At 42.6% G+C, this 137813-nt stretch overlaps 2 protein-coding genes across 2 annotated transcripts; one reads left to right on the top strand and one right to left on the bottom strand.

Moving 5' to 3' along the window:
- Nucleotides 1–9354: 9354 nt before the first annotated feature.
- LOC134054815 (somatotropin) lies at nt 9355–17706 on the bottom strand. The gene is made up of 5 exons (XM_062510812.1): nt 17658–17706; nt 13452–13615; nt 12689–12805; nt 12162–12323; nt 9355–9555 (listed from the first exon to the last, which is right to left on the bottom strand). Exons 1-5 carry the CDS (start codon nt 17704–17706, stop codon nt 9355–9357), a joined length of 693 nt encoding a protein of 230 aa, XP_062366796.1.
- Nucleotides 17707–63061: 45355 nt separating this feature from the next.
- CYYR1 (cysteine and tyrosine rich 1) lies at nt 63062–120739 on the top strand. Its single transcript, XM_062511705.1, has 4 exons — nt 63062–63146; nt 65455–65557; nt 116561–116718; nt 120606–120739. Exons 1-4 carry the CDS (start codon nt 63062–63064, stop codon nt 120737–120739), a joined length of 480 nt encoding a protein of 159 aa, XP_062367689.1.
- The last annotated feature ends 17074 nt before the right edge of the window (nt 120740–137813 follow it).

Below are 137813 nucleotides of genomic sequence, written 5' to 3'. Positions count from 1 at the left end.
AGAAAATGAAACTTGATATAAATAACATTATTTTTCAAAGTTAAAACATGAACAATTGCACATAGTAGCAACCCAGAGAGTAAAGAGTTTATTCAGTGGAAGTTTGTTGTCTCCCAAGACATGGTCCATCTGTGCATCAATTGCATTATTTGATTGGTTGCAAAAGAAATTCAAAAGTGCCTCACTTTCAAGGCTATGATTCTTTAATCACAATACCTTAAAACTATCTATCATATCACAGAATTTAAAATATTTTCCCATTTCATCTTTTCAAATACTAAAACAATTCCTTAGTCAATCTTTTCTCTCAGCTAAGTCCTCAAATCATTTTGCAATGTTCCCAAGAGCAATGACAGGTCGTGGGCTGTTCACCATGCAGACCTGCCACGGATGTGCTCCCTGCATGCCTTACAAGAGACTCCAAACCAACAAGACTCCCTTCCAAGACTTATGGGGGACCTCAGACCCCTATATGAACTATTTGCAAGAGACTCCAAAACCCTGCCTGACTTACTGGGGGATCCCAGGCCCTGCAGGTTTTGGGAGGGATCCCAGATCCCTCTTTCTGTTCACTTTACACTGACCAGGCTGTGCATTCATACTCAGCTCATCTGAGTCCAGCTATTTCACCCACTGCACCAACAGAGAGACCAAAATCACTAGAGAAATCTAGTAGCAGACCTTTATAGTTCAGATGGAATCTGCTCAGGGAATTTTAACATGGATCCTTTGGCTCCTTCATGCTCCAAAGTTCCAAGGTGAACTCATGTGGTGATGGGAGCCAGGTGTTTGGAGAAGAGACTCTGAAGGTAATGGCCGAGGGTTTCATCTGAGTCAGCAGACTGCTGAGGAAACTTCCATGTTGGACCATCCAGGAACTACTCTGGCAGTCACACTCACACCACCTGAGTCGAGACCCAAGTCATGCTGGTTTTGCTGGCTGCCTATGGTTGTCTTTTCCTTCAGTGCCAGGATCTTGTGCCTCTGGCAGGCAGTAGCTGCTGTGGGACAATGCTTTCCACAGTCATGATGCCTTGAGCATCACGCGGCTTGTTCTTGAGCTCAACTGCTAGCAGCTCTGCTAGGAAATAGAGTTTCTTTATATCCATGTCTCTGGTCCAGCCCGTGTTCCAAATGCTGTGCAGCATCACCATCAGATCCTTGATGGTGTTGATTTCCTGTCTGGACCAGTGCTTAGAGGAATAAGAATTTGCCCTGTAATCTTTCCAGCCGCCAAGGTCATTGTTGGTGTTAGTCCATTTCAGGGCAACCGCAAACATTATGGTTCCATGGTCTCCCAGCAAGGGCTCCTTAGATTTGAAACTGAACATACTGGGTTTGAGTTTTCCAGACCATACCGCTTCCCTTATTTTTCCCAATGTCTGTGCCACCTGTGTGAGTTGTAAAGTGCCAAGAGAGCAGAACAGAGAGACTCAGAGTCTCAAGAACCTTTCTGCCAAAACACAGGGTCCGAGGTTTATCTCCAGTAGCAAGCACGTGTCTTCAAGGTGGAGCAGTCTGAGGCTTCCCAGGTCTTACTGGAGCCGCCTGCACTGGCCTTTGGGGCTGTTTGAAAGGTCTTACAAAGATGAAGTTCCTCTAGAGAGACTTCCCAGGTTTAGTGTCCCTGGGACTGGCCAGGAGCTGCCAGGCTGGACTGATGCCATCAAGCTGGCCCAAGGCTGAATGGGAAGCCCCACAGAATGGGGCCATGCTGCAGCATCTCCTCAGTCTGGAGGGAATGGGCCAGATTCGAGGTGTACATCACCATGATCAGGACACCTGCCACACTGGGGAGTGCTGGTGCTGCACAGGTTCTCACAGAGGGACTGCTTGGTCCTGCAAGGGCTCTTGGTGCTTCCATGCTCCTTGCAGACGCAGCAGGACACATCATTGGGAAGTGTGCTAGAGACAAGAGATTGTTGAGGAAAAACCTAGCACCCCAATCCACATATCCCAGTCCAAGCTGGGCAACAGCAACATCCTGCTTGCGCTTTGGTGTCTGCCACAGCTCTTTAAAACTTCTCTCAGCCCCATTTCCAGTGGAAAATTATGTTCTCCTCATTGCAGAGAGGTTTTCAACTAGATCGTTGGCTTCTCCATTGACAGCAACATGGTGATTTTACCTCTGAAAATGGAACTGGTTTCAAAACACAATTTGAAAGAGAGATGTACCCCACTTTAATTTAAAACTCCACTTTTGAAAAGCCTGAAGCATGTTACCTAAAGAAGGATGATCTGCTTGTAAGCCAGTGAGTCTGTGAGGTTCCCAAGTGTAAAAAGTAACCCTCAAGCTTCCCGTGGTTGTTCTAGATTAGTGGAGGACAGAATTATTTCCCAAGTAGATGCCTTGTCCCAGCACCTGCTCCAGACTGCTGGAAGCTGGGACTCAGCCTCACACACTCACAATGTTTCCAAGCAGATTGCTGTCTGGAGGAACATAAGGAGCATCTGTGGAGACACTTGCATTGCACTCAGGCCCCTGCAAGGATTTGAAAGACCCCATTAAATTCTCAGCCGACATTGCCAGAACTCTGCTCTGAGCACAAAGTCCCTGGAGATGGTGGTGGTGTTGGCAGAGGGAACCACTTCTTCCAAATAAAACAAATTAATCAAAAGACAACCATCTCACTGCTCTTAATAAGGGAGTCTGAATCAGGAAGGGATCCTGCAGATCTCATTGGGAGTCAGATGTATATAGAAAGGATTCCCCAGCTCAAACCCCTCCTGCTCTCCCCTGAGAGCAGTTCCAGTCCTCAAGGGAGATGCTTCTTGTTCAAATTCAGCATGACCTTGGTAGTTTATAGCAGAGAAAGGAGGAAAGATGTTGAGCAGAAAGAAAAGGGTACCTGTGAGATAACAGGGCTGGGAGCAGGAGAGATCTCTGCAAAAAGACAGGACTTCTTCCTTCCCTAGGAGTCCCAGAGATGTGAGAAGAAACTCACAGGACATTGTGAATCATGATCAACACAGAGCATCAAGAGCCCTCAGCAGTGTCAGGGCAGTGGGGTGGGGATGCATGGTGGGCAGGCACCCTGAACTGCTCAAGTGCTCAAGCAGGAGTGGAAGCATTCTCAGAACCCACCAGCCACGCTGAAGCTCCAGACTTGGTCAGCCTCTAGTTTTTTAAAGTTTATATCCCAGCTTCTTGGGTGCTTTGTAGCTGAGGACACACCAGAAGTGCCTTTGCCTTGCTCTGCTGGTACCTCCAGCAAAATAAGGCTGGGAGAAGAGTGAGCTTTTCTCCTGGATCTTTTCTCTTCTGAGGACATGGCACTGGAGAGAGACAAAGGTGTATATCAGTGTCCTGGTTTCAGTTTGGAAACCAGGTGGAAATTGAAGCCACAAGAAAACTGTTTTTTTCCTCTTGTGGAAAAATCCCTATAGCCTGGCAAGGGGAGACTCTCTCCCTAGAGTGAACTGAAAAGGACTATTCTTAAGCTGGTAACAGACTGAAGTGTTGCTGTATGTTGTTGATAAGGAGAAGGTGTGGGAGAGGGGAGGAGGGGTGGTCTGAAGTTTTATTCCAAATTCTATTATTTCTTTATGTTGTGAATAAAATTTTTCTTTACACCCTTTAAGTTTTAAGTCTGCCTTGCTTTCACTCCTAATTCTATCTCACAGTAGAAAATTAATATCTTGAAATTGGCAAATCTAACCCACTACATTAAATTGGTGTTTTTGTCCAGTTTTGAACTGAAACCACGACAATTTGTTTGGTCCAAGATAGCTGACAGAAGGCAGCTTGAAGAATGCTGTGTCAGCAATAACATTCAGGGAGTTACTGCTTTGGACCCTGAAAAAAAACAACCAACAGCTGTGAGGGGGTGTCATGATTTTGGGAGGCTGCCCGGGCACTAAAACCTCAGGACACACTGAAAGGAAGTTAATTTTATTAGTCACAGTAGCAATTAATACACACTGACCCCTGGATTCTGGGAAAGCCACTGAGCAGGAGAAGGAGAGGGAGCATGGTTTCTGAGTGGGAGGGGTAGGAGGGCAGTGCACTTTCAGGGCATCCCCTGGATGAAAATGGCATGCATCTTGCCTTCCTCACTCCTCCACCTCAGGACCACACCTTATATCTCCTCCTCAGAGTGGCCAGTTCCAGCATTATTGGTTTTTTTTTGCTTGTTTGTTTGTTTTTTTTTTTTTTTTTGTTTATTTTTTTGTTTTGGTTAGAGTTGGGATTGTTTGAGAGACTGTATTTTGTGTTTGGACTTAGATGTTTATTATTTTTTATTTATGTCACAGTGAGTTCTACAGTACTTTTAGCTAACAAGCTAAAAATGGTGATATTTTTTTTTTTACAAGGCCTTTTAATTAAAACTGTTCGACTGAGAATGGACACTTAAATTATTTTTACTTTTAACTTAATAACTAAACACTTGTGACTCTCAATGCAGATTTTTTTAATCCAGTTACAAAAGTACCACCTAGACCCATGAAGAAGGAGGTGAAAAAGAAAGAAACCTTTGCTTTAAAACATCTGTTTTGTTTTTTACATATTGCTATATTCTGTAACTCTAAATTCCAATTTTTTTACTATGTGATATTACTTTTAGTCAAGCTACACATTAGTGATTCCAGTTCCATCATTTAATTTTGGAAGGTTTCTCCATGGCTTTAGGTCAAAATTAGTATTTTCCTGGGGTTTAGTGCCTGTTAGCACAAAAAGTCTAAAACTCTCAGTATCCGGTGTTCCAACACAGCACCATCTCATGCAGAGCCAGCACATGTGATGAGGTCACAACATGTGATGATACCACTTCTGTGCCAGCAACAGCTTTATTGTGCATTATTTCCCTTTCACAGGTTGAATCCCAACCGGTGACCGATACAGTTTAATTCCTGAAGGTTGAAGTCGTACCAACTAACAAAGAAGGTCTTCTGCGTTACGTTGTTGATGTGCACAACAGCAGACCACATATGGTAAGCCTTAGGCACACCTTTGGGTGATGGGAGAGATGTGAGCTGTGTGGGCAGCAGCATGTGGGGAGGATGTGTCCATGTGTCCTGCTATGTTCGTCGACCCATGAGTGTGGAAAGCCAAGATCAAGGGCTTCTTGATAGAACCCTCCATTTATCATGTCAGGTTTTCTCCAGACACCGAGTTTCCTTTTTGTCTAAAGGAAATTTGGTGTCTGGAGACATAATTTGTCTTTGTACTTCACTTTTAAGTACAAAGTGAAGTTTCTGGCTATACGTCTTGGACACATGCCACAACCCTTGTCACCCCACCTCTTCTCTCTTCATTCTTATCTGTCATCCCAGGCTGCCACTGCTGCTGATGGAACTTGCTCCTGGTTCAAGGAAGCTCTGGAGAAGAAAAGCAGGTCAGGGGAAAGCGGCTTTCCAGCTGCAGGCTCCTGATGCACTGTGGATGTTATTCACCATAGGAGTCAGTACTTTACAGAGAGCAAACCTGCTCTTCCCCACTGTGCCTGCAGAGTCTCGCTCTGATGTGCTTTTAGACCCTGTCACACTCACAGGTCTTGTAGAAACTGCATTCCATGCCATGACTGGAAAGCACTGCTGTGGATCTGTGTGAGGTGATTCCCAGAAAAGTTTCTAGAGAAAGAGAAAATGACAAAAATGAGCCCTACAGGAAGCCAGGGCAAAGCAGTATCCACTTACAGGAAATTTGCAAGTCCAAGGTAGAACAGGGAGACAATTGCTATTTTCTCCATCTTTTTAACCTGTCCAGGAAAAGAAATGAAGGGCAAATGTGCTTCATCTATTTCTGTTTCAGGATACAGCAAAGCCTTCAAGAGAGGTCTTCTGTGATGGCTGATTATGGACAACATTGGTCATCCAGCCATTTGCATTGTTCCCTTCAGCTCAGCTGTCTTTTAGCAGGAGAAATAGTCACTGTTCTGGAAAATGCTCCTGTTATTTTTAACAATATAAGGTAGATGCAAAAAGACTTCGCTAAATACACTAGAAATGTTTATAACTCCCAGATGTAAAAAAGGCACTGGCTCAAAGGTACATTTCTCAATCAACTTGATCCTCTTGCTAGAAGAAATTCCCTGTTACAATCAGAACACCAAACGTTAATTCCATTTGCACTATTGTGTTTACTTTCATTTGCTTTGATGCTGGCAGCGTCTGTGTTCACCGTCTCTGATTTCAGTGTTTCTCTCTGATCTGAGTTCACAGTCGTGTGGAACCTGTGATGACCCACATGCCCAGCAGGGACTTTCATCTCCAGGATTTTTGTTCCAGCTCTGATCCCACCAAAATTATATTAAGGCATGCCTGGATCTAGCCTTGCTCTAGGTGGTTCTCACCCCTCAAAATGTTGGTCATCAGAAAAATCAGGAATTCTGCCTCCAGGCACTACTGCAGCACCAAGAGCCCAGCTCTGCTCTGCCTGCATTCAGAAGTCCAGAGGGGATAAAGCCCAAAGCCCACGTGCTTGGTGGGCTGAGCAGCAGGGACCCAAGGGAGGGGGAGGCAGCAGCCCACTGTGCTTACAGGTGCTTCAGTAGGAATAGCCTTCCAGGGAATGGTGCTTCACTGCCTGCAGGTCATTGTCCTTGAGGATTCTAGAATGACGCAAAGAGATTTAGTTACACCAGCTGCTTCACGGGAGGAAATAGAATTTTCATAGGATATCTTGCAGCAGCTTTACTGAAACATCTCTTTGGGTCTCTGCAGGGATTGTTCCTGCTCATGGCTTGAGCAGGCAGTTGTTCCTGGATGGTGGCATCTGACTGTAAATTGATTCCTAGAGTAGCAGACACAGGGAAAATCCAGTAGGATGGGACATGAGTCACAGATCATGGCATTCCTTGCCATCCCAGGAAGCCCTGGGGATTCATAGCTTCCTTGCTGAGCAATCCATCTTTGAATTCACATGGAAGTGGGTTGCATGGGTACTCAAAAGCCAGACAAAAGGATGGGAAATACTGGAGGGTACTTAGAAGGTCTCAGTCCACTGATATTCCTTCCATGTTTGCTTTCCAAAGGTAGAAATAGAGTTGTCAGTTGTCAAGATGCAGTTACTGAAGTTCCTAGAAATGCCTCTGTTCAAAGTAAGGTGCAAACAAGACCAAATGCCAGGGACAATAGTATGGATTTTTTGTTTGATAATGAATATGAGAAAGAAAGAGAGAAAGAGAACACATAGGAAATGGGGGGGAGGGGGGTGGAGAAAGAGAGTGACAGGGACATTATAAGGAAAATATCATCACTCTGTGGGTCCCAAAAATGTTCCCTTGATCCTCTCCAGCTGGTCTTCTTGGTGGTGAAGGTCTCCCCTGAAAGCACAGAATCCAATGGGCCAATGTAGTTCAGGCTGGATAGGAAAACCCAGGCACCTCCCTGGGGTGGCAGGGGCAGTTTGCCATTGTCTCTTACAGCAGACTTTGGGTTTGTTGCATCACGTGCAGTCCTGTGGTGCAAGGCTTCAGGAATGACTCCGGAGAGCAATTTGGAGGGTCTTTGATGGATTATGACACTCCTTCAGCTGACCATGGATGTGACCTGTGGGTTTGTGGGTTTCACAGCTGGTCTGGTTTTTGTAAGAGAGAATGGGTGTTCACTGCCTCTGACCAGAGATTACACCTGAAACATCCTCCCCATCCTTAATTTCAGGGGTGAGTCTGTGTAAACCTGGCTTCAGTGAGCTGTGGTCTCCCCCACCCCAAACCCAGCCAGAGAAGAATCTCTGCTGGTTTGGCTTTGTTGTGGATGCATTCCTCTCCTTCAGCCTTGTTTGTTTTTTTCCTAGGCCTATGATGATTAAGAAATGGGTTTTGCCTTTATATAATCTTAGTGGTTTAACTTGCAATCCAAAATTCCTGTCAGGCATCTTCAGGGAGGGTTCTTTGATTCTAGCTTCTTTATAGAGTTTTTGTTATAATAAGCAAAACTTTATATCAATGTTTGAAGCATGAACTATTTCAGTCTCTGACATCAGTGAAATCTCTACAAAGGAATGATTGACACTGACACCCCTCAGGAAAATCATTTTCCCTGCAAACTCTGCTCCTGAGGTAGGAGCAGGATTTCCCTGGAAATGCCACAGCATGGCCAACCTCGTTTCACCCTTGTGGTGCAACACGAGCCTCCCAGAACCACCAAGTCCTCTGCCAGGTTCTCCCAGCTGTCCCAGGAGGGGTTACCAGCAAGAACAAGCTGAAGAGAGGAATTTGAAGGGGCTCTGTGGGTCGGTGGGTACTCACAAGGTGACAAGATCCCACCCACTGGTGCCTGGGGGCGCAGTGGTCATGCCAACATGGCAGCAGTCCAGCAGCTGACACCGTGGGGAGATGCAAGGGTGCTGGAAGGGCTTCCTGGAGTGCCTTGGGCACAGGGCCACTGCCAGTAGCAAGGCCAACAGGATTAGAACACACATGGGATGTGTGAGCAGGTCTGAACCACGACTGCCTGGAGTCACCTGGTAGGAGAGGAGGCAGAGCTGGGGCATTGGTGTGGCAGTGCTCATGTCACAGCCTGGAGCAGTACTGGAGCTCTGGGGATGGAATGTATGCCACCAAGAGACTCATAGATACACAGCAGAGAATCCTACAGTGGACTGGCTTAGAAGAATTGTCCAATTCCACCCCACTGCCTTGGGAAGGAACACCTTCCACCTGACCAGATTGCTCCAAGCCCAGTGCAACCTGGCTGTGAAACACTCCCAGGGATGGGGCAATCACAGCTTCTCTGAGTACCTTTGAAAGGTCTTCACCACCTTCATACTGAAAAATAAAGATAAAAACCACAGCAGGACCTTTCCCCAGAACCTTTTCCAAGCAGATGTCTCTGGAAAGTCTTCTTTGGGGATACAAGCCCATTCTACCTTCTTTTGCACTTTATTCTTTATTGTACTCTGCTCCTTCAAGCCTTAAATCCAACCATCAGTCCCAGCTCCACGTTTTGGTCCAACTTTATCCCTTGCATCCCAAAATCCATCCCCTAATCTCAAATCTACCCTCAGCACCAGATCCACACCCCAGCTCAAAATCTGCATCCCCTAGTTCCAAATCCACCCTCCTCAGACTCAAATCCACACTTAAGCCCCAAATCTACTCTCAAATTGCTCCCCAGCTGCATATCTACCCACAGTTCCAAACCTACTCCCCAGTACAAATCTGTCCCTAAATCTGCTTCCCCTGTCCCCAAGCTCCAAATACGCTTCCTTAATTCCAAACCCACATCCCAAGCCCCAAATCCACCCTGTCCCATTGGCTGCTCCTCCCTCCCAGCCCCTCCCAGTAGCCTGTCTCATCCCAAAAAGCAGACATGTTGGCAGTAGCAGGTTTATTCTCCAGTTTTCTTTCAGAAGAGTAGGACAGCCATGGTCGGCAAGAGGCTGGAGCAGGAACAGAGCTGTCTCTGGTGTCAAATGGTGCAGTTCCCCTCTCCATAGCGCCGGCACTTCATCACCTTCAGGTAGGTCTCCACCTTGTGCAGGTCCTTCTTGAAGCAGGAGAGCAAGCCATAGTTCTGCAGTAGCGCGTCCTCACTGCGCAGGTGGATGTCAAATTTCTCGTAAGTGGCTTTGAGGATCTGGGGACCCCGTGGGCTTCGGTCCTGCAGCTCCTGCAAAAGGATTGAGAGGTGCTGGGGGAAGTGATGGGGGCCTGGAATGGGCATGGGTCACAATAACCTCATGCAGTGCTCCACACTGGGGCAGAGTGGCTAGGAATGGCCCTGAGAATACTGTTTGACAGTGGCTGAACGTGAGCCCAGGTGTGCCCAGGTGGGCAAGAAGCTGATGGCAATTAGCCATGGTGTGTCCAGCAGGACCAGGGCAGTGACCATTCCCTGTCCTGGGCACTGCTGGAGTACCTCCAGTCCCAGGGGCAGTTATAGGCCCCTCCTGACAAGAAAGACATTGAGGTGCTTGAGCATGTCCAGAGAAAGGAATGGAGCTGGGGAAGGATCTGGAGCACCAGGAGCAGTTGAAGTATCTGGGGGCAGCTCAGACTAGAGAAAAGAAGGTTCTGGGTGGACCTGCTCACTCTCTGTAACTCCCTGATAGGAGAGTGGAGCCAGGTGGTGGTCAGGCTCTGTTCCCAGGGAACAAGTGACAGGACAACAGGACACAATCACAAGCTATGACAGAGGTGTTTCAGGTTGGACATCAGGAAGAATTTCTTTGCACAAAGGGTTGTTAAACTCTGGAAGGGACTGCCCAGGGAGGTAGTGAAGTCACTCTCTCTGGAGGTGTTCAGGGAATGGCTGGACATGGCATTTAGTCCTCTGCTCTGGTTGACAAGGCAGTGACCAGTCTTGGACTCGGCAATCTTTGAGGTCTTTTCCAACATCAATGATTCTATCATCTTCCACAGGCCCAGTACCACAGTTCCCACTGAACTTTAAATGAGGTCAGGGCTTTTTTCCTCCAGTCTTAAAGCATATTTCAAACATATTTTTAAGTGTTTGTGGAGTATTTTTGAGTGTATGAGGAAGAGCAGTGATGTAGGGGTGATGCTACAGTGGGAAGAAATCTGGGCACAGAGCTGCAGGGAGGGAGGAGTGTATCTTTGGGGTCCCTCTGTACCTCATCCAGCCAAGGACCTGACAAATAATCCTCTCTTTTCTTCCACTTTGCCAGCAAACAAAGCTCTAACACAAATCTAAGCCATGTACATCTGGAGCTGAGAGCTGCACTCCTCCTGTCCTGCTGTGGTCACCAGCTGCCACAAACAGGAAAGATTTTTTTTAAGGAAAAGGTACCATAAATGGGTGAAATATGATTGTTTGGCTGTTTTCTCTGTACCATTTCCTAATGCCCACGCACATACCAAATGGGGACCAAAATCATAGAATTATGAAGTCACAGACTGGTTTGGGTTGGAAGGGACCTTAAAGACCATCTCATTTGAAGCCCCTCTGCCAGGGGGAGACCTTCTGCTAGACCATCTCATTTGAAGCCCCTCTGCCAGGGGGAGACCTTCTGCTAGACCAGGTTTCTCCAATCCCCACCTAACCTGGCCTTGAACACTTCCAGGGATGTGCAGCCACAGTTTCTCTGGGCAACCTGTGCCACGGCCTCACCACCTTCAAGGTAAAGAATTTCTTACCCACACAAAAATCTGGAAGTGATACTGATACCTATTCCTACTTTCTCCTGCTGGAGTGTCAGGAGAGAAGGTCTCTGTTTACTCTCTGAGCTCTGACTTGCAGAGTCATTTTAATGCTGGAAGGTATAGTAAGTATTCCAAACTCATTTCTCACAGCTGCAGGTCTCAGAGCTCTAGCTACAGGGTAAATCTGCCAGATAAACCTAATTACAGAATAAACATAACTGAAAAGGTGTCCTGGCAGACAATACACAACTTCATTTAAAACAACAAAGCAAAAAATAATGTAGATTACAAAGGGGACTTAGAGCAAAGGTAGGGAGTGACTTTTTACGTGGACAGATAGAGACAGGACAAAGGATAATTGGTTTTTTACTAAAAAATGAGAGATTTAGATAAAGTATTACGAAGAAATTCTTCCCTGTGAGGATGATTAGGCTCTGGCACAGGTTGTCCAAAGAAGCTGTGTCTGTCCCATCCCTGGAAGTGTTCCAGGCCAGGTTGGATGGGTCTTGGAGCAACCTGCTTTAGTGGAAGGTGTCCCTGCTCATGGCAGGGGTTGGAACGTGGTAAGTTTTAAGATCCCTTCCAACCCAGACCATTATGTGAATCTGTGATTAGTTCTTCCTTGAAGAGGATCACCCCTCAGCTTTCAGCTCTCTGGATGCTGTATTAATGTATGAGAGAAACACCAGAGTACAGGTTTCCATCTGTACACAGAGGTTTTTATAAAATGTTGTGAATCATCACAACATTTACCATATTTCAAAGTGTTTCACATGCAGATGTAGCAAAACATTATTTTGCTGCTAATACAACTGAATTTTTTTTTGTTGCTGAGTTTGGGAAGACTTTGGGTGTGAATTGTGATTCCTGATCAGTAGTGCTTTGTGATGGTTGTTAACACCTGTTCTGTGTTTTCTTATCCTCCCTAGAGATGAAACCAAATGTGCAGTATCTTGATCTCATTTTCATAAGGTAAACAAAGCCCTAAGGATGCCACTGGTCTTCAGAGTGGAGGGTGGTAAGATTTCTCACAGTCTTTGGATCTGCAAGAGCTGAGTGCCATGTCTGGGAGACCTCTGCAATTCTATAGTCATGATACATGCTGCAACTTACCCTCATCAGAGCTTGTATCCCTTCTTCCAGGTCCTTTAGTTTTTCATACACTCTGTCTGAAGTGCCAAAAACCAGATTGTTTGTGAACATCTTGCTTAGGTACTGCACTGGGGTCAGCCAGGACTGGATGAGAACCAGGGAAAACTGAAGAAGCTCAGTGTCCTGAAATTAAGACAAGAAAGGGTCAAAGCTATGCAGGGGTATTTGATAGCATGTCCTGCTCCCTCTGGAGATGTGTCACGACTCCTACAGCTTCAGCAGACACAAAGTTTTCAGGCTGGGTAGCACCACTCAGACCTGTGTCCTATGCAGACAATAACTTTTCTCATGCTTGGGGTGGGAATGGGATTTATAGTGTGGCCTAGAAAAGTATTTCTTTCTTTATGCAGGGTTCCAGTAATCAAAAAGGGAGGAGAGGGATGAGGCACCCAGGTATTCACAGTTGAAAACCCCCTGTTCCTGCAATGAAGCACTACTAGGCTCTTCAGGTAGGTCTGTTCTTGCCCTGAGGGTGAAAAAAAACTTACTGATTTCTGCTGGGCATCGTCCTTCTTCATAGGAGCAGGGATGGTTTCCGAGTAACAAAATGCTACCTGGGAATTCTTGTTTGTGTGTCTTTGGTCCTCTGGAATATAGGTGCGCTCCTGTGGAGACATCCCAAATACACTCAGATCTATTGCTCACATTCTGGAGAACACCTCAGACACTTCCCAAGCTGTTCTGAATGGTTACTCTTTGCAAGAAATAAATCTGAGACATGAGATGCCTTTGGACCGGGTAGGCAGGTAGGAAGCAGGAATATTTTGTTGGCAAAATAGCTAGTGGGCCTAAAGGCTTTTCTAAGCCAAGGTGCTGAGGTGAACCCAAACCACATCTGAACTAGGTTCTCCCAAGGAGTAAATGACCCCAAAGGACAACGCTTGCCAAAGTGACAGCTCATGTCAGCTCCTGTCAGCAGAAGAAACTAGACAGTTTCAAGCACTCAGACTCCCAGGGACAGAGGTGACCAACACAGGAAAGTCTTGTCACATATCTGTGACATGTCCCAGCTGATCCTGTGCAGCCACGGTCCTGAGAAGGAGGATGTGCAGGATCAGAGCAGGGGGCAGGGGGCTGAGAGGAGGGAACAGGATCCAGTCTGATGGGACATAACCTGTGCTATCCTGTTAACACACTCTGTCCTCATGGAGCAAAGACAAAGGAGACACCAGTAGATGAAAGGTGTCTGTTACACAGTCCTGAAGGCATCAGGCTAAAGTGGAAGAGACGACCAGAGGCTACACCACTTACAAACTCCTTGTACGTCTCGGCAGCCAGGAGGTGAAGGTGCTGAGCCCTCAGCACGGCGTTGGCAAACAGGCTGGAAAGGGGTATGGCCGGGAAGGTGGCAGCTTGTTGTGGCCACTGCAGTCCCAGAGTGATCACGGCAATGGCGAGAGGAGAGAACCATGACCCTACAGCAAAGCACAGTGGAAGGTGTTAGCAGTCCTGAGGAAACTGGGTTGAGGAGGGAGTGGCACCTGGGAATTAATTCCCTGTCTCTTCTGTCCATGCTGGCTGAAGGCTCATCTTCCTTGGTGCATGTTGGCAGCAAGAGTAAGCTTAGCCTTGTCCAAATTTCTTTGAAACACTTTCACCAAGACCTGCTCCCACCAAGACTTTCTGCTTCTCTCAGTGCTACCAGCAGTGTCTTCCTGGATGCAGTCATGGTTGCTCCACGAAAACTAGTGTTGTGTCCCAATGTTTTTCCCTGATACTCTCATGTCTTTCCTTTCCTCATGAGTCCTTGCCCATGTGAGAAGAGCATGGCGCACTCTGGTTACATGAGCAAGCAGGGGACAGTGAGTGCCAGGGGAGGGCCAGGGAGCACCTCAGTGTAGCCATGGTTTATGCTGCACTGCTGATGTGATGCTGGCTGTTTGCCTCACTGGGGTGAGAGGTGGTGACATTACCTGTGCTCTCACTGGTACTCTGGGATAAGACTGCAAAATTTGGTCATCTTTGTCAACCCTAATTTTTTTCAGCCTGTAACATCTGATTCACACTAATATCTCTCTGCAGCAAAGACTACAGACTTAATCTCAGACAAATACCCCTTGGAGGAGAAATGCCCTGGAGCCTGTAGGACTTGGCCTGTCTAGGCCAAAGATTAATTAATGAATCATAGTCACATTGCAGGGAAAGGTATTCTTTTTCATTGATTTATAAATTGCCATACTTTAAGTTAGAGCTGTCACAGAATGCGTGTATCCCACCACATACCACCCCATCATCATCTCCTCTCACTCTACACACATGGTAGCACTAACAAGTCCTTTAAAACTGTAATAAAAAGTACCTGGAGCCATTTTTGCCTGGTGAGTTGCTCAGTTGTTGCTTGACAGTGAATATTTCCTCCTTTCATCTGGCAAGGGGAACTGTTGAGCCACCCTTTATATAGCAGGGTGTCTGTTTAAAATGGATCTGTGTGTCTATGATCACAACTCCTCTGCATCTTCTCTGTGCATAAATGCACAGGTGTTCACAGTGGTGCTGCCTCATTGTAGTAATTTATACACAAATGTACAAATTGGGAAAGTTGTTTGCCTCAGGATAAAGTCAGTGCTTAATGATTTCGCCATATCCTGCTCTTTATCACAAATAGAAGTTTCCTGGTCATTGGAATACCTGTACCAAGTCACATCAATGCTTTTATATGGCGGAATCTGCTTTGTCCACCTGTTTTCCTGTCTGGCTCTGGAGCCTTGGCTCATAGTTCACAGGCCTGACTGACAAGTTTGGGATATTTCAGACTTAAAGTAAATAGCAAGTTGTGCCAGGAGAAGTTTAGGTCGGATATGAGGGAAAATAGCTTCCTCAGAAGGGTTGCATAGCTGTGGCACAGGTTGCCCATGGCAGTGGTGGAGTTCCTGGAGGGATTCAGAAGCTTTGTTGATGTGGTACTTGGGGGGCATAGGTTAGTGGTAAACTTTGGAGTGCTGGGGGAACAGTTTGACTCAGTTTGACTCAGTGATCTCAGAGGGGTTTTCCAACCCAAGCAATTCTGTGATTCTGTGATGTTTTCCTCTTTATTCTTAGTGGAGATAGAGGTGGATGGATGTCATCAGATTAATTCTACTTCTTTCCATTTCTACCAAAATATCAAATATTCAGCAAATATTATTGCTGAGCTGGTTTGCTGTGGGTGTGACAAAGAGCTGTCACACCTAGGCGCTTGTTTGGGTTCCAGCCTGCCCACTGCAAATCCAACTGCCAGAGCTCTGGGAGGTTTCCCTCATTCTTAGTCTGTGAGAAGATCTGGCTATGAGCACCTTCTTGTTCCTAAACAGATTAAGCAGAGGGCTGCTGTGGAAAGGAGGTAGAAGGGATAGGGAAGAGAAGATGGGGAAGAAAATCATAGAATCATGGGATGGTTTGGGTTGGAAGGGACCTTAAAGCTCATCTAGTTCCAAGCCTTGCCATGGCACACTTTCCACTAGACCAGGTTGCTCCAAGCCCAGTCCAACCTGGCCTTGAAGAAGAAATGCCACAGCATACCTACACTTTCTTTTGAGCAAAATGAAACAGAACTTTGGATGGGAAACTACAGGGGGGTTTTAAAGGCCTTTTATTCCTCATAAGGCACTGATTACCCCAGACCACACTGGTTTGAACTTTTGTTGGGAGTTTAGGGTCTGTTTCTGGTCAAGAGGTGATTTGTCTTCCCCACACCCTGTGTTTGCCATACCTCCCAGTTTGGGTCCAGTTTCCAAGAGGCAGCATCATCTCTGGGGCAGCTGGAGCAGAGGATGGAGAGGTGGTTAATAAACATGCTGTGTTTATTAACATGGTCCGTTAATAAACATGCTGTGTTTGTTAATATGGTCTGTTCTGAAAAGGCCCTGAGGTGGAGATGTGGTGGTGTCGCAAGGTAAATGTCAGTCCTTGGAGAAGTGGGAATGGTTATCAGGTATCCCGTCACCCAATAGCCTGCAACATCTGGTTGTGTTTTTCGACTCTGGATTATGTTTAAATATGTCAGTATTGTTCAGAGATGAGCAGAGCAGCAGCACCTCAGCACAACCCACGCACTGCTGCCTGTGAATGATGATAATTTACCACTGCAGCACCTTACAACCCATGTCCTGCTGCCTCTTGCTGTCACTGGCTGGCTCTCTAGTTTTGTTAGTGAAAGCTTGGTGCTAAGTCAACTTTTTTATGTTTTAGCCAAGCATGGAGATGCTGGAATGATCAACTTGTGCGATTCCCCTGAGGCTTGGGTTGTCTCCAATCATTTCTGGGCATTAAATGAGGGAGACACATTGTGGGGAAGGTGGTGTGACTGAAATGCTGGGCTGGGCAAACACACACCACTGGCAAAACTATAGTTATATAAGCTTTTAAATCACACTTTAGCATTTTTCTAGATTTCAGACACAGGCATTTGCAACCTAAAGCAGTACCTCTTAAAAGCAATGTGTCACTCCGTAATTTCCAAGTTTCTTTTCTTTTTCAAAAGACAGAAAAAACCCACTTCTCTTTGGCATGTTCACACATCCACCCCACCTCACCCTGAGCATCACCTACTCTAACATTAAAGTTTTATTGAAGAAGTGAAACAACTCTCCTTGTAGATACGTGTACTCCCTGATTCCTAGGAGCCCCCAGCATGGGGTGGCTGTGTGAAGAGGACCTTCCCAGACTGACCCTACCTTCCTAGCCTGACCTTCCTTACCTGGATCATCCCGGGAAAGCACAGCTGGTGAGTCCTGACCAAGGAGCCACTGCCAGCCTACAGCCCAGGCTCTGCTCATGGGAGGGCAGCGACGTGATTGACAGAGGATTGAAGTGGCATTTCATTCCTCTTCTAGCTCACTGCTCGGAAGGTAAATTCCTTCTGGAATTTATGGGTTTTGCTTATGGGAGGTAGGACCGCATAATTTCCCTGAACCTATTTGAAAGATTTTAGAATCATAAATTCATAGAATGACCAGAATTGAAGGCTGCCTTAAGAATCATCTTGTTAAAACCCCTTCCACTAGACCAGGTGTCTCCAAGTCCCATCCACTTTGGCCTGGAACACTTCCAGGGATGGGGCAGCCACAGCTTCTCTGGGAAACCTCTGCCAGGACTTCAATACCCTCACAGCCAAGAATTTCTTCCCAATATCTCATCTAACCCAGCCCTCTGCCAGTGTGAAGCCATTCTCCCTTGTCCTGTCAGTATGAAACCATTCTGTCTTGTTCTGTCACTGCACTGCCTTGCAAATAACCTCTCTCCATCTTTCCTGTAGGCTCATTTAGGCTAAAGAGGTCCAGGACTGCAATTCAGTCTATGCAAAACCAGCCGCCCTTGTTCAAGCAGCCCCAGTTCCAGTTTCCAACATGCGGAAATGTACTTTGCAATTATTTTTTTTTCTGAAAACCCTCCTGTTTTCTGCATCCATAAATGCTGGTTGGAGTTTTTAGCCTGGTTCCTTATTGAACCAATCTAAAACATGCGGTTTTTCTGCTTTACCGGTCAGCCTGGAGGTCTGCTGCTCGTGCTCATTTGCCACACGGATCATTACCTCTCTTCCCTGCTTCTGCAATTTTTTTTCCATGATAATTATCCGTAAGAAAAATCATATACAGAGAAGTGTGCAAAAGAAGTCAGTAAGACTGTATCTATGAATTGCAATTTCCATGTGGCTGTGGGCTGCAGCACAGGAATCAGATAAAGGGATTTCAGATCCCAGGAATAATCCCTACCCATGTCCTGGGGAATGTCACAGTCACTGCCCATGCCTCAATTTCTCCATTAGTAGAGCGATGGTCCTGACACTCATTAGCAACACAGCTGGAAAGCAGGTAATGATTGTAGGGAAACGGGTACATTAAAAATAAATCTCATCTCTCCTGCTGAAAACCAAGCAAAGCCAGTCAATTTAGCCCCTTTCCAGTGATCTTTTTAAAAAGTCTTTTAAATTGAAATGCAGCAACAGCAAGTTGTCCAGGAATAGGAAACAGCAGGGAATAAAAACAGACTCTGGAAAGAGTAATTTATTCCCATTTTTTAGTGTCTCTCTCCACCAGTGGATCTGACACCATCATGTGTCTCCCAGCATGAGCTGCCGCTCAGGAACCATCAGTCTTAACCTTCCTGGGCTGAATTGCTTGGCCAGTGCCTCACCAAATGAATACACTGTCCTATGGGATGCCAGTGGGGTGGGGAGGGGAGGGAAGGTGCTGAGGCCAAATCCCAGCTCTAGCAGTGCCACAGTCCCATGGAGATTCCCAAAACAGTTTATGCTGAAGGGTTTGCTGTAGGGTGTGGAGAGGAGCCATCCCAAGCCACACAGAGCTCTCTGCTCTGGAGACAGGCTGAGAGAGCTGAAATTGTTCAGCCTGGAAAAGAGAAGGCTTTGGGGACACCTTAGAGCATCTTCCAGTGTCTAAAGGGGCTCCAAGACACCTGGAGGAGCACTTTGGACAAGGCCCTGGAAGGACAAGACAAGGGGGAATGGCTTCCCACTGCCAGAGGGCTGGGTTAGATGGGATAGTGGGCAGAAATTCCTGGCTGTGATGGTGGTGAGGCCCTGGCACAGGTTTCACAGAAAAGCTGTGGCTGTCCCATCCCTGCAAGTGTTCTAGGCCAAAGTGGATGTAGCTTGAAGTAATCTCTGGTAGTGAAAGGTGTCCCTGCCCATGGCAGGGGATGGAAGATGATGGTTTTTAATGTCCCTTCCAGCCCGAAGCATTCTGTGATTCTATGGCTTAGGGTGTTCAGCACAGGCTGTCATAGATCTGCTGACTGCTGGGTGCTCAGTTTTGGCTTCATCTTTATGGCTTCCATTCTGAAAAAAAGGCATTTTCTACTCCAGTGGTGCTACTGAGGATGGTCAGCTAATACAAAGGCTGCCAGCATGGTTCAACTGCAATTTTGTAAGTCTGAGAAAGGGTTGACTCAGTTTGTAATCTAATTTTGGGAAAGTTGTCTTACTGCCTGCCTCAGTTTCCCTATGTATGAAAAGGGGTTTTGAAGAGCATTCACTCTCAGAAACATTCCCCACTGCTTCAGCTCCCAGTTGGCACAGATAGGAAAAACCCTTTCCCAGCATGCTCAAGAGGTGCATTGGATCAGCCCAGAGATGGAAAGGATGTTGTGTGACCACATACCTGGCTTCTGTGCATTTCTCAACACATTTACAACAACAGTCTCAGAGGTAGTCATATTTTACTCATTTATTTAAATGTATATTTTTGGGGAGAAACCAAAAAAAGTCAAAGATGTGGTCCTTGAAGATTCTGGTCAAGCTGTGTGCCAGGTAGACTGCTTCTTAGGGCATTAGGGTTGTGGCTCCTTTCCTTTCTGTTGTTATGATTTTTAATGGGCATTCATGGTCTAATATCTGCTTGGTTTTGTGTTCTGATTTTCTTCCTGCTTATCTACATCACTGTTTTTCAATATGACTCCATCTCATCAGACAAATTAAATCTAAAATGCTGGCAAATGCTTTCTAGTGAATTAAAAATTTGATTTATTTGGTGCTTCTGCTGCCTCAAGAAAGGCCATATATTTTCCTGATATTATGGGGAAATTGCTTTGAATTTATGAGAAAGCCAAGCTCAAATTACGGTTATTGAATATTTCCATTAGCAAGACTCTCTGCAACAATGAGGTTTTTCTTCTTCTTTTCTCAGGGTGAAGCTTGAATGAAAACTCTGGGCTGTTTAGAACTTGACATACACAAAATTTGGCCCTCCATGACTCCTCAGGGCTCTCGTGCACCCAGACAGATCCTGTGCAGCAAGAAGTTTCTGTTATTCCCCTCCAAAGACATTATTTATTTACTACATTTAAATCCTTAGCTAAGGTTTCCAGGACCTTTAATTGTCGTTATTTTTGCTGTGAGTTTCAACTCAATGTTTAACCCGTTCTCCAGGAAGAGGTAAGGAAAATACCCTGTTTTACTGCCTTACACTTCAACCACCATCTCCTGAGCTGTTTTCCTCTCTCTTCCTTGAACACCAATATTTCAGTGTGCAACTCTAAGTTCAGTACTACAATCTTGCAACTACAATTGCTGGTCTTCACAGGGAAAAGCTGTCTGAATTTGCATGACACTGGCAGACTCTTGGGTGTGAGATATTCTGTCACTCAGGGAGGAAACCTGGCTGCTAAATTATTCCAAGATGCCATCTTAGAAGGAACTATGGAATCATGAATTTGGGGAGAATAAACAGTATATTCTCCCTTGGTGGAAATAAGTTTACTGCTATAGAAAAGCACAATTATACAGCGATGACTATAAAAAAATAACTAAATGAGGATAATTGGTGCAATTCTACATTAGCTTTCAGGTACTGATGACAGTCAGGACCAGCCCTTGATGACGTCTCCAGACTTCAGCAATGTATTAATTAATGTATTAATACATAACATATGTGGTTTCTGTTCTGTGAAACACCTTCTCATGATTTTATACCTTATTAGTGGTCTATTAACGACAGGTTAACACTGGATCAGTGCAGCAGAGCCTGCGCTTACCACATGAGACACTTCTGCTCACATCTGCTTATTTCTAGGGTAATTTTGTTGGTGATGTGTCCGAACAGAGTCATAAAGCCATCCAAATGCTATTAAGCACAGCTGACACCATTACAATGTTTTATGCAAGTTGATCTCTCACAGCTTCAGTGACTGAAATGGTCATGGCTTTTATAGTCAGGATTTCTCCTCCCCTTGAAGGAGAGTCTGAGTTGCTTCTACCACCACAAGAGAAGGCAGAGTGAGAGCACTGACCCAGCAGAGGCTTAGGGGAAACCAAGAATTGAATACCTAAATTTTTCCAGAGGAAACATATTTATTGCGTGACAAAGCAAGGCAAATTTTCCCAAAAGTGAACTTGGCCCTTGTTGGTTACTTGTCTGTGCATCCAACATCCTGAGAAGATCAGACTGTGAGCAAATGAAAGTGAATACAAACACAGGCCCAGTGGCTGGAAAATCATGGTAAAAATGGGTTGTGCTGTCTAAACATTTCCCCAAAGAGCCTGCATTTCCAAGATTTGTCTTTTTACAGAGACAACCGTGAGTAACTCTGTTCATTCGGAGTGGAAATTCATGTTACAAGCTCTCTGGTTTGGTTGTGGACTGCATGGGCTTTCCATCCCCATCCCCTAACACAAATCTATTCGGATTGTCTCAGCTGCTTAAGTATTTGGTCATTTCTGCTGACATGAGTGTTTAATTGTCCTCATTTGTCATGGCTCTTCTGCATGGGATTGCATTGTGTGTTTATAATTCAGCGCATCTGTCAGAGGCTGGGGGGAGATGACTGTCAGATGGGAAATGGACAGACCTTTTCTCATCCCTCAACCCATAAATGGCTGCAAAATGAAGTTGTAATTCGTTCCCACTACAGCTTCTCAGGTCTATCTAAGATGGGAGTCTAGGCAGGCAAAGAGAAGGATCTGGCTTCTAGTAAAACCTGCCATCCCTCATCAGAAAAATTACCTTGCTGGATTTAACAATTTAAGCTTTAGCTTAAATTAGATATGTTTTTCTAAAGATATTTTATATGGGGTTTTAAAACAAAGAATGACCCTTTTTCTGAACTATACCATGCTTTTCTTTTTCACCTCACAGCTTCCCTCAATGACCATCTTCTTTCCGTCCCATTTCTCTCCTACAATTTCCCACACAGTTAGTTTAAATAATGTTTCTCTGAAAACCATCTCTGCAGAAACACTGCCTGGAGGTAAAGGCACATGCAAGTGAATCAAAGAATGGTTTGGGTTGGAAGGGACCTTACAGACCACCTAGTCCAGACCCATCAGCCTGGGTTACCTTGTGATCCCATGAGAGTGTTGCTCTGTGGTCACAGTAGGTGCCTGCCCAGGAGGGGCTGGATTTTAATCTGGAATTTAGTCCATCCTCATCAACTCCTTCCAGTGTCCCCAAAAAATAATTATTTAGAGTGCTCTTAACAGCATATGAAGACCAACTAAACGCATGAGAAATCAAAGACTCTCTCACTTTTACTTCCATTTTTCTGTCAGAGAGCACTACTCTGTACCCGTATCCTTTACTTCTCCAGAATAAATACATGAGCAACAAAAACTATCATAAACAAAGTAAAAGCAAGTGGCTTTGAAAACATGTCATCAACAGTCTCTTTTCCCATGTGTCATTTCTCATCATTCTCCTGCTAATAAACATGCTCACAAACATCTCTTCCTCAGTGAGATTCCATCTGTAGCTGCTTCAGGATGCCTGGGTGTATTTGAGACCAAATCCATTTATCTCCCCCATCATAGTAAAACTGAGAGCAAACTGTACCTGGGATGGGGCTTAAACATTGGTGCACTTGTGGCTTAAATAACTGTTGGAGGCCTTGGCTTGTTCCTTATTTGCTTCCTAAATTCATGTTCACAGGTAGGATACCTGTTCTTGTTCCTGGGTATAATTCAAACAGCCTGTGCAAGCTCCAAGATATATTTTTTAAAAGTGTAATATAGTATTTTGGTGGCTGAAAAGACCTTTGTAGAGATGGTCCCAAAATTGCAGTCATGTCCTTCATGTGAGGAGGAGGCAGTATGTTCTATGCATCCTTGAAACTCCTGGCAACTGTGTGGCTGCATCTTTCCCTCCTCTGTAGAAAAAAAGCAGCAGAGTGACAACTCAGTTTCTGCCCAGTGTTCTTGATTTCTGCAGGGAATGCTATGGCAAAGGTCTGGGAGCTGAACTGGAAAAGCTCTGCAGATTCTTGGTGAAGCAGGGCTGCTAATGAAGGATGTGAATGTCCTCTAAGCTGTGTCAGCACTTGGAGCCACCTACCCCAGCCACCCCTTTGGGCTCTTCCCTCTCCTTTCTTGTCCCTCTGATTTAATAGTCACAGGGAAAAGAGCCTTTTAATCTCTATGTCTCACCCTGCCTAGTCCCAAAACATGACTGCAGTTACCCTAGGTCATGCTGATGTTCTAAATCATGACCAGGATGTTCTGGACCTTCATAGGTAGGGCACGTCCTAACTACCCACCCCCAGCCATAATATTTTTGCTCATTCTGTATTTAACACTCCAGAAAATTTTATATTTCATTTATATGGGGAAGGTAGGGAGATGGAAGGAAATGGAGAACAACTGTATAAATGAGTGATAAGAACCACAGGCACTGTGAAGGAAGTGATAATCTGGACAGGAAAGGAGGCAATGCCCTAAGGGGAAACATTAAAGGGAAAAACCAAAGGAGAGCTAGCCAAGGTTAGGAGAAGGACTGGGGTAGGGTGAGGGGGTGTTATAATGAGATAATCCTGAAGTTCCCCTTCCAACCCAAGCCATTCTGAGATTTTGTGAAGAAAAATCAAGCTTTTTGCATTTCAATAGCTGGCCTGGTTTTGACATGGAACACAAAGTCCTAGAGCTGGATATTCCACATCATCATTGCTGGCTAGATGGGGGCTACAGAATAAATGATCCACAAAATTATGGCTTTAGCTTGAGGATGAGATGTGCTGTGACATCACTGAGGCACACCTACTGGGTGGGCACACAATTCACTATATATAGAACAGAGAAGGTATTTTCTTCAAGGAAAAAAAGGATACCAGCTTATTCAGAAAGAGTTAAAAGGTTCTGCTGCTTAAGAAATTTAAATTCCTTCACAGCTGTCAAAAGTAAAAAAAAAAAAAAATGGGGGAAAGGGAGGAAAAAATTACTGGTAGGTAGGTTCCTTCTCCTTGGAGTGACTGAGGCCCAAGAGAAAGGCTAACACCAGAGCTGCAGAGAGTTTCTTCTTCAGGTCCAAAGAAATCCCTTCAAAACAGGAGTGCGGATACGCAACTGCTATGATCCAGTCACTGAAGTTATTAAAAATGCCTCTGCCCAAATGAAGGTGAAAACAAGACCATATGCCAAAGTCAATACCATGGATTTATTTTTTAGTAACTATGAGAGAGAGAGAGGAGGAAAGAAAAGAAATAGAGTATGGTGGGCTAGGAAGAGAGCGACAGAGACAGAATAAGGAAAATATCATCACTCTGTGGGTCCCAAAAATGTTCCCTTGATCGCCTCCAGCTGGTCTTCTCGGTGGTGATGCCCTGAAAGTACAGAATCCAATGGACTAATATACACTCAGGTTGGGTAGGAAAACCCAGGCACCTCCCTGGGGTGGCAGGGGCAGTTTGCCATTGTCTCTTACAGCAGACTTTGGGTTTGTTGCATCACGTGCAGTCCTGTGGTGCAAGGCTTCAGGAATGACTCTGGAGAGCACTTTGGGGGGGTCTTTGATGGATTAAGGCACCCCCTCAGCTGCTCCTCATGGTAATGTCCCATGGATGTGTCCTGTGGGGTTGGGGGTTCCACAGCTGGAGTGGTTTGTGTAAGGGAGGATGGGTGTTCACTGCCCCTGAAACATGCCAAAACTTCCTCTCCCCACCTTGGCTGGGGGGGAAATCTGTGTAAACCTGCCTCCAGCAAATGGGTCTGGGGCTCCCACACCTCCCCCAACCCGAAGCAATCCAGAGATGATTCTTAGCACAGCTGTTGGGTTTGAGTCACATTCTTATTTACTTGTTTGTTTCTTCCTGGGTCTGAGGTGATTGAAGAATGGGCTTCTCTCTGTCTAATCTCAGCAGTTTGACTTTCAGTCCAAAGTTCTTCCAGGAGGTTTTTGTGGTTTAATCTTCTTTATACATTTTTTGCTATAACGAGCAAAACTTTACGTCAGTGTTTGAGGCATGAATTATTTCAGTCTCTGACAGCAACTACTACTGCCTTGTATCCAAAATCCCTGCATACCCCTTGTCCTCACTTATTCCTCACCCCAGTGGGATTCATCTCACTTGTGACCAATCCCACATCACTCCACCAATTCAACCAATGTACAAACCCTAATTTGTATTGTATGTTTGCACCAGGAATCTCCTTTTGGGTGCAAAGATCCAATTCAAACAAGTCTTCTTCCAAAGCCTCAAAAATCACAGAAGTGAAAGAAACAAAGAAAATAAAGCTCAGCTTTTCTCACGATTCCCAGTCTGCTCTGCAGCAAGCCCTACAGACAGAAACAGATATCTGGGGAAAAGTTACCTTCCCAATCCCTACGCTCCAGCCCTTTATTTCTGTTTTTTTCATGGTTAGGAAATCAGAATTCCATGGGCTATAGAGCATCTAATGAGTCTAGAGATCACATGTGTTGTGCTCAGCTGTGCTGGTGGAGATGGAGATGGGTGAGGGTGGATGAAAGGAGTGCTGAGAGCAGGACATTTGCCATGAGCAGATGGCAAGAGGGGTGAGGATAGGGGAGAGAGGGGAGGGAGGTCTCTCAGGGGAGTAAATCTAGCTCAGGAAAATGTTCCTTTTCCTCTCTGGCCTAGCCAACTTAATTTAGGTGAAGAGCAATTGGCCTCTCATCTGTTAATGCTGTGCTTTTGAAATTATAGGAGAGAGGAGTCAGTCAGTTAAGGTGTGATTGAGGGATGACTGATGGAAAGACCTAATGGAGGTGCCTTTGCTGCACTGCAGTGAAATAATACATGGATTAAGAGAGTCTTTCCTTTCCTGATAATTTGGGGAGAATTTTGAGGAAACCCTTAGGGATGGGGATGTTTTGGGGAAACATATAGGGATGCAGTTACAGAGGTTGGAGAGAAGCAGGCTGGCACAGCACCAGTCAGGATGGGCTGAGATAGCACAGCACATTCCCCTTTGCCTTCCCTGGTATAACACCTTCCTGCAAATTTGGATCCTGTATTTTAGTCCAGAAATCACCTCTTGGCTGTAAGAGACCAACAGACCAACATCTGCTTGCTTTCCTTGCCAGCTCCACCACATCATGCCAGGACATCTTGTTTACTGAGGGAAAGACTTGGGGATCATCACTGAAGTACCTGTGTGTTGCATGGCTCCTGAGATTTTGTATGGATGGGCAGTCTGCCAGTGCCCAAGATCTGCAGCTTTGGGCCCTTGTGAGCCAGAGATCTGCCAGAGTTGGCCCATAGCTGTTCAAACATGGTCTGGGCCAGCTCACAAGAGAAACAATAGGTGGTACAGCTTTCTTCCTCAAAGAGGAAGGATCCCTACTGCATTTTTTCATTCAAGGATAACCTGCTCTTGTCGAAACCCAGTTTTATTATTTATTGTTTGGCCAGAGTGTGTTCTGTCATTAGCTGTAAGAGAGTACCAGGCAAAAAATATCCTGTTGTGAGGGAGAACAGCAGGCACAGGGACAAGGTGTGCAGCCTTTCCACAGTGCAAACATCCTCATTAATCATTATCACAAAATCCAGGCAGTCATGGCAATCCTTGAATGTGACAGATTAAGAGAAGGAAGGGAAGGGAAAGCAGCAAGTCAAGGGGGTTTCTTGCTTCAAGGCTTCCAAATATCCTCAGGCTGGCCTAGTGCTTTTCTAGTAATTCTCTGGGAGTTTGAGATGATACATACACTGATCTTCCTGTTTCCTTTTCCTTTTTCTGAATCACTGTTTCTAGGAAGATGTGTTCAGGGCATCCTCTCTGTTTGAGGGATGAGCTGGAAGATCCACATTCTGCTATGGAGCACTTCTGAGCTTTCCTTGAAAGCCAAAGGATTAAAGAAGTGTTCTTTTTTCTTTTTTTTTTCTTTTTTTTTTCTTTTGTACCCCCCAGGAAAGGGAGAAAGAGAAGAATTGTAAATGTATTTGAGTATTTCCAACCATCTGCTCCTTACCAGGGACAGTATTCCAACACATACCCACCTGCCCAGCATGCTGGGCTTTCTTTTCATTTTCAGGCCTGGCTATGCATGAGCATCACAGCCTTGCCCTGCTTCACCCACCTGCTGATGGTCCTGGCTCAGCTGTTTCCATGACAAGCAACAGTGGGATGTCATTAGAGGCTTTTCCATCCCGAGTCAGTGGGATGCTGACAGGATGCTGACAAAAACAGATGTAGATGCCATGTCCTGAGATACCTCCCTGTCTCTCTCTCTCTCTCTGTCCTGTGACGTTCCACTTCAACCTTTAGAGGATTTACTATCATGAAACCTCTGTCATAAACAAACTTGAAGCTTTTTTCATGCAAAGAGGTTCTCTTGGGCTATAGATTCTCCTCTCTGTGAGATGTCTACCTGCTGCTGTGACAGTCTCTTTTTTGCAGGTGAGGACCCATCTGTAATGAGGCTGAGAGCTTTGACCAAGGTGAGATTTGTAGTGGATCTGAGTGATGAGCCTCAGTGCTTCTCCTAGGGGCCCAAAAGCCACACTTCCTCCCCTCCCATACCCCTCATGTTCACCTCTATGTACTTTTAGACAGATGTATCCAGAGGTGAACTTGAGTTGGTTTTGGGAAGGAATCTGGACCCATGTTCAATATCAGGGCTGTAATTAAACACCAGCTCTGACCCCCTTTTTTTCCTATAGCACATCCATACTCTCATTGCACCCATCTTCTACAAGGATGTAAGTCTGCTTCAAAGTTATCTGCTCAAGGTGCTAAAATCCTATACAGATAATTCTGTACTGAGAATTCTGTAGAGTCATCACAGGGCACGCATGAACGGGGCTATTCATATGTGGACCATTTTTTCACCCCCCAGTAATCTGAATTAAACAGACTCCAGTGTCTTGGCCCCTCTACTGGATCTACTTCAGGAAAGCCACCTCTGACCTAAGTTTGTTCAAAACAAACCTCATCTGGGATAAAAGAAAAAAAAAAAGAACAATTCCCCAAACACAGTCTTTTCCCCAACAGCCATTTCCAGCTTTTTGCTGCCATTTCTCTGAGTTTCATCGAATCACAGAACAGTTTGGGTTGGAAGGGACTTTTAAAGATCCCCCAGTTTCAACTCCCCTGCAATGAGCAGGGACACCTTAAACTAGTTCAGAGCCCCAGGCAACTAGATCTGGAATGTTTCCAGGGATGGGACAGCCACAGCTTCTCTGGGCAAACTTGCCTCACCACCCTCAGAATCAAAAAAATTCTTCCTCATATTTAGACTGAATGTATCCTTTTTCAGTTTTAAACCATTCCCCATTGTTCTATTACTGCAGGTCCAATAAAAACTGTCTCAATTTCATACAAGCCTCCTTATTCCCATGCTTTGTGCTGTACAAACCCAGACTGCTGGACCTCTTCCTGCATTTTCAATTTTAAGGATACCCATAGCAGTAGGGAAAAGAGGACAGCACCCTCTTGAGAAATTCCTATTGGAAAGCGCAGCAAGAGTAGACTGAAATACAGCTTGGATAAAGCTACAGAGTCCAGGACTGGTGGTTTTAAGATGACATCCAATGGTGTGGAGCAAGACTGCAGCTGAGGTGTTCTGGCCACCAGGCCGGGAATAACCTTAAGTGTGCAAACTGTTCTTAAAAGATACCAGATTTAACTGGATCATTAAAAGAATTTTTTTTAAAAAAGTGAATTCAGGTGAACTTCAGCCTATGGCTGGTCTGGGACTGCCTATACTTCCCATCTCCAGAGATGTCCATGGTGGTTTTGTAGTGATTATTTTATTTTATTATCAGCAGAACATTTAAAAGACTTAGGCATGGACAGTGGTCTTCATACTGTCTGATAGGGATAGATGGTCACCCTCTAGTACAAAATAGGGATTCCTGCTCCAGGAAGGTTATAAGCAAGGAGAGAACAAGTATCTGATTGTACATAATTTAGTAAAAAAATAAGGTAAAAGAATGAGCCATCAAAAAACATCAAGAGGGACAATATTTGGGCAACCTGGTTGAGTATAAGGTGTCCCTGATCATGGTAGGGAGGTGGAACAAGGTCTTTAGGTTCTCTTTAATTAAAATCACTTAGTGGCTCTATAAATACTTCCAGCAGGAGCAGCTGTAATATATAAGCCCACAGAAGAATTTTACATGCATGGGATTGTCAGCATTCAAAGCTGATTTTCCAGATCAGGGAACAAACTGGACTGAAGATCGGGGGCCCAAGCAGGGGTTAAACACATAAGATTACACTTTTGAGTCTGTCTGGGGCTTTCATGGGGTGTTCTTAGTGGCCAGCTGTATTCCACGGCCCCCTATCTGGTGCACAAACATATCGTGGACCAAGTAAGGTTGTCAGCTTTTGTGTAGCATATTAAGATGCTCAGATAAGTGGATCTTGGAGTTCTTCAAGATTTTAGAGAACTAGAGAAAATGTTTTAATTCTGAGGCTTTTGACACTTCACTTTCCCATCTGAATTGTATTGTGATGAGCTGAAGTAGAATTCTTTTCAGCACTTTTTCCTTCTCAAAGAGAAATTCCTGACATCCTCCAAGTCAGAGATAGGACCAATCTTAAGGTTGCACAGTCAGATTTCACCTGTGTTCCCAGGAAGCTATTTGTGTGCTCCCACCCCAGCCAGGCAGGCAATTTCCAATAATGCAGGTTTACCCTAGAAAAAACCCAGGTTTATTTGTTAAAAGGGAAAGTTTAGCATTCAAGCCCACTTTGACAAAGGGAAAGGAATGGAAGGCAAGGCAAGGCAAAGTGTGTGTTTGTAAGGCAAGACAAGGTTGAGGGAAGCAAGGAAAACAAGTCAAATGAGAAGTCTAGAGGGCAAAGCAAGGAGAGTGTAAAAAGAATATGGAAGTACAGGTGTGACATAAGCAAGCAAGGCAATGCAAGGCAAAGGAGTGCTAGGAGAGGCGAGGGAAGGATGCGGGGATGTTGGTAAGGCAATTCAAAATTGGGGCTGGCAGGTCAAAGGAGGAGTAAGCAAGGCAAGGCAGGGCCAGGCAAAAAGAGGTAGGGAAGTCAAGGTGGGGGGATGTTAGGCAGTGCAAGGTGAGGCAAAGTGTAGGTGTTCAAGATAAGGGAAATGCTAAGTAGGCAAGGCAGTGAGTGTCCTAAGAGGAAGAGGCAATGCACAGCGAGGTGAGGAAAAAAGTTGTAGGCAAGCCAAGGCAGGGATGGGTGAGCAAGTCAAAGCAAGGCAACAGAGTGCAACAAAGAGCACAGGAATGACACAGAGGGTTTAGTAAGGGAATGCAGGGTTGGGATAAACAAATCTAGACAAACCTAAGGAGGCACAAGCAAGGCACAAGCAAGGCAAGGCAAAGCCAGGGAAGAAAGGGCTATGAAGGTGAAGGTGGGGAAAAATCTCTTGAAAGATTGAATTTGGTACGTGATTTCCACTCCTCAGAGGCAGTCTTCTGAAATTCTGACAGTGCCCTTACTTTAGACGGGGTAAGCACTCTCCATGCTCAGTCTTGGTGTGCAGCTGATATAGGCCCAGAGCAGGGAATGCCCAGTAACTCTGCTCTGGCACCTTTGTATGGGATCATCCCCTGGAGGTTGACTGTTTAGGAGGAGGGGATGCCATTTCTTTCGAGAAGTTCCTCTCTTCGATGGGTGCAGTTGAATGGTTTCAGTTGAAATTGTAGGCAGCAAGAGCTTTCTCAGCTGGCACTTCTGTGAGCTGTGGTTTTTGCCTGATGTGTTCAAGTTTGTAGACGGTCTCTGCAAGAGTGAAAAGATTGATTAGCGCAAAGGAGTTGGTCTTGCATTAGAGTGTAGTGCAAATACGAACCTGTGCTTGGAAGGGGAAGATCAGTGAGCTCTTTTTTGTCCTGACACAATTGATTGGAGAGCAGTGACATTTTCAAATTGGAGCTGCATTTGGCGTGGATTAGAGATACGCGGGGTGCACATCCTTTTTTTTTTTTTTTTTTTTTTTTTTTTTTTTTTTTTTTTTTTTTTCTTCCCAAGTCGACAGCGCCATTGTGTGGTTGTTTTTATGAGTGCTCTTGGTGCCCAGGAAAAAGCCAAGTGCTTTTCTGTCCCAGCACCATTGCTGTGGGAGCAGTTTGGGTAAATCCTCCGTTGTGGATCCCGGCTTTTCGAGACTGAAAGAACGTGATTGCGCATAACGCTGGGAAGGAAAACAAATGGTTTTATTACAAGTGGTGGCTTTTCAAGGCAAGGTAATGAGAGTCCTAGAAAGAGAAGGAAATGAAAGGTTGGACATTGACACATGGGTAGGCAAGTCAGGTGGGGAATGGGTGAGCAAATCAATGCAAGGCACTGGATTGGTAGGAAGGGCAAAGGAAGAGCATGGGTGAGTCAGGAAGCCAAATGGTTAGGAATGGTCAGGAGTGACAAGGAAACTGAAGCTTGAGCAGGAAAGGCAAGGCAATGTAATGAAAGGGTAGGTAACTCAGTGGGTGTCTTTTTAGCATCCATCTGCTCCAGTATGAGCTCCTTTCCCATAGGCTGTAAGTGAATTTCTGCATGCCCCCATGCACTTCATTAATTATAGGGAGACAGTTTATTGTATTATAGTTCTCACCATGGCTTGCAGAAGAATCTCTGCTCCGATATTTGGAGCACCTCCTCCCCCTCCTTTTCACTGACCTTGGTGTTGCCATGTTGTTTTTCTCCACATGTCTTCACTTCTTCCTCCTTCTCCAACAAAGAGGGAAAAAAGCTACTCATAAGTACCATTGCCAACAAATTCCATCAGTTCAGAGATTTCTGCAGGACTTTGCAGTGTGGAGAGGTTGATCTTGTCCGGGCTCCATGTCGGGGCATTGCTCACCATGCCCCTCACCACCACCGTATGAGCAGTGCCGGCTGCTGTGGTCCTGAAAAGGAGAAGCCACCGCCACCACCCCTGCCCTTCTGCTCGAAGCACAGCTGGCTAAAACTGGCCAAGAAAAGTCCACCACTTCCCATGTCAAGGTGGTGTCAGCCGCAGCGCTTCCCCACCCCTAGGGAGAACTGGCCTTGATTTTGATTTTCTTCTTAAATATGTCATCGCAGAGGTGATACCAATTTCTCTAATTGGCTTAGATGCATGTCTGTCCTCAGAACCACCCAGGGATTGGCTTTGCCAGGCACGGAGGAAGCTTCTAGCAGCTTTTCACGGAAAATCACTTTCTTGGCTGGCTTCTTCCCCCCCCACCAACAACCAAGCCATGCAAAACCAACACATCAACTAAACTGTAGTACTTAGTACACATCCAATAATTTCTTTTAAACTATATTTTACATTTTTTACCAAATGCACTGAAAATAAATGTATAAATAATATTGATAAAAATAGCTCCAGTTAAATAGAAACATTGGGTTATACAACTCTGGTTTTCATAACTACTCTTTGTGCAATACACAGAAGCCTTTTTTACCTATAAAGAAATATTTCCTGGTGGTTTGGATCAGAAGATCCAGTATTGCCATCCTGAGATTTTTTTTCCGAAGGCCATGAGCTGTGGTCATGTGTTTTGGATATATTCTTTGTTGTGCCTTGTATATATTATGACTATAAAGCCAGTATAGATTATGTTCTTGCTGCAGTAGTGACACTAAATAAGGCAGAGGATCTGGCTGGAGTAATGGAGCTGTGAAGTGGACTATTCTTCACTGCCTCAGGACAGGGAGGATCTCTAAAGGAATATAATACTGGCTGTGCTCTGGGAGTTTTACAGAGAGAAAGATCCTCATAGCTCCAATGATTTGTCTTCTGGAGCTCTGGGGAATATGTTGTAAAGAAGAAAGCTGCTGTCTTTTCCAACAATCTCCATGCATTCAAGAGGATAATCTAAGTTCCTGTCTGAGAATTAGGGAAATAATAGTAGTAATTAGTTTTTTTCCTCTGTCTGTGCATCACTGATTGAGTTTGGGTTGGTTATTTTTTTTTCTTTAAATATTACATTGTAAGTGTTCCAAATTCCCAAATTCTGCTTCACTTTATTTTGTAGGCCAAACTGGTTCATCTTCTTTCTGCTGTATTATTGCAGACCATGCCTGAATGGATTTTTTATTTTTTTCATTTTGAATATTATTACATTTAAACTGTATGAACAGAACACTTTCTTTTATCATTAATTTACCAGTTTGCAAGGAAACACACTATTTTGAATACAGGTGGCACCACTCCACTTGTGGTTTTCAATGGAAGAGGAGAATTACAATGGCCTACATTCACAGAATTGTTAGAGTAATAATGTAGCTAGTTTTCAGTAAGATAGGTCAGGTTCTGGAAGCAGTGACCATGATAGCATTGAGGTCAAAAGAGTTTCAGTTTGGCTATTTTTTTCTTGAAAAATAGGTAATATGTCTCAACATTGTGCTGAAACTTGTTTTATGGACACTTCCTTTGACATCTGAACTCCTTGCTGAACTCCTGTATCTCAGAATCAGATACAGTAAACCTATGTTTCCTTATAGCTTTAAGAATTTGGTCCTAATCTATAAAAACAAGAAAAGGCTGCCATATTAACACAAGATAAAAAATATGTTAATAAAGCAGTTAATGGACTGCTTTTCATACAAATTGGGACACAGATTTTGTTGCTTTATAGGTTTTTTTGCTTCTGAATAGAATTTAAAAACGGTGGGGTAAGAAACTGTAATTTTTTTTAGGTTTACCTTAAAAGAATAATTACAGTGGAAAATGTTGAAAATAATCAATCAAGAACTATATGTCTTTCATACAGAGTTTCAGAACTGAAAAGCAAGAGGAGAGAGTCTAGACAAGATGATTTAATATAATGACTTCAAAATATCATTATTTTCTCTCTGGATTACACCTCTAAACCTCAGGATATTAATAGGAAATACATGAAGATCTTTAACATTTAAAAATAGATTATGAAGTTTTATATCCACTAAATTGTAAGGCTTCACATTTTAATCTGATTTGCATTTTGGTGAAAGCCTGGAATCTTTTGCAATTTGCCGGATGACAAGGGATTTAGAACAGTAAGTATGCAAGTAATCTTTTGGACCCTTCATCTTCCTTCTTATAACAATTAATACATTTATTATACTCCTATTTTTATTCCATCGGGGTATTTGATCATAAAAATGTATAGTCATTCTCTTCTTGTTTTCAACCACTCAAAGAGCATTTATCAAAACTATTCAGAAGTTCTTGATCTTGCAGCAGTGACAAGCACTATACTGGTAAAGAATCAGTGGGCATCAGCAGATCCCCTATGACGGCACATGGAGGGATGTTCTGGCAGGACTGATGTTTGTGTGGTTCTAATTCTGTGAAATGTAACATTCTAGGGATGGAAAAAAATGGAAACAGATTCTGAAATTTCAACACAGCACATGAAAAAATAATAGGGCAGGTAAGTTTCTGTGGAGATTTCTTTAGCCCCAGTGTTGTGGGCGACGATTACTCTTCCTACCTCATTTGGCCAGCTACCATTGCAGAGACATGTTACTCCACTTATGGACAGAAGACCAGAACAAGTGATTTTTCAACAAAACACCTATCAGGACCTTAGAGTGCTTTTTGCTCCAAATGTTCCAAGGGAGATAGGGACAATTCCGTTTTAGAGAGTGTGTTGAGAAGACAAAGTTGAAAGTTACAAACCATGGGTTCTATTTCTATGTACATTACTTATTTTGCTTATTATCTCAGTCATGTAATATATATACTTGGTGGAGGTTTTTTTTAATGCTTCCTTGAGATTAAAATATAACACAGAAAGGTACTATAAGGTTAAAATATTTTTGAGATGTCTGGTGTAGCCTGAAGCTAGTGTTAAGGCACATCAGCCTCTTCTGGCTTAGTTTCTGAGAAGCTATAAAATTCCCATCTGTATTTTAATTCTAACGATTTGTTGTTATGGTGAAGATACAAATTAGTAACCACTTTTGAATCTGTAGGGATGTATTTACCATTTTGTGGCTGCCTTTTCAGTCTCTGAGCCATTAATGAGAAAAAGGAGTATTTACACTGTTTTCAACCTGTGGACCATATACTACTGTCCACATGCTCAGATGTAAAGGCAAACAAACAATCCTCTCTGGCCCCACGGGGAGGAATTATTTGGACTCAGAATACTAAACTAGCAGTTGATTTCTACCAGCACAGTCCATTGGGCAGCTTCTATCATGTGCATTTCAATATTTAATCCTCTATGTTTACTGGGCAAAGCTCTTTCAAAGTTATGGTGTGCCCACTGTCTCACCACCTGTGATGTTTGCACCAAATCTCCCATGGAAAAGAGCTGTAGAAAAGACAAGCCAGGGAGTTACTCATTTGAAATACCCACAAATAAAAGATACTTACACTAATTTAAGGCTGAAACCCAAAATACCGTAAAAGGATTTTAAAAAATCATACTTCAATACTGCAGTTCAGCATTCAGGGCCTCTCACACCCTGAGAGAATTAGGGTTGCTCAGCCTGATGAACAGAAAGTTGCGTGGGGACCTCACAACACCTTCCAGTATGTGAAGAGAAGCAGGAGAGGGACTCTACATCAGGAACTGTGGAGACAGAACAATGGGGAATGGCTTCAAACTGAAAGAGGGCAGGTTTAAATTAGATACTAGGAAGAAATTCTTCCCTGTGAGAGTGGTGAGGCATTGGCACAGGTTGCCCAGAGAAGCTTTCGACACCCCAGCCTGGTGTTCAAGGCCAGGTTGGATGGAGCTCTGGGCAACCTGGGCAAGTAAAAGGTGTCCCTGCCCACGTCAGTGGGTTGGAACTAGATGGCCTTTAAGGTCCTTTTCAACCCTGGCCATTCTATGATCTGGTGATTCTATTATGGCAGTGTTTAGGATTAAATGTGTTCTGCGTGTTGGCCATTTCTGGTACACCATTGGCTCCTGGTGCCATGCACTCGCTTTCTACCTGAAATTTTTTTCTGAATAACGAATATATACATATATATATATACACCAAATGAACAAATGTGTTTACACATTTGTCCACTTAGTTTTAAACGAGATTGTTGTGAAGTTTCTTTTGGTTTCCTTGTTGGCTCATGAGGCCAGCTGTCCTTGTGTCAGCTGCCTCAAAGGCAGCTTGTGCCTCCCTCTTCACAGTTATCAGTTTTTTTCTGTTGGCAATTTAATATCATTTTCCTTTTCATACCTGAAAACCCCTGCATGCTTCTGGGTTTTCTCCCTTTTCATACAGATCTTCTTCCATCCTTGACAGTCCATGCTTTTCATAACATAAAGGCATGTCTGTCAGCATAAGAGATGTTTATTCCTTATTATAACCATGAGACTTTAGTTGATGACTTCATGCCTTTCCATAGAAATAGTGGGGAATTGATACCTTGTTCCCTGAAGTACATTAGGAAGAGAATGGGAAATTAATATTGTGGTGTGGAAAAGTTGCTATCTATTTTCTTCCAAGAACTACTCCAAAAGGTGCAGGGGGTGATGAAGTCTGGCAATGTGAGTTTCCCTTCTAATTGAAGGTATCTACCATGTGAATAAGGGCTCTATGCTGAGGTCTCAGAATAATAGGGAAGCATATGTGTCTGTTAAGAGGAATGTCTGTGAGGCACTTTCCTCTTCAAACACCATGTTCCATGCCAAGCACACAACAAATAAACAGAGGATGAGTGTGACTCTGCAATAAAATCCTGTAATGTTCCCATGAGTTAATTTCTCTCTGCTGTCAGACTGACTTGTATGAAGATAACAGTGCAGTGCACCAAATACTCACTTTTCATTTACATGTTTAACCTTTGTCTAATAATAAACTTGATTATAAAAATAGTGATTGCTTTCCTCACTCAGACATTTACACTACTGTGGTTTTAATCCAGCTGAAGTTACCCATCATTGACAACAAATTTGTTATTAGGTGTCTGATTATACGAATGCTTCAAACCCATTGCAGTTCCAGCTTCTAGACAACACCCTACTCATGCAAAGTCTTCCCTCTTAAACCATTCTACACTCATTCCATTCATGGAAAGATTACTACATAAAGCAAGAAATTGCTGAGCTATTTAAATGTGCCCTTATCAATATCTTTTCCTTCTCTCCAAGGAGCTATAAATTCGTAGGAAAGGCAAAGCTATTCCAAAAATTGGTTTGCCCCTATGATGATTAATATTCTAATAAGAGGCCACTGTTTACATAATCACAGCTGTTCTGCAGGAGATTTTCCTTTCTTTATGTATCACTGCCCTACTGTTAAAGAATTTTATTTAGGAATACTTTTTTATTGTTGGTTTTGGTTGGGGGAAATGGGGTTGCTGTTAAATTGCTCTGCATCAGTGGTTCCAGACTCCACTCTGCTCTCGATGCATGTGTATGTGAGCATACATATCTCATTGATGATGCACAAACTTCTGCCTACATGTTCCATAGGTGGGGCCTTAGACTTTTCCCAACACAGGCAGTGTTTACATGATCTACCCAGAAAAAGCCTGCTTATGAAGACACTGAAAAACAGTCAAGTTGGAATTTCCTGAGAGAGTTTGAAGAGGCACTACTGCTTTTTTCATATTTATGGTTTCAGTCGTTTGGTGGTGAAGAAAAATTTTTGAAAGTCTTCTTTAACTTTGGAATCTGAGACTCGGATCAAAATTTGCTATAAATATAGAACTTTTATTCAGGAAGTTACTCTGGGTCTATGTTGTCAGGGTTCAACGTGGATCATCAGTTCCCTAAGGATGAGAGTTCTGGCTCTCAGGGCCCAGCCCACAACCCCAGACAGGAGCAGGGCATCGTCTTCTGGATTTGAGTTGGATTGGTTTGAAATGACAGAACTGTGACTGTGATAGCTATGGTTTTTACCTGCAGTTGGCAAGATTTGGAATCTTTGGAATTTTGGCCAAAAGACTGTTGTAACCAACTTATATTAATTGAACAGACATAATCACAGCAGTCCCAGCTTCTTCCAGACTTTCATCAGAATGAAGAATCTGTTTCTGATCATTGCAGTATGACCCAGTTTCCGGCATTTCATGTCCTTTGGAATAATTTCAAAGAGATTTTATTGCCTCTACAAATAGAATTACAGATTTTTCTCAGTTTTGTTATGATTCTCTTTTGACACATCCTGCTAATGCATTTGATATGACAACTGCTTTGTGATAAAATAAGTTAAAATAAGTAGCCCTAAAATCACATTCCTTCAGCAGCGTATCACACAGCTTCAGGACCATGCTAAAGCTGTAGTGGGCAGACCTCTTAGATGGAAAAAACTCTCTTGGCACCACTTGCAGGGAATTAACCCAAACTGAAAACTTGATTCTCAAGGTTAAGAAACAACTGGGGGGGGGGGAAGTCTATCAGCTCTGTTCCTCTGTACAAACACATCAATGTCCTGCTCATGTCTGCTGGTACTGACAAAAGGTCTCTTATGGTTATGCTGCCTGGATATTCATCTTAGTATTACAGGTGACAAAAGGCTCTTAAACCTACTAGGAACCAGGTGTTACAAATATGGCATCCTCAACAGGTTTTCTGAACTTGTTTTTGACACTGCGAAGGGAGATTTCTCTTGCTTACCAATCTGCCAACAAGAGAGAAGCTCTATTTGTATCTTGCTTGCCCAACTGGGAAAACAAGGCTGAGGAAGATTCAGTGAGCTTCTCAGATCCTACAGAGCTGGGGAAAACCAGACAGGATATCAAAATCTGCATCTAAGACTAGGCGCCAAGCACCCAGAAACAAAGAAACAGCAATTTGTTACTGTAAGGATTGTGGTTACTTCTTCCTAACCCATATTTTAACATTTAAAGGAGAGTCAAGAGAAGAAAAATATTGGTATGGCTTTTAAATTATGCTAGGGTGCTCAGAAGCTGCATATGAAACAAAACAGAAACTTTGTAGTCAGATAGCTTAATTTTGATAGATAAAGGGGTTCGTGCCTGGCTGTTGTGTGCTGCCACCATGAGGGAAAGTTCTCATATAGCCTAATCTGTGTCCCATAAAATACAAAAAGATAGCACATTAAAAAGGATAATAGCAAGCTGTCAGAATTGAACTGGTTGTTAAATGTAATTTAGAAATCAGCATTGTACAGTTTTTGTGATTACTAGAAATAATGGTAGAAGAAAGCTAAAAAAGGCTTCTCTGGGAGCGTTTGAAATTTAGTTTGAGTCTTCTACACTCTGTAAATTATTTGGAACAGCCAAAAGTGTATTTATCAGCATGTGTTTTCACTGCTATTAAGCTGATCAAATAAAATATATTAAAACTCAATTAACAACATTAGTCTGTTATTGATTTTTTTATTATTAATCCTTTTCAATACCCAGTGGCTTCTCAAAAAATTTCTCCCTTGAATCTTGGAATTAGACAGTCTCTGTCACAGGGACTCAACACTGCTTTTTTTCAGACCCAGCACTCTCCTTCATCCTTAGAATCAGAGGATTCTGGATCCTGCACAACTGGATATAAGCAATGGGATCAATTAGAGATATATCTGAAAACCCCTGCAACGAAAACAGTCCTGTTTACTTCAGTGAGAGCTTTTACCCAAACAGGGAGCTGAAGAACAGAACCCTGTTGGGGCAGACACCTTTCTCAACATAGTATTAAGTGATTTATTCCATTTTCAGTCCCATTTTTCTACTGAAACAACTTGCTTCCTAGAAAATAATTGTCAAAGAAAACAGTAGTTCATGGGAAATTCATTAAAAGAACAAACACCAGGAGAAAACTCATCTCATTTTTCATTGTGTAAGGTCCTTTTTTTAAAATCATAAAATGCACTGCATAGCTTTGGGAAAACGTAAGACTCATTAGTGCATTTGTGCTTGTCACTCTTGTCAGCCACTGGAAACTGATTTTATCATTATATTTTTTTCTCATAATTGTTGTTTCTGCCATAATGAGTCCTGTCTCTTGAAAACAATTTCATGTTGTAAAAGAAATCGAGCAGCATTAGGAAATCTGCACTCTTACTGATTTTGAAACACATGGTGTATAAACTTCAGCCAATCATTTCAGTTCAGTTCACTTCAGTTATTTGAATTCAGGAATGAGGGCAGAGACAGAAAAACTCAAATGGAAGATGGATGGGTTTTGAGAATTGACCCATTAAGAAAGTAAAACTTTGTACCTGTGATAATACTGGTCACTTCTTGTTGGGCAGGTAATGGGTCTTTGCTATCACGTATATTCAAAACCCAAAATAGTTCAAATACCATATGCAGTCATGCACTTCTGCTGTTTAGAACTGGATCCTGATATAGCTTTTCTTGCATTGAGTGTGCTATTAATCAGCAAATTCCCCATGAATTCAACTGAATGCTTGAGGAATTACATCTGAGTATGCCTGAAGGTAGAAGATTGGGATTACTCATTTTGAAAAGCAAAATCAAAATATCCCAGACCTTTCAGATAGCTACCCTGTGCTTCAGAGTTATTATAGGTGTATACCACCATGTGCTAATGGATAAAATACAAATTCCTCAGTAGGAGTACTGTCTCTAACAAGAAAACACTGTCACACTGGAAAAATGTAGTAAATCTATTATAGCTCTTTCAAGATGTGACATAGCATACTATACTACAAACACATATTTATTAAAAAATAAAAAAACAGCAAAACTTTTTTAGAACATTAGAAAATGTTGTTAATAAATAGAATACAAGAAGATAATGTATTTAGGCTTGGGCAGGGCAGTATGCCTGAAAGGACACTGTTCTATATTTTGTCAAGAAATCGCAATGATTCAAAATCAACTTGTTATTCACTAAATGAATCTAAATTGGCTTACAAGATATTATCTCATAATGTAATTGTAAAAAGGGACAAGCCATGGGGTTGCTATCTTTCTCTGAACCTCTCTCTTGCTGTTGTTTGCTTTGTGCTATTTAATACTTGAAATGGGACCCGTAAGTCTCTAGAAAATCATTGCTAACAAAGTTTTTTGTGAACGCAAGTGACAGGACAGCAGCCAAGACCAGAAAGGATGAACTCACTGATTCAAAGTATCCAAGCAAGTGTGAGCCCAGCTGGCAAATGTGAGCCCAGGTGGCAAACTACCTTCTTCTTGGTATGGCACAGTGTAACCATTCAACTGGGAGTGGGACTAAAGGTCACAGTCTTGTAGGAGACCACAGTAGCAGGGGGTCAGCTGAAGGTGGCCATTGCAACCTTTGTGTCCTTGAGGGTAGAGAGGAATAGGAGATACACCTGATTTGGGGGGGTTTGCTTTAATGTCCATTTTAGTACCAACAATGTCTACAAGTCTGGGGTGCTTCTTCCTGATTAGAAATGAAAAAGTGAAGCTTTACAGTCAGAATATAGATCATGGAATAGTTTAGGTTGGAAGGCACTTTAAAGATCATCTAGTTCCCGCTCTCCTGCCATGGGCAGGGTCACCTTCTTCCAGACCAGGTTTCTCAGAGTCCCATCCAATCTGGCCTTGAACATTTCCAGAGATGGGGCAAGCTTCTCTGGGCAAGAGGTGCCAGGGCTTCACCATCTCACAGGGAAGAATTTGTTCCTAATATCTAATCTAAACCTCCTCTCTTTACATTTGAAGCCATTACCTCTTTTCCTATTAAATACCTAAGGATTCTTTAAGATCAAAAAAAAAGTGAAAGAGAAGAGTAACTTGAAGGGTCAGTTCCTGCAGGGGGAATAAGGAGGGATGCAGGGCCATCAGGACACTGTGTTCCCCTCCTCCAGCTGGGCCCCACCCCACAGGATCCATTAGGGCAAGCCCAGTCCAGCTGGGACAATGATGTCCCCAAGGGCAAAACTAATAAATGCTGACAGCAGGTGAGGGTGGATATCTTCCACTGCTGGGTATTTGCAGTGGCTAGCAACATTCCTGAGCTTCTTTCTAAAATCTCACACAGACTCAGACCAATAGGAAGCTGAGGTAAGTGTTACACACATCACAAATCTCCGCTTCAGGTGAGCCATGGTCTTTCTGCAGTCCCACCTAATACTGACCTCATATGCCTGTACGGCACTTCTGGTTTTGGCTCACTAAATAATATTTGGCAGCTGACACGGGTTTCCTTTTCTATTGCAGCAGCAGTATGTGGGTATTTCCCAGAGTAAATGTCAACAGGCCACTTGGGCACTGGCACAGCAATATGCATTCCATATAGAAATAGGAGGTACAAACTCACCTTTCCTTTCTGCCCAACTTCTGTAGGCCAGAAATAACACATAATAATAATCCCTGTGGCCCAAACTGAACACACTACCCACAGTGCTTAGACAACAAATGCTCTTAATATAATTTCTGTCTAAGCATATACAAGGAGATCTGCTACTACTGACAGTATTTTTCTTTAAGTGAAAAATGAAAACTCAAAGCTTGCCAGCTAAATACCCTCAGATAGGACACATTTTCCTGTCTCTAATTTCATAAGAGTCATTGTAACTCATACCACTAGAGACTGGCTCACTCTGTGACTAGCTATGGTTGTTTACTGGATTATTTTCTAGTCATTTCCAAGAGAATTCTGAAAATTAAGATCCCAAGGACCTTTAGAAAAATCCAAAGGTGAAATTGAAATACAGTGTATGCGCAGCTGGTTTATGATAAGCTGTGGACAGGTTCCAGAAATTTGAATCTGATGTTTTAAGTTTCTTAATGGCTACACTAGAAAAACATCAAGAACAGACACAAACTCTACGTCTGGTATTTTGGTTGCCTCAACAACACTCCAGTCTCAGAGACATATTCTTGGATGCAGACACTCCTCCTCTCCTTCTCTTGCTTGCTACCAAATGTTTTCTTGAAGTAGTTAAGGTCCAATATACCTAATGCAGCTCTCTGTGGAGAACTCTGACACCTTACATGTCCTAGACAGATTTGTTTCCAGCCTATCTTTGCTTTTCCCTTTCCATTGAAGCAACCGATGTAGGGTCACACCCAGGGGACACGAGGCACCTCTCTGGCACCATGTGGCTCCCCAGGAACTGCTATGGACACAAGAAACAGGGTGCCAGCCACATCATGTGTGGGTACAGCTGCTCTGTTAATTTACCCATAATGTGAGAGCAGGTTAAATACGTTCCTCTCTAAAGTACTGGAGAAAGGATTGCTCCTTAAACCTTATCAGAAAGGATGAACTAAAGATTGAAAGCAAAAGGATGGGAATGGACTCGCTGACCGACAGGAAACTCTAGCCCAGCAACCTCAAGAGTCTTTGTGTGCCTTTGTTCACTGTATAGTGAAGAGGTGCTTAAGCACCCTTTGAGTGCATGGGCCCCAAAAAAATTGTGAGGGAGCCAGATAATCCAGTTTTCAGTCCAGGCTTTGCTCAAAAGGCTTCTGGTTAAGGGCCAGCTGTTGCAGGGATCAGAAGTGCTATGTCCCCTGAAAATGTTTTTACCAATATCCAGTTGGTTGTGCTCTGTCCACTGCAGTGCTGCAGCTTGTCTGGCCTCTCTTACCTGAATGTCAGAAGGGATTGTGCCTCCTGAAGTCTGTTTCCTTTTAAGTCTACTTGATACCTCAAAAATAGCAGAGAATGGAAATCTACAGGTAAAAAAAAATTCTGCTGGAATACCTACTGAGTATCAGAGGGAATAGTGAAGAGTTTTAAAGGTGATGTTTTCTATGTTTTTTACAGTTTATGTTCAGTTTATATCTCCATGACAAAAGACAATCATTAAGTAAGCTCTCAAGAAGATTATTTTTCAACATTCGAGATTATTTAATTAACATGAATTGAGAACATATTTTCTTCTGCAGCATGCCCTGGAATATATAAGCCCAGAAATAATGTAGGAGTTTTGTTGAGACCCAGTCTAATGGTTGTTTACTTCAAATTCCTAAGTATTGCTGGGAGTGTAGAATTTTTTGTGAAATACCTTGCTGATCTGTATGAAACATGAGGTGCTGAAATTACATTGGTATGTTAACAAAACCAAGATAAAAATTGCTTTTAAAATGTTGTGTTGAAATGCTACAAAGCAGTGATGCAGGCCATTTTAAGCAGTCAGGCCTTTATCAGCCACATTCCATTTAAGCACAACAAATGTAATTCAACCAACCACAATAAACCACAATGTAAACACATAATGGTTATATAACTTGTTGTTCTACCTCTAATTCAGCTGAGTTACTTTTCCATAGTCCTTTTCTACTTAGCCAAAGTAACAGTCCTGTGCCATGATTTTACAAGGGTAACAAGACCTTTATTTTCTAAGGTTCTACCTATATGCAATATTGAAACCCTTATTATTTGTTGTAATAGCTCATTTCCTTCTTGCTCATGCAGTCATGGTTTTATTAGCTCTTCAGTAAAAAAGATAATCAAGTCCAGGAGGATCTGAATCCCTAATGATAGACAGGACAGAACAAAAAACCTAATTGGCCTTATTATATAATGCAGCTTAACTTTGGTCCGGCCTTGGAGAGCATCTCAAATATAAATAAATAATTAAAAGAACTGCAGGAGAATCTTTTCTCTGAAAAGCCAACATCCCTTCCTTCATAGAATAACTCTTAAATATGCAGCTTTATTTTTTTCCAAAACTTAATATTGTGAATGCAACATGTGCTTTTGTTGATAATCTCCAAACAGCACATTTATTTCTGTGGTAACGTGCATTACAACCAGTATCAGGTAAAGGAAATTTTCTGGGTCATACATTTGCATGTTGGCTGACTACTAAGCTATCATCTAAATAATTCACGAGACATTTCCATGTAGTTTGTGACAAATCATTACAAGCAAGAGTAGTGTTGGCAGGGAGCTACCATTTTGTGATTCATTGTTTCTGGCTTTCCTCTTGCTCTGTATGCATCCTTCTGCAGGTAGCGGCTATCGTGTTGTTGCTGATGCATTTTTCACATATGCTCTGATCTTGTTGGCTTGCAGCAGCAACCATTGCATTTCTGTATTTTCTGCATTGTTTCAGAGGGCAGAAGCCTGCAGATTTATATGCTTTGGTCTGTTACACAAAGTGGTGCATTCACTACAAAAAGTCAGCAGAGAAGACTATCTTGTAACTCTTATGTATCTTGTAACTCTTATGTAGATAAAAGCAGTAAAACTCTTCTTTAATTATAGCAGGATTCAAGGATGAGTAGTCTCCATGGCAACCTTATTGTCATATGGCATGTGTAAGGCTCCAAGTATCCTATAAAACTAGTTTATCTTTTCAGTACATTGACAGACAGGGAAAAAGACATATAAAGGTGTGTTCTAGTAAACATCAATACATAGCTGTGTCCATAAATAACCAAACTAATCTGTGGGCTTAATTACTAGGATCTTTGTAATCAGACTTTGCATATGTGAAGGTTTTATTCATGGCAATGCTGTTTAGGACCTACATGAGGAATCCAAGGTCAGAATGTCCTTGCATGAGGAGCCTTGCATTGAGTCCTTGCATTGTTATTAACTGCATCTTGGATTATCATTGTAGTGGGAGAATAGCCATTGCTGGGCCATTGCTGGGCCCTGTCATACACTATATGGCAGGGAATAGATCTGCTGGGACAGGGAACTTAGCAGAGGTGAGTCAGAGCAGAAAACAAATGATACCCAGTTCCCTTTCCCAGTTTTTGCCAGCAGGGTTTGGGTTCTTTGTTCCTTTCATACCGCCTTCTGTTCATACTGTAGGCCTCATATCAGTGTAGGGCAAACAGACAAAAGCTGCACTAAACTCCAAACTCATGAGCCCACAGCCAAACCTGACACTGGAGAAGATCACATTTATTCATGGAGACAATTCATGCCTCACAAATCTGCATGAGTCGTCTGAAGTGAATTGAGTGGACTAGGCACACAGACTAGGCAAGCACAGGCTTATGATCTACTTTATCTTGAGAAAGTTTTCAGCAGGATTTCCTCCGCCTCAAGCAGAAAGATTTTCAAGAGACTCACTTGGTACAGACTAAAAGAAGAAAGTCTTCTCATGAGTTAATACTTCACTACAAGGCAGGAAACAAAAAAGTGGGAACAAATTATATTTTTGCAAAAAGGAAGAGGTCGCAGAAATTGGTGCCAGGACCTATGCAGTCAAACCTAACCCTAAACGTTCTAAAAATGAGTAAAGAGTGGATAGTCAATGTGAAGATTATATTAAATATTTCAGGGGAATTGTCAAAAGGGAAAAAAAAGGTCAAGTGTGACCTGCAGAAGTTCTTAGAAGAATGATGGGTGAATAAAATGGCATGTGAAATTCATTGTGAGGTGATGCACAGGAGGAAAAACAACCCTTGCTTTGCATATAGAGTGATGGGATCTGAATTAGCAATTACTGTTCAGAAAAGAGATATTGGAATTATATTAAATAGTTCTGTGAAATGCCAGCTCACAGCTTGGCAGGGGTCAAAAAAAGCAAGCAGAACACAGAACAAAAGCACAACCATTGCTAGGCTTCTGTATAGACTGCGATAGTAGCTGCATCCTCAGTAGGAATCATACCCTTCATCCTCCTAACTCAAGAGAATACAGCACCATTACTAAAAGTGCAGCACAGAGGGTTAATGTGTAGGGCTTCTGTACAAGAGAGTAAGCTGAGTAGAAGCCTTTGAGAAGCCTGTAAGATAAATGATCTTTATGATATCTATAAATCCATGATAATGCGGAGGTAAATAAAGGATCATTATTCACTGTTTCCCAGTATAAGGACAAAGGGGCATCAAATGAATCATGAAAGCAACAGGCTCAAAGCAAACAGGAGACATCTTGTATAACTGCTAGCTCAGATGTGGAATCCCTTACTGCTGGAGGCTGTGTACACCAAAATCTTTAGCAGGGGTTCAAAAAGAAATTCAGATGCATTAATAAAAAAAAAGGGTCCTTTTGGGTTATGAACAAAATAACTGTGAGACTCAGAATGAAGAAGCTTTGCAGTGTGATTTTTCCTCTTCTACAGGTTATGCAGTGCATCCCTTTGTAGTCACCAGTAGAGACATGGTGCTAAAACAGACATCCCCCCCGACCTGGACCTTAACACATTTTTATGTTAAACCATTCGCACTGGACTAGAAAAAATTAGCAAGTATTCCTCTGGAAAACAAGGACCTGTGCTTCCTATAACAGACCTAAGCCCTCTCAGTTCTGTGTATGCTTGCTCTTAGAAGATATCAGCCTTCCCTAAAGAGTCTTAATCCTTGAACCACCAATCTGGCCTATTCCCTTCCTGACTGTTGAAGGGTATTCCTGAGCTCCGGGTGCAATTCTTGATCAAAACAATGGAAGAACTCCTTTCAATTGAAAATTCTCAACAGGTCAGATGTTAGTGGTGGAGAAGCCAGTCCTCTATCCATTGCCTCTAGCTAGCAACTATCAGTTGTACATGACATTCCTTAGCAAAGTCTTTGAAAAAAATAGTCAAAAGCCAACTGAAAATGTACTGCTTGTACTGTCCAAATGTATCTCAGACATGGTACAATCTAGATTTGGACCAAAAGAGGGATTTTAAAAATCTTTAAAATCTTTAATATATGCTTTCTTGATGGTGATTATAATGGAGGGTCATTTTACTTGTTCTGAGCTTCTCTGTGGGAACTCACACTCTTGATCACACGGTGATCAAGACAGCTCTTCAGGAGAGCTCTTCAATATGGAAATATATTGACCATATAGGAAGGATAGACAAGCTGCATTCTGCAGTTATGTATTGCTCCAATGATAATTTCTTTCTCTCTCTTCCCATTCAGTATCTGTAGGAAGCCACAGAAAGGAACCAACATGATAAAGTGCAAAAAACATTTATTATTTCTCATCTTGCAGCCAAATTGAAGAGTATGGGTGGGTGGACTACAATTAGGTGAAAACCTGTCAAGAGCATTGGGCTCAACTAATAGTACTCAACGGTCCAAAATCTGGCTCTGCCAGCATTCCTAAGGGCTAAACACTAAACCCAACTGTTCAACATCTCCAACTGGGACCTGGGCAATGTGGCAGAATTCAACTTTGTGGGTAACACCAAACCAAAGGTAAGTGCTTGGAGAGGCAGAGAGGAGAGGCTGGCATGCAGAGAGACCTCAGTAACTGGAGAAACTGGCTGAAATGACCCTCCTGATGTTCAACAAAGACCAATGCTGTCTTTCATCTGGGACTGAACAATCTTGTGAACGAGCACAGGCTGAGAACTGCCTGCTCAGGAGGCAGCTTTACAGAAAAGCAGCTGGGGCTGCTGGTGGCCGACAGTTCAAACATGGCCAGTGGTGTGTGTCCTTGCAGCAAAGGGGCCAAGGTATAAAACTTGCAATCAGCAGCTTGAAGGAACTAATTATTTTCCTACATGCAGCTCTTTTAAAATTGCAGCTGAAGGACAGTCAAGAGAAAGACCGACATACTTGATCACTAAGAACTCTAAGGGGTTAGCAGACAAGATGTGCAAGGAAAGGCTGAGGGAACTCTGTTCATACTGGAGAAGAAATGGCTTCAGGGTGGCCAGGGCACCAACAGTTTCCTTCAGCGATCTCCTGGGATTTCTAGAAGAGACAGACTCAGAAAGGTCAGAGCAAAAGTACAGGAGGCAACGTTCACTAGTCACAACAAGGAAAACCCCAACCATAAGGTAAAAAGATCACAATTATGGTGATTACACACTGGCTCAGGTTGTCTCATGAATCTGCAGAACTTCCATGCCTGAAAGTATTCAAAACGTTGTCTGTACAAAGACTGAGCAGCCCAACAGGGAGAAGAGGAGCCTTCAGGGACACCAGATTGTGGCCTGCCCCTGAAAGGAGCCTTCAGGAAAGACAGAGAGGTACTGTTTATTAGGACATATAGAGATAGGACAAGGGGGAATGGCTTCAAACTAGAAGAGAGTAGATTTAGATTAGATATAAGGAAGACATTATTTCCCATGAAGGTGGTGAAGCACTAGCTCAGGTTGCCCACAGAAGCTGTGGGTGCCCCATACCTAGAAGTGCTCAAGTCCAGGCTGAATGTGGCTGGCAGCAATCTGGTCTAGTGGACCAGGAAGGGTCCCATGTTAGGGGGGTTGGAACTGTATGATTTTAAGGTCCCATTCAAACAAAGCCATTCTGTGATTCTGTGACCTGACTTTGAAACTATCCCTGTTGGAGCAGGTGTTACAAAGCAGAGTGACACAGACTCACCAGGCAGGTGCAAGAGAGAACTCTTTATTGCAAAAACCAAGCCTTTTTAAGCAGTTAGGATTTATCAGCTACATTCCATTTAAGCACAACAAATGTAATTCAACCAACCATCATAAACCACAATGTGAACACATAATGATTATATAACCTGTTTTCCTACCTCTAATTCAGATGAATCCCTTTCATGCCGTCCTTTTCTACTTAGCCATGATTTTACAGGGATAGCAAGACCCTTATTTTGTAAGGTTTTACCTATATGCAACAAGCAGGGTTTTGAATTGGACTTAGAGTACTTGGTTGTCCTGGGATGCAAAGGAATGCTGGGCATTTCTTTTAACACATTCAAAGAGAAGTGGGTGACCCTCCTCCTGTTCACTTCCTGAACACGTTGCTGTGGAGCTGCTTATGGAAGGACTGTGCCCTCAAGGTCCCTCTTGATGTCTACAAAGCTCCACAGAACATAAATATCTCACAGCTGGCACATCTTCTTATTCTCTCCAGCACAATTTGTCCTGCAGGGAGGAAAATATTACATGGTTGATGGCATTTTAAAAGTGTAAGGGGAGTTTCTACTCAGCTGTGGCTATTCATTGCTGGAGCACTATTTGGAGAAAGACAAGAAAAATGTTTCTTTAACACTTAATATTCTGCTAAATAATTTTCATGCAGTTACTCTGCTATGTAACAATACCTTATTTTGCCCTTTTTCTGGTTTTGGGATTCTTTTGTTTGCTATTCTTTCATGTTTGTGTAGACACCAGCAATACATACCACTTATTCAGTCAGGAGACAGGAAGTCTCCATCTTGGATAAATACATATTTATTCAAACTTAATACAGCAAAATTACTCCCACCACAGCTATTAGTCTATCAGCTAAATGTGTAATTAAAAGCATACTATGTACTCAGCAGACCAGAATTAGAATACAGAAGTTACTCTAGTCTGGCTGGTAAATAGGCAATTATACCTTCTATTCAAATGTTTATTTACCTTGAAAAGAGTCATTCAAGTTCATTAAATTTGCTGCAGAGAGTACTCTTGTTTATCTTTGTATGTAACAACATTTCATTTATTCAGCTGAATTAAATGTATAGTTTAAGTTCCTAGTGGGGTGTGCACAAAGAAATATATGTTATCCCTCATGGCATAAAGTTTTAGACATTAAAAATTTGTGTCTAGGATACATCATTTACCTTCTGCCTGTTGGTGCCACTCTTGGGACTGCTCCAAGCTCCCCAAACCCCTACCATGAGGCCTAAATCTTCATTTTGACAGTGATAAAAATCTGCCACAAAAATAATTTGCCTTAATGAGAATGATATATAAGTATATGGTATTTGAATCCTGCTAATGACAAGATAAATACACAATAATATACAACTACCCGTACAGCTTGTAGTAGTTGGATGCGAAATCTTTATACTATAGGAAAAAACATTTCAGCTTTTCTATTTGCTTTTAGGGCAATTTTATGGAATCTTTTATGAATGAAATTCATTCTTATTCAGCAAATACTTGCACATGTTCTCCTCCTTTGAAGAGAACCAACAACTAACACAGGCTTCCCAGAGAAGCTCTGGCTCCCCCATTCCCTGAAATGTTCAAGACCAGGCTGGACAAGTCTTGGAGAAGCCTGGTCTAGTGGAGGGTGTCCTTGCTCATGGTTGTGGTGGGGATGGAACGAGATGATCTTTAAGATTCCTTCCAACCCAAACCATTCTGGATTCTGTGATTAAGAATGGATTTAAGAGCCCTGCTTAAGTATGTTCTCAGTCTATATCAATTTTGAAAACATCAAAATTAACAAGTGATCTCTTCTGAATAATTTCTAGAGATTTCTAAAATTTTTATTATAATTTTGTGTGCTATGCATGCAATTTGAAAAATGCCTTAAAATGCAACTTAAACAGGTAATTTTCTAAAAAATAATCCAGGACCACCATGTAAATTGATTAGACGTGGAGCAGTGATCTGCAAAACTAAACAATCTGGTAAAAGTTCTAACTTTCAGGTTTTGATCCAGAAATGCTTCTATTCACACGCTTAACTTTGCCACACAGCTATTCCCATACTAGATGAGGCAATGAGACTATTCATAGCAATACAAAAAATGAACATTTTCATATTTTTAGTTTTGCACAGAAGAGTAAGCCCAAGCTGACAAATGCCCACTTCATCATATCCCAGATACCTGTAAATGGCTTACAACAATTAGTCAAGTCATTTACCGTCAGAAGGAAGAAAAGTAGTTATTTCTGACAAACAAGTAAAATACTTTAATATTGCCCTCTCTCAGCATAACCTAATGTCATTTGTTACAGGGTTTTTAAAGGCTTTAGTGGAGCACACAATTTAGACAAGAAGCATTTTTGAAACTAGGACGATGATGTTGCTGGCCTTCATTGTAGAATTTGAAGATGAGACTGAGCAAGAAACCCTGGCCTCAAAGAAGGCAACAAAAACACAGTTCTTGTCGGAAACAGACCTTTTAAATATAAGTATATTAAAATCTGTAAAATTACCTCAGTTTTGGAAAATGTAGATATTGCTTGTTGGTGACTGCCTTTAAAAACACTTAATATAAAATAGATACATCTATGCCTCAGTGATGATAAGAAAGCACACTGATACAATGTTAAACTATTGGGCTCAGCAGGGGCTGTTTTTCTTGTCATCTCCATCTCCTCCACTCTCAGGTGAGCCCCCTTTTATTTAATCTCATTACGGATAAACGTAATCTTCATTTCATCTTCTCACTGGTCCCTAGGGGCCTCTTGCTAATTTTGCAACACACAGAACAGATCTCAAGCATTCAATGCATGTGATTGTTCTCAATCACAATAAGCCACATGGTCACACTCACACAGCTGTGTTCCACCAAGAAATGACATTCCATAGCATCCTTCGTCAACCACACAATTTAGCAGGGTCCTGAGGGTTAACATTTCCTTGTTCTAATCTTGGTAAGGGCGCCAGGTGTTTGGCACTGTTTCCACAATACTGATTCTCCTTCTTCCTCCAAATAGCGAACAATCTTGGATACATTCAGCGATGTTCCAGCCTTCAGATGTGGATGCTACCATGAACTATGTATTCATGTGTGAAGCATAATAGTAAAGAGTTCTCTTATCCTGGTATAATAATGGGGGGAAAAATCAAGGAAAGTTTAAAGAGCGCTTTTCTCCTCAAATTCTCTGGTGGCAACTGATTAAGATTTTTCTTCAGTGAATTTTGGTTATGATGTTTTTGATTTTTATCAGAAGTCTTTGTATTACAAAAAAAAATCTTTTACCATCATTGACAAAGCAAAAATATTTTACATTTAAATTTACTACTCTTTCATTTATTATACCTGTAGAATTTAAACATTACCATAATCATAGATGATACAAATTCCCTTCTATTGCAGCAATCCTTCTGTTGACAGTATTCAATGTAACTTGCAAAACAACAGTGAACTGAGCACTGTATGGGTAGATGTTATTGTCCAGTTTAATTTATGGTTTTATAAACAAGAAATACAGAGGTTAGGAAGCTCACAAAGGAAATCCTTGCCACTTCTAAAAATAATTCCCACTTTCTTCTTTCAGTCCTCTGTTTCAGTTATTCTTTTTGTTTCCCAATGTGGCTTCCAAAAAATAATTGGGATTTGATCCTGTGATTCAATACCTTCCCAGTTTATAATCTTGCATTTATATTTTCATGCAATTTTCCTCCTCTAAAAGCTTTGTGCATAAACATGATGAATCAGATTCCTATTTGCTGCAGACCAGTGTAACTGCTCAAATTTCAGTGGCTCGACAGCAGTTTGCAACAGAAAAGGATCATGCATTCCAAATATAAATGGCATGTCTCAAATATCATCCATTAATTTAGTGGGTGTTTTTAGCCTGAATGCTAAAGCAGGATTTATCTAATCCTCCGTCACACAGATTTTTTTTTTATGGGTTTTGTTGATTTTTTTCTTCGTTATCCCAAAAGCCATCATGGTCTGTAAGATCATCCCTGTCAAGCAGAGTTAGAATATTACTGTTTCCTGAAGGGGTCACTCCTTGACTGCTTGTCATACAGACACAGATATTATGTACCAATAGTATTGCCTTTAGGAAGGAAAAACAGTACTTTTATTGTGAGTTATAGTTATGAACACATATGTATTATATAAGCTCAACTTATTTTTTAATGCTTTAGTAAAACTGGTTGTGGTTAACTGGTGTAATACAGTTGTTAAAATGAAGAACTCACCTTTTTATATAGGTAGAAATATTTTCTGTTTTGAATAGAGAAAATAGTAATCGTGTGACAATTGTGAACCTGAATTGACAATCACTTTGCTATAACAAATGACATGCACATTTATGCATAGTTTCTGAAGTATATTTGAGATTATTTTTATACATTGCTATCTTTTTTTTTTACTCCATGTTAACATTACTTACTGAGTCTATAAAATTAAGAGACCAAAATTAAGAGAGATTTGGAGATTTTCAGGAGAATAATAAATTAAAAATAACCTTTTGTAGCTTTGGTTTTTCAGCTGATTTTCTTGAAGTGACCCTCATGGAATTACAGAATCACATAATTAACTAGGTTGGAAAAGTCCTTTGAGGTCATCATATCCAGCATATGACCTAACACCAACTTGCCAACTAGACCACGCACATCCAGTCTTTTCTTAAGCACCTCCCTAGGCAGCCCATTCCAATTACCAACCACTCCTTCTGTTAAGAACTTCTTCCTGATGTCCAGCCTAAACCTCCGCTGGTGCAGCTTAAGACTGTGTCCTCTCATTCTGCCAGTGTTTGTCTGGAGAAGATACCAATCCCCACCTGTCTACAACCACCTTTCAGGAAGCTGTAGAGAGTGATAAGGGCACCTCTGAGCCTCCTTTTCTCCAAACTGAACAACCCCAGCTCCGTCAGCCATTCCTCACAGGGGTTGTGTTCCAAGCCCCTCACCAGCCTCGTTGCCTCCTCTGGACACAACTCAACCATCTCAAGGTCCTTCCCAAACTGAGGGGCCAGAACTGGACACAGCACTCAAGGTGTGACCTCACCAGTGCTGAGTACAGGGGAAGAATGACCTCCCTGCTCCTGCTGGCCACACTGTTCCTGATCCAGGCCAGGATGCCACTGGCCCTCTCGGGCACCAGGGCACACTGCTGGCTCATGTTCAGATGCCACCAATCAGCACCCCCAGGTCCCTTTCTGCCTGGCCACTGTCCAGCCACTCTGTCCCCAACCTGTAGTGCTGCAGGGGTTGTTGTGGCCAAAGTGCTGGACTCAGCACTTGGTCTTGTTAAACTGCATATCATTGGATTTGGCTCATCTATCCAGTCTGTCCAAGTCCCTCTGCAGATCCCGTCTACCCTCCAAAAGATCAACACTCATACCCAACTTGGTGTCTTCTACAAATTTACTAATGGTAGACTCATTTTTCATCAACCAGTTTACAGTAATTACCTCTGAACACTGTAAACAGGAGAATGGAATTTTAAACTTGTCCTTCATCACAGGAATGTCTGACAGGATGAGAAATAATAATATAATGTAGAGGGCAGGTATCTTTGACAGGGTCTACAGACACAACAGAGGAAATGGGAAGCATGTGCTCATTATATATGTGGTGTCTTGCATAGACATCTGGCCCAATTTTGCTCTCAGAAAATCATCCTACTAGAAAAGCTTAAAATAAGAAAGGAAGCAATGGTTAACTTAGAGCAGTTTCACAGCTGCCACAAGGCAATTCTTCCAATTCCCAAGACAGAGCAAGGTAAGAAGATACCAGCAGTAAAATGGGAACATGGGTGCATAACAAGGTGGCTCCTTGTGAAGAAAATTGTGGTTTAAGGTGTTTGCAGGAGTGAGCTCAGTTGCAGTTATCCATAGTCACAAAATACCATTGGTTTTCATGGGAATTGTCCAGAGCTGGTAGGAGAGTCTAGGTAGAGGTCCTGTAAGTGAATTATGTGATTCCACTGGCCTGCTCTTGGTAAAATCCCATACCTATCAAATTTGGCACAAGGACAATCTCAGTGCTAAGGAGCTGTAGAGACACAGTTTTCCAACAGAAGAGATTTTTAGCCACTCCATACCAATACATGGATGCATCCTTTCTTCCTTCATCTCCCACATTCCCAGGATCATAAATAAGCTTGCACAGAGTACTGCTTTCATAATACTGTGCTGCAACAGTTTTCACTCGCTGACCCTTTGTGGTCTAAATATGAGAAAGAATGTCCCTACAGAGGAGGGCTGAAGTACTGGATGAAATGTTGTCCCTACTGCATCCAGTGTACTTGGACTAGGAAAGATGAGCTCGCTTTTCCCTTTCTCCTTATAGGAAATACTTAGCAATGATATCTCGGGCAATCCACTATGTGATCAATTATAACAATACATTTTTTGAGAGATGCAAATAAATCCAAATGTACCCTTCTATTCTGATTGAATTAGCAATCACTTTGCTGAACTCCTTAACAATTCAATTTACCAAGTCTTTCATCACACTGAAAAGAATTCTTTCAGTTCCAAAATGGAACTGAAATGACTTGATTATAATGGCCCCTCCCTTATGATTATATGCCTGTGCTGTTCCAGCCCTTTGCTTTTCAGTTCCACATCTTTTGCTTCCACATGCTGAACTCTGCTGAATGCAACTAAAAGCTGTTGTGTTGCTGGCAATGGGAACATTGCATGCAAGATGCCTCCCAATTAAGTAGAAAAACTAAGAAATGTTAAGAGATTGCAAACCTCTCATCACCAAAGTTAAGGCATACCAAGAAAATTGTATTTCAAGCAATGGGCCATTGCTTGAAAGTGAATCACCTGAACTCTTATGATAGCTGTTTTCTCTTCCTTAAACAGAAGCCTCTGAGCCTTGATCTTTATCAGAGGGAACAGGATCTCCAATGACCCAAGTGTCTGGAATAAAGAAGGTACATTTCTCACTATTTAGACAAATTGTTACTAATGGTATTTTTTACTTGTGCTCATGTCTCCTTTATTCCAGTAAGACCCTCTAATGGCAAAAGTCTTTGTAAGACATTCTGGGGATTTCTCAGAAGGGTAAGCTTTAATCTTCCATTTTTTTATTCCTTGGCACTTACTTCTGAATCCCTCTGCTTTTCTCTGTCCCTGGCCCCAAGACTTGAAGACTGTCAACTATGAGACATCTCAGGGTTTGAGGAGGAAGCCTGTGGCTGCCTCACAGAAGAGCCAGAGCACAGTGCCCATAGAGAAACACATGGGAAGACTCTTTGGTGAGTTTTTATCTCAGAAACCAATGGCTCCTATGGAGAAACACTGGGTCTCCACAATGAGCATCTTGTGCTGCTCTTCCACCCAAAGGCTGGACTGCTGAGAACCAGAACAAACAATTCTGGTGTTTCCTGCTGTGGAAGAAACTTAGTTTAACTCACTCTTCTGAGATAATCCCACTGTAAGGTCTTGTGAGGCTTGGAAGTGGGGGTAAGGCTTGTGGTCATCCACCATCCAGCCGACAGAACAACTCTGTGAAGGGAATACAATTAGGCTGTGTCCTTTATCCTATTTCTGCAACATCCAACCGCACTGTAGTAATAACACAGCTGATAAGTATGAATTCTGCACTGCACCTCAGTTTCTTTTCTCCAGCTTCACTGAACTTCCCCATGGATTTCTTTTATGTTCGCTTGTCAGAACTCAGGCTCTTTGCCTATCTATACATGAGCACGTTTGTGTGTCTGTGTATGTGCACATAAAAATATCTGGGGTCCACAGGACAGAAGGGACATTGACCTGTTTGAGCCATTCCAGAGGAGGCCACCAATTAGATGAGAGGGATGGAGCACCTCTCCTGTGAGGAAAGGCTGAGAGAATTGGGTTGTTCAGTCCAAAGAAGACAAGGCTGTCAGGGTCACCTAATTGTAGTTTTCCAGTACCCGAAGGGAGCTGACAAGAAGGATGGAGAGACTATTTACAAGGGCATGGAGTGACAGGATAAGGGGGAACTGCTTAAAACTGACAGAGAGTAGGTTTAGATTAGATATTAGGAGGAAACTTTTTCTTATGGGGGTGGTGAGGAACAGGGACATGTTGCTCATAGAAGCTGTAGATGCCACCTTCCTAGAGTGTTCAAGGCCAGGTTGTATGGGGCTTGGAGCAACCTGGTTTAGTGAAGGATGTCCCTGCCTGTGGCAGAGGGTATGGAACAAGATGATCTTTAAGGTTCCTTCCAACCCAAACCATTCTATGATTCTATGTTACATATGCATATATATGATATATATGCACATATATGTGCATTTGGGATATTAGTAGGAAGAATAACATATTTATACCTTTGTTACAGTGTTTTTTTTTATTTCTGTGTTCAGCCAGAGTGTGATGGCAAGGTATGGCCAGTTTTGTCTTAACTTTCTCAACAGAACTTGAGGATGAAACCAGTCTAGCTAATATTTGTAGTGCTGTATTCAGGATGTCTTTCCTGAATGCGCTTAAAGGAGAAGTTAAGGATCATTTAGATTCAAATCTTGATTCTGTCACTGACTTCTCATAGTGAATTAGAAAAGCTGTGTAATGTAGTTTCTTCACTTTATTTCCTTACAGACCAGGAAACAGAACACCACTCTAAGAACATTAAAAATGCTTTTATTCCAACATTCTCTGCTTCAAGGAGTCAGTACAATTTGCTTGCATGGGGCATTGAAAATAGTATACACAAGTTGTTCAGCTCAGCCTTTTTTGAGAAGCTGAAAAACATCTAGTAATTGTAAAGATGTGCTTTATCCCTGCATTTTATTAATACAGATCACTTGCTTCTATTGCCAGTTCTAGTGATTCAGCAAGCTGCCAAGGTGCTAATAAAATACAGTGTGAATAGCAATTCCAGTGCTACTGGTCAGGGTGATCAGCAACTTTGCTGAATACAGATGGTGCTATCTTGGTCCTTCTCTCTGCCTCCAACTTGAATGAGTTCCACCCTGATCCTAAAAACTTGTCATCTGCTTTAAGAAAAAAAAATTAGAACATTTTGTTTTGTTTTTCAAGGAAAGCACTGTGCCACTTCTGAAAGCATCCTTATGTAAGACAGAGAAACAGTGAAATATTTTCTTCCACATCCTGAAGGTGCTCAAGGAAGAACAATCGCATTTTGACTAGAGCAATTCTAATAGTCAAGCTAATAAAAGTGGTCACTTTCAGACATGTGGATTTGAGACCTTAAACAGTTGTAGAATTACAGAATCACAGAATTAATTGAAAAATAACTTTGAGATCATCAAGTCCAACCTATGACCTAACACCTCCTCATCAACTAAATCATGGTACGGAGGGCTCTATATCCATTATTTTTTAAAGCATCTCCAGGGACAGTGACTCCACCACCTCCCTGGGCAGATGATTCCAGTGCCCAATCACTCCTGTGAAGAACTTTTTCCCGATGTCTAACGTAAACTTCCCTGGTGCAGCTTAAGACTGTGTCCTCTCGTTCTGTCAGTTGCTGCCTGGAGAAGACACTGATCCTCACCTGGCTACAACTACCTTTCAGGAAGCTGTAGAGAGTGATAAGGTCACCTCTGAGTTACCTTTTCTCCAGGATAAACCACCCCAGCACCCTCAGCCATTCCTCACAGGGGTTGTGTTCCAAGCCCCTCACCAGCCTCGTTGCCTCCTCTGGACACAACTCAAATGTCTCAAGGTCCTTCCCAAACTGAGGGGCCAGAACTGGACACAGCACTCAAGGTGTGACCTCACCAGTGCTGAGTACAGGGGAAGAATGACCTCCCTGCTCCTGCTGGCCACACTGTTCCTGATCCAGGCCAGGATGCCACTGGCCCTCTTGGGCACCAGGGCACACTGCTGGCTCATGTTCAGCTGCCATCAATCAGCACCCCCAGGTCCCTTTCTGCCTGGCCACTGTCCAGCCACTCTGTCCCCAGCCTGTAGTGCTGCAGGGGTTGTTGTGGCCAAAGTGCTGGACTCAGCACCTGGACTTGTTAAACTTCATGTTGTTGGATTCGGCTCATCTATCCAGCCTATCCAGGTCCCTCTGTAGAGCTGCCCTACCCTGATTGACACATGCTCCCATCTTGGTGTCATCTGCAAATTTACTGATGGGATACTCAATCCCCTCATCCAGATCATCAGTGAAGAAATTAAACAGGACTGGGTCCAGCACAGATCCCTGAGGAACACCACTTGTGCCTGGCCACCAGCTGGATGCAGCACTGTTCACCACCCCTCTCTGGGCCCAGCCATCCAGCCAGTTCTTTACCCAGCAAAGAGTGCTCCTGTCCAAGCCATGGGCTGACAGCTTTTCCAGGAGTTTACTGTGGGAGACAGTGTCAAAGTCCAGGTACCCAACATCCACAGCCTTCCCCACAAGCACCAGGTGGGTCACTTGGTTATAAAAGGAGATCAGGTTGGTCAGACACGACCTGCTCCTCCTAATTCCATGCTGGCTGGGTCTGCTCTCCCGGCCATCCCACAGGTGCTGTGGAATGGCACTTGACGCGACCATGATCTTGCTGGGCACCGAGATCAGGCTGACAGCCTGTAGTTTCCTGGATCCTCCTTCCAGCCCTTCTTGTGAATGGGTGCCGCTATCTGTGCTCCTGCCCCATCAATCAATCAACCCAGAGCCCTGAAGTCCCTTTTAATTGCCTTGGTGCTCTTCTTTCCATTCTCATCACTGCAAGCCTGGAGTATCAGCAGTGGGTAACAATCAGAGGGCTGAATCAGCCCAGGGAGTCTCCTGGTGACGACCCATACCCAGGCCCCAGGGAGGCAGCACACCTCCATGTGGGATGGGTCCAGTCAGCATATGGGGGGCCCTCTGTTCCCCTCAGAAGGAAGTCACCTACTCTGACTAGACTTCTTTTCTTTTTAATGCTAGAGGTAATGATCCGTCTGACAGATGAAGTATAATTGGGAGGCTCTCCAGGAAGATTATATTCTTCTATGTGATCTGGTTGATCATCCGGTTCCAGGGCCTAATGAGAGTCTCAAACACTCCTTACAGTAAGGATTCTGGACAGATGCATCCTTCTTGGGGGGTTCTGTTTGGGTTAGTACACTTTTTCTAGCTATAGCTTTTGATCATTTGGAGACCATGCTGAAAAAAAACCCCAAAACCAACCAGACAGACAAACAAACCAACCCCCAACACAAAATAAAAACCTCACTAGCAGGAGGCTGGCTGCAACCCTGCCTGCTTGCCCCACCTGTGCAAACTGCAGTGCCATGCCCGTTTGCCGGCTCTGGTTCCCCGCGCTCCCTACAGCCAGAGGGAGCCCCTCCCAGAGCCTGAATGGTTAACGACAGGGAATTGTCATTATTATAGTTCACTTTCTTTCTCTATCTCACCAACTTCTCATCTACCACTGCGGTCCCTCAAATTAATTTATGTGACAATTTGAGGTGTAGACATGTAGATTAAAAGAATTTTGAAAGACAAGACATTGAGTCTAACTAATTAGGGCTGGGTTCTTTCTTGTGTGAGTTTAACAAATAAGTGTTATCAAATATCACTCACCTGTTTCAAAACATGGAAATATGATACTGAAAAGAATGACCAGGGCTCATTAGGATATCTGTTGGACTAGTGACATTTCACCACTGTTTCCATGAGCAGCATGTTGGACTGCCATCCTTTTAGATCAGCCAAGTTATACACTCCTAGGCTTCAAAAGGAAAAAATAAACTTTCTCTGATGCACTGGTTCCTCTTAAGTCATGCAATGCAGAGATTTGGAACCACATATATTTCGTTAAGGATTAAAAGGATGTTATTCATAAGATGGCCTTTCAAAACCACCAAATAACTGTTTGCCTAGGCAAATATGTAAGAACATAGCTACTACATAAAAAGAACTACATAAAACATATTTTTAAACCCTTATAACTATAGACCAGGAACTAAACGATTAGCAGAATAACTGTTTTTCTCCCTCCTAAATATAGAAAAAATATTTCCTCTTTCTTAAACACTGTTACGGAGTTTTATAAGGGGTTTAGTTGCAGGTTGAACCTTAACTCCAATCTCTTGATGTACTTTGCTAGGAATTAGTAATCCTTCAAAACCTCATTCCGAGAAAACAAAATGGTTTTCGGTCCCAGAAGGACCTCAGCCCAGCAGAACCAGATGACACTGCCCTGACACTGTTCTCCTTCTCCGCTTTCTACAAAAGTATACCATCATGCTGGAAACAGTGGAGAGGGGAAGAGTAGGAGACAAGCATATCTTCTTCCAGCAGATTTCTTCATTTTCAGAGCAGATGGTAGAGCTGGAATGACAGACAGGCCTACAGCTACAATTCCTCTTCTGCATGTCTTTACCTGGGCAGAGGGTAAGAGCAGCCTGTGACAACCTGTAACAGGCACTCTTACTGCTGCTTACCCATGGGAATTGGTGAAAGGCTGATAACCCAATGCCAGAGTATTAATTTTCTGATTCCCCACCACCTCCCCTTCTCTCTTCACAGAAAAATTCAAGTAAAACCTTGGATTGAAAACTTCTTGTGGATTGTTTTCAACATTAACATGAAGACGTATTTCCCTTTTGTCAGCTGGACCTTTCAGTCTTTTGTCCAAGGGACAGTACTTATAATTAGGCAGTAATAATTAGGATTTAGGAGTGTTAGAAAGGTTCAATCAACTTGTCCCCTGTAGACAGAAAAAAAAATAGAACTACAGAAGGTCCATAAAGTTGTTAAGTACAAATCAATAAAGAATTCAAGCATGCTGGCTTAAAACTCTGGGGCAATTTTACTCAAATTTTTTGGGAAATACTGAAATGTGACTTGCCAAGACATATGGGAAGGGGAGGGAATTGCAAGGGAAGGAATCAACAGCAAAACCTGGAGAAACAAACACCAACAAAAGGCTTGTCTTGAAACAGGCTGGCATGGTGATCAAACATTATCAAAATCAAAAGGCTGGAGATATCAGAATTTCTGGAAGTTTTCTCCAGATCTTAGTCTATCTGCTATTTTTCGTTCCTTTACTACCAAAACTATCTATTGTCAAAACTGTATTATTTTTTCAAGCCATTTTCAGACACAGTTGTGGCCTGTGACTGGAGTAAGGCACAGGATGCAGATGCAAATTCTTTGAAATTACTTACCTACCTGGTCTAAGTTTTACTCTGAGCAGCTACATATAACTGAAATTTCGTTTATAGGTTTCATTTGGGCTGTTGCATAAACTAAGAGATACATGCTGCAAGGTAGTTAAAAACATGTAGTTGTTTTTTTCTTTGTTGATAGGCAGGTCCTGGCATACATTAAAAAAACAAAACAAAACAAAACAAAACAGTTGTGTGTTGATAAACAAAAACACCAGCTTTCAAGTTATTTTGCGTGTTGGTTTGAGTTTTGTTGTTGTCATTGTAGAATAGCTGAATCCTGAAAAAAATAGTTCATTATATGTTTGTGTCAGCCTTCCTCTTGGAGCTGCCAACAGCAGGAAACCTTTTATGAGTAGAAACACCTGTGGATGTTTCTCATTTTTTTGTGTGCATATTTCAGCCTTCCAAGGCACATTCTTTGACCTGCAGCTCTTCATGCAAAGTCAGAGCTAACCCTTCTTTATGAGACCACAAGGCGAATACTTTGGCCTCTGGGCCCCATCTGTGGAAAATTTTACACGGGGTGAGTTATGGCAGCATTTAAATAATTATCAAAAATCACTCTTGAAGAACACTTAAGAGCATTGTTCTAGCCTGGTCACGGAACATATTCCTTGCTGGGCAGTACCGACGAGCCCGTCTGAGGTTTGGGAACACGCCGCGACCCCGGAGCACCAGCACGAACCGAGCCCCGCACCGCGTTTACAAACAGACCACGGCTCTGATCTCGGCTTACAAACTATCACAAGTTCCAGTCCCATTTTACAGACAATCTCTACTTCAACCAGGCTCGAAGACGGCGCGGCCAAGGCGGCGCGAACAACACCGGCACCGCCTTCCACAGCGCGCCGGGTCTGCCCGGAGCAGGACAAAGGCGGGGGGAGGCGGGGAGAAGAGAGGGGCCGGGGAAAAGAAAGAGAGGGGCCCGGGAAAAGAAAGAGAGGGGCCGGGGATAAGAGAGGGCCCGGCCGCCACCACCCAGGAGCTGCCGGCCCGGCTCGGGGGCGGTGGCGGGGGACAGCGGGCCCGCCCGGATCCCGCCTGCCCCGTCCCCTCCGCTCCGCTCCCCTCCCCGCTCCGGCCCGCCCCCGCCATGAGGCGGCTCCGTGCATGCAGCCGGCATGGAGCGAGTGGGGCGGCGCGGCCGGACGGAGGGGTGCCCCGCCTGGGGGATATTGCTTCCCATTTTCCTCCTCCTCCTGGCAGGTCAGCGGGGCCGGCGTGGGGCGGGGGACGGGCGCGAAGCCGCGGGCAGCGGGTGTGAGCGGGCCCGGCGGTGCAGGTCAGATGTGGGAGCATTTCTTCGCCGATTGAATTGGCATACGGAGTTTGGAACACTCCCTGGGGTGTCCCCGCACAGCGCTCCCGGGCTGGGTGCGGTGTGCGGGAGCCGCTCTCTGGCGGCAGGGAGTGCAGACCTCGAGAAGACGGGACTGGGAGAGGACCTCAATTAACGTGTATAAATATCTGGAGCGGGTGTGCCAAGAGGGCGGAGCAGAGGCTCGGTGGTATTGAGCAGTGGGGCGGCGGGGGGGGGGGGGGGGCAACGTGCAGAAGTTGATGCACAGGAAATTACACACGATCATGAGGAAGAACTTTACTATGAGATGTCCACATACTGGAACAGATGGCCCAGAGTGGTCGTGGAGTCTCCCTGAATAGTGATACTCAGGATCTGTCTGGACGCAATCCCGTGCCGCACGTGCTCTAGGATGATGCAGTTTGAGCAGTCAGGTTGGACCAGATGATCCACTGTGGTCCCTTCCCACCTGGCCCATTCTGTGATTCTGTGAACCCACCTGCGTGGGATGGACCTGAGATATGCAGGGTGAAGGCACCTTGCTGCTCTCTCGCCAGGGCAGAGTCAGGAGGTGTACTGGCCTGGCACAGCCAGAGCCATGAGTACTCATGCCAAAAAAAGAGGTGACATTGCAAAAGCCTGGAGCTGCTGGCACGGGGGTGTGCCAAAGCCTTGGTAGGGGATGTCCTGTGTGGCAGTCGTCCTGCATTGCTGCTCCCTATAGAAGTGCCTGTACAGACCAAGCGCTGCCGTTCTCCTTCTGGAGATGAGTGTCCCACTGGCTGCCCTGATTCACTTGGTGGGACTGGTTGGCAGAATGATGGATAGAGTGTTGTGTTTTTTCTTGTGTTTTCTTTAATCCAGGGGTGATCTCACAGGGTTACGGTGCATCTGCCTGGGCTTACCCATGTGCTGCATTGCACAGCCCTCTCTTGGTGCTCGTTTTCAAGTGGAGACCCAAGTGTGAGCAGGTTCAGAGAGCTGACCTGCTGAAATTCTGTGAGCAGTCAGGCTGTGAGATGGGTCAGCAGCGTGAGTCAGTGAGCTGAGGAGTCTCCGTGCAAGGTGGGAACTTTCACCCCCTTGGGGCAGGAACGGGAGTGTGGCAGAAGCTGAGATGAGGTAGGGTTGCCCGGATCCCAGCACAGCAACCAAAAGGGTCAGCACAGATGAAAGGCAGTAATGGCAGTGGGAGAATTAGAACCTCTCAGGTGAGTTGCAGCCTGGGAAACGGGAGCTACAGTACATCAGGAATGCACAAGCATGGTTTGCCATCTTTGATTTCAAGCCTCTGCCACTGCAGTATGTGACCAAACAGGTCACCAAGGGTGATGGTGTATGGGACACGGAGTCTCCCTGAATTTATCCAGACTGTAGCTGAAGACTTGACTGTAGGGATGGTGATCCCCAAGAATGTTTTTACTGTGCAGTGGAAGTACAGTGTTATCTTCTCGACTTCAGGCTTTGAAAACACTAAATGTCATGACAGCACAATACATTGATACAGTTAAAGTAGCTTCTCACAGGAATGAAAAGACATATGGTCTCCCATGTTTCTTAATTGTAAAGAGTTCTCTTACTGTTGTTTCACAGTTTGCTTTGTCTGGCAGAACATTGTGTCTGGGAACCCTTGTGGCCTCAAATGCTCTCAGAGGGGTGGAGAGGGCACTGCTGGCCCCTGTGCCAGGCACTCCCATGCCACACTGGCCATGGTGCTGGTGCTAGAGCACAGTGAGGGGAGCTGCTGCCAGATGGCAAGGGGGAAGGGAGCCCCAGGCAGCTCTGATTTGCACCCCAGGCTGGGACTGGGCAGGGACTGGGGGAAGTAGCCTGTTCCCAGACAACTTCCTTCTCTCCTGCCACCCTCCAGGTCAACAAGACAGGCAGCCCAGACTCAGGTTTCTTTTGGACTCCTTGCTGGAGTGGAAAAAGTTGGTCTGTGGTGCCTTGACACTTCAAAATGTTCTTTTTTCACTTTAAGGGATTAAGTATAATGAGGAACTGATATGGCCGGCTACAGAATACCCCTATGGAAAGCACCTAATTCTGAAATGCAGAACAAGTGGGAATGGGCTGCTGTTAGGATTACAGAGTCAGGTCGCACCTCAAGGGCAGTTCTGTGATTGTATGAAACTGTTAGACTGCATTTTCTTCAAAGCTGTGCTGCACAAGATTCTGATGTTTAACCTCATGAGTGTTATTTTTATTCAACAGAAGATTGTTTGGCTCTGTGTGATAATGACTGCAAAGCGTACTGCTGTGATGGGACTACTCCCTACTGCTGTTCATATTATGCCTACATTGGGAATGTCTTTTCGTGAGTATATTTGCACTTTAAGAAGAAAAACCTGTCCTGTGTTCATGAACTCAGTGTAAATTTGCTGTGGCAAAACCATGTTCTGGCAATAAACTGAGGCAGGGTTTGGGTTTTTTGGTTTCAGTTTGGTTTGTTTTTTTCCTTGCTGGTAACAACTTCGGTATGTCTTTGAGGTCTCGTGTTACATGTAGTTTTGAAACATACCAGAAAGCTTGCTAGAATTGTTGGTTCTCTCCTTAGTTTGTGTACAATCATATCATTTCTGGAGCTAAGCTATAGAGATAGTGAGAACCTTGTTTCAGGCTCTAGAGCTGAAAAGATCTGTGAATAGAAATCTTGTGTGCTTTGTTGAAATGGTTTCTCACACTGAGTCAATAGTGATCAAGTAGTGATTTAAATCACTTGGATTTGAAATTCATATTGCTTTGAGTACTTTTTTTTTCATTTTCACTTTTATTGATTTGTTTGATTTGTTTGTTTATGAAATTTATTGAACGGATTCTAGGTGAGTGTAATCTGACCCTTTAACAATGTTGTATGAATAGCATGTTTCACGGCGCTTCAAAAAACAGTGCAGATGACATGAAGTGGTTACAAATATTTTCTATCTAGAGAAAAATACAGGAATAAACTGATGATTAAAAACACAGGCTTCAGTGTAACTCTTTGTCTTTGCTTTGGTGAAGAAGAATAGGATCTTGCCTGCTAATGGATATGACTCTGGCCTTAAGTCACAACTCACAAGTCATACATTCACGTGCAAGTGCAAACCTAAATGAAACATAAAATGTGGTTCTTCATGATAGGGCATCTTATTTTCTGTTTCATCAATTACACTAGTAATTTCCTTAACCTTTAGCACTCAGTCTGTGATTTATTTTTGGTTGATATTCTTGACTAAAACCAGAGAAGATAAAAATGACATGGCATATGGAGTGCCTGGTACTTGGGGAAGAGTGGGAAGATGGTAGTTACTTTTTCTAGAAAGACTCCTCTGATGCAGGTTTTGTTTCAGCCATGGTACCTGGGGAGCATTCCAGTGTTCCCATCAGTTTATTTTTTAGCACTTTGAAGGAGTAGGCAGAGTCGTGTTATTTTAATACAGAATTGATCCACAGTTTTTAAAGTAGATCAGATGCTTCCTGGGCTAAAGTAAATAAAATTATGGTAGAACACCAGAATCCTTCATTCATCTGGAAATGACAAAGCATGCATTTAAGATCGATTACTGTTGTAGAATGACAAGTGATTTTTTTTTTCCTGCTTACCGAGTGAATGCTTGCTTTGATTTTTTTTTTTTGTTCTGTTTTTTCATTACAAAATTGTTTTTCCATTTACAAGCATCAAAGGAGGTGCTCATTCTTGTGGAATATGGGGTGTATTTGTTAAAGTGGTTAAGGGTTATGCTCACCAGAAGGCCCTGTGGGAAAGGCACAGCTGCAGGCTGGAGGGTTGGAATTCAGCTGAAGGGTGAGAGGCAGTGAGATTGTGATTGGCTGGAGGAACACGTGGACAGCGAATGAACAGGATGCTGATTGGGTGATAGGATGTGTGGACATCATATGAGCAGGAAGCTGATTGGGTGGAAGGGCAGGTGGACAGCGTATGACAAGAATGTGATTGGGTGATAAGGATGTGTGGATAGCAGCACTGCAGCTGAGCCAGCCAATGGCTGCCCTTGTTCTGTTAAGTTCTGTTAGGCCTCGGTTTGGTTTCACTTATATTGGGTGGAGATTAAAGGTATAAAAAAGGGGTGATTTCTGCAATAAAGTGATCTTCTTTGGATGCATAAGGAGGTGTATGTCGCTTTGTTCCCCATTGCTACAAATGGCTGGTCTGAATCAGGGCCTATAAAGGCCGTGAAGGGTGTGTGGACTGCTCCAGTAGCAACTTCCACTGTGTTAAGGAATCTGTCAACCAGGAAGAGTTCGGGAAAGAACTCAAGGAATTCAAGTGCACGCACCTCACCTATCAGGTGAGTAACCAGTGGAAGCAATATGGGAGATGGAGTGTCCCTGGAAAAAAGGGAGCTTGTACCTATTATGGCAGCTCCTACGTTGGCAAACTGTTGACATTGCCAATGTAAACTTAAGCACCCTGCTGGACTGGGTATCCAGTCACGTTAAAGATTCTCCCTTTAGTGGGCCTTTTCAATCAGAAGCCTGGTAGGGCAGAGACTTTTTGATATCGCCAGGGAGGGCGATGCTGAAGCTTGCGAGCCCCTCGCTGCGTGGGGGACGATCATGGCAGCCATTAAAGGAAGTCACACAGATGTCAGCCATTATGTGGCTTCAAAAGCCAATTCCTCTGAGCCCCCAGCACCACTAGAACCTGTATCCAATGCATCAGGCTACCCTGAGATTAACCCATGACCCACAGAATTGCTTTACCCCAATAAAATGGCATAACTGTGCTTCAATTAATAATTTTAAAAGGGATTGCCCACCACAAAGGGACAGAATAAAAATACCACCTAGAGATTTTCTCCAGTGTGGAAGAGGGACACATTGGGCTGCTGACTGCTATTCGTGGTACTCTGTAAAAGGAAAGCTATACAACTGGGAAACTTATGGTGGGACACAGGCCTGTGCATCCTGGATATTTAAAAAAATGCAAGGCAAAATACTTGGCAAGCGGAGCTCCTGCAGGCAGTGCAGGGCTGGATCTCACCTCCAAAGAGTCAGTAACTCCCATGACATCTTCAGTCCACCTGGTTCCTAATGGAGTGTGGGGACCCCTTGGTAATAATATGCATGCCTTATTGATAGGGTGTTCCTCTGCCACTAAATTGGGGCTTTTTGTTCTACCTGGAGTGATTGATTCAGATTATGAAGGTGAAATACAAGTTATGCTATGGACTCCCGTGCCACCCTGCTTTATACCTGCAGGTCAATGTATTGCACAACTTGTTCCTTTTTCCAACAAGGCCCCCTAGTGGGAAGGGTAAATATGGCACAAGTAACTTTGGTAGCACAGGTCAGCCACAGACTTTCTGGACAAGTACCATTACAACAACTCAGCCAACCTTGACATGTAGTATAGATGGCAAAAAATTTAAAAGACTGTTGATACTGGAGCTGATGTCTCTATTATTAAAAGCAGTGAATTGGCCTATGGTCAGCCCCACATCAACCCTAACTGGGATGGGAGGAATGCAGTGCTTACTTCCACATGAACATAGCATTTGTCTAGCCTAATGTTGAAGCTGTGCTTTGTGAAGGCCTTGACCAGGGGGTTCTTTAGAGTGACTACAGAAATGTTGAAACCATGCCTTCAGCACCAAGTAGGCACCTTGTCTTTGGTACATTTCTTTAAAAAATGTTAACAGGTATTGAATTTGAATTAGAGGTGAGTGTGAGTGGTTTTGACGTATTTTGAAGGGTTTGTATATATCTGGGTGGATTTGAATACAAGAGGAGGCTCTTGCAAGTGCTGTTTGCCACAGTACATGTTGAAGGAGACATTAGATCCTTCTAATTTTTTATGGTTAAATACTCCAATGCATAGACTTGAAGATCAGTCAGCAGTTGTTATAGTCCTTTGACTTGCCATTTTGCGTGATTAAGTCACGGGGGTTTTTTTGTTGTTGTTGTTGCTTTTTTTGTTTTTTGGTTTTTTTTGTTTTTGTAAAAGCAGGTCAGGACATGTCTTCTTTGAACATGTAATCTCATTTTTAAAACTTCAGACATTTATGAGTTGACCATCTGTCACCTGTCTTGGTAAACTGTTCCATAGTTCATTTACTAACTCCATTGGGAAATTTTACTGGAAAGTGAAGGTTGAAATTCCTACTGTCAGCCCTTAACTTATGTGCAAGTTTGAAATGTGGCCTTAAATAGTCATCATGACAGCTCTCAGCCATATTGCTGAGCCAGATGACCTCTGTCAACCTCACATGTAAGATTTACTTTGTTTTGTTTTGCCCAGCACAGGGATCAATTCTTTGGCCTTCTTTTGAACTCTGTCTCATATATTCATTCCCTTCTTGAAGTGTGGCTGGCAGGGGTGCACACAGGGTTTGACAGCAGCCTTGCTAGGACTATTTTACCTGTACCTCTCTTTGAGTGCCTATTTTGAAGCAGCTGTCCCTGATGATGAGAGAAGTCATAAATGAACTCAGCAATTTGTTCCATCTCTAAATCTGTAAGTCACAGCCTTCAAAGCATGTCTGCTGCTTTAAGCCTGTAAACTGTTCTTTGCTCAGGCTAGTGCCTCAGATTTAGTTGCATTGCAGAAGATTTTATTGTGGCTTTAACTATGCTCCATAAGAATAACCTTCCCTTTTCACTACTGAGCACTGTACTGATCTTCCTTTAATTATGTGTGAGAAGTTTCATGTTGGCTCACTCCCAAATAACAAACAGATAAAATTTCATTAGAATTTGGAAATGGTCACTAGCAACCTTTCTGTTTGTGTCTTTCTGTTGAAAACTCTTTATTAAAATTTTTACAAGAACTGAATTTAATCCAAGACACTCTGTGTCCTGATACTGTTCTTTTAATAGCCTTTATATCTTTCAACGTCAGAATTTTTGATCCTACTTCCTGCACCAAACAATGGACATGATCTGCATGGTTGCTTTTGGAGGTGCCTTTTTACTGCATGAAACACTATATAGTCCTCAGTGCTGTCTTGGCTCTGCTTCTTTAGAGGTTGCTTACCCTTCCTCATTTGCTTACCACTAGTTTCTACTCTTTCTCTATTCTTTATAAATCTGCATGTCTTTCTAATGTTTCCTCTCTTTATCTTCTTTGGGGTGGTTTTGGTTTTGTTTTTTCACAAGCGTAACTTAAAGTTTTAGAAAATCCTTTTGGCATGCAATAGGTTCCTTTTAAACAGTTCTCTGTTTTGTTTCATGCCTCTCACTATTCTCTTTTTTTTAAGCCCATATGCCAGCAGTTATGCAGACTGTAAACACCAGGCAACATTGTATATACTGATTTTGAAACAAAGTCAATGTGACTGTGTGTGTGATAGTGATCAATACTTAGGTTGTACCTTTTAGGTGATTAATTAACTCTTTTAACTCATTAAAACAAGTTTCAACATTGAGATATTACATGTAGGGTTTTAGAATTTTCTGTTTTAAGAAATCATCACCTTTTTAGGATACTAGGGATTTTTTTTTTTTTAAAGTTAGAAGATATCTTCAGCAAACATTCTTCAGGCTGTGTGCATCTGTGATAAGTGTATTTTAATTTCTATGCCTGAAGAACAGATGCAGATTTATCAGTTCACTCTAGTCTGCATGAGATGTTTTGGTAACTCCATCTCTAGTTGGACTACAGGTATAATCTGTAAGCGTTCAAGGTCTGTGATTGTGTCACCTGTAATCTCATGAGCATCTCTGATGTAAAATAATACATTCCTCCTCCTCTCCCCCTTCATGATACCCTTTCAAAGCAAATTGTTACAGTATTAATGTTGCAGCTATATTTCCCTTCCTATGAGTTTTCAATAGCTGCAGCCTGTCAGTATCTCCTGATACAAAAGCGTTTTTTCCTGTTTGTTTGTTTGGCATCTTGTGCTTAGTAGTTAGCTCTTCTAGGCATTTTTTTTTCCCTTGGGAAAATTACAGATTCATGTTTGGACTTGTGCAACATTACAAAGCTGTGTCTGTGAGATGAAGAAAAAGACACAGGGATGCTTTAGTGCTCAGGCTGTTTCTCCTGGCCATCTTTCCACTCCTTACTAGGAACACAAGTTTGGAGACACCCTTCCCAGCCCTTAAAGTCAAGAAGTCCAGGCTGTCCTTCTCAGAAGCTAGTTTCTAAGCTATTGAATCGCTTCTGGCTGACCTTTTATTGGTTTTCATGTGCTGCTGCAGTTTGCTACCAGGCTGAAGACTAAGGTGACTTAGCAGCACATTTCCTCAGATGCTCCAGGTTTGCCCACAAAAACAGTGACTGCTGAAAAGTATCTCCCATCCTGACCAGACAGCATTTTCCCTTCATTCTCTCAGCGATGTCGGAGACATCTGATTATTATTTCCAGCCTCAAACCCCAGAGCTGGGTGTCAGGACAAAAGGGGTTTCTTCTGCAGGACCCAATTTTGAGTGTGTTTCTGACGGTGCTTTTTGTATTTGCTTTCAAAAGGCTTTAAATTGTTTGGCCCTCATGCTTATCCTAGTGGATTTTCTGAGGGCTGACTTCCAGCTAAATTTTTTCCACACATTGTGCCTTGTGTTTGTCTTGGCACACAGGTAGCTTCTGAGCCACAACTAGCTCTTTGGGCAGGGAAGGCAGTAGTAGGATGTCAGATGCCTTCTCACTGGTCCTAAAATCACAAGCCAGACACAGTTAGGGTGATAAAAATGAGTTACCTCTATAGCAATTCTTAGGTGCATGATTTGCCAGGTGGAAAATGCCAAAGATGCACACACAGCATAATGCATATACAATTTTTATAGGTTTTGCAAATTAGCATGTATAACAAGAATCACCAATTAGAATTGTGATTGGTGAGGTAATTCCCCCAGTTCATCCCTTTCTCAAATCCTCCCTTCTCTACACAGGGAATAAACTTTGTTTATAAAAATACATCTCAAAGAGCTGGTCTAAGCCTTGACTGCCAGGAAGAGCCAAGATAAGATAGGAGCCTAGGACCCCCAGCTTGAAATATTTTGGAATGTGTTTTGGCTTTCTGCCTATCAAGTAGGGTAAGGTAAAGTACTGGAGCTCGACTATGAATACAATAATAGAGCTACAAATATATGTGTAAAGAATACATAGAATATTTAAAACAAAAAGGGCAAGAATCAGTTCAGCATCAGCATGCTGTCTGGGGTGGTTCTGAATGCTGCCTTTGCTCTTCCACAATACTTCATTGCCAGCAGCTGAGTTGGTATGAAATAATCCCAGATTTTGATAAATAATGGAGCAAAGAGGACAAATTGTCCACCCGTTCTTTCAAACAAATACTGCTAGGCCATCTGAATGTTCAGTGTCAATGAGAGGACTTACATATGGATTTGGCCTACCAGATATAAGAAAATCTGTTGATAAAATATTCAGCCCATGCGACTGGTCTATATTTCCCAGGGTAAGTCTTTAAGGGGAGTAAACTGGACCATTGTCTTAAGCAGAAGAAAGCCAGCATGCTACATTACATTGCAAAGTTTATTCATAAACTTTGTCTTCAGAAATGTCTTGCTCTAAGGCAGCTTTTATTTAGAAAAACAACTCAAAAGGAAACAAAACACCTGATTGCAGGAACTTCAAAAGTAACTTCAGGAAAAAAATAAAAAAATACTTGAGAGAACTGTAATCTCATTACCCATAGTGAGATGGTGGTTTGTGAGAGGGTAGGGGGAAAAATCTTATCAGTGACACTGAAGATGCAGCAGCCTTTTTAGTTACCTCTGAATTAACAGTTGTTATCTACATGAACCTAATGTATGTTGGAGGAGGTGAGTTTTTTGTGTGGGTTTTGGGCTGTTTTTTTAAGTCTAGAGGATGTACAATGGAGCCAGGAAGTAAGGCAGACAGAGAGAATGGGAGGAAAAGAGGTACAGAACACATTTAGCATAAAAATGGTGTGTGTATCTTGGCCTGCAAAACTGAGAAAAAAGGTGTGTGTAGTGTGTCTTAAGTGTGGCATTTGATGTGGAGTACTTTATATCCAATAGTACCTTTGAGAAAAGCAGCTGACCGCTGTTCCTGAAGGGAAGAATGGTCCTTAAGATGAATAATTTGATATGGGAATATTGAGAGTGGGTATGCAGGAGGAGTTCACCAAAGGATACAATTAACATTTTAAGAGTTAGGAATATAGAGACGCAGCCTCTGGAGTTCACAACGAATAAAAGAAGTTCAAGAAGCTTGCCATTCACTGAAATCTTTAAATAATTAAAATTCGACACTTTCAGGCATACCACACTAAATATGTGTAGCAACAAATGGGTCCAGGATAGTTCTGTGTCTGCATGACAGTTGTATGGGACTCTGCTTAAAATAAAATTGCTTTCCTCTTCATCAGTGGTAATGTTTGAAATTTCCCACAATTAAAGCACTTTGCAACAGTATGTAACACTACAATTCACCTGTCATTTCACATTTCATGCCTCTGGCTCTGGGGCTTTGATACTATGCCAGAGGTCTGCCGAATGCCCAGTTCAGTAATTATTTTTTCCATTTGGCTTGAATTCTGATTAGGTGAGTCTTCCTGAATGAGCACATGGAACAGAGCCTCGTATGCTTGTGCTAAGTACAGGGAGGTGGCTATAAATGTGTCATTGGAAAGGCCAAAACTCTGATAATTAACTGTTTCCCTTTCATTCTGTCTGAAAGGTGAATAGCAGTTCAACCTTTTATTCCTTGGTCTTCAACATCTGGAGTACCCATGGAATCATGCTATCCATGCTTCAGCCTAGGAAAACCTTTGCAAGAGAGGTATATGCAGGGGGTTGATTAACCACAGCATAGAGAAAAATCTAGGACCACATTTGCATTGCAAGATCTGCTGGAGCAAGAATGGGTATTCAAAATGTGACCTTTCCCAGTGTTTGAACTACCAGTTGGCTTTTGTTCCATGCCTATTGTCCCAGTTCATATCCTTTAATGAAGAATATGCAATCAGATTTACCACCAGAGCAGTATCTGTTCCTGGTGGGGGCTGAAGAGGAAACGCACCAGAGTTAAAATGCAGGGTGCTCTTCTTTTGCCTTTTGTGTCTTCATTTCTGACCCTGTGTTGTGACAGGCATCTCAAAATGAGGAGAAAAACTGGTTTGCTTGGCAAACAGCAGCTCTCAAAAGATAGCTCCTGGTTCAGTCTCCTACCTCTTTTTCACTGGGATGTTTGACTGTCTTGAAATGTTTGAGACTAATGGGATCTTTTGTTTGTTTGATTATTTATGGAAGTTTAGGGATTTTTATTTTAATAAGAACTAGAATACTTTTTTTAGTAAAAGGTATGAACTTTCAAGTTCAGTTGTTCATAAAAGAAAAGGATTGCATGGCTTTGTGCTAAAACTTGAGTTGTTGACATGCCTGTGGACCATCTTTATTTCATTACTTGCAAAATTGTTAGAATTTGGCATGAAAGTAGAGGCGTTAAGGTATAAACCACTGAAATGCTCTGGGACTTACAGAAGAAAACTAAGGGGAAAACGTAAACATTCTTAAATCTGTGAAATCAACTTGCTTATACTGCTTTATTTTGAAAATAATTTTCTATGAGAAGGAGAGAGAATGTTTTGTTCTTCACTTGCAGTGGTTTCTTCTGGAAGCCAGTAGGATTTTCCCATAAGATTCTGCCATATAAAAGATAAATGTTTTCTTAACACTTAGTAAGACTGACATAGAGACTGAGCCTGGGGATTATGTTGATCACAAGAGTGTTCTTTCTTCATAACAATTTTGCCTTCTTTCTGTTGTTTTATACCCACTCACACACCTTTACCTTCTTCAAGAGGGCAAAAGGTCCACTTCTGAATTGGAGAAGAATCTGTAACTTTATTCAGTCCCCTGTAAATCCAAAGCTTTTGAGACAAATCAAATAGTCTCTGTCACAACTAGCTCAGCACCATTTCCAAGAAATAATTAAATGCATTTGTAACTTGTAGGTGGTGTGTAGCTGTAATGGATATAGTCCTCATCCTATGGAAATCAAAAAGCTAATTACTCCAGTGGTGATTTCATGCACATGGCTCAAATGGGACAGGTTGTGAGCTGAAGTACCTTGTTGAATCCAGGTATACTAGCTTGAAAGTAAACCAGTGAGAGACTCCAAGTCAGAGCCTCTGGGAATCCAGTGGGTAAAGCTGCTTGTGGTGTTCCAAGCCTCAGATTTTATCCATGTGGGAATGCTTGGTTCCTCCCCCTGGGTGGAGCATCTCACCATGGTACGATGTAATTTCATGAGTCATGCAGTGAGGCTTGGTGGCCCATTAGCAGAAGATATCCCTCAGAGGGGAGTTATCAGGGATGTGTCAGGGACATGATAAAGAACACTGCCTCACCTGGTTTTAACAGCTCATGGAGATGGTGATAGAATACATAGCTTTGGTTACATCTTATACTGCAACCTAAGACACCAAGTATTAGGAGCCCCCCCCATTTTTTCTTTCCTTCTTTTTTTGATTGCTATGGTACCTTCCACACTCACTACCATTTTGGGCTTCCTTGCTCCTGGTTCAAGCACTGCTTGATAAAGTGTGTCAGTCCTGGAGGGTCAGGAGATACACAAATCCCACCTCGCCTGAGTTATCCACTCCCTTCACATCTAGTGTACACATGCCTTCTCTACCCCCAGCTGGGGAGTTTCTGTTATATTGGCTAATTTGGAATTTTTCACTGAGCCTACAGAATTCTCAGAGGATTAGTCTATTTGCATTTTTTTGTTGGTTGTTCTACAGTATGCAATATCACACCAAGTCAGAGCAGGATTATTAATGACAATACTTCTGGATCAGAAGCTCTGTAAGAGGACCATTTGATACTGCTTACAGTGTCTCAGCAGCCAAGTAAGACGTGTAGCACCAATTCACTATTTGAACCATAGTGTCCTAGGAAGAAAAACTCTCATTCTAATCTCAATGCACTTCTTGAAGGGACAGAAACAAAGTTTGGCATATAAAAGTAAGTTATTAAAAATTAAAGAAAATGAACTATTAATTCACAGGGCAGCCACAATTTCCTTTGAGATTTATAACCACGACCAGGTAGAAATTCCATAGTTAATATAATCTTTAGAAATCTAATGAAGTTTTCTCAATGATTTTTTTCTGTTTAAAAAAATAAAAAGGTTGTGATGTTTGCTCTCAGAATCACTTCTGCTATTATAAAGACCATTTCTGGTTTTCCCTGTAATTAATTAATTTTGTAAAATACAAGATCACTCCTGGGACTCACTCTGTACATATGCATTTAGTATGGAGTGGAGAGGCACTAACACCACAAACTGGACAGGCATATTGTCATTACTGTATCTCCTCTATTGGCTTATCCACACAGATAAGAGATTTTTTCCGCTGTCATTACATGGGGTTATTCCTTTAACTCCCAAGGGACACCTGATCTAATGCTGAATGTTCCAGCATCTCTCTCTTTATTGAGGCCAGAGATACACTGGCACAAGCAGTGCTAAGGATCTGCAGCTGTTGAAATATCTGTTCATTGGCTAAGATGCACTGTACCTTATTTTTAGGAACCTTGTGGACTTGCTGTGCTGCTGTTGAAGCGTAAAGGGACTGTGAGAACTATCTTCTCCAGTCCTTCATATAGTCCATGGTCAAGATGATCTAATGAAGGTATAATTAGGGTGCTTCTGCCCTGTAGCTATTTCCAACTGCTGAGCAGCCCATAGGGCACCATTTTTAATAAACTAGGAAAAACATATGAAATGCAGCCCCTAATGTGTGTTCTTGTGCTATCACATTATCAGCAGTTTTGGTTGTGATACTGTGTATTGCTTACTTCTGATGTGCCTGTGCATTTGAGTTCTTCCTTCCAATAGAGAGAGCTTGGATGTAAAGTGCCCCTTTCCTCTGCTTACCATGAGTGCTTCCTCTTCATCCCCAGTAAAAGGAGAATAGAAGTAATTTGGAATAGGAGGGAAGCAGTCAGCCTTGGAGAATGGCATGTCTCTCCATGGGGGAGGCACCAGCTTTACCAGCAGATGCCTTGCACTTCAGATAACAGAGTATTCCCCAGAGCAGTTTGCAACTCTCCAGGCAAGGCAATGTAAAAATGTTCTGCAGAGAACAGGAAGGTTGTCAAGGAGAGGGCAGGGGATTGCAGCTGCTGCTTATCTTCACTACATAATGTGTGTATGTATACATGTGTATGCATAAGCACATGTATGTATATATGGAATTATTGTCTTATAATGTATTTTATTCTGAAATTCTGCCTTATCATTTTCCTACAATACTAAAACCGCATAATGCCACTTGGCATTATGATCTGGTTCTGGTATCTGTGTTGTTGAAGCACCACATCAATGGTGCCTGTCATCAGCACTCTGGGTTGGGAGTTCTCTTTGCTGTGGAGCCTGTAAGACTTCTTCTTCCAGGAGTGCTTCAGGCCAGCTAGGACTGTGACTGGCAGGGTCAGGGAGAATAGGGAGGAGCACTGCACTGACACCTCTGCAATAAAACTGGGGAGAAAGAGAAGCAGAAATTTTCTGATAGCAGACTGAGGAGAATTCTGCAATGGAAGACAAGCAATGGAGAGACACAAAATTATTTTACTTATGTGTAAGTAGCTCTTATAGTATGATGGTGTTTAAATGGGGCATGACAGGAGCTCTTATATCTTTTGTTGGATCAAATCCTTCAAGTCCCTGAGCTTTCAGGCCTCTCCTCATCTGCTGCTTTAGAAATGTAAAGTAAGAGGAGAAAAAATATGCAGTCAGCATAATCTTAACACATCACTTCATTTTTGGGACTAAGGCAACTCCAAGAGTATCTTGTACCAGACCTTGTTGAAATATATCTCTTGCAATGTTATAGATATTCCTGGAAGACTAAGAAGAATTTTGGTAGTGCAATAATTTGCATACAAAGAATACATCTTTTCTGTAATCATCTTTGCTTTCCACTCGTGTAGGATTATATTCTGAATGCAGATATTGAATACACCATAGATAATCATATTCAGATGAAACCTCTTGGGATGGTGAAGACTTCTGTGTGAAGAGTCATTGTGTGCAATGTCCAGCACAAAAACGCTCTCAGCTGTGAGTGAGAAGCCTTGATGTTAATGTAATTCCAGTAATTATTAACCTACGTACAAACCCATTCTGTTAAACCCAAATGTCTCATTCTTTTCAGATGAGTTATTTTTGTCTACCTTTCTGTTTGCCAACATCCCTGCTATGGACCATGGCTTTTCCCCCACTACAATGTGATAACCCCTTGCTCTGCTGTGTGGCCCTGTGCTGGTTTGAAGATATACCAACAGGAGGAATTAACTCCACACAAATACATTGTGAGGGATTTCAAATTGGAGTTACAAATTAACAGGAAACTTATAATACAGGCAATAGTACAGAAACGCTACCTTAAACCAGCAAAGTTGGAGTACAACCTGACAGCCTGCTGGTCAGCGTGGTGGTAGCAGTCTGATTAAATGGTGGTTGCAATCCCGTTGGAGTGATGGAGGTGGTCTTGTCCAAACTGGTGGTCCTGTGGAAAGGTCTGGTCCTGCTCCAGAGGCCCAGTTATGGGTGACCTGGTGTCCCAAGCCCCAGATTCTATAAAGCAATGTTCAGTACCTCCTTCAGGATGGGGAATTTCACTATGGGCTGATGTAATTCTGAGTCATTTTGGTGAGTTCTTAATGACCCCTTAGCAGAGATTACCCCCTTAGGGTGGGTGGTGCTGCTGCTTACCTAGAGGGAGTTATCACAGTTGAGTCATGGCAAGGATTGAAAATCACTCATGTTAACAGTTCATCAGAAGGTAGTGAAAATGCATGCTTTGGTTACACCCTGTGTTATAACCCAGGTTCTGGTCCCCAAAGGCCTTGATGAAATGATGTCCCCTGGTAGCTAATGTACTTACATGGCTGAAAGTCAGTATTGTTTGTTTAGTCCACAGGAGTAACGCTGTGTTTGGCTTGGAAATAAATTGCCTGTTTACATAAAATGAAATTATGAAAATGGATGGCAGGATTAAGTCTGCTTACCTTGCACTGCTTTTCTCCAGTGGCTCCTTGCAGGGATAATTTGATACTAAATGCTAGTGAAGAGCAAAAGAAGAGGGCTTCAAGGCATGTGGGTTGAATTAGAAGTTATGGTCCTCATTCTCCATTTTCAACAACATTTAAAACTGTCTGAAGTAAAGCACAATTCATCTTTGTTCCTGAACCTTCACAATTGCTGAAAAAAATGTAGTGATTGAATTAGCATATATCCAGAAATGTAATAAGATGTCAGTTTGACAGTAATGATTTCAGAATTGCTACATGACAAGGCCACTGCAAATATAGTAGCACATCTGCTTTATGTCTCAAATAACATTCTACATTCAGACAACGTGCTGAGATTAGGAGGGGAGCTGTTGTATTTAATATCTGTGTTAGCTAGGCTTATGTTGTTGCTGTCTCCTAAGATAATTTATTTTGCCTTAAAATTCTGTGGCAAGGGAGGAAATTTTACTTGCTTGTTACGCATACCTTTCCCAGCCATCCTTTCTTTGGCAGTTTGTGAGGATGAAATGGCCTCTGTGGTGTGGCTGCCTGTGCTAGAAGGGGATGGATTTGATGTCCTAGGAAAGTTGGAATGTGAAATACGTTAGCCACATAAGTAAGAATTTGTTCTGGTTTGGGCCTGGGCAGATCCAACAATTTGAATCTCTCCACAAGTTGGAATTTAGGGTCTTCCTCCTGTACCCCTCTGCAGTCACCAGTTGTTAGCAGCTGCTTGCAGGCTGACCTCCAGGCTGGTGGTTGCACAGCAGACCATGCCCAGTATTGCTTATCCAGTGGGGACAGTCACCTCTGCAAATGAGCTGGCCATACACTGCCAGGAAAACAGCCCTGGTTTGCATCACTCCAACTTAAAAAGTTAAAAAGCAACTTTGTTTTGGTTTCTGAGCTGTGGATCCTTGTTTAGAGGCTCTTTTCTTCTGTCTATCTGCGAGTTGTTACCAAGAAAGATGCCTCAATAGGCACTTGAAGAGCCCTGCAATCCCCTATGAAGGGTTGGGAAGCCTTTCTGCGAGATCCCACTTCGGAAATTGCAGAAAGGTTGTTGGGATTGCCAGCCCTGGGCTTTCTTTTCAGTGTCCCCAATCATCACATGCTTTTAGGAGTCCAGAAAAATAACATCTATAGTTTACCTCCATGTCATTTGAAATCTGTCAGGTATGGATACAGCCAGAATCCTGTGCGAGCAGGGCTATATTGCAGATGGAAAACTGTTGCTGGGTGCTCTCTTTCTAGAGTTCATTGTATGCTGGGGTTAAGGAGAATTGTTCAGGGCATTTGTGCTCCATAAATCAAGGGAGAGGGCAGGTTGCAGTGTGAGCTCTTCCCCCGAGCATCCTTGCTCCTTCCTTGTTGCCCATCACTGGTGGACATTACTAGTTAGAAGCCCTTATTTCAGTCTGAAGAACCTAGCCCTCAATGAGGCTTTTCATTTTGTCATCATTATGTGTCAATAATTCAACATATGTTGCAGATGCTGATAGGGCTTTTTAATGAGATGTCCTTGTTTTTCAAAACTGAATACTTGCAGTGCTCACAAAAAAAACCCCACAGGATGTGGGGATATGTCAAACAAGTCAGCTGATTTATTACTGTTATCTGTCGCTTGGGTTGAATGGTTTACATAAATGCCACAACTAACAACTCCTTCCTAACTGGGTATAGCACTGCTATAGCTGGTGCAATATTTCTATCACTTTTTTATTCAAATTGTGTTACGAGATACAAACTCGATTAGCAGGGCAAAATCCTCAAGTCACTTGATTTACACAGGCATACACTGATTGAAAATATGGTCTAGCATAAGAAGAGTTGCAAGATTTTCTCCAAAACTGGTGAACAAATTCTTTCAGGCTGTCTTGGGCCTGTCCAGAAGAACACTGCAGGAGCTTTGCTGCTGTAAGGATTTCCTGTGCTTCTCTGGCCGTTCTCGGGTGCTAGAAGTACCTTTATCCTAGCTATTGTCAGCAAAATCCTCATACTGGCTTTGCAAGAACATCAGAAGTCTTTCTGTGCAGGTGCCTGTGCCACAAAACTGGGATTGAAGGTTTCTTCCCCTGTGAATTCAAATCTTCAGCTGTACATTTTGTGCTTCAGGCAGAACTTCAAATTGGCCCCTGTTTTGTAGCTTTTTCCTCCAAAAATAGCCAGCTGATTTTACTTTGTGTCTCTGTCCCACCTGCCTGGCCTGATGTGGACTTGGAAAGCCCTTGTGATGACTGCAGCAACACAAAAGCCTCACTCACTGACACATCTCTTGGAAGAGCTGCCCTTGCCAGGTGTTTGCTCTCACACTCCAGCTCCAAATAGGTGTAAGAGGTGAAATAAAAGCAGTCTGAGCTAGAAAGGGCGATGTATTCACCGTGGGACCTTAACTGTTTGAAGGAAGAGTTTCTCCTTTCTCTTCTTCACGCAGGCTCAGCGTCACTGCCGCTGTTGCCCAAGGGGTGTGGTGCTGTGCCTCTGGTGCCAAAAGGGTATGTAGAGGCATGGATCAGCCTTCCTGAGGAAAGGTCAGGCTGCAGCCCCTGAGTGGGTCAGACTATAATTCCTAGAAATTAGATATTTTCCCAGTACCTAACCTAAACTTCCCCTGACACAACTTCAGACCATTCTCTCAGATCCTGTCATGGGTCACCACAGAGCAGAGATCAGTGTCTGCCCCGCTACTTCCCCTAACAAGGAAGTTGTAGACTGCAGTGAGGTGCTCCCTCAGTCTCCTCTTCTTCAGGCTGAGCAAACCAGGTGACCCCAGGCATACCTCATATGGCTTCCCCTCAAGGCCCTTCTCCATCTTCACAGCTCCTCAGATGGTCCCATCCCAGTGTTCAGCATCCCCTTTTCTCCATGTCATGCCAGGGAAGCGCTCTGACGGGATCTACCATAGGACACCATTTTGTGTAACTGCTTTTCCATTAAGAAGTTAAAAGGATTAAGAACTTGCTGAGACTTCAAAAAGTAGAGGCAGCAAAGAATTGAGTAATAAGGCTTGTTTTCAGTGAGGTTCTTTGAGGACTAATACTAGTATGGAAGATTTTCCACTTCCAGTAAGAACCCAGGAGGTAAATGCAGAAACTCTGTGAGAAAGGTAGATACATTTCTAAATGAATGCACTTTAGAAGTTCTCAGATGACAGGTTAAGGATGTTTCTGTGACCTTAACCTGTTCCTCTGTTGTGTACTTTGTGGCACTGCCTTTGATTAAATGGTTTCACTGCACAGTGAGTTTGTAATACTTCCATAGGTCTTCCCACAAGATGTTTTCAATGGGTAAGGTGTGTACATCTCTATACAGACTTAAACTTGGCCCCTTAGTGCCTTTTGCATGGAGAAGCCACTCTCTGGTCTTGCTCTGGGACATTGCAGACCTGCAAGTGTTTTGGGCCTCTGATGGCTAAAACTCTTTGCCAGCTCATATAAAATGTGTTGCTGGCCTCATGCCAGCCAGCTGTTAACTGATTTCGACCAAAATTCATCACAGCTTGGTGCCAGGCAAAATACTGGTTGGATAGGTCAAACCAGAAGCCCAGGGGCCAGAGGACTGGGTGTGCCCTCCCCTTGGATAGGAAATACCTCCTGGCCAGGACGAACAACAGCTAAAGGCCAAAAGGCACACTGCAGGGATGTTTTTTTTTTCTGTGGCATAACTTACCTGAACACAAACAAAACATGTCCTTCTGTGGTATTAAGACTTTAAAAGAAATCATCATACTAGTTGTCATTTCTTTTGCGGTGTTTCAGGAATTTCATGACAATTCAAGGAGGCATGATCTGTTTAAAAACATAAAGTGCTTTGCAGCCCCTGTGTTCAAAAGTGTATAGGGATCCCAGATCTCATTTTCAGGTATTCAGCACAAGGCTTACTTCCAGTGGAATGGTTTCAGGAGGCCTGCAATGACTCGGACTTTCTGCAGGCAGTCCTGTGGAGTCACCCCTGGGACAATCTATTTTTGTGACCAAAATTTTACCCAATGTATTGAAAAACTGCATGTCTTTGTGTATACTGACTTCAGTGCACTTACTTCCTGACTTTCTAGTCTTGGCACTGTGCGTATTTCCTGTTCCTTAAAAAAACCAAGCCAAACAAAACAACAAAAAACCCTACACAAACAACTCAAAAAGCCCTTGCATTCTCTGCTCATTCAATTACTCTGATTTTTGAGTCTTCTATGCTTTCTTCTAACATCTTTGTATTATTTCTACCAGACCATGAAACATCTAGCAGAAATAAATAAACTCTTTATCAGATGTGACAGCATTTCTATGTTTGAAAACCATCCAAGATGGAGAATTAAACTGGGGAGGGAGTAGGGGTTTGGATTGTACTGTGATATCTGATATAGTTTGAAATGCAGATTCAAAATAAGTTGGAAACTCATTTGAATTAGTGCCATCAGAGGCAATACAAAATAAATAGTATTTTGGGGCATCTTCTCAAATAAAGGTCGAGAAGAGAGTGAAAATAAGTTCTGTCCTGTTTGGAATATATTTCACTCTTCACTCAGTATATTCATTATCTTAAGGTACTTCGTATTTTTTCATCGCAGAATTATATTTAATCTGTGAAATGGGTTTTTTTAGTTGTATTTTTGGAAAGGTATTTTCAAGACTCTCTTTAAAAAGTATTGTTTAAATCTGCTTTCCTATGTATGTCTCTGGTTTAATTTGTGGAGTCTGAGAACAGATGTTCAGTGGTCATAAAAATGCCAACTTGATCCATCTTCATTTCTTGAAGTCAATAGGAATATTGTTGAGGCTGTGGAACTGGACTGGTAATCAGTGCCCCTGGTCCATGTGCAGAGCAATGGTTGATGCATGTTTCATGTGTGCTATTTTAATCTCTGAAATAAAATAGATGGAAATGATGTGTGGGGCCCCATCACTGTAGCAATGTAGTATCAGTGTAGAATGGGTGTGGCATTCTTCCATCTCTTCTTGAACCAGCATATTGTAACATCCAGCTTCCTACAGTAATCCTAGAGATTTGCTCAGAAACTGTCTACTCTCCTACCCAGATGGAGGTGAATTTACTGTTCTGCTTCCTTTGAATTCTCAAGATATTTAATTATTCCCAGGCAAATCAGTTGTGCCTGCATCTTGCCATTTAGAGCTCTGCTAGTGTTTGGCTTGGTTTAATTTATGCAATGGTATTAGTTCATTATGAGTTCTCTGTCTGGAGGAGCTCATGAAGGTGGCAGGTGACAGCAGGGCTCAGCAGGCAGACAGGAGAAATGAGGGGTGATGGTGAAATGTCTCTGCTCCCCTCCAGGGGTGTTTTGTTTTTGAGGAAGGGCGGGAAAGAACCAGCAAAGGTTGTCATCCTGCCCTTCTACTCAGCCAAGAGAGACAGGGAGCTCCTGGATCAGGTCCTGTGGAGGTTACAGGCGAATGGAACATCACTCTTATGAGGAAAGGCTGAGGGAGCTGGGGCTGTTCAGCCTTGAGAAGAGACAGCTGAGAGGGAACCTCATCAATGTCTGTCAGTGCCTGCAGGGAGGGGTCAGAGCATGGACCAGGCTCTGCTCTGTGGTGCCCAGCAATGGGACAAGAGGCCACAGGAAGAAATGGATGCACAGGAGGTTCCACCTGAACATGAGAAGAATACTTCTTTCCCGTACAGTGACCACACACTGGAACAGATCACCCAGAGAGGGTGTGGAGTCTCCCTCACTGGAGATGTTCCAGAACCATCCACACACAATCCTGTGCCACGTGCTCTGGGATGACCCTGCATGAGCAGGGAGGTTGAACCAGATGTGGTCCAACCCACTGTGGTCTCTTTAACCTGACCCTTTTAATGAAATATAAGAGCCAGTTTCTAGGGATCTTTCTTCTGTCATCATCCAGCTGGAACGTATCAAGGAGAGGAAGCTCACCCCTCTGTGTGCCTGGCTCACCGATACCCATGTGGAGGTGACCACCCATCCCCAAGATCTCAAACCCCACTTCATTAGGGCAATGAGGAGGAAGAGAAGATTGCACTTTACTCCAATGTGGTCAGCATATCAGGAGGGAACATGATTTCAGATAATCTGCTGGGCAGGGTTTCCCAAGGAACAGGGCATAGGAAACAAACATCTACTGTGAGGTAGTGTGATGTCTGAAGCTGAACAACTTTTCCAATATGGTATGGGTTTCTCAAAGCCTTTTGTGTTTAGTGGGAGCCAGAGTACTTTTATGCTGAGGCATGTTGTAATATTTTTTGAATTGTTTTACAAGGACCAAAGTGGTGTTCAAAATGCTGTCTCGTAAGTGCAAGTGATCACACTGAGAATGTATGGATTTGCTGTGAACCATGCAGAGAGGGTTTTTTGTTCTTTCAGTTGTAATGAACTTCTAAAATCTGCTTGGTTTGTAGCCTGCATCCCAGTTCAACTCCTAGGGAATCAGTGGTAATTTCATGCTGTATTTCCTGAACTGTGGTGGAGGAGATTAGGGGACTGTCACCTTCCTAGTGGTAACGCCATCCTTTCCTCCAGCTGGGCAGATATGGTGTTTGCTTTTCAGTTCTTCTGCTAACAATCAGACAACATCAAGGTTGGCATTGGTTATGGTGGCTCGATGTCCAGTTACGGCTATTGAGAGTTGGATCCATTTCAGTTCAGAAAGTGGACCAGAGCTGTCAAATCATTTCACTGCTGGTCTTGCAGCAGTATTTCTGAACTGATAATGTGGATATAAATTTTATTATAGATCCCCGGGATGTCTTAACCTCTCAAACCATCCATTTGCAAATCAGTGTAATGTTCATTTAGAACCTGAAGCAAAGTCATATGCTAAACACAAGACTGCAGAGTTTGGGTCCAAGAGAGGTGCTTTGATGTCAAGCTGGTACAGTCTGAGTCTATTCACTTAATTCCAGAGTGAGGAACAGTGAATACTGTAGTATATAGCCCACATCTGGCAGTTTCTAGTGAATTGCCTACATGGAATCATAGAATGGTTTCGGTTGGAAGGGACATTAAAGACTATCTAGTTCCCCTGCCATGATCAGGGACACTTTTCACTAGACCAGGCTACTCCATCCCACCTGGCCTTGAACACTTCCAGGAATGCAGTGTCCACAGCTTCTCTGGGCAGCCTGTGCCAGTGCCTCACCACACTGACAGGGCACAATTTCTTCCTCAAATCTAACCTAACCCTACTCTCTCACAGTCTGAAGCTGTTCCCCCTTGCCCTGTCACTCCAGGCCCTTGTAAATAGTCTCTCTCCATCTTTCTTGTTGGCTTCCTTCAGGTACTGGAAAGAGAAAGAAGGTGGTGTGTAACAGGGATAACACAAGCATAACTGATGTGCTGTCAGCTTTAGGGCTCCATTTGGAAGGCAGGGTGATAATGGAAGCACATAGTGTTGCTCAGACATGAATATCAATTGCCTTGCTCTGCTGGTCCTGCTGTGACTTCTCTCTGAATTTACAAAGGTCTTCCTTGTGCGTGTCTGCACCACTGGCCTGTGCTGCACAGAGTGAAATGGAGCCTTTTGTGTTGGTGCTGGTAAGGATATGTTCAGGAAGACAGATGAAGTCCAGGGTTTTGTTCCTTGCATAGTACCTTTCACTGAAGTATCTTCCAGGGAAGCAAATGGTGCTCTGTAGGGAATGAATGACCAAAGAGGAGTGATGACCCCAGGTGGGAAAAGTTACCAAATTGAGCAAATGATTGATTTCCTGAAAGATTCCTTGTACTGAGATAAGTGGTTGAAGCCACACTTTATTAAGTAAAAATGTTATATGTTTACAATTCACTTTAGTACTTTCACTGTTATCTCTAGTAAGGGACTGCAAATGTCTTGCTTCAGAGGATTTGCGTCTGCTAACCAACCCGTGTTGCATCTGTCCTGTTGTTTCCAAAGCAGGAATTTAATTCCACAAATTATCCAAGTAACAGCTAATTATTAGTGTTCTGTCACTAAACTGAATCTTTTTTTTTTTTGTCGCCTGTTTAAACCAGGACATTTAAGACTTGCCCACTCCCTCTGAAAGCTTGCAAGAGGCTGTTTTTTATATGGATTGTTCCCCACGCTGTACCTCTGTAGAAGTCTATTTATAGTGTACACTTGAAGGAAATATAAATTAAGGCGTATGCTAGCAGGTGAACAGAGACAGGATATGTTTTAGGGCTGAGTAGACGGCAGATCAATTAACCTTTGTTTTGCCAAATGGGAAACATTTTAAATAAATATATATAAAATAGTTCCATTTTTAATGAAAAGTGAAAGTTATTAGTTATTCTGTAATCAAATTACTTCAGAAATCTGAGAGAGTAACAACTGCTGTATTCTTGCTTGCAGGGTGGTACAGATCTGGCATTATTTTCCTGATGTTTCAAAGAAAGTAAAATTAGGTTTGTTCTCCAGAGAGTTAATTAGTTCTCTGCTGGTAAATATTTCTAAATCCGTAGGTGGAAAATGATAAAGCTTCATCAGTGTTGCAGAGAATGGGTCAACTGTGTAACTTCCTGCAGAATTTATTAGCAAAGTAACATGTCAAAGCAAAAGGTATATTTGCAGAGATTTGTGCTTCTCAGCCCCGAGTCCTCCAAGCTGTTCTCTGCATTTGCTGAGAACCCCAGTGCTCACAGGGGACCAGTTTACCAGAAGTCCCATCTTCTGGTTTCCAACTAAAACAGGAGTAACACATTTTACAGGTGTAATCTTACAGAACGAGGAAATCTTCCTGTCAGTGGCTTTCTCCACTGATAGCTTTGTATGATGGAAATACTGGGTTTGGCCCCTAAGTTGTCAGATTTGCCACTGTCAGTCCCCTCTGGCTTTCCAGTTTTTGAGGACCAGTTTTGTGACAGTGTGTCACTGTAAATTGTGACCACTATTTTAATGTCAGAATACAAACTACTGCCAAGTGAAAGGTAATTATGATACAAATGCTGTAATTTTTTTCTTCCCTGCAGCAAAAATACAAAGATGTGTTGCAAATTAATGGTAAGGAAAGCAAAAGAGAGAAAAATACCTGCTTAGTCTAAGTTCCATTTTTAGAAAGAAATTGGTTAAAAGGTGAAATTTCAGCTCCTTCTATGTGGATGAAGAGTGGGAACTGGGTTGTTAATTCCAGGATGTCAAACAAGTTGCATATTCCTATGTGTTGCACTTATACATTTACAAAAAAATCTATTACACTTTTAAAAGAAGGAGGTTGCCTCTCTTCTCCAATTTATGAATATTTTGTGCTGAAGTAGTGCATGAGGTAGCAGAACTCACACCACGATGCAGGGCTAGAACTACTCTTTTTGGATTTTGATTGAAGTGAAACACAGGGGATCTGAAGGCAGTGTGTTGCATATAGGTAAAGCCTTATAAAATAAGGGCCTTTTTACCCTTGTAAAATCATGGCTTAGACCTGCTACTTTGGCTAAGTAAAAGAAAACTGTGGGCGGGTGGTTCAGCTGGAATAGGGGTAGAGAGACCTGAGACACTGCCCCATGTCCACCTTGTGGTATATCGTGGTTTGTTGGCTTGGGCTTATTGTGCCTTAAAACTATATAAAGTGATGAAGGTCTCACTGCTTAAAAAGGTTTGTTCTTGCAGTAAAGAGGCTATCCTTTGCACTGCCTGGGGCCTCTGCATCGCTCTGCATCATCACGGCAGTGTACCCAAATCTGCCCCTGCCGGGGTTTGCTTCTCACAGAAGTGTCTGGATGAAGCCTTTTGAGCTTAAAGAAAATGGGGGGAGAAGTGATGTTGTGTCTAATGTTACTCTGCCATGCTGTCACACACTCATTGCACTTTTCACCAGGAAGGATGTGATTAATTGAGAAAAAGGCTGCCTATTTTTTTCCCCTTTATTTTTTCTTTTTTTTTTCCCTTTCCTGGCTCAGAGGTTCAGATTTTGGGCACCTAGTTGTTAAGCAGGGTAATTAAAGAGTCACTCTCAGGAGACAGTTATGGCAAAGAAGGAGAAAACCTTTCCTTTTATGGCTTTGGGGTGGAAAGGTAGATTTCCTGAGCATCAAGTCAGGAGTGTTTAATGGCAATGAGGTTTGGCTACCCCCGGCCCAGAGGTGGTGGCCAGCCCAATGCTGGATGCTTCCCCAGGCCCCTGGGAAGCTTTCAAGAAGAATGTGGGGAGAGACAAAACCTGGGGATACTGTGCAAACAATGTGTTAATGTCCATTACAGGTCATATTTTATCATGGAAGTTATGTGTACAAAGGTAGAGTGTAACTGACGACTCTTTGTATTCCCCAAGTCAGCTCATTTTATCTACATAAACCACTTAATTTCCTGCATTCCATGTCTCCTAATACTTGATTTTGTCATGAACTCCCCAGAATAGGGGGACTCCTGGAGGATATGTGTTTCTAGTAATCTGGGAGAGAAAATGTAAAAGAACTGGAGCTGAAATAAACACTGTCAATTAAAATATTATAATGCTTCCTTTTCTGAATCACTTGGAATTTGCATGATCTGGTTGGAACTACTGGGAAAAAACCCTTGGAGAAATATTACAAAATGCCCAGATGATTTGCATATTTAAAAAATGTATTCAGCAATCTGTTAAATGATCCATTGAAAGAAAAAATACAAATCACACAATTTTTTAGTACAAACGAGGTTTCTTTGTTGAAAGATAAAACTTAATTGTACAACTGTGAATTGTAAAATTGTACATCTGTTAGCAGAACTTTTTATCCTGTTAAATCTTTATAAAGTCAATAATTAATGGTTTTACCAAGCCTGTGGTTTGTTGGGGATTATCTGCACTGTCACCATTTCTGATGCATGGGAAAGAAACCCACTTTCCAGACAGACTATAGTTTTTGTGGTTCATCAGAATTATCTCAGCTGATGCTGGGATTTCCTCCTTCATTTTGTGAAAGTATCAGAGAGACAATTCAGTTTGAAGTGCAGGATGAGATGTAGTGAAAGTCACAGGTAAATCCTTGACTCTGGCACGAATGTCAGTCCATTGCCCAAGCAGCCTTGGGCAAGCTGTTGCCAACTCAACCTATAAATACATTGAAGGAATCACATACTTTCAGATCTGTCAGCGTGTGTGTGCAGTCTTTTTAATTTTCTTTGTTCCTGGTTGAGTAAGTTCATAGTCATAATCGAAACACTATGGTACTGTTAGTGTTAATAAAGAATATTCCCTGCTTACTGGATGCACTTTGACAGAATTTAAGAGTGCAATTAAATTAGACTTACCTCCACATTTTGTGTTTCCCACAATCCCACAGCAGCTAGGAGCCAGGTGCTGTTTTATAGTACTTGTTTTCCTTTTAGAAACGGCAGAAAAGAATTTCTCCCCCCGCTGTGTTTCCAGTGAGGCACCATGAGCTGAAATGAGTTTTTCTGACATTTAAAGTGAGCAAGGGTTGGAAGACAATGCAGTTCTCCTGATATTTGGTCCCTCGCTCCACTAATTGCATTTCTGTGCAAATCTTTATCAGATGTAGATTGGCAGGGCCTGGTGCAGCTAATGGACTCCATCCCTGATCTTACCCTGCAGACAGTTGGCCCTGAAGTTGGAATTTGGTTTCTTTAGAGGTCATTTTCATTCTTTGAAACGGGTCATTCTAGCTGCTGACACAGGAGACCTAGAAATGGTTTGGCAAATTGTAATGCAGAGATAAGACTCTAGTTAAAATCCAAATGATATTGGTTATTTTTAACATTACTCTAGTCAACTCATTTCTTGTGGGTAGTTAAGTACTTTGTCATTTTTTGTCTTGAGTTAGTTGTTTCAAACATCAGAAATTGAGTGGTTGTCTTTCTCCAAAACATAAAAACTCATAAATAAGCTTTACTGACAGACTGGCAAGGAAGAATTATGCAATGTGAAATTTTGGTCAGGGAAAAATGAAAGCCTGTGTGCTACAACCTCAGCAGCCTGAATTCTGCCCACACCTCCTGTGTTTCTCTGGTGGGTTGACTTGGGCCAGCTTCCAGATATGCACCCAGCTGCTCTCTCAATCCCACTCTTCAAGACAGGTGACAGGTGGAAGAAAATAACATGAGAAAGCTCTTGGGTTAACATGAGGACAAGGAGATCTCTTACCAGTTACCATCATGGGAGAAACAGACTTGACCTGGGGAAAATTAATTTATTGCTGGCTGGAATAGAGTTGGATGGTGACAAAGACAAAACACTAAACGCTTTGACTGAAACAGTCCCTCTGCCATCTCCCCTTTTCCCAGGCTTAACTTCACTCTTTCATCCCCAGCTCTTCTGAGCAGCACAGGAGGATTTTGGAGGTGGAGAGGTTGGTCCTCTCTGACCTTTCTCTGACCACTTTTCCCAGGGTCCAGTGTCAGCTTTCCATGAGTTGCTCCAGAACTGGTCCTGCCCATAGGCTGCACTTCCTTCAGGGCATGTCTTGCTCCAGCATGGGCTCCTGCACAGCTGCAGTGTAGATACCTGCCCCAGCATGGGCTTTCCAGGGGCTGCAGAGGCTCCCTGCTAGGGCACCTATTGCCCCTCTGCCCCTTGGGGCTCTCAGGGCTGTCTTCTCACTTTCCCCTCACCAGGCTGTCCCCGAGGCACTGCCACAGCCAGTGGAACTGTCTGTGTCTGACACGGGCACCTCCCTCCATATTTAGAGAGAAATGCAGAAGGTGCTCCATCAGAGTCAAAGCATCGGGAGGTGCCGTTGGAACTGAGAAAAGGTTGAAGACCTTTGTGCCATCAGTGTTTCTTCTTGAACATCCATGTGGCTGGAAGCTGTGCTCCTTGTCTCCCATGTCTCCATGATAGGCAGCTGAGTCTTTTCCAGACAGCCTCACTCAATGGTAGGGCACCCTCAGTATTGCAGTCATGAGGAGTTGACACGGTTCAAAATGGGGGAGGGTTGCTTGATTTTAAATCATGACATTAAACTTATTTTAATTGGATTTACCACACAAAAATCCCCAAAATCTTTTATAAGCCAGAAATTAGATGTACAAATCCTTCCGTGCCTTTACAGTACAAATCCTGCCAATAAATCCTAAATGCACTTTAAATATAAATCCTTTATTTGCTCTTGTGATGAAAATCACTAGTTTATGAATTAGAATGGTAAATTCTAATGGTTCTATACCATGGTTCTATCAGGTTTACAAATCCTGGCATTTTTAAAATTTATGTTTGTTTGCCAGGAATGCAGAGCTTCCATGACAGAGGAAATAAGGAGTAATATAATGTCAGCAATCTTGTGTCCAACTCCAAGATATGTATAATGCATGTATAGTTTTGCCTGACAGGCAGTGAAAAGGTTGGGTTTACACCACATTGAAAGAATTATGTTGCCAATGCCATTGTGGCTTCCAAAGCATTTTGTGTTCATGCAGACTTGATGCTGAAGCAAAATAGCTGTTTCCAGTCACCAGCTCCTGAGCCAAGAGTGTGTTGATTTAGCACAGCCCGGTTTTTGGTAGCAGAGAAGGGCCACAGAAGTGGTTTCTGTGAGAAACTGCTGGCAGCTTCCACCATGTCCGACAGAGACAATCTCTGATGGCTCTGAAGATGGACATGGTGCTGGCCCAATTGGAGAGGTTGGTAACGCCTCTGTGATGACATTTGTAAGAAGAAAATCAAAACAGCACAGACACAGGTTTCTTTCCCCAGGGATGCTGAGGCACTGCTGCTGGGGTTCATTTCCCAGCATGGCACATGGCAATGTGCCGCCACATTGTGTTGCCACCTCAGCGTGGCTCGTGGCCAGCCCTGCCCGCGTGGCTGCCCCTAGCCAGCCATGCTGTAGGCAGAAGGGCAGGGGTTGTGGCTTCTCCTTTCCAGCACTCTGCATGAAGAGAGGTGTTAAATGGTGCCAGCGGCCCATGGTGGCTGCCACTGCCCAGGCAGTGGTGGTGGGAACTCCTGGCCAGCAGCAGAAACATGGCAAGTGATTCCCCAACGTTGAACATAGATGAAATCAAGCTCTTGGCACTGCAGGATTGGTGGAACTTCAGATTGGTGGAACTTGGTGGCAGTGGTACATAGGAGCAGCAGTTATAGCCAGAGAAGAAAAGGAAGTGAGGACATGTGAGGGAAGACAATGTGGTGGCACCAAAGTCAGTGGAAAAAGTGGGGGGAGGAGGTGCCCCAAGTGTCAGAGCCGAAATTCCTCTGCAAGCCACAGTGGGGACCATGGTGAAACAAACTGTCCCCCTGTGATCCATGAAGTCCACAGGGGATGCAGAGATCCACTCACAGCCCATGGGAAGAGTGCTCATGCTGGAGCAGGTGGATGCCAGAAAAAGCTGTGATCCAGTGGGAGATCCAAACAGAGAAAGAGACCCCCTGCTTCCAGAGGTAGAGAGGGAGGGCCTTTGCTTCCAAACTAGAGGGGCCTGTCCTTTGAAGACTGCACCTCATAAATGGGTGACCCACACCACGGCAGTTTTGGGTTAACTGATTGCCTGTGGGAGGGAACCCATGGCATAGCAGAGAAAAGACTCCTCTCCCTGAGCAAACAAAAGATCTTGAGTGGCCAAAACCCCCATGCCCTGTCTTCCTGTGCTGTCAGTGAGAAAGAGAAAGGGGCTGGGTGGGAAAAAAAAAAGGTGTTTTAAAAGCTTATTTTATTTCTCATTATCCTCTTCTGACTGTGTTAAAAAAAAAATACTTTATGCCTTTAAATTTGTACGTATTTTACCCTTAGAGTGTTTTTCTCCCAGTCCTTATCTCAACTCATGAGCCCTTTGTTAGTTTTTTCCCCTCTCCTCTGCCCAACTATAGCAGAAGAGGGCGAGCAAATAACTTTCATGGGTGCCTGGCATTTGGCCAATATCAAACCACAACAAAGAGCTTGCCTGGTTCCTGAAGTCAAAGAAAATGCATTAATAATTCCTGCTTTATTTGAAATGTGAGGAAGTTGACACAAAGATTAAAAGAACTGAAATGTTGAAGGGACAGAGGAATACCTTGATGGGGATTTTGATCAGACTTGTTCTACAAAAGCTCACTTGTATTTTATTCCATACCTTCTTGACTTTTCTCACAAAAGTGTATGGCAGTGCCATTAAGATTCCCAGGGGAGCATTATTTTCTTGCATTGCATTTGTGCCCCCATTTCACTCCTGGTTTATAAGGTCTAAGCATGGAATAGTGCTCTGAGAAATTCATGTTACTTGTCCAATGAGTCCTCTTTGCTACAGCCCTAGTTCTGTGAAAGAAGCAGCATCATAGAGATTGGCAGGGTCTTAGAGCCATGCATAGCCCATAGGGCACAATGGGATCCCAGTATGGGACGGTCCCAGTGCTGTGCTTCAAAGACTCTTCTATAATCTGTCATGAGGATTGTTGTGGAATCATCACAATCTCTTCTCTCCTAGTGCTTCTGCTACGGATGACAATTTATTTCTTCCCCCCACCCCACAGTGCTTTTCATTGTGCATGTCTACACTAGAGTAAAGGGAGTGTCATCTCCCAGCCTTCTTATTTTCGTCATTTCACAAGACATGGCCGCACCCAACTACAAAGCACAACAGGAATGGAATGTGCTACCAGGTTTTTTCCTGGCTTGTTAACAGATGGGTGAGAAAACCTGTGCCTTTTCTCCTTTGGAGTGACTCCACACAGCTTCTTGCCCCATTACTTAGTGCCATGAAAAACGAGTATTCTGTATTTATTTGGACCTCATGAAAGCTTTTCCCTGCACTTTATGCAACAAGCAAACTTACAGCCTTTGGTTCTTTGGTTTGGCTCCATTCATCCTCCAGTCAAAATCTAAGAGTTATTGTACAAAAGAAGTTTATTACCTCCAGCACCTACAGTAGCTTATCTGCAGCCATGGATGCTTTTGTACTGAGCATATCAAGTGTCAGTGTTTCAGCATCATCCTGCTTGCCATAGTGCCTGAGGCAGGAGAAGCACCCAATAATAAAGTCTGTTCTTGAACAGAGATGCCTGGATGAGATTGAAACAACCTGTAGTAAGTTCTGGGGCTTCATTTTTCTATTTATTGCCAGCCTTGCTTATACATCAGTGCCCTGACCCGTAGTTTCTTCAGTTTGGTTTCATATTTTATCCCGATCCAAGATAAAGAATCATGGAAATTTGCTGGTAACCAGAAATTTTGGTATTTATGTTTATTCATGGCTGCCAGCCTCTTCAGGTGAGAACACCCTGCAAATGAAGGAAATTCAAGCCTGGAGTCAGATTGCATTACTGGATGGCTCTTCTGCTCTTCTGGAGCACATTTTCAATGTGTTAGACCCATTGAATACTATTCCAAGGGAAAGGAAAGGATACTACAGCCTGTCATCAGACTCTGCATGTCTGTACAGATCTTTGTGTTCTGACTGCTGAGGAAGCCTCTAGCCCTGCTTTTCAGTATCTTCACATCAATGCAGCAAAACACTGGGGAATTGAAAAGCTTTATTTTGCAGTAAAGGGATAGATGCTTGCAGGAATCAGCTAATATGTGCAAGGACCCAAAAGCCTGAGTTCTTTTTCATGAACAGCTGCAGTTCAACCTGTTGTGCCTCTTCTTTCATAAAACAGGATTATTGTTGTTTATTTGCCTTACAGGAGTGCTTTTATAAAGCTAATTCACTGTCCTAGGCAAAGTCTGTAAAGCCTAGTGATGAGTACCAGCATCAACTTCAACAACTTAAAAAATGTGATTTCTAGTGTTCAACTTGGCAACACAAACCTGCTACATAGGAGTTGAATGTATAAAGAATCAATTTGTCTTTTCAGACTGGGAAAAATTAACAAGCACTTCAGGCACACTCCAGCCTGTCACCTCTGGTTTGTCCAGCAATTCTTTCCCTTCCAGCATAACACCTCCATTTTATTTGTCTGCTTCAGTCAATCTTGCTCAGATCCTGTCCACAGGAGTGGAGACTGATGGGATAGAAAAGGACTAAATATCATCTGCCTCTTCCTATTTAGCTGCAGGACAGCAGTAAATCTTTCTGTCATCACTGTAACTTTTAAGCTATGATTTTCTTGGCTGCATTTCTCAGTTTTGCCCTTCTAGCACTATTTCTTTTACAGTTCCATATAATGGGATGTTGCACACATACTAGAGAAAACACCTAAGGTTTCCCTGTGGAAGGTTAGCGTGTTGGGCAGGGGTGTTGGTGAGAGATTAGATCTGGCTTTATGTTCGTAAATTTAGGTAAATACACATGTTTGCTGAGTTTAGCCTTATAGATAGATAATGTATTTCCTTTTGTTGTGTTGGAATTGTCTTTCTTTCCTATTTTCTCATTAAGTCATGTATTTTTATTTTTTTTCTGGAAATGATGGTTAACCAGCTACTGTTGAAACTTTGTTATTTCATTGCTGAATGAGAAAGTTTTTGCTCCTCAATTCTATTTTTGCTTCCTATTTAAAGTATTATCACTTATCTCCAGTGTTTCAGTATGACATTTTAATGAATGGCCTGTTCCCTCAGTTTGGTTCACAGCTGTTCTGCCACTGATTTTAAGTCATGTCAATTTGAGACCAGAATAGGTGAGCTTAACCTCTGAGAAGCTGGGTGTTAAATTTTAAAATATAATGTATTTTTTACTAGTCTGTGCCAGGTATGATATCACTGTAGTGAATTCCTTTGTGTTTGCCCTCACCAAAGCAGAAATTTTGTAAGAGAACTTTCTACTGCCCTGATTTGGAAGTCACATTAACATCATATTAACATAACAAAAAAGGCCAGGTATTCAATGAAAAACAATGTTGCCTGTCCTGAAATCGAAGTCAAGGTTCATGTAATGAATGTAAACTCACTACAATTTTGGGTTTTCTTAATACATTGGCATGTAATTTGGACAGTTGAGTAAGTAAGCAGCAAACTTGAAGTGTGGAAGGGAATCTTTGAGGAGGAGATGGAGAAGGCAGCTAAGCCCAGTCCTGGGGTTTTCTGAGACAGATTCTCCATCAGCTAAAAACCTGGCTCTTCCTGGCATACGTGCTGGGTACTTGGATATCTTGGAACATCTCCCTGTGAGAGGCTGAATCATGGAAGAATGTTGGATTTAGGGCTCTAGATCATTTGTCTGCTTGTGGTGGTCTGACCTTGAATGGCTGCCAGATGCCTTCCCAGATGCTTTCTCATTCCCTCTCCTGAAAATCATAGGGAAAGAAAATAAGATGAGGTTGAGACAAGGACAGGAAATCACTTACCAGTTGCCATCATGGGCAAAACAGTCTTGACCAGGGGAAAATTTATTCAATTTACTGCCAACTAAATATAGAGTCAGAGGGTAGGAGACAAAGACTAAAACCTTCCCCCTCCCTCCTCTCCTCTCTCAGGCTTTATCCCAGGCTCAACTTCATTCCTCCATCCCCAGCTCCTTTTCCCCACTCTGAGCAGCAGAGGGAGTGGGGAATGTGGGTATGGTCAATCCATCAGAGCCCATCTCTGCTGCTCATCACACTTTTCCTTGCTTCAGTCTGTGCTGGGTTGCAGTGTGGTTACTTCCCTGATACAGTGCTGTAAGTACAGTTGGAGAAACTCTTTTTTCTCTTACTTACCGTAGTTTTACATGGACAAAGTACAGTAAGGGTCATTTGAATGCTGTGGAGAGGAGAAATTATTTTGAAGCTCTCTAAGGGAGATCCTTGGCTGGCAAATATCTGGGTTAATAATTGCCAACTTTCATAGACGTACATTCTGAAGAATCTGAAACAACTTTTTGTCCTTTGGGAAGAAAGGAGAAGCTATTTTCTGTACTGTGAATATCATCACACATGCGTGGTGTTGATTAATTTAAAAGATGTGAAGCTCTTTAGAAATCTGGGAAAGAGATCATGTCTTTCTCTGCCTGTGTTCACTGAGGCTTGCCAAAAGCACGGTGCAGAATGCCAGTCAAAGGCAATCCAAAATGCAGCCTTGGTATTCCTCTGTGGAAATCCAGCACAGCTATAAGGCTAGGAAAAGCAGATTATGTGATCATGACTTCTGTGTTGGATATGAATTTAAATTCAGACTTAACTGCTTGCCAGAAGTCTGAGCTGTCACAGCTAGAGCAGGATTTACATTCTGATTTTGTAGAGCTTGATTCTGTAAGGAACTAAATATGCTAAATGAAGCAGCTCTCTGTGCAATTAGCAAATGAGGAAAAGGCAAAATTAAAACATGGCGGTTCCCTTTGACAATTACATAGGAGCAAAGAACATTGTGCTTTAAATCTATGAGCTTTCCACTAAGATGCTCATTACTAATGAAAACCTTTTCCTCTGGAATCTTCTGAGCCTTGTTTTTGAATGAAGAAAAATTGGAAAAAGAACTTCATTAAATTGCACTTTTGAAATGGAAGGATATGTTTCTCTGCATCCCCAAAGTTGTTGTTTACAACAGGGTCTTCATACTACACATAATCTGGTAATGAATCTAGCACAACCCTTCAGTTTCTAGGCAGATGTTCATCTGAGTGTTATGTGATTTCCTTGTGCTGGGAGAGTCTGTTTGTAATCCCCAAACCCATTAAAGAAATTAGGTGGTTGTGAAAACATTTTGAAATAGATGGAACACCTTTCAGGATAAGCTGCTGATAACAGAAAGCAAAAGCACAGTGAGACTGAAATGATTCCATGAATACTTTTGCCATTTTGTTGGTAGCTGCAGTATTTAGATCTTACTGTGGTGGCTGTATTATGTGGCATGTATTATCCAGTAGCTCCAAAATGAATAACTCAGAAATATAGACTACTTTTCATTTTGTTTTCTCACATTCACTTAAAAAAATGCAAAATGCTTGTTAAAAATAGTGGTGGTTTGTCCTTGATGTAGTTACATTAAAAGCTTTGTTGGTTTTGGTGAGTACAGAAGATGAAGGAGATGAAGATAGAGTGATATCCTGTTGTTTGAAATTAAGACTTTATAGAACATGTAGACATTTATCTTACTTTATCCACATGAGTTCTCTGATCAGAAAAAGAGAAGCTGTTAATCTCTTTCTTTTTAATTATCTATGTGATAAAGGAGGGTAGAAATAGAATGTGGAAAAAAAGGATTATTAAATAACTCCTAAGCAAAACCCAACTATAGAAACATTACAATGATTAAGTAGCTACAAGATCACATACTTCATTACTCACAAGCTGGCAGGCCCTAAGAAATGCACAAGAGCGTTTTTATGGCAGGAAATGCATCCATTAAATTACTTAATTAATTCATATACACCAGTCATTGTATTGTCTTTCTCTGTGGGTTTTATATAAACTTTACCTTCTATTCAGGGCTGTAGACAAGAGAGTACTTTTGACAACAGTCAGGTAAAAGTGCCTTACCCTGATTGATAAATCATGGGGTTTTTATTCAGTCAGACATATGTGGCTGAAGTATGTAATAGCAAAACTGCAAAAAGCCACTCAGAGTGTAAGATGTCCATTGGATCCAATAGTCCAAAAAGCTTTTTCTGCTTTCCTTGTTCCCCTTAAGTGCTTGTCTCAGTTTAGAGACAAGTTTAGGAGAAAACCACTCTAGGATGTTTCCTCTTATATTGTTTTTGCATGGCCTGTTTTTTGGTAATGGGATGGCCACAGAGGTGGCTCCCATGAGAAGCTGCTGGAAGCTTCCACCATGTCCAGCAGAGCCTATCTCTGATGGTTCTGAAGATGGACATGCCACTGGCCAAAACTGGGCCAATTAGAGATGCTGGTAACACCTCTGTGATATCGTATTTAAGAAGAAAATCAAAGCAAGGGTATAGTTGATAGTTCCCTCTGGCTTTGGACCAAACCAGACCAAAGACTCCAGGAAAAAAAAAACAAAACAAATACAAAGGCCATGGAAGGATTGCTGCCATAGTCTTCAAGGCCAGGGAAAGGGAGAAAAACCCAACTTCTTGCCTAAGCCAACAAAAAACCTAAGCTAGCTAAACAGCAAAAAATAGCCACTATCCTCACTGGATCACAGACACCTGGGGAGCGAAGCTTTTAAAAAGCCCAGGCAAGAGCCCCAAAGCTCCCCCTTCGCCTGGACCCACCTAAAAGCTACAGCAGCCATTTGTGGACATAAAGCAGACAATAAGGGAATAGAGAAACACCCCAAGACAGTGCTGGACACCCCATGCCACATTTAAACATGTTCAACTCTTAGTGATGAAGTGTTTTGTTGAATCAAAACATTTGCATTCAGCTTGGCCTTTGAGTGTAACTACCCTTTGAAGTTTGAGAAGTACAAGGAGAAATCCTCAGCAGCACAGAGAGGACCAATTAATTGTTTCTTTTATTAACCTCTTTGGTTCTTCAATGTACTTGCTCTTAGGTTCCTCTTTTTTACTTTCTTTGCCTTATTGTACCATTTGCCTTTTTGCTTCACATCACTCTGTTCTTTCATTTACCACTTGCCTTCCCCAGAGTGGAAAAGCGTAATCCTACTTTGTCCCTCAGAAAATTTGCTGTACAGTCCAGTTATTCTAGTTGAGTTGGCAGTTCAGACTGGCTGTTCTGTGACACACTTCTGATACCACCAAGAATGCCACTGTTATCCCATGAGACCAATCTAAGGGTACTATTTCATCTTCATTGGTCCTGATGGGACAAAAAATATCTGTACTGGAGTAAATATTTGCTTAAGACAAGAGTGTTCCTGTGTTTTCTATGGGACTAGCTGATGAATGCAGTTGCTTTGAAAAAAAAATAAACTAATATAATATTTAGAGAAGTTTGGAATGGAGGCTGCTAATCCCTCTCTCAATCTCTGAGCCCCAGATGCAACGTATGAGGCACAATCCCCAGACATGGTATATCTGGAAACATTTAATAAAAGTGTACATAGCTTTTGCAATATTTTTACTATTAGGTTAGAATAGTGTGAGTCTGGATAGCCAATAGTATAAATGTTCAGATGCCTCCTAACCAATAATATCCATGATTGATTTCCTAAGAGCAGTATCAACTTTTTTCCCCTAAGACAAGCACTTGTATCAGAATTTCTTCTTCAAATCTACTATACTTCTGTGACTTGTTACATTTTAGAAACTTTGCTGTATCTCTCCTGCCTTGGTGAATAGTCTTTTCTTACTAGAAGCTCTTTTCCCTACACCCAGAGCTTTCCCAGAGCTTTAGTGACTTAGCACTGACTCAAAAAGACATGAGTCCTTTTGATGTCTGTGCATTTTTTTTTTCATACCTACTGCATCTCAGTGCTGAATTCAGCTCTTTTGCTTGCATTGCACTGCTGGGTCTGTGCAACCAGGTTCCCACTCAGCCCATAAATGTGCCAAGTTCACAGTTCTTAGTACCTCACTCTTGCTGCATCTACTGGAAAGCTCTTCCAGAGCCATATTTTTCTGATCATCAAAGAATCTTTTCTTTCACAAGCTTCTTCTACAAGTGTGTTAATTCTAGCGATATATTTTAAATTGACCCTTCATTTTGATATGAAATTGTGAAATAACTTTTTTCATCCCTTCTCTAAGTGATGGATTGTGGACTGGGTTTGTTTTGGGGAGCTGCTGTATGGCAGAATATACATCCATTGTATGTATCCATGTGATTCTTGGGGTGTCCTGTGCAGGGCCAGGAGTTGGACTTGATGATCCTGATGGATCCTTTCCAACTCATCACATTCTGTGATTCCTTGATTCCCATTCATTTTATTAGTTAACTGTGTACATTGAAGTATATTTCTTGATTTGAAAAGATAACTCTTGTTTAGTCTGAGGGGTTTGTGGTTTGCACATACATAGAAGGATAAGAATTGTCTGTTTTCCTGGATAAACATTTCTTTGTGTTACTTAACTGTGCTGTTGACCAACCTGTCTGCTCTGTCGAGCAGTTGCACATGTGTCTGAAGTTATTATGTTATTAATGGACTGTGATCCTTGGGGGAAAATATTTGACATCTTGAGCATATATCTAAATGAAAACTGTATTAATATGTTGGTTAGTGGCTGTGGATGCTTTTGATGTTTTGAATATTTTGCAAGCCATAAAATTGGCATTCAGTCACTTCCTTCATGCTGTTGCAAAATGGTGTCAAGTTTAGATTAGTAACAGGTTGTGATATAACAGCAGGGTTTACCTCAAGAGAGACTTCACAAAATACTGTGTTCACAGATCATTCTCTGAAAATAGTTCAGGTTGTAACTTCATCTGTTTTTTCTACCCAAGATATTTTCATGGATAGGTCTTCTGGTTTGTGGGTGCTATTGTTTCTTCCCATGAGAAATGCCAGCTCTGGTAAAGTGCATGGACTTACTAAATACACAGGATGGCAAAGGACACCTTAAGGTTGGTTGTGCTTTGGTGTTCCTGGTTGTGTTTAACTACTGTCAGATGTGATAATCACAGCATGGAAGAGCCTTCTGCCAGGCTTCCTTGTGCTTCAGAGAGGAGGGAGCAGAGTGTTTCTTTTCAAATTGTCAAACTAGCGTCAAAGCTATTACCATAGGCAAAACTAGAATGGAAAGGTAACATATAAGGTGCCTGACAGGCAGTGAATTTAGGCTTTTAATCAGCAAAGCACAGTTGTCTGTGATTTTATTGGGAATGTGATATTTAAACTTAAGCATATGCTTAAATTTCTTCTGAGGTTTCCATGCAAGGCCCTTTGGGAAAGCACTTCTCACCTTCTCTGAGTGAGAGGGGAAAAGACTCTGGGCTCTGTGCCTATATAAATCAGGGCATGTTCTTTGCTGTATCTCATTAGCATAAAAAGCAAGGTAACATGTCACCAAAACTGTGATGAAGGGACCAGGGTGCAGAGGGTGTCTCTTCTGCACAGCTCCAAAGGAGTAAGCAGCATCCCATCTCCTGGGAAAGGGGAGGAAGGGACTGGATCCTCTGTGTTACCTCACTGCCTGGGGTTTCTCTGTCCCCCACCTGGGCCATGCAGGTAGATGGGCCAGGATGTCATGAGTTTTCAAGGGAAGTTCTTGCTGGCTCATCAGTAACTGGCTCTTCTTCAGCCCCCAAAGATCAGCTGAGGTGGAGGAGGTCAAGCCTAGCTTAACATTATTTAATGTGTGTGCACATGTCTTTACCATGTGGTGACTTGTGCATCCATAGCATAGCTGCCCTCAGATAAAGCAACTTTCATCATTTTATGGAACCTGTAAGAGCCACAGCATGTTTCTGTAACTACAGTTTAATTTTCAGGGGTTTTTTTTAGTTTTCTGACTCATAGTCCTCCAGAAGCATGAAATGATTCATATACCCAAGCACTTAACACCTTTTCCATTTGTAAATGGCATTTCATGCATGCGTAATGAGGGTATTCCAAACCACTAAAACCATAATTTGCTTATGCTACATAATAAGGTTTGAATCCTGCAAAGACTTATGTAAATACTTTCAAGTTCATTGTAGGTTTTTGCAAATGGTGATTTAGAAACAGAGTATGCTCTGGCTTAGTCTCAGTGGGTCTTTGTGGCCCTCATAAGCTCTGACACAGCACCTGGGAAGAGAGAATGGGAAAGAAAAATGGAATTGGTGCTATATATCTGACAGAAAGAAAAGCATGCAGAAGAGCCTCTTTTATTGCTTTCACAGGGGTAAGATTTAAGTATTAAAGTACATTAGAAATAGAAAAAAGAAGATGAAAAACATTTTTTTCTTTCAATCTGCTTTAGAATTTCTAAAATTAAACTCTCAGTGTCTTATTATTTTTGTATGAAGATATGAGAGAAAAATCCCTTTGCTGGGTAATTCAAAGCTCAGATAGATTTATTTAGACTCAAAATATACATCTCTAGCTAGCACTGCAGTTTTTAAAAGCTGTTGCATGGTTACTCAAGCAATGCATAAATTTTATGATTTTCTTTTTAAAATGGAATCAAATAATTTATGATGTTAGTTTTTTAGTGTCTTAATTGAAACTTTTTTCTCCTAGGTCATCCAATAATCACTCCAGATTATTTAATGTTAAAAAAAACCCCTAAATCTTTTTCATGTGTCTAACACATAGAATTCTAAAAGCAGTCCTAAAATCATCTAATTTGAGTTGAAATTTAATATAGGCATTTAATTAATGCATTTTTGATTAACAGTTTATATTCTGAGAATCAGATTTCTGAAAAGGTCAAAAGGCATTTTTCTTCTGGTCCTTAAGGTAGTATTATTTGCAGGAAGCTGTTAATTTTCAGATATTTTATTACTTTGTTTCATTCAATGTTATTTTCACTTTGTTGTTGTGAAAAAGGATTTTTGGTTACAATTTTCCTCTCCTTTGTTGCCTTAAATGGCAAAATTCTCTCCTCTATCTTCCCTCATTCTCCAGTAACTTAAAAAAAAAAAATTAAAAAAGGAAGAAATGTTAATAAGCTTCTGCTTCAGGAGTGACTTATAGCTCATTAATGTCGGTGTAAGAGTCCAACTGAAGCAATGCTAAGAGTTAGGACAGGACCATGAATTCCAGTTCCCGCAAAGCTCAATGCATACCATGTATGTTTAGCTTTGCAGAATTGGAAGTGTCTTGGCTCCTTGCAGTCAAAGCTGTTTTCCACGTGCAGGTGTTGCCACTGGGGAACTGGAAACAGCCCTGACACTACTTCAGCACGTGGGTCCCTGTGCTCCCTCCTTCACCGTGCTGGTCGCAGCACAACATTCCATTAAAATCAGCAGGAGCTCATTGCTGGTCTTTCCTGAAGGAGCAAGCCAAGCTAAAGCCTTAAATTTGTTTATTTGTTTACTCCTTGGATGCTTTTTCAGTGATGTGGATAAAAATGGTTTGTATTCCTGGCACTGCTGCACTCACTGTCTCCTCATCTGTCACAGGACAGTACTTATTTGAGAGTGAAGCAGTTTGTGAAAAAGCATGTATTCCTGAGAAGAACCTGCTCTGGATGATCTTAGGTCCCATGCAACTACTACATAGATGATGAGGATATAACCTATGTTGCCAGAGGAAGATCTGTGATTGCCCTTGAGAGAAAATTATGGGCTCAAGAAAAATGGGGTGAATGAGCAGGGAGTGTTTCAGGGATAAGTGTCTCTATGATGCTCTTCCACTTCAGTTCAGACAAGAAAGAGCTGCAGTTGGTTTTGTAATGGTCTGTGGCATTTGCTTGGTGCACGCTGTGCACACTGTGGCATTCATTCCTCTCGCATTTGTCTTGTGCTGGCTCTGCTGGGAGCTGAGAGTGCACTTCCTTGCAATGATTCACCAAGTGTTCATTTAGGGGCTATGTTGCATTTTGGTAGAATCTTTCTATATTATATTATATTATATTATATTGTATTATATTATATTATATTAGTCTTAGCAATTTACATAAGGTACTAGATTAGCTTCTGGGCTACTTTAGTCTTCAGAGCTGACCACCAGGAAGGAAAAAAATATTTCTGTTGGGCTCAGCTTTTCCAAAATCAGAAGGAGATACTCAGCCAGAAACACAGAAACATGCAATTTTATATGAAGCATGGACTGAATGCCAAGTTTTGTTTTTTGTCTCTGTTAAGAGTATTTTGAGACTGAATGCTTGAAACATGGCCTTCTTTGGGAGCACTTAAGGGAGACCTAGAAAGTCCAAGGTCACAGCCTAGAAGAACTGCATCTTCTAGAGTTACATTTTGCTTCCCAAAGACAGCCCTGTTATGGAAAGGATTTAACTGGCAGGGAATTAATATGTTTTTACCTCAATTCACTCAGTGGTGCATTTTAGCTAGAGGTACACGGTCAGTTGAGTTTGATGTGAGTTAGTGCTACCTCCTGAATGGGCAGGGGAAGTTTTTCCAGTGCTACCGATGCTTTAGACTGGCTACCCTAGAACAGAGGCTAGACAGAGTTAGAGAATAAAGTAGGTTTTTATTAAAGGCCTTTGGCAGATACACCTTGGGCAGTGCAGAAGCCTCGCAAGGCTACACCCAAGATGGATGACGACACTCTCAAGTTTTTCAGGCAGATATAAGTTTGGTCTGTTTGCATATCAGGGGTTAATTGTCCAGTTACAGCTTCAGGTAATGAAGTCCCATTCCCACAGTTTGCTTCTCCCCAGTTCACCTTTTTTATACTTTTCAGGCCTGAGGCTTCAATAATGGCCTCGGTTCTCAGGTCTGTAAGGATTGTTTTGTCTGACCAAACTATGATGAGAGCTTACTAACACTCTGTATGAAGTTCCAAGTTATACACTAATGAAATAGAGAATCCAAAAAATATAAAAGCTAAAAATGTAAGACATCACTGCCCTTTTGAGATACCTGGTCTCTGCTGTGCTAGCACAAGCACTTCTGTGAAATGCCTGGAGGATGCCCTGTCTGGAGATCAGGTTCCAGCTCTAAATAGCCAAGGAAAGTCTTAAATTTTTTCACCCTGCCCCCTAAATGAAACGGAGACGAGAGTGCTGCTGCTATTTTTTTAGGGTTTATTTTTAATTTCAGAAACTGCAATAAATAGGCATGATTATCATGTTAGGAGCTGGAGGATTTTCTGCAAGCAAGCATTTAATTCTCTTTCATTGGCTAAGGAACCAATGAAACAAAGATATTCCAGGTGAAGGAAATATGGCAGCAGAGGATAGTAAGCTCTCAGCTCTGCCAGTGATGTCTTAATGAACCTAGAAATAAAACATCACACTTTCGAGATATTAGTTTAGAAGGTAATATAAAGGCTGGTCTTTGTTGGAGGCAGATTTAGAAAATTTCCACAAAATGCCCACCCCCACACAGGGTGAATAAAGTTTTGCACGTTTAGCAAATTAGCATAATAGTCAAAAATCACCAATTAGAGACATAAATGCTGATGCAATTTTCCCCAGTTCAACTTTCTCTGAATCCTCCCCCCTCAGGTGGAAATTAAACTTTTTTTATGAAAATGTGTCTTGAAGAGCTGGTTTTCGGCCTTGATTCCCAGAAAGAGCCAAGATAGGATAGGGGGTCTTGTACCCACCTGGGGCTTGGAGCTCTGAAATATGTTTTGTCCTTCTGCTTAGGGAAAAGGTGAGGAAAAGTACTGGAAAAACTAGCCACAGATACAACAATAGGCTACCGAGCTACAAATACATGTGTAAAGAATACAGAGAATATATAAAAGGAAAAGGCAGAAATCATGTGGCATCACTGGCACCAACAGTTCATGCCACAATGCTTGCAGTAGTGGATGGATGGCACACAAAAGGGTGTCAAGGAAATGTTTTTATGTGGAGAAAATTAAATACAAGAAGGACCAGCCTTCATTATGCAAAATTTTGCAACTGAAATTGATTGGAATGGATAGAGAATTGTGAAACAATGAAGCCTAAGATAGCTTAACAAGATTAACAAGATAGCTTGCTTGTTGAAACAGGAAGGAGTTGAAGGGCATCTCTGAAGATGTCCTGGAGCATGGCAGAGCTCTCTGTTGGTTTCCATATCCAGCATTTGCTTCTCTTGTTTAGCCCATTGACTTGGAAATCATGAGGAATTGCTCTTTGCAGATTCTTCCTTTTTAAAATCAGTTAATCTGTGCGTCACTTGCATCCTGCCTTGGTGCAAGCGTTAAAAGTATTAAAAGTCCCATCCCTTTTCCTTAGTGTCTGCAGTTATCTCACTGACCAAAAACCAGTCATCTTTGTGCAGAATGTTCCCTGACACATCAAAATCACGTCATGTGTGGCTGTTTTGGGGATTTGTTACAGGCACAAGGCAGGCAGCAGATATGCCAGAAGGTGCTGAACTATCATTATTTCTGGCAACTGTGACTCTCTAGGTTTGGCTTCAGGCTGAGCAAAAGTACCTAAAGTATCTAGATATACTCCTGGGTAAAACTATGCAGGTTTGGCTGTCTGTAGGTCAGAGATTTCAGAGTCTAACTGGTAGGATGTCCAGAAGTCAGAATAGTAACTTAGGCTGCTCCAGTAAGAGCTCCCAGAAGACAAGCTGCAGGATTCATCTGAGCTGAGCTCATGGAGTTTGTAGAAGCTACTATAATTAAAATCAGTGTCAGAAAGAGTATGTTAAGAATTACAAGAAATACCATGACCCTGTGATTCTCCTAGGTGTCTGTGACAGCTATGGATATCTCCAGAACTGGGAGCAAATGTAAAAGTCTCTATACCCAGTAACCCAACTGCCAAAAATTGTCTGTAACTGGGGTTTAGTAACTTCTTGGTCTTTTTGGAAGCCCCCTATGTCATCCTGACTTCTCTCGTGCTTTGATGCTTAGAGGGATGGAAGTTGAACAGTAATTTCAGACTCTCCTTTTGCTGTTGATTCAGGAAGTATTTTATATGGCAGGGTCAGCCAGCAATGCAAACTGCAATGATAAAAAATAAAAATCCTTACATTAAAGCAAATGCTGTATTAGATATAGTTGAGCTGTATTCTTCTATTTAAGTAAACATCACGTTGGGCCTTGAATTTTTGAGCACAACAAAGAACATTTTGGAAAGTGAGAATTGTGTTATGGCTTCTATTTCCTTTCCAGGGAAGCATGTAAAGCACATTAAAGAGCAAAGGGAGGTCATGACTGCAGGGAACAGAATGTCTGAGAGGGAAAGGTGGGGCAACAGGAGCTGCTGCAACAAAAGGAGCATGAGGGTAAAAAGTGGCAACTGGAAATCATGCCATATCTTAATCAGAATTCTTTACATAAAAGATAAAAAAGTGAAAGTTTCTTCTTCATTACTTGCATATTTCTGCCCTTTTTTAAAATCTCTTGTTTTAATTCAAATTTTTGGGTTTTTTTTTTTCCCATTCCAGCAATGTTCTGAAATTTTGGAAGTGCCAAGACAAATTCTGTGCCTCAAAGCCAGCGTCTGCATGTGTGCACATGTTGGTCTGATGAAAATGGTGGACAGGGTGGGCTGATTAAAAAGTGCTTGCTTAACCGTGATCGGTTTAGAACACTGTTGTACAGTAAGTATTGTGCCTGCTGTATTGCGGCATGCTTCTCCCAACTGTGTTTCATTCATCATTCCCTCTATCCATAAAATTATTTCTGGGCCAGGCCTGCATTGAGTCGTAAGTAGGGTGGAAGCAGTGGCATCCCTCCCTCTAACCCCTATGCCTGGAGGTACAGGAAGATCCCAGGCAGAGGAAGCAGCCTGGGAGCCAGCTAGAGGAAGTTTCTACTCCCTTCACTGTAGCAGCTACCATGACTTTTCCAGGACTGCTTATTTGAAGCACATTGCAGTGCTGCTGGCAAGCAGTACATCCAGCAGAGTGCTGCAGAGAAGAGCTTATCGTTTGGCGTTAAGGAAGTGAGCGTAAAATGTCTACATATTTTGCAAAAGGCAAATTTTCTGAAAAGCATGTCTGATGATAGCCCAAACCAGAACAAGCTGTAATTACATATCCTTTTGGTTTACAGGTTATATGATATTTCTGTTTATTTTTGCAAGTGTGCCACAGTTATGCTTCAGTCACCCAGCAGCCTTTTAACAAGCTACAGAAGGTGCCCTGTCGCTCAGGTCTGGCAGTACTGATGGGTAGCATGTCCTGTAACCCTGTGTAAGATTATGTAGCTTATGGAGCAGTCTCAGAGTGGTGATCTGTCCCCATGGAGCTGGGGGAGGAAGGTGAGGAACCGGGATGATTGCCCACTATCTTTTCATTGTACAACTCCTGCTCAGGATGTTTTGGTGCTTGAGTTCAGCAAATGTGGCATGGTAGAGAAGGAATGGCACAGAGGAAACTATCTGGAAGGAATTAAACATTAACAAGACATCTTAAATAGAACCAAGTAGGAGCAAAAGAAAGGAAATACTGTTCAAGTACACTCTGTACCCAGTTTTAACATAGGCATACAGGATTTGTTTGCAGAAGGAGATGATCGTTGCTTTCCACCCTGTGGTAAAAAGTGTATTTAAAAGAAGTACTAGATGGAATTTTTTATAAATACACCTTGCAAAGCAAAGCCTCAAAGGCAAGCCTGGTCCATTTGTCTTGCCACTCTGCAAACTAATTATTTAATTTAAAAGAGGAAGCAGCAATTAGCTTGACTGCTTGACTGATTTCCAAGTGGGATGGATTTTCAGTCCGTGTTACTTTGGTGTACCCGTTTTTCCAGGGCTGTAAAACTGCTGAGAAAGCTGCTGCCTCAACCATGGGCCACCCCAGCTGATTCAGTCTCTCCTCCACCAGCTTCTGCTATGAGCTTTGCAAGGTACCCCAGCCAAAATACTCTGGACAGCAAAACCAGTCTCTCAGAGGATCACTCATTGTGTGGTTTTGTCCTTATGAAAATAAAAGGAGTGGAGAGAGGCAAATGCTCCAGAATGGGTCTGCCTGCTCTGGTGGAGGCTGGAAAAAATGGCATGTGATGCTGCTGAAGTTCTTTTATTGGTCAAAGTAACCAAGGGGGTTGACAACTAAATTGAATAAATAGCCCAACACTGCCTCCCTCCAAACCACACTGAGTCTGATTAAGTGTCCAAAGAGTATATTTTTCCAAATAAGAATGTCTGGATCAGAATACCAAAGATCATTGATTTTTTGTTTTGTTTTGTTTTATTTTATTTCAGAGAGTGAGTTTTAAAAAATCACTTAATCACCTTTGTCATGGTTTGACTGTGGCACAATGCTTCTTTTCAAATGCATTAAAGGGTGAGAAATTAAAGGGCATTTATTAATATTAGCAGTAATTTTTCAAAGTGTATTGCACGCATTATTATTACAATTATTCTAGAGATGCAGTGTCAGCAAATCGTAGCTACATAGAGTTGGCAATAAATTAACTGAAGAAATAATAAAGTACTGGAAATTAGGAAAGATGATGAGATGGAAGAGATCAGCTGAGCAAAGAGAAGTCTGAGAATGGCACCTCTTTCTTGCAGTATCATGGTAATGAATATTGTGAAAGCAGAATGGGAATACTGATCCTCACATGCCTCTAACAACTTGCCATACTTGATCAAAATGTTGTAAAATTGCTAACGTTAGCAATTACAGGATGAAAAGACCTTTATGCCAATATAAATGCATCTCTGGTGCAGAGCACTTCTACAATGAGAGTTTCTAAATTGATACAGAATTATAGAGTGAGCTGGGCTTTGGCAAAACTGGCTCACTTGTGCTTGAGCCTGTGTCCTGCAGCAGAGGACAGGAGTCCAGACACTGAGGCAGAAAATCCAGCCCCATAAATACTACGTGGTGCATCCAGGGGGAAATAAGCCGAACTCCCAGAGGACTTGCTGGGGTCTGAACTGGCCTTACTCTCAGAAATGAGACTTGGTTCTATGGTATATAGTGCCAGAAAACCTTAGTTTCTGATTGTGTGACAGTCAAGAAAAAACAAATCTAATACCACAGTCTCAGAAAACAACAACAAAAAAAATAGGTTGAGAAAAACAACAACAAAAAAATAGGTTGAGAAAACAACAAAAAATAGGTTGAGGAAAAAGTGGAGTGAGGAGGGCTATAAGGCATAAAGCAGTCCCTGTAGTCGAAACAGCCAAGAGGGGACTGGGTTTCTGCAGGGGAAGAGTTGGCTGCCAGGCATGATTCTAAAGGTCTGTAAAATCTCAGGAAGTGCAGAAGGAAGGGGTAGCTGGTAGGTGATGAGCTGAGGGTTGTGGGTGAAAAGCTGAGGGCTCTGAGTGTTGGGCTGAGGGCTAGGAGCCCCAGAGAAAACTACTGGTTATTCAGTTAAGAATAGTCACAGAGGCGACTGTTTGTCAGATATGTAATGGTTTTAAACTGACATAGAGCAGGTTTAGATTCCATGTTAGGAAAAATTCTTTACTGGGAGGGTGGCAAAGTAATAGAACAAGTTGTCCAGAGAAGTCCCATCCCTGGAGTTGTACAAGGCCAACTTGGATAAGCTTGGAGCTAGTAAAAGGCATCCCTGGCAATGGCAGGCAGGTTGGAGCTAGGTCTTTGAGGTCCCTTCAAACCTAAATCATTGTGTGACTGTATGATTCTTTTATAATTAAGCTGGGAAACTCTTTGCCACCTCAGGCTGTGGGTGCTAAAATTTACAGGAGCTTGGGTCAAGGCTGGACAGGTTTGCAGAAAATAAATCCATCAAGTAGTACAAGTGAAATCCATCGAGTGATACAGTAAAAAATTAATCAACTTGTCTGAGCCAGAAATGTTAAGCTGGGAATGAGATTTATATTCTTTCCAGTGGGATGTTGCTAAAAACAGGAGGAAAACTGCTTCTTTAAATATCTGATTTTTATCTTGACAGTGTCTCTTCACATTTCTGCAGCTTTAAAATTACTTTTCCCTCTCTCAATCTTTACTTTTCCATGCATTATTTTTCTGTGGCAGTCCTCTTCTCTTCATTGGCTTTGTTTCTCTGAAGGATGTTGCATAGTGTTTTCCTTCAAACTGTTCCATTTCAAAATTTTCCCTTTCTTTCAAACTTCCTAGTTGCTCTGTGACTCTGTTGAGTAGTTTGTAAGTCTCCTTTTGCTTTACAGTGTCCCTTTTCTCTTAGGGTATATATTAAAAAAAAAAAAGAAAAATTATATGAAAATCAGAATAAACCTTCACAACATTTCTTCTCCCCCCACACCCCCTTCTCCTTCCCACTGACAACATAAAGAGGCAAAACCTGGAACTTTCAGTCAGTTTACCACCTCTAAAAATAGTCTTTCTTCAGTTGTTTTAGGGAGAGGAGTCTCTTTTTCTGTGCCATGGAGACTTCCTTCATGAGAAACAGTTCTCTTGTGGCTTTTAATTTCCACAAATCAGCTGCCCGGAAATCTGCAATCATGAAGTCCCTCCCATCTTTTAGAGCCTTCCCACAGCTGCATTCACGGGCCATGTCAAATTCATTTTAAGGATAAGCTGTTGTAGCATAAAAACAAAAGTTCTTTTCATCCATCTCTGGGAACAGAGGTTTTCTTCTTTTATTCCTGGGGTGAAGTTTCTCATCTCTCCCTGTTCAAATTTCTCATTGGATCATAGCAACATCTACTTCCTTCGATACTGGTGCAGTGGCTCACAGTTAGAAAGCTACATCCCTCCCAGTGCATTTCCATGAGTTCCAGGGGGTAAAAAACAAAGTCTGATCTATCAAATATATCTTCACCATAGCCTCACAAAAAATAATTTTAGCCTGAGACTAAGGCATCTCCTCAATCCCCTCCCAACAAGAGTTTGACTCCCTCTTTATTGACTTCAGAGTCCTATGTTGTCTTCTCTACATCTTCACCCTTTCTTTATTCCTGATCTGGGAGGTAATTGGTGATCGTAGGTTCATTTGTTCTCAAGTTCTGTCAACTGCAACTGTTTTCATAGAGTTCTACAGCACTGGAAAGTTGAACTCATCCAGGTTTTGCATTGGAGAAATTGCTCGCTGTGCCTCTCACTGCTGCTCATACAATCTCCGCTGATGCTGTGTGAGCCGTGCCAGCCGCCTGCTCTATCCAGCGCTTTTCTTCATGTGGAGCACCAAAAACAAGAAAAGATGCTCCTGTCATTTCTGTCCTTCTGTCTGCAGCATGGCTGGCTAAAAATGGCTGAACAAACATTGTCCATTACGAGCCATGCCGAGGCAGCCATGGCTGCGAGCCCTTGTCTCCAGCCGCGCCAATTTTTGCCAAAATTGCCAATTTTGCCAATTTGTGCAATCTTAGCCATGTGGCCGCTCCTGGTCTGGGATGGCGGTGGCCACTCCCGGCTTTGTTCCCTGCTCTGTGGTTGTCCCCAGCTCCGATACAGCCTCCGGCTGGTACGGCCTGGCAGCACCGCTGGAAAAAAGGGAGCGGCGGCTCTGCCGGGAAAGGGGGCCCAGCCTGGCCCAGCTCCACCAGACCACAAAGCCCGAGCCGGGGACTGGCCCCAGTTACCTGTTCAAGGCCAGAAGCCAAGAGAGCTTTCCCAGCTTTGTTCATCTTTAAATGCGCTTTTCCACAGAGGTGTAACGAGCTCTTTGGAGTGGTTTAACTGGGCATCAGTCTTCCAAACTAGGCAGCTGATTGGCTAGCTGGGTGTCAATCTTCCAAACTAGGCAGTTGATTGGTTCTGCCCCATACCCACGGGGAACCAGTTCTGCAGGTAATGGAGTCCTTTCCCACCCAAAAGCCAAATCTGTGTTAAACCACGACGCTGAGTCAGGGTGAGTTTACATTCTGACTCACCATTAGAGAGTGGTAAGGAGTTGTATGTGTTCTGTTATATACATTTGGAAGAGTACGTCTCCCCAAGTCCTCTCAATCAGTATAGTTGTGCTTAGGCTGAGTGGCCTTTTCCAACAGTGGACTTCAGCCCTTTTGGACTTTTCGAGGCAGATGCAGAGGGATTTTCTACAGCTGTGTCTTGCCCATGAAGAGTGCAACCCATTTCTCAACACAGATGGAGTATGGAATGTGTCTGAATACTTCTAGAGGAAATGGGATGCCTTTGCCTTTGAAAACAGTGGAGGCAAACTATTTAAACTGTGTTATACAATGGGCTTTATTAATCCAGGAATTTTAATTTAGCACAGGGAAGGTAACTTGTGCTGTGTGTTACATACTTCTTTGAATTTGAAGGATGGAGGTTGAGTTTTTCCTCTGGGTGCAGCTGGTTGGAAGCACAAAAACCTCTTGTGGTTTCTGTGGTTTAAGCGGATCAGCCAGGCAGAGTGTACCAGGGATGCGGGAGCTGGGCAGCAGTGGACCATGAACGAAGCAATGAAGGACTGGAGGCCAGCGGTCAGCAATGGTTGTGTGTCTGGTTCTGCTGCTGGGAATCCAGCTGGGAGGGGGATTAGTTCTGCGTAAGGGAGTTCCCTGCAACTCTGATGCAGTGCTTACAGTGCTTCATCCACTAAGTGAATGTAGCAAAGGCAGTAGCGAATTGCTTGTTTGTAAAGGGGGTACCATAGTTTTTTAATTGTGATATTATTGGAGAATCTTCTGGAAAGAAGAGAGTATAGTTTTAAGGTGTCTTCTGAATCAAACTGTTGTCTCCTACGACAGTTTCTCTCAAGGTAGTGATAACATTGGTCACATCTTCCAAGAGCATCTTTGAAAGGAAAATACTTATTTTTTCTTAGATGTCAGCTTTTGTGGTTGTGTTTCTCATTTACTCATGGTGGTTAATACAAAGGTCTTGATTTCATCAGAGTTTTGAGCTACCAGTTTTACAGCCAGGTGCTTGCTGTCATGAGTTAGGCTTTTCTTAATTAGGTCTTCATATATTCTGCAAAATATTAACAGATTTGTTCTCCCTGCACACGCTTCATTCATTGCTACAGAACAGCAGCAAACAATTTAGGTCTCTGGCAAAGTATTTATTATACCACCATATGGTCTCTGTTTCCTTATGCTGTACAATTTAGTGATTGTACTGTAAATCATGACCAAGTTCCTGAATAGCTGGGGCCTAAAAGCAAGCCCTTAAATTCATATTTAGATTCCTAAATAGAAGGTCTCATTTTCAAGCATTGAGTCCATTCTGACTCTTGCTGAGATTTTTGAAGCAAGCAGACTATCAGCATTTTGAAAATCGGGCCTGCTGTTTTCCTATGTTTCTATGCGGAATCTAAACTATGGTTTAGACTCCTCTTAATATTTGTGGTATTGTGGTGTCTGTTGTATTCTCCACATTGCAGTAATTCTTAATGAGGCTTATTCATGCTGACAAGCTATCAATTTGGATTGATTAAAATGTCCAGTAGAAAGGTTGCCAGCAAAGTTGCAATTTCAAGTCTTTGCTGTAAGATGAAGACATGCACAGAGTAAGAATATTTCTGTCGAGTCACTGGGCTTTTTTCATGAAAGGGTAGGCTGTAAATACCATCTTTCATATGACATATGCTTAACTGCTTGTAGCTGACAACAAACCTGATGGAAGTTGGGTTCATCAAAAAAGCTGGTTTTGCTCTCAGGATTATTGGAAGCTCTTCAGTGTCTATTAGTGAGTTTTCTTGAGGTTTTTCAAGGTTTTTCTCCAGTGCGTGAGTGCCATAAGGCTTTTTTTCCTTTCTCTATATTAAAATGTCAAGGAAAGTCTGATTCATTATTTCAGGAGCTGAGTTAAATTCCTTCCTCTGGACCATTTTAAAATAAATTGTTTAAGCCTCAAATACATGTGCTGGCTGAAGCAGCAGATGTGTGAAAGGGTGGGTGTTGCTTTGTTTTATGCCATTCATCCTTGAGAAGGGAATGCTGTCCTTATTCTGTGGGCTCAGAAGCACAACAGAAGGACTCTTTGACCTAGAATAAAACAATTGCAATATTCTGTGAGAGTATATCATGCACATGCATGCTTTTGAAACATATTGCTGAGGATAACTTAGACTTTCTTTTTAAAAGGAAATCATACCAATGCCTTTCAGAAAAAAAAAAATATGAGGGGAGAGGGAAGGAATTATTCCTCATAATCTTTAGAAGTAGATGGCCCTGGAATGGGAGGATTTAATATATGGTAAATCAGCAGAGTGATCTGGCACAATTGCAAAGGTGACTTTGAAAGAATTTCTTGCTTTTGTTTCAGATGTCTTTATTTTTTTTTCAATTCACATGCCTCGATGGATCAAAATTTGAGGTGTTTTCAGTAATTAATATGCTTTTTTTTTCTCACATAGGTGCTGCCCTTGAGAAAATAATTTTGTTTTGTAAATCTTATTTGTCTGAGTCTGACTGCACGTTTCCATTCCCCTTGCAGAGGTACAGCGATAGCTGGAATTGTTTTTGGCATAGTATTTATAATGGGAGTGATTGCTGGGATTGCCATCTGTATCTGCATGTGCATGAAGAGCAACCGTGGGACTCGAGTAGGGGTCATCCGAACAACGCACATCAACACCATCAACACGTACCCAGGTAAGGAGGCAAAGTGACAGCCCTGCAAGAGTGCCTGTGGTCATGGCAGGAGTGTTATCCTTGGGTAGTTACAGCTCCACAGTGTCATGATCCACTTGTTAAAATCCTTAGAAATGCCTCTGCCCAACTTAAGATGCAAACGAGACCATATGCCAGTGACAATAGTATGGGTTTTGTTTGATATGAGAGAGAGAGAGAAAGAAAATAGATAAAAAGGTCAGGGGACAGAAAGGTGGGTGACAGAGACAGAATAAGGAAAATATCATCTGTGGATCCCAATGATGTTTCATTGATCCACTCTGGATCTCAGTGATGTTTCATTGATCCTCTCCAGCTGGTCTTCTTGGTGGTGAAGGTCCCCCATGAAAGCACAGAATCCAATGGATTAATATAGACTGAGGCTGGGTAGGAAAACCCAGGCACCTCCCTGGGGTGGCAGGGGCAGTTTGCCATTGTCTCTTACAGCAGACTTTGGGTTTGTTGTATCACGTGCAGTCCTGTGGTGCAAGGCTTCAGGAACGACTCTGGAGAGCACTTTGGGGGGGTCTTTGATGGATTATGACACTCCTTCAGCTGCTCCTCATGGGAATGTCCTGTGGATGTGGCCTGAGGTGATGGGGGTTCCACAGCTGGGGTGGTTTGTGTAAGGGAGGATGGGTGTTCACTGCCTCTGACCAGAGGTTACACCCAAACCTCCTCCCCGATCCCTGTTTCAAGGGGGAGTAATCCTGGCCTCTGGGGGCTGTGGTCTCCCCCACCCCAAACCCACCCAGGGAAGAATCTCTGCCGGTTTGGCTTTGTTATGGATGCATTCCTCTCCCTCAGCCTTGTTTGTTTTACCCTAGGCCAGAGATGATTGAACAATAGCATCTTGTCTAGGTGGTTTAACTTACAATCCAAAGTTCCAGTCAGGTATCTTCAGAGAGGCTTCTTTGGTAATAGGTTCTTTATACAGTTTTTGTTATAGTGGGCAAAACTCCTTTATATCAGTGTTTGAGGCATGAACTATTTCAGTCTCTGACACACATTAAATGGGGAATGTGACTGCAGCAGGAGGCTCTTCTCAGTCTGGAGGGGAACAGCACAGCTCCTGCTGAGAAAGGCAGGACAGCTCAGTATGCAGTGTCTGGCTGTACAGCTCTGCCTGGGAGGGTTTGTTCAGCTGCTGAACAGGCTAAGATCTGGCCAGGTGACACACTTCACAGATGGGTGGCTCATGGTGCCTGCAGGAGTGTATCATGTCCTTCTTCAGGGCAGTGCTGCATTGCACAGGACAAACCATCTCCCTGTGCTGGAGGGTCTCTGGCAATAGATCAGTTATGCTTTTTTAGTTTCTGGTTTTTGTATTTGTTTTTGTTCACATGCAGCCAGCTCCTTTGCATTGTCCAATGTAGTGAGGGCCAGGCATATCACAGAGGGGGAGAACCTCAGCTATATCATCTGTGGACCATAGTGCAAAGGCTTTGAGTGTGGTGTGGAGTCTACTGCAACCTGAGCTGACTGGTTTTTGCCCGGGGCTCACAAGCACTGCTGAGTGCTGCAGGATCCCAGGTGACTTCTACAAAAGCGCACAACCATCTCTGCAGGGTGTTCTGTACTGCATGTCCCAGGAGAGATTGCTGGCTAGGATGAAGTGCTCAATCTCTGCATCCACCTGGCACCACGCCTGAACTGGAACTTGGAATACAAATTTAGACAATGGCTATAAAATCTTAGAATGCCTTGGGTTGGAGTGGACCTTAGAGATCATCTAGATCTAATCCCCCAGTCCCAGGTGGGGACATGGTGCTGAGGTACCTGTCTGTGCCTTGCTCAAAGTTAGCTGAGTGTTGGATGTGTGCAATGCAGGCTTGTCTGTGAGTTAAAGTAGTTTTGATGTAGTTTTTTTCTAGGTGCAGGCAGCAGTAGGAAGGCACAGGGTCTAAGCCAGAGGTGTCAGAGGGTCTGTGGCATCCAGGGGACAGTAGGGACCCCTTGTGCCTCTGGGGCAGTGTAGTTGTGTGCGAAGTGAGTGTGAGCTGGTACACAGGGCTATGTGTGAGCCAGCTGCACCACACTTGTCAACTTGCACCACTCTAGGAGCACCTGAGGAGGTGGCACCAAGCCAGCTGGGGTCTACAAGGCACATTTGCCTCGATTCTGCATCTACCATATGGAAGTGGCCACATTGTAGAAGAGAGAAGCAGACCCTGGATGCAGCGTAATGGTGTTTATACAATTCGGTGACATTGTTAATTACAAATCCAGGAGCAATTGCCTTGGGATAACTCTGGGAGTTCATTGTAATAAAATGCAAAAGTGTTCCATGCATGAAGTCTTGTCATCCCACTCTTAGAGATCCTCTGCTTTTATATTGCCTCCTGTTTCAAAGGCTGCAGCAAACTTCAGGTGCATTATGTGTACTTATAGGCAAGTTTGCAATCCTTTTTATGTATTCCTTTATCATACCTGTCCTAATGTCTGTTTTCTCCCTCACACCATTACATTCCAGTTAGACTGAAAGCATCTGTAATCATCCTTATCATTTCAACATTATTTTGCATACAGAGATGACTGTGAAAGAAAATGGCAATATTCTCAACCATGAATTGCTGAAGAGCTACTTCAAAAATGAATAGTTGCTGCAAGCTGTAAAAACAAGAGCAAAATGAAAACTCCAGGGCTGTAACCTTTTCCTCACAAACTCTGCTCCTGCAATGACTCACCCTTATCTCTCAATCTCTAGGCAGTTTGACTCTACACCTCAAGGCCTCTAGTGCAAACATCAGTGTGAGCAGTTCTTCCTCTCAGCAGCAGCAGCAGGTTTTGGAGCATGGAGAAGCTTGGAACTGTTTTCTGTGTTCCCTGCTGTCATGAACACTTCTGGAATAATGGCTGACAGGAACAGCAAGTATAAGGATGCTCTTCCTTCTGCCTCAGCCAGAGCAGCAGCCCAGTGTTGAAGAGAGCAGGACATGCTTTTCATGGCACTCTGGGACTTGAGTCTCTTCCCCCATCACAAACATCCTGGGTTTCTCTTTCCACTCTATGCTAGTACTATTTCATTGTTGGTCCTACAGAGGGGACAGGAGAGGATCTGTGGTGACATAAATGGAGACGTGAGCAGATTCTGGACCCTAAAATTTGTAGAGACTACTCTGATAGAGTGTTGATACAGAGCCTTTAGTTCTTATCATGCTATCATTCTGCAGTATTCGCTGTCTTCTTAGTCAGTGAATTAATCCTTCTTCTTTAAAGTTATTAGAAGTAATTGAGAATAAGTTTTCAGTTACTTCTGAATATTTTTGTTGTCTCCTAAATGCGTAACCCAGTTTATGAATGCTGGGCTGTCCTCAGATGTCCCCATTGGTGTGAACAAGGTGAAAGGTTTGTTCTTCCTCAGCTCAAGCTATGCTGTCTGGTGTTTGCCCTGGGAGGTGTGATGCTGCTGTGTTTGCCGTGGTGTGGCACATGACACACCTGGAGATCCAGAGGGTGTTTGAGGGGTCTGTGGAGTTTAAGAACTCTGACTGCTGTCATTTTGACATGACAAATCCCTGTTGCTGCTGAAGGAGGTGGAAGGGAATGGATCTGATAAACTCAGCCTTTCTCCCATGAAAATGTTTAGCTCTGCCACCTTTGCCTGGTATCATCTGCCATACAGGCACTCAAACACTTACTGGCACAGCCTGTTGGTAGGCACACAGCTAAGGAGTGAAGGAAAGGGCAATAAACAATGACTCACATTGATATAAATTGAATGTATAATGGCAACCTGAAAAAAAATGAATGCATTACCAGGAGGTTTTATATCAGTTACATGCAAGTCTGGATATCAGCAAGAAAATACTTGAAGGTTGCGTGTGAAAAACAGTTTTTTAACTCTGTTCTTTTTTCTCCCATTTCAGTGGCTCCACCACCATACAGTTATGAATATGGAATGGAGTACCCAGCTGACCTACCTCCACCTTATACTCCAACCCCACAGACTGTAATGCAGTATCCTCCACCCCCTCCATATCCTGGATATTCAGGGAAATAATTAACTTGGCTTTACATGGATGCTGACTGCCTCTTGAAACTGCCAGCACTGTTGGGACAATGCTATCGGCTCAGGGACAAATAGGATTGGGTTTTGCATCAACACATGTGGCCAGATGTTGAAATCAACTGGAAAGATTGCCAAGGCTCAGGATGAATAAAAGTACTGTCCACTCTGGACCATCATGTTTCATGATTAAACAAGATGTGACCAAAGAAACAGCTCCTGTAAGTTAGTGTCTGATGAGAAATGCTCAACACCAGATCTTAGCTTCACCTGCAGCACATGGGAATGGGGCTTTTCCCACGTAGCAATGTGTAAGTGGTTCAACAAACTGTTTCAAAAGCATAAGAGGCAGCTGCTGGGACTTATTCTGGGGGAAAGTGTCACCTGTTGTCTTGAGATAACCACTATGCCTTTCCTAGAAATCAGGGGAATAAGCAAGAACAAGGAATATTGAAACTCTTTTCTGTTTCTACTCCAGCTGATAATACCCAATGATCACTGTGCACATTGGTCTGATAAGCATGCTAAGGAGAAGTGCTGTTACAGTTTTCTAGTACTTAAAAAATGATGAGTATTGTTTTTTGCCATGTGCAGATTTTTTAAGTGCCTCTTTTTAAGCAGTTTTTAACTAGTTTATTAACTGAAATGTTAACATAAGGAGAAATTTTGTACGTGAAATGTGCTAATTTATAACTGATTCACTTTTACCTGGACTTAAAAGCTCTATACATTGGAAATATGTTAAAATGCCTTTTATATCAGCAAATGATATTTTGATTTTAATACAAAAATGCAGAATCAGCAAAACTCAGAAATAGGAGGGGAAAAATGCAAAACAAATATTAAAACATTCTAGATTTGACTTGAGTTCATTTGCATGAAGACAGGGTTTTGAAATCATATTATTTACCAGTATTGAGGGTATTCAGCCTTAGCAAAGAGATGAGGGTGGAGACTGTGAGCATGATTACTTTTGAATGTGTCTTGGGCATTTTATAACTGTAGGTTACCAAGTAACACTCTCTATATTTGTCATGCATGTTGTTCAGACTAATTCTCCGCTATATGCAGTCCAGATCTTTATGATTTAAAATGTTTCATGTACTTATGAAGATAACTGTAATTTTGCAGCAGCTATTTCACTTCAGAATGGTGTATCCCATTACCTAAAGTATCTTAGGACTATTATTTTTCTCAGGTTTACATGCAAACCGCAAAGACTGGCTTTCCTCAAGAATTTAAAACTGATGAATGCTCTTAGTTTGAGTTGGGTGTCTTAAGCAGTTTGAGGATGCTATAGCTGAGGCATCAACTGCAGCTTACTGCTGGTTCACAGAGATCAGAATGCATTTAAATGTTTTCCAGTGCAGCCTTTCTCTTCTTTTCAAGTGTATCTATGTTGTAACAAATAAAAAAGCAGCTTGCAAAAAGGAGATACCGTATCACAGTGGAATAGACCTCTCATAATCTCCCAAGTCTGGTGTTTTTGGTATTCAGTCCTGATTCAAGGAAGAACTGAAGCAACATTTAACTGAGCATAAAATTTGTTCAGAGGCATTCTTGAAACAAAACCTTACTGACTGTTCTTGCTCAGATTTTGCAGTTGTATTTGTCCTTTCCAGCCTGACAAAACTTACCCCCTTGAAACTCCAGCTGAAAGTGCAAATGGCCTCAGTCACTGCCACAGTGTAAGTTCAGAAGATCTGTTTTGTGGCCATTGGCCACACTGAGTCCAGAAGCTACCAAGGCATTTGTGACCTAGTCGGGGGAAAACCGAGCTGCATCTCAGGTGTTCGGTTGCTGCTGGTTCCTTGGAGTCTTCTCCTAGAAAGGAGAGTTAAATTCTCATTTCTGTTTTGCTATTCAGAGGTGACAAGTCCTGAACTGGCCTGTCCTTACAATAACTTCTCTGGGTATGTCCTGTGACATTTCATCTGTTACCCTGACCTCTCAAGAGATCCCAGTTGAAATCTTTCCATGAAGAGCAACCCTCTGTGTGTGGTGTTTTGGCAGTCCCTACTCAAAACCATACGCCGGGGTGTTGATGTGCCTGCCAACATGGTGACCAGCATGAAGAACAGAATAGACATAGCTTTTCCTGCAGAGAACCCTGTTCCTACTGTTCATTCTATGCCTGGTATCTAGTACCTCAGCACTTTCTAGTTGATCACACTGGATAATATTTTGGTGCCAAAAAGTTACCTGTATGTCACTTTCCCATTCCCATATTTCATTTCTTTGTGCTGAACATGAGACACACAAATCAAAGAGTAGCTTGTATTTGAATAATCCAATCTTCTGAAAAATATAGGGAAAGAAAACTGTCCAAGAGATCATAAGTCTTCCCTTAGAGAAAGAATTGCTCTACCAGTGACATTTACCAGAACAAGTTAGGACACAGATTTCTTGCATAAAAAGGAATTTCAAAGACTGCAAGTCTTTGATCATAGAGTTTTCTGTTTTTCAGCTTTGCAATTGCATGTTTTCTCTGATGATGATGCATAAAGGACATAGTGACCAAAGTACCTACAAGATTTACATGACTTATTTGAGGGAAAATTATGGAAATGGGAAGTTGAGACTTTAGTAGTGATTGAGATCTACTTGTTTGCTATTAAAACAGCATAGGAATGTTCATTTATACGTGTTAGTTAATGTTCTGCAGATCCACATATACTGGGGCATACCAGTCAGTGATTTGAATCTCGAAGGACAGCACATCTCTTTTCCTTGCTAAGAGAATAAAACATGAAGATATTGCCCTTTCAGTAGCCTGAAAATCATGATGATTCCATTGAAAATAAGTAAAACTGAGAGAAATGGAGAGCAGGGTGGAGTCCAAGAGATTTATAAAACCAAAAGAGACAGAAGCAGCAAAAAAGTTGCTGTGAAACAAATGGAAGCATCTGACAATAGTAAAGCTCTATTATTTGAGTGTAGGTGAAAAAATTGAAGTATTCTGGAAGGAAAATATTGAAGCACCTGAAAGGGACTACAAGAAGACTGGAGTAGCACATGTACTTACAAGAGCATGTAGGCGAAAAGGGGGAATGGTTTCAGAGGATAGAGTTAGCTCAGATACTAGGGAGAAATTTCTCCCTATGGGGATGGTCAGACACTGGCACAGGTTGCTCAGAGATGTGGATGCCCCATCCCTGGAAGTATCCAAGGCCGGGTTGGACAGGGCTTTGAGCAACCTGGGCAATTGGAAGGTGTCTCTGTGCATGGCAGCAGGATGGAACAGGATTATTTCCAAAGTCCCTTCCAATCCAAACCATTCTATGGTGCCATGATTCTTTGTGTGTAAAGAACCTCTGTATTCAAAGTTCCTGCAGTGCAGGTATTGCTGGCCAATGGTAATTTATTCTCTCTCACATGAATGGCTTGCAGGTGAGTGCATTAGTACAAAGAGTTTTTTACTTAGTCATGCTGATTTTTGCGGTCTCATTGTACTGTAAAATAAGAAAAAAATAAACCTGAAAATGCAATCTATAGTTGAGAAAGGCCAGAGGATCCTTTGCTTCTCACACTTGCCAGTGGATATAAACACAAATTTGGTTGGTGAATGTACAATTGCCCTGGGCAGTTCAAGGACTTGGACCAAATGCTACTGGTTTTCTTGTGTTCTCAGGTTGCCCTGCCTTTGATTCATGATTTCTAAATGGCACTGGAGAAGCAGAGAGTGAAGGTTTTGATGTGAGGAGTATAAGCTCCAGTCCTGTGAGCCATCCTCCTTGGTTTCCTTGTTCAGCACATTAGTTGTCTGCCTGGTTGCAGGATTTCTGTTAGGGGTTGGAAGCAGCAGGAGTTGTGGGTGCATACAAGGGCATATGCTGGCACATGCTTTGATGCCAGTCCTGTTTCATGGGGGGGGGGGTGGGGTGGGGAAATCTGTGTGATGTCTTATTTATTCATGTATGAGGTATATTTCAAGCCATGATGCATTTCACAAACTTGATTTAATCAGAAATTCCTTTAACTTTTTTGAAGTAGCAAGAACTGCTTCAAAACCAGTTCTCTCTCAGGCAGCCTACTGTTTCTAGGATATATACCAAGCAGCAGGAGATGCCTAGTTAAAGACCTGATGACCCATTTGGGAGAGTTGAAAAATTAGGAAATGATTAGTTGGAGCAGTTAGACGGCCCAGGCAAAACCTGGGGAAGTTAATGGGATAGGCTGCCATTGCCTAAGTTACATATGATGATGAAAGGATCATTAATGTTATTATGAGCTGGTTTTAATTAATGAAAAATGTAAAAAATTGTTTTTTTAATGTTGGTAACCTTGAAAGATGCAGTTTTACCATTATAGCATAGTAAACTGGATTTTCAGTAGTGCCAAAATGAAAAGATTAGTTTGCTCCATAGAGCACCTGGATCGGTATTAACAGTGTTCTTGATATAGCAGAAATAGTCTTTCAATTTAAAGCAAATGGTCTCAAGACCATTTGTGAAATCACAGTGGTATTTTATTGGATGTAAGGGGATAGTTCTAAAAGCTCTGATGGCTGTCTATTAGAATAGGAAACATTTGGCATTTCTATATTCACTTTCATCCTGGTGTTGCGAACCAGTTTAACACAGAAAACCAAAGGAAACAGCCTCTGTGAATAAAACTGATTGAACCCAGAAAGGTACAAAATAAACTAAACATTATTAAAACCAAAAGAGGTTAGATGTTGGTCCCCCAAAAAAACTTGGTATATTTTATTTAATAGTAAAAGAGGTGAATAGAAAGAAAAATAAAAGAAAGAAAAGAGGTGTGTGCAAGTGGGAGAACAGGAAGAGAGTGACGGAGTAGAAACATATCACCCTTCTCAGGGTCCCAGTGATGTCTCGTTGCTTCCCTCCATCTGGTCTTAGCAGTGAGGGTCCCTCACCACTGAAAAGTGTAGAATCCCATGGATTAATATATCTTTGTGTGGGTGGGAACACCCAGGTGCCTCTGCTGGGGAGGGCAGGTTTGACACTGTCCCTTGGAACACTTGTGGATCTGTTCCATCATGTTGCAGTGCTCTGGTGCAGGGTCTGGGACCCCTCTGGGGGGGATTTGACGGGCCATGACACCCCCTGAGCTGTCCTTCATGTGATGTGGCTTTTCCTGGAGTGAAGGGGCCCAGAGCTGAGCTGCTCTGGGTGTTCACTGCCTCGGACCAGAGGCTTTTTCACCACACACCCAAAACCTCTCCTCCCTCCCCGCTTTGGTGAGAGTGAGGGTCTGTGCAAGCCTGGAAGCAGATAAGCTTGGGGCTGCAGTCTCCACCCCAAAGGTGCTTTTTCTTTTTCTCCCAGCCCAGATCTGAGTAACTTTATGTTATCTCCATCAATGTGCAGTTTTATAGAGTTTTGCTGTATTAGGCAAAAGTCTTTCACGAAGATGTTTAAGCCATAAATTAAAACATTTCAGTCTCTGACACCTGGGAATTCTCCAAATGCTTTAGTAACTCTAAAAATAACTTTTTTAGACACCATGAAATAAAACACAACAGGTATTTAACAGCATAGAGTAATAGCATCTAACACCCTGAGGCAGAAATTGCACAAAAGAATTAACGAAAGTTTAATTTATATCTTGTGTTTCCCTAATACATCAAAGACCTTGACAACATAATGACCAGGACTTCATATCAGGTGGCTTCTGTGATTACACACAGAATAATGGTTGTAGTTTTTATATTGCAATAATGAATGAAATCCGAAAAGCAGAACCCCTGCCCAAGCCTGGCTTGTGGTGCACCTTTAGTAATTTTTGTTCCCACTCTGTCGAGATATTGGTGTACATCAAGCAGAGGACTGAAAAAAGGAGATGTGACGGTCCATCAGTTCAAAAAGAGAAAGAGAAATGCAGAAAAATAAAATGGTCAAGACTTTTTTTGTTCTGTATGAGCTTCATAGAACAGCTCACTGTCACTATATGAAGGGAGCAGTGAGCTGGAAGTGTGTTGAGGAGCTGCCATATAGTTAGGAGAATAGCCTAGAGAAGGATCTGGGGAGCTCCAGCTTTGGGACCATGTCACTTAAGGTTCTGGAGGCAATAACTAGAGCAGAAATGTTTATATATCTGGTCTGCTGTGAAGATTAGACAGTCAATATTTACACAGCTCGGGAAATTAATTATTTTGGTTGCCATACTGATGCCTTAAGTTTTAGCTTTCGTATTTTTCAGATTATGTACTGTCTTGGTGTGTAACTCTGAACTTCCTATTAAGTGTTAGTAAGTTCTCTTCACAGGGTAGTTAGACAAAACAATCCCTTCCCAGCTAGAGAATCAAGGACGACCATTCCAGCCTCAGGCCCAAAAAGTAGAAACAGCAGCGAACTGAAGAGAGCAAACCAGGAGGATGGGACTTCATAACCTGAGGCTGTAATTGGACAATTAACCCAAATATGTAAAAGGACCAAATCTTACAAAAGTGAAAATTTGTGGCCGGTTGTCCATCTTGGGTCCATCTTGGGCAGAACCCCTGCCAGGCTCTTGTACTGCCCAGGGTGTATCTTTGGAAGGCCTTTTAATAAATACCTACTTTATTCCTTTAACTCTGTCTAGTTTCTGTTCCAGGTCAGCTTCTCAAGGCATCAATTCTATGCTCCATTCGTATTTACATCCTTAGTGAAGAGTAGAAAAGGGCAGGCTTTGGATGCCATTTCTACCACAATGATGACTAAGAGGGGACTAAAGCCAAGAAAAACAAAAGGAAAGCCAAAGACAACCAGTTCTGAAGAAAGTGGCTGGTTTGTTTTTGGGGTTTTTTTTTGTCAAACTAGCATATGGAGCTTGTTTCTTCATGGAGGCAAGTTGGTCTGCTGCCAGCAAAGGCAGCTGGTTTTGGGCAGCTGAAACCTGCAGGAGGGAGGCTGCAGTGGGAACTGTGTAATGCCGGTCTTCCCCCAGCCTGCAACTTCACCTGATCACTCTGCTCGCCCACAGGAAGCGTGCCTGGTGGGAGACTTCAAGGCAGTCCTCGTTTCTGGCATTAGTGCCAAACTGGCCATCTTAGCTCATAACCTTTGCAGCACATCAATGACACGTTAAATTTCAGGAACACGGTCAAAGACATTTTTAATGGCCAGTAAGCAATCCCCAGATTTCTTGCAACTGTATTGGTGAGAAATGCAGCTGTTTGAAAAAAATAGAGACCACAGCAGAATCCATGTTTATTACACACAATCATGTATTTATGTGTTTCTACTACTGGAAAGTTCAGAGAAAGTCTTGGGAATACGCAGGAGGAAAAACAAAATCACACTACCAAGAACTCATTAAGGCAGAGTTTCTGCCCTTATCAGCCATTCACTCAAACATTCTGCCTCCCAGCTTCTGAGAAGTAAAGGAGAAACATTCACACGTGGTGTTTATGGCTGTAGTCATTCCTCAGGTATGCACCTTTCCCAAGAGAACAGAAAGCCTTATCAAAATCAAGACAAACAGTGACAGGCCTGAGACATGATTTTACACAGGTAGCAAGGCCCTTATTTTGTAAGGCTTTATCTACACTCCACAAAAAATTCTCCATTACAGGAACTAATCTAGGTAGAGTTTCCTTTCTCCAGTTTATTCAAATTGTCTCTCCATGCCGGTGGCTCATCTCATTTCCCTTATTTACATGCTCCCTCCGGATCCTTCAGGGCTGCATCCTTATTGTTGCTTGCCAAAGGGCTTTTCCAAAGAGTGTTGATCACAGGTAGAATATCTTCCAAGCAGACCCCTGCCCACTTGCATCACCACCATGTAGAGGCTTGGCTCTGCAGATCACCTATAATCTGATGTTAAACATTGCCTCCTCTGCAGGGGAGGAAGGACAGCCATCCCAAGATCACCCTGAGCTCAAGTTTGGCTTGTGATGAAACTCTACTTTCTCTCTGTTTCCAGGAATCCAAATGTGCTCAGTATGTTTAGAAAGAAGAAAGCGAAATGGAAAAAAGCCCACATCTGCTTCCTGGTTTAGCTCACTTGAGTGATGTCTTTTTCCCCGTGTATTGCCAGCTCTGGAGTTGACGGCATGTCTCCACTTCTTTGGATGTTGCTCTTTCCCTTCATTGTAGAGCATCTTTAAGAGGAGGGAGAGGGTGTTTTATGGACACCTGTGCAACTGCAAAGTCTGAACTGTGAGACTGCCTTTTGATTTTGGTACCTATAGTCCCCTCCTTTACATTTGGACCTTTTTGAACAATTGCTCAACTGGAAAGCTGTTTTTGCCCTTTTTGTTGCAGTGTAGTACTCTTCCTGGCCTAGTTTTTATATATTTAATGTTCCTTGGTCTTACACAGAGGGTAAGCTGCTGGTGACTGGGCTGTGCTTAAGGAAAATGGGAATCTCTGCTGGGAATCCAGCAAGCCCATTTAATGAGACCCATTATACCCTGTAACTTGAACAATGAATTGATAGCTACAGATTTTACAGACTGTACAGCAGGATATGCAGAACATTCATGTGCAATAAATCTGTATACTTGTGACTGGCTGCCTAGCTATCATAACAGTGAGTTGCTTTGTTATGGTAATTGGGGACCTTGAGTACTTGCCAGGACACAAAGGAATGCCATGGTATCTGCCATTTATTGTCAGTCAAGGGATAAATATGCTTACTCGTTTTATATCAATTTGATGAGCTGGAATTTTCAACTTTTGCAATTTTAAAAGGCAGTTAAGTCTCTGTCATTTGCTTCTTCAATGCCCCACAACTAAGAAAGGGGACTGCAAGCTGACCTTTGGCAGCAGCTCTACCTATCCTTGCTCTCCTGCAGGGACCAGTGACAGTATAGATGGAGCCTGAAAGGAATGGACACAGGTCTGAGCATCTGCATCCAGCTTTGGGAACTGTTGGGGCATCAAATGGTCCGCTCTGCAATCTCTAGATTGTACATTTTTGGGACAGTATAGTTAATTTGCCTAAGTTGTCCATAAATGTGTGCCTACCAAGGAGTTGATATAGTTTCTTTGACTTCCTGGCTTCTGAAAAAAAAAAAAAACCCAAAATCTCCCTTCCTTTGTCAATGATACATGTCTATGAGAGGCCAATTTCAGTGGCTCTATAGGCTAAACAAACAAAATGCTAAATCTACTCTGCTCTTCATCTGAAAACTTCCTCACTCCAGGTAATTAGCTCAAGTCTATCCTGGGTACAAGAACTGGAAAATTACAGCCAAGGATTTCTGTTAAAGGGAATTTGTCATGCTGGGCAACAAGAGTGACTTGGGTGCTGCTTCTTAAAAATAAGATAATGCCATCTAAAATTTAGAAATATTTAATTTATCCTGGGTATGAAAAGGAAACACAACAGGAGGTGTTGGAAATTTTCTGGTGCAGATAAATCCTTCTGCAATATCTTGGAGGTCAGTGTTTAAAAGTAAGAAGCCATAGATAAAGATCTGCAACAATCTTCAGTCTTCTCTTGCCTGTGTATTTCCCAAGTGGCTGTCAAGTGTTGTTTTTTCCTATTGTTGTCAGCTTCTATTGCATGGTTCATTATATGTATTTAAATTGACAGCCAGTAACAGCCATTCCAATCAGTGAAAACTGTATTTTATAACCAGTATGGATGGAAGTCATAACTTGAGGATGTGTCAGTTACTTGTTTGAAGTATGAATAATTGATACTGAGCATAATATTTTTTCACGGTCTCTATTTATTAGAGACAATACAATAAAAAATAGGGGATTTTCCTCAATGTTGTCCTTTACATATGATTTGGTAATCTGTGTAATTCAGGAAGAAAATTGTTCAACATCTAGTTAGGGTCTGAGTGGAGACTTGAACTTGTAAATGCAATCAGGCATAACAAAATATTTCAGTCTGCCCACATTAATATTGAATACAGGGTTGACAGGTGAAAGTCTCTTGCTGGCATCATTCATTGAAGTGTGCTGACAAGACTTCAGGTGAGGTCTGCATGGCAGTGTGGAAGTGTGATTTCCACATGCTGTGTCCCTGGCAGCAGGGCAGAGAGGACAGAGCAGTCAGACCCACAGTGGGAGTTCCAAAGAGGCTCTGCAGACACTGCACCATGTTCTGGGACCACTGGCAACCACTATCATGGAAATTAAATGCCCTCAAGGAGTATTTGGCTCTACTGGCAACTAACGTGTTTCCTATGACATCTGTAATATATCTGAGCTTGGCTCAGAGCTTGAAATTATTTTTCTGGTCTGCAGTATGATACAGAAACTATCTAAACCTTCTGCCGTGACCATGCCTCCAGAATCAGTTGTTGTGATGACTGCAGGCCACCAAATCTACCCTAAGCCCCTTGGTGGGAGGAAGGTTTGTTTCTCCTGTCATACTGCAGGGGTGTTATCAGGACCAGAAGGAATTTAAAACCATCTCGGTGGGTTGGAAGGTATCCCCTTTTAAAACTTTGTACTTGATGATCTAGGTTACTCAACAGTCAGCCCACAAGAAGTTTGTCTTGATAAATGAAGGGTGAATACCGATTGAAAAGGACAGTTTTATTTGGTTTGTTTACCCAGAAATGAACAGCTGGATTGTGATTTGGGGAAAAGAAGGGATTCTCCTTTCCCCCTGTATTTTCAGTGAATGATGAATAAACTTTCAAGACCCAAAGGCAAAAGTAATTAAATCATTAAATACAGTAAACCTTCCCATCTATTTTGGAAATGTGGCCTGATGTACTCATCTCCAAGCTTTCATAGCTTTTTCCTGTTATCTTCCTTACCCACCCAGAGGGTTTTTTTCCAAGGCAGATTTTGAGGATCTTCCAGAGTTTTCTTGGGAATTTGCAGCAGACCCATTGAGGCACCATGCAAGAGCCAGAGGCAGAAAGTCCTGCCACATGTTTCCATGTACATCCCACAGCACTGATGGGTCTGGGAGGGGGCAGAGGAGTCTTCAGCCCAGAAGAGACTGTCTGCTCCTTGTGGTAAAATAATACTACCTTTGAAGGAGATTTACTGCATCTTTTCAGAGCTTTCCAGAAAATTCAGATTTATTGTGTAACACATTTGTTCGGGAAATTTCCAGGTTAAAATAAAAGTTGATGAGAAAAAAAAAAAAAAGGAAGGAAAAAATAAGTTGTTTTACCACAGGTAAAGCTAATAACCAGTCCTAGTACGAAATCAAGTAGAAATAACAGAGTTGTTTGTTATAATACTGACAGCAGCTTTCCTTTCCTGAACCACACTTTGCATCAACAGGATTCACTCCTACACAGAAAATTTTTCAGTGGAATAATTAGCCATCTCACAGATTAAAAAACATACGCAAATTCCCCTTTTTCACAGAGTGAAGACACAGTCTTTAAAAATCAGCTGAGCTGAAGAAAGGAAGAGCTCCTTTTCCATCTAAACTTGAACCAAAGCTGCAGTTTCAATTTTTATGCAGTGAATGGGACGGATCCTGATGGCTGCACTGTAGCAACGTGGCACAGCACTGAGTGCCTCACACCCTGTGATGGTGTCACTGGTGAGGACCCTGTGCACTAGGGACTCTGGGGCATGGGGAGATGCTGGGGCCAGTCTGCACTCCTGTCACACACCATGGATGCCCAAGCCAGCCCCGTTTGCTGGACTGCCTCCGTCCCTGGTGGCTGGCACCTCTTCTCCAGCTGGGATATGCCAGCTTCTTCATGAAACATTAATAGAAATGTGAGGTTAATGAGACTGAATCAGCAGGCAGCTTGGCAAATTATCTCCTTATGTCCATAGTTGATTTTCACACATCAGTTCCCTCTCCTCTGAAAGCTGCCAGTTGAGCCAAAGTATGAGTACATGAGCAAAAGTCTCTTGACCCCAATTCTTCTGGTCTGAGTGTAATTTCTCCTTTCCAGAAGGTGAGCACAGAGGGATGTGAATTCTCTGACAGGTGATATCCCAGCAAAAGGTGACTGGATCACCTACAGATACAGTCCTTCGTTGTGTCACATCAAAGCAAGCACGAAAAACGACCATAAAAAAACCCTTGCAGGTGGAAATATTACACAGTGAGAGGTACCCTCATTTGCTGTCACTAGGCAGTCAGCTTAGGGGTGCCCAAGCTGTGGCACACTCCCTAAGAAACCTTATCCAACACATCTGCTCTGGAAAAGAACCTTCCTCTTTTGTGAATCAGGGAACACTGGTGTGTGATTTAGTGGCTACCCATAATGCATCAAGTATCTTCTTTCTGACTTCATGTTTCATCTTGAGCTGAAACATTCCTATTTTTTGTTAATAACTGCTTTAAAAACAGATCTTTTTCATTCTTTCTCCACTCTCTAATATATAATTAGGGCTTCTATTGGCATGTGAATGCCTCATTTAACTACAATTCAGTGGTCTTTCCTGGATGGAAGTAACTGTATGAGGCTTCAGGACCATATACTGTAGTTACACCAAAGGAAACTGGTACTGCTTCACATGCACTTTCTAACATTTATAAATGCTTCTCAGAAAGTCAAGAAAACTGTACATCAGCCTCTAAGTTACATGTTACTCTCCAAGGCAGAGCCCTTTCCTCTTCTGGGGACATTTCAGACACAAACCTAAAAAGCCCCAAGCTAGGACAAAAGCTGGATGTTATTTATCTGGACTTCTGCAAGGCCTTTGATCCCCCTTTGATCCCCCACAACATCCTTCTTCCTAAATTGGAGAGAGATGGATTAAATGGGTGGACTGTTAGATGGATAAAAAAGAGTCTGGATGGTCACACAGCCAATAGCTGAGAGTCCCAGTGGACATTAGTGGCCAGTGGAGTCCCTCAGGAGCCTGTACTGGGACCAGTGCTGTTCAATGCCTTCATTAGTGGCATAGACAAAGGGATCGAGTGTGTCCTCAGCAAATTTGTTGGTAGCACTAAATTTGTTGGTAGCACGTGGCTCACATGAAGGATGGGATGTCATCCAGAAGGACCTGGATGAGCTCAAGAAGTGGCCAAGGCTAGTCTCGTGAGGTTTAACAAACCAAGTGGAAGATGCTGTGCCTGGGTCAGGCTAAGCCCTGGTACCAATCCAGGCTGGGGATGAGCAGATCCAGAGCAGCCCTGGGAGAGGGACTTGGGGGTGCTGGTGGGTGAGAGGTGGCCATGGCCCAGCCGTGTGCTCTGGGAGCCCAGAACCCCCCGTGTGCTGGGCTGCATCCAGAGCCCCGTGGGCAGCAGGGCAGGGAGGGGATTCTGCCCCTCTGCCCCGCTCTGCTGAGACCCCACCTGCAGGGCTGCATCCAGCTCTGGGCTCCCAGCACAGCAAGGACAGGGACCTGCTGGAGCCAGCACAGAGGAGGCACCGAGGGGATCAGAGGGATGGAGTGGATCTGCTGTGGGGAAAGGCTGGGAGAATTGGGATTGCTCAGCATGGAAAAGGAGAAGGCTTTGGGGTGACTGAATTGTGGCTTTCCAGTACCTAAATGGAGACAACAGGAAAGATGGAGAGAGACTGTTTACAAGGACCTGGAGTGACGAGGCAAGGGAGAATGGCTTCAAACAGACAAACAGTAGGTTTAGATCAGACATTAGGAGCAACCTGGTCTAGTGGAAGTTGTCCCTGCCTATGGCAGAGGATTGGAGCAAGATGAGCTTTAAGGTCACTTCCAACCCAGGTCATTCTATGATTTTATGATTCATTGCCTTAAACATTGTTCAGCTATTCTAGAAAAAACAGTGAAAATAACTAGGAGCTCTCACAGAATTTCAGAAACAAAGGGCTGCATTTATTGTCACTAACAGCAATTTGTTGCTGCTTTTTTTTCCTGTAAGCTCCCCATTTTCAGTGCTGTGAGGAAGCTGGTGAGGGTCAGTGGCACCAGAGCAAAAGGCAAGTACCAGAGTAGGTGAAATCCCTCTGTTCGTCTGGAGAGGTACTTGTCTTGTTTGCAGTTCAAATTCACATGGTTATGAGAACTAGATGGTCTTTAAGGTCCATTCCAGCCCAGGTTATTCTCTGATTCTAGGATCTCTTTTTCCAGAGCCAGCTCAGCCTCGAGTGGCTTTGACTTGATATGGCAGATGAGATCTTGTCCCCAAACACAAGTTAAGGCACCACTACAAGCATAATATAAGGATTTAAATATAATATAGTTTATACCTCTTTTTCTTAATAACAATAATGTTCTCTTAACATTCTTCAAAGAGTACCTACATTCTTATTAGCTGGTATTTTCCAAAGAGCAAAGAGGTATACCATAACCTCTTGGCAGCTGCTGTTTCTTTGTTGTATGAAACTTTGGAGAAACACCAAGGCTAAATAGAAGTTCCTAATAGAAGCTCTGTGTTGTAAGTGGGCACAGGCAAGCTTTGCTCACCACAGGGGCATGGAAGGAGAGACCTTTGCAGAGCACAGAACAGATGCTGTACAGCAGAGTCTACCTCCCAGCTCTGAATAAAACCCCAGTATCTTTATTTTAGTAATCTTTCTAGGCTTGAAAAAAGCAATTCCAAAATTTAGAGGATGAAGAGCTTCTCTCACGCTTGACCCTGTTCTTGTCACCTAATAATGTCACATTTCAGGATCTCTGCAGAGCCTGGCAAAACAAAGGGTTTTTCAGCTGATGGAAAAGAGAGGTATTTCTGTGAATGCCATGTAAGCAAGAGGTTGTGTCACCTCCCTGCATTTTCAAGAGAAAGTTAGTATTTCAGAACCTTTTAATTTTTTTTAAGTATTAATTCCTCATAATGTTTCTAGGATAGCAGGAATTCTTAGAAACAACTGCTAATGAAGCTTTCCTTTATTAGGCACACAAGGACAAAAGTTTTTGGTGTGAGGGTTGGCTGGTAGTGTGGTGCTCATCTCCTTAGCCCTGATCCATAATAGCTCTGGGGCCAACATTTCTCTCTGCCATTGCTTGTGCTCCTGATGGTGCCTCTGCTCCCACGTGGCACCCCATCCTCATTTCTCCCACCTGCTCTTACCCTGGTGCTGGGCCATTGCTCCAAGACCAGCAATCCCCCTGGTTACCCATCCTACATAGGTCATGTCTCTGCAACATGACCCCTCTGGGGTAATTTCTGATCCATTCCTTGCTCTTCTCATCAGACTGGAGTACTAAGTCAAGGCTGAGGCATTCAAAGGCATAAAAGTGGAGTGTGTACTGGGTTGCTGGTGGCTTCAGGAGGGGCTTGGGAAGGTGCAGACTGGCAGATGTCAGCACTATGAAAATGAGTTTTCTTGCCACCTCAAAGAAAGCAACTTTCTTGAGGCAGCTTGCAGCAAGTTCCTCCAGAGCCCAGGGCCTTCACACACTGTTTCCATTATGGGCAAAATGTTTGCATGTTAATTAAAGAACTGTCTCCTAACAGGCAGTACTAGCCAAAGAGCATAAGGGCTCAGCTCTGGTGGCGCTGGCTCGTGCTACCCTCTTGAGGGCTCTGTCCTGATCTGCACAGGGAGATGGCAGAGCCCACCAAAACTGGTGGAAGTACTCTCACTGCAAGAGGCAGAGCTCTCACCTTGGTCCTTCACCTATGAGAATCCATGGTTATTGCATTGCTTTCTTTATGGCAATCTTATTTTACATCAATTATTTGAAATGTATAACTCCCCCAGTAGTAATACCCTAAGTCATTTCTCTTCTGCATTCTATTTCTTAGCATTTCAGATCAAATAAGCTTTCTCAATATTAAGTTCTTCATTACACATATATTACATGGTGATGTGAAGCCTAATTTCTCCACAGCACAGAGAAGAGGTGGAATAGTTAATATCCCCTTGCTCCAGGAAAGGCTGCAGAATAATAAACGGGGAAGTTGAAATAATCACTCTGCCATCATTGTTCTCCCCTGGGTCTGCCTACAAGGAGTCATATGGAGAACTGTTAGAGGCAGGCATCACTGAAGATTGCCTGCTCATTTTACTGCCTGTAAAATAATTTGTTTATTCAGGAGATGTGTTCTATCTTCTCTGCTGTGATTCAGAAGAATCTTAACCTCACAATTCCTTTTCTCCTCTCCCCTCTGCAATTAATACTGCTGCACAAAATTGGAAACTTACTCTTTATTGTGAGCAATATATTACGAACTTTTTCTTTTTTCTCAAGAAAAGATAATCTGTATGTTATTATTAGCTCTCTAAATCTGTTTTCTCTATATTGTAATAATAGTGTTGTCTATTGTTATAGTGTTATTGTAGTCTATTGTCTATAGTGTTGTCTTGGAAGATGGTAATTAAATGTCTAGATTTTTTGGAGTTTATTACAGAAGAATGCTTGGTTAAAATGGCAGCAGGAACAGTCTTGAGAAGTATAATTTATATAGTTATTTAAACACAGCTTTTGTTTGAGTTTCAAAGGTGTCTGTTGATAACCCTATTTATGAGATGCCCAAGGGACTGTGCCTCTAGTTCGCTTTGTAGAATGGCCAGATTTCCTTTTCTTGTTTTCTGTTCTGGATTTTTTTTTTCTGTGTTCGATTTGAGTTGGATTGAGTTTCTGAAACCCAAGTGCCTGAAGCTGTGAGCTGTTTCCCCAGAATAAAAATCTGAGTCCCAGTGCCTCAGTTTGAGTTAAGCAGTGCCTGGAGCTACATATGCTCACACTGTTCAGAAGCAGCTGCCCAGGGATCAGTGTTTAACCTATTTACAGGACAGGTACTTAAACCAGTAACCAGAGGTTTTTATCTCACTGTCCTCTGTGTCAGGTGTTTCTCCCTCATTAAGTAGTACTCCTCGTTCCCAAATAACCCCATTCATAGCAGCAGTAATAAAATATGAAAACGTGCCCCAAATGCCAATTTAGCTATGCATCAGGGGACACTCTCAAGAAGGTAAAATGGAAAGCAATTGACTGGTTACACAGTAAAATCAGTTGATAAATCTTCCTTTTCCATGGTCCCTTTCTTTTTATTAGTATCTCCTTCCCTCGTTATTTTGCACTAATTTTCATCGCCAAATATGTGATTGTTAATAGAATTGTTGACTGAATGGGACAATCTCCTGTGATGTGATTTGCCTTCGCTCATAACTCTGCTGCAGCAGTGATTTTCAGCAACTAATCTCTGCCGTGCTTCAGTTCCCTGGCAGGGATGACATTTCTCCATAAGATGGTGTGTTGGTTTTGCAAAGCCTGGTTTTTGGTAGCAGGGCACCACAGAGGTGGTTCCTGTGAGAAGCTGCTGGGAGCTTCCACCATGTCTGGCAGAGCCAGGGGCT

This window comes from Cinclus cinclus, chromosome 2, assembly GCF_963662255.1.
Source record: "Cinclus cinclus chromosome 2, bCinCin1.1, whole genome shotgun sequence".
Lineage (NCBI taxonomy): Eukaryota > Metazoa > Chordata > Aves > Passeriformes > Cinclidae > Cinclus > Cinclus cinclus.
This window is presented reverse-complemented; position numbering and strand designations above follow the sequence as displayed.

Bases quoted from the DNA above. Each gene is read 5' to 3' on its own strand.
- LOC134054815 (XM_062510812.1), bottom strand. From the start codon at position 17,706: ATGATCCGTGTGGCAAATGAGCACGAGCAGCAGACCTCCAGGCTGACC. The intron at 12,324-12,688 runs GTAAGTTTTTTT...TCTTAATTTCAG, and splicing joins ACGATGCCCAGCAGAAATCA to GACACTGAGCTTCTTCAGTT. The intron at 9,556-12,161 runs GTAAGTTGCAGC...ATCCTTTTGCAG, and splicing joins GGATACAAGCTCTGATGAGG to GAGCTGCAGGACCGAAGCCC.
- CYYR1 (XM_062511705.1), top strand. From the start codon at position 63,062: ATGGAGCGAGTGGGGCGGCGCGGCCGGACGGAGGGGTGCCCCGCCTGG. The intron at 65,558-116,560 runs GTGAGTATATTT...TTCCCCTTGCAG, and splicing joins TACATTGGGAATGTCTTTTC to AGGTACAGCGATAGCTGGAA. The intron at 116,719-120,605 runs GTAAGGAGGCAA...CTCCCATTTCAG, and splicing joins CACCATCAACACGTACCCAG to TGGCTCCACCACCATACAGT.